Here is a 144,179-nt window from a genome sequence, read left to right as displayed (position 1 = left end):
AAGGATAAAGAAGAAAGGAAATTATCTCCCTGGTTTTTTTTTTTTAATTTGCATGGGAAATAGCAATAGCATTTAGATTTATATACCAGTTTACAGCCCTCTCTAAGCTGTTTACAAGTCAGCCTTTTGGCCGCAACAGTCTGGGTCCCCATTTTACCCACCTTGGAAGGATGGAAGGCTGAGTCAACCTTGAGCCTGGTGAGATTTGAACTGCCAGATTGCAGGTAGCCGGCAAGTTGCATATGTTTGCTACCTTGAGTTATTTGTAAAAATAATAAAATACAGGATACAAATAAATAAATACAGAGCAGAGCAAAGGAGTAAGACACATGATACATAAGATACATGATTCAAAGAAATTAAAGGACTGAAATAAAGAAAAGAAATATAGCTAAACCTAATTTATATCAGCACCACTTTATCCTGTCCTTAAAAACCATTCTTGTCTCCAACATGTCCATATGTTTCTTTTATGCGTTAAACTTCTCGTTTTTTCATCTCCATGAGGATCTCATTACCTTGATCCCCTTTTCATGCTTCCCCTACTCTTGACACATTTCTTCTTCCTTCCTTTATTCACTTTCAGGTTTGATGCTCATTTATGCATCCTCTATAACCAATCATCTCAATGTACTTCTTTTGTACTGATCTCACACTTATGTATTCAGTCTACATTTATGCAGTTTTTAAGTAACCCATAACGATTAAATCCAGCCAACCTTCCATACAGCAAGGTGGGCAGGAAATAGCAATAGCAGTAGACTTATATACCGCTTCATAGGGCTTTCAGCCCTCTCTAAGCGGTTTACAGAGAGTCAGCATATTGCCCCCAACAATCTGGGTCCTCATTTTACCCACCTCGGAAGGATGGAAGGCTGAGTCAACCCTGAAAAGGAAAGCTATTTTTACTTTCTTCAATACACATCAATCTTCATAGCACAATTTTAAGTTGAGCCTTCAATGTATTGCCAACATTCTGATATATGTAAATCCCTGAAACCGTTCTTCCAGCATTTTCTTATTTCAGTTTCATCCCAAATCATTTTACCACTTTTCTTTTTAATTCTATTTACTGAAGCTGGAAATTCATCGTTTAGTCTTTTTCACCTACTTTTTAAATACAATTTTATTTCATTTTTTACGTGTTTTGCATTACTACTTCTTTCTGTGGCTACTCTTTTTACAACTTTGGGTGTTTTTCTATACACATAATTATAGAGTAACTTTATCTCATTTTGTGCAGCATTCATTTTCTAATGTACATTTTTTCACCATCTATGCCTCTTTCAGCTCAGCACTAGACCTTCTTTTTTCATTCTTCCTATCTTTGCCATTCTGTACATTTCTATCATCCATAACATGTTTCTATAATCCATAACATAATGTTTTTCACTTAGTTCCATGCAGTTTCTAAATACACTTTTCAAAGATCCACTTTCCACTCAGTCTTTGGAAAGATTAATTTTCTACTTATTCATGTAGAACTATTTTCTTCCTGCAGTCATTCAGCTTTCACATTCATTTGTTTCACTTATTTCTTTTTCTTCTACGTTTAATTGACCCTGGAGGGTGTGTGCAGTAGTTTGAGGCACATGGCACATTCCCTGACCTGGTCGAGGCAGGCAGCAAGCGGGCGGTGGCTCCATGGCAAGGCTGGAGCTGAAGAATGGTGCATTCCCCAACCTGGCTGAGGGTAAGGCTGGAGCCAAGGATTGCCGTGTCCCTGGGCCCTTAACCGAGGCAAAGAGCAAGCAGGTGGTATTGCTTACCTTTGGTGAGCAGAGCGGGCGAGGCACAGAGATTAGCTGGACGGTCTGGACTGTGTGGAGGAGGGAAGATAATATATAGGGTGGGGTGGGGTGGGGCATGGCTAGCCTGTGGTTGATTTTACTGGTTCTCTGAACTGTGCAAAATGGAACAACCGGTTCTTCCAAACTGGTACGAACTGGCTGAATCCCACCCTTGTCTCTGAATGCCCCCATTCACTCTCTTGCCTCATTCCTACCCATATTGAATGTCACTAAAGAAGAGTATTTTGCCCCAGATCACATTCATTCAGAATAGTATGCAATTTTTCTTATACGTCACCTCTGGTTCTTCCATGACTACCATTAATTCAGAGGTGGGTTCCTACCAGTTCGCACCTATTTGATAGAACTGGTTCGTCAAATCTACCTAACCGGTTAGAAGAGGTTCCACCAGTGGACCCGGAAAGCAGGCCACACCTACAGAAGAGGTTCCCAAATTTTTTGAAACCCACCACTGGTCCTTGAATATGATTATTCTACACTATCATGCTCATATTTATAAAACTCAGTGCCTCTGTGAAAGGTAAGGATGACTACTGCGTTTGTGGTGCAATCAGAACATTGCGTGTGTTGAAGATGTTTTAACGCAAACCAAAGATGCCTTTTAAAAAACAAGTTTACATCATATTCTTATGCATGCCAGTGCTGTGTGTGAGGTAATTTAAGGTGGTTCTGACAAGTGTCGTCGGCATCTTCATATCCGGTCACATGGGTGGCAAGCCACTCCCATCCGGTCACATGGGTGGCAAGCCGCTTCCACAAAGGAGGCCACACCCACAGAGTAGGTTCGAACAATTTTTGAAACCCACCATTGCATTAATTGGAATATGCAACTACTCTTATTGAGATTTCACATGCAGATATTTTTAGATTATGAAATAAGCCACCTTTGCATGAATGCAATGGACCTTGCAATCCTAACTTCTGTAAGAGTGTTTCTACAGCTCCACTAAGGCGAAGGGATTTGGTTTGTCTGGATCCCTAAACTCCCACTACAGTGGCTGTTCCACTGTACCTCATCTGATGTTTCATACACTTAGAAAGGCATAGACAAGGATTTCATCATATGCTCGCAATGAACTTCACCTAACATCACTCCAACAAAGGTAGTCATTTTTTAAATATTAAGCTTCTGGTTTCTCCAGCACTTTGGATGTTTTATCTTTCTTTCTTTTTTAATGGCGATCCAACCATTTGAGGGGGACAGGGAACCTCTAGTTTGTTACTGAATCAGTGGGGTGCATTGCTGAGCAACAATAGGGTCACTTTCATGTGGATGCTGCAGCAGGCAAAGTCTTCCAAGGGCAGGGAGAGTCTGAATGCGAATTTAGCTAGTTTTGGATAAAGACGCCTTTCAGCGTCAATAAACACCATGAATGCAGCCACAGTAGAGTTACAACTTAATGAGATGAGGGGAAGTGCAGGGGGTCAGGCCTCCTCTTTGGGCCTCTGTCATGGTAATGAACTGGGCAGCCTGCAGCTGAAAAACTGCTGGAATTTTTATTTGCATTTCATTTAGTTGGAAGGAAATTGACCCAGATGGTCTACAAAGGCAAGGGAAGGCTGGCAAATAGTCCGGGCCTGCACACTTTGCGAAGGGCTCCCTCTTGTTTGCCCATCCTTTTCAGAGTCCAGGGCATAAAAGATTAAAATAGCGTAAAGGAATTGATTTCATGATTTTTCTTAAAGGTAATTTCTCCAAGATTTTTTTAAAAAAGGACATTGGGGTTTTCTTTTTTTTAAAAAAAAAGCCACCCTAATTTAATCTGCCAGAACCTCAATAGTAATTAAAGGGAAGAAAAGCCAGGCTAATGAAGGAGGTGGTCATGACTTTTTTGGGGGGGGTGTTACTGGTGGGAACTTTTCTTAATTAGGAAAAGCCCCAAAACATAATGATGTTAATAGAGACAACCATGAACAGCACAGATTCTCCCAAAGCATGGTCAGCTTGGATGATTAATTGTGCAAACAGTTGACTGTACATGAAAGCTTGAAATGAATTGCCAAGTCAAACGGTTGTCTGAAGAATATCAATGGTATTGTTACCCAATGCTGATATTCTTACATAACTGCCATGGGGTCCCTTACATCTATAATCTTATGCATGTGGTGGTCATGCTTCTTGAAACAGATGCCTAGAGAGATGCAGAAGAAATTAATAATCTTTTCAATGTAATGTTATAGAAGCAACAACCCCTTTGAAAATTCTGCTTAGATTAAGTGTACAATGAGATTTCAACAACTTCTCTGGCCATCAATTAGAGTCAGTTTTCTATGTCCAGTCTAATGATAAATATTTAGCTATATATTCCATTTTTATACTGCTATAATCCCAGGGTTGTGAATGATATAAATATAAGCCAAGGTATCAGGGCACAACATCCATCATATAGTAAGGTAAAGGTAAAGGTAAAGGTTCTTCTCGCACATATATGCTAGTCATTCCTGACTCTAGGGGTGGGGCTCATCTCCATTTCAAAGCCAAAGAGTCAGTGCTGTCCGAAGACGTCTCTGTGGTCATGTGGCCAGGATGACTAAATGCTGAAGATGCACGGAACACTGTTACCTTCCCACCAAAAGTGGTTCCTATTTTTCTACTTGTATTTTTACATGCTTTCGAATTGTTAGGTTAGCAGAAGCTGGGACAAGTAACGGGAGCTCCCTCCATTATACAGCGCTAGGGATTCAAACCTCCAAACTACCGACCTTTCTGATCGACAAGCTCAGCGTCTTAGCTACTGAGCCACTGAGTAATAAATAGTAATAGGCAAGAAAAATACAGACTCCTGTTGAAACAACCTGTAATGAGCGTAATGGCTTAATGAGCATAATGGCGTAATGAGCTATGAGTCTAGTGCCAGTCAATCAGCAGGCCTCTACATTTTGTATCAACTGTTGGGTTAGAGTAGTTCCCTCTAATGTAGACTGCAGTACAGCAATCTAAATCTCCTAATAATGAGAGCATGAGTTACTGTTATAAGAGCCAATCATACTCAACATGGTTGCAAGATGCATCAGCTGGGCAAACATTCCCCAGGCTGTCACTTGCTCCTTCAAGCAGAAGGCAAGAGAGATTGAACTTGAGAACTTCTGCAGGTAGAGTCTGAATGTTAAGGTTCACCAACAAAAGGGCGAAGGACAAAACCGCGCCCGACTAAACCGTGTCGCTGACGTCATCAACAGGGCGACAACAGCGCGGAGACAGAAGCACGCTGTAAACCCTAAACCTAAACTTAACCCCTAAACCTAAACCTAACCCCCCCTAAACCTAATCCTAAACCTAACCCTAAACCTAACCCTTAACCTAACCCTAAACCTAACCCTAAACCTAACCCTAACCCTAACCCTAACCCTAACCCTAACCCTAACCCTAACCCTAACCCTAACCCTAACCCTAACCCTAACCCTAACCCTAACCCTAACCCTAACCCTAACCCTAACCCTAACCCTTAACCTAACCCTAAACCTAACCCTAACCCTAACCCTTAACCTAACCCTAAAGCTAACCCTAAACCTAACTCTTACCTTAAGTTGAATCGGCTTTCTTTCAACGCACTATTTAAAGTGCCCTTCTTTCTCCGCGCTGGCTGTTGTCGCCGCGTTGATGATGTCAGCGACGCGGTTTAGTCAGGCGCGGTTTTGTCGTTCGCCCTTTTGACGGGTCACGGAATGTTAAAATGAAAGCATACTACAAATCCCTCAACAAATCTGCTCCAGAAAAGCCATTTTTCAAAAGCCAGCTTTCCCCCAGGCCATTGGGACCAGTCCCTCCTGGTTGTTTGCATTATGAATCTTAATCACTTTTTATATTCCGTATTTCACATTCACATTTACCCATTTTGTATGTTTTAATGTTATATTTCTGACTCATTTTTGTTGTTGGATAAACAAACGGGGGAAAAAAAACAAGTTATTTTGTTTAAATAAGTGATCGTTTGAAAAACGTACCAACTGAAAAAGTACTGGCTGAAAAATTAACATAACCCAACAACAAAGAGACCATTTTTTCTCTCATGTGGCCTCTTCTTTTAGTACTATTTGCAATTTTCCTTAATCTGTACAAGCAACAGTAGAGAAATATCGAGCAGAAATATTTACATTTTCCCAGAATATAAAACCAACATCCCCACTGTAACTGATTCAACTTACAGTACAGATAGAACATTTCTTATTTTATCAATGCTCCTCAAATGTTATCAGTGCTGATAGCAAGTTTATTCGCCTTGCTAGAACTAACAACTTGCAGCCTTCTAAAATTATGAGCACATGAAAGGGTTGCCAGACCCTGGAAAGGCCAGTTCCAGCCTTCCCCTGAAAAGCAAAAAGAAGAAAGGAGAGCAAAGCATCAGCTGCAGCTGAAGCTTTTAAACACCTCCCTACCCCACCCCTCCTCCTCCATCTCCATATAGCATCATTTCACCTTTTTAACTCCAACCATTAAATTATTGTCATTGAACATGAGCCTATGCGGGTGATGGATGCTTCTCTTTTTATTGTAATGTCATTCTGAAGCTCCATGCTTTCAGCACCATTCTCCCTGGATGTAGATGGAGGCAGTAGATCACCACTCTATGTTTTGTCCTGCTTGGTCTACAGGTTAGTAAAGAGGTCTGGCAAGGGCTTTACATCACCACAGACCCACAGGACAAGACCAGAAAACTCCTGGCTGTATTTTGTTTGTGTGAGTAACGGCACATCAAGACCAAACTCTACACATGCCAATGCATTTCTTGAAATTTCCACTCTGCCCTGCATCTCTTGGTATGGCCTTCATTCACACGTGACATCATCTTAGAAGTGACTGGCCTGATCTGTTGGGTATATAGTAATACTAGTCAGCTGTCAGCCTTTGTTTGCTAAGCTGTAGCAATCATTCCGTAGGCTGATGCACTGCTGCCAACATATTAGATCTCGGGAGAATGGGTTCTGACAGGTGAAGCTGAGGACATGAGCCTCCTGAATACATTGCATTGAACTCTGAACTCTGAATGGTGGCAGATATTGTGACTAAGATGAGAGAAGGTAATTTTTGGGTCTCTTCAGCAGCAATTGATAGCTGTGAGAGCTCAGTGCTGCAGTGAAGCATTCATGCCTAGCAAGTGCATTTTGGGAGAACCACTGTTTTAGGTAACCTTGGGACCCTGCTGAATGCACAAACTGACAAAGCTTGCCGCAGAGCAAAGAGGTTTATTTTATGTGGATAAGCAAGCTATATACCATGTTTTCCCCAAAATAAGATAGGGTCTTATTTTCTTTTGACCCCCAAAATAAGTGCTTGGCCTTATTTTTGGGGAGGTCTTATTATTTTTGAGGTGCAGGAGACCCTTTAACCTTGGCCTGCAGATCAGCTGATCCAGAAAGGGCTGGAAATTCTGTTTCTGGCACACTCTTGCTAGCCCTAGTGGCCGCCACTAAGAGAAGGGGCACTGTAGCTAGAGTTTGCGGCAGCGGCCTCCATGAGGCCATTCCGCATGGATGGCAGGTGCATATAAGGTATGTGGAGCATGTTTCCCCCCCTTCCCCCCACAGGAAAAGGCGGGGACCGGCTGCGCATGCATTTAAATATTTTCGGGGGAGGGCTTATTTTCGCACATGTGCTCAGAAGCCCAATTGGGCTTATTATCTGGGGAGGTCTTATTTTGGGGGGAACAGGGTAAATGTTTTGAAATAATTGTTTATTTAAATATGGATTTAAATATTTAAAGAAAGAATCTACATAAATGTCATCTTAAGCAATATAAAGCTTAGTCACCTATATAAAGCTATGTATGGATGACTAAGAATCTCCATAGATGTCAAGCTATATAAATAAATAAATTTAAATAAATATATTGTAAGAACCCACCATAGTCTTTCAATCCTATCTGCCAAATAAAGTGTTGTCAAAACTAGGGCGCAAACAGGGTGAAATGACATTTTCTTATGTATTCCAAACACTTGAATGCTTTATAGGGTTCGAATTTGTGTGTCTGTGTTCGTATGTGTGCCCTTTTCAAAGTATATTTTTCCCACTGTCTTCTGGTTAAGGATAGATTACACAGACATGGCCTAAAGAATAGTTCTGGCTTTACACACACGTACTGCTATCTTATTCTTTTTTAAAATATAACTCAAGGTAGTGACATAACAAATATGCCTAATACTCCTTCCTACTCCTTCCTATTACTATTTGCCCCATAATAATAATTCTGGGAATTGTAAGAGAAAGTTTGGCCCAAAGTCACTCAGCCAGCTTTCATGCCTAAAGTGGACAGAACTCTGGGTCTCCTGATGTCTCTCTACCTTAACTATATGGGTAGACTGCTGCGGGTTCGCCCGGGTTCGGGAGAAGCCATAGCTAACATTATGGCCAGTTTGGGACATAAGAATGAAAAGGTAGGTCAGTTCTTCTTTTCACTGATTCTAGTTGCATTTTAAAAAGTATTTTTGAGTTCTTTGTTGCTGTCATCTATCAAACTGGATTATCATTAGCAATAGCATTTAGGCTTATATACCGCTTCATAGGGCTTTACAGCCCCTCTAAGCAGTTTACAAAGTCAGCATTTTGCCCCCAACAATCTCGATCCTCATTTTACTGACCTCGGAAGGCTGGAAGGATGGAAGGATGGATCAACCTTGAGCCTGGAGATTTGAACTGCCAAATTGCAGGCAGCCAGCAGGCAGCTGAAATAGCCTGCAGTTCTGCATTCTAACCACTGCACCACCGTAGCTCTGGTTTCGTGAACATAGATCAGTAATTAGAAACTGTTTCATTAAAGCAAATCACTTATAAGACAAGAGACAACAGAAGTACTACAATACACTGACAGTAGTGAATATGTTTTGAATGCAGTGTTTGAATGTGTGTTCATATATGTCATGTTCAGAGGAGCTGATCTAACACAAGCACTCCAAGAAGAAGTATATGTAAGGAATATAACTGTAAATATCTAAAATATATATTTCACTGGGCTAGAGATCCAGCTTCCTTAATCCTCTCTGTTTTATTAAACTTTTTCAAACTATGTCACACAAGCCCTTGAAAGCATTTTCAGAGCAAAATAATACTGGGCAAGAATTCAAATGTTGTTGGAGAAGATGACGCAGCAACATATTGACTTAAAACCGGAATTGTTCTTGTTGGGTATCTTACCAGGGAAATATAATAATTAAAATATACGTTTGATTATTCATGTAATAACTGCGGCTAGAATTGTATTTGCAAAAATTGGAAAGTGGAAGAAATCCCTAAAGATGAAAATGTGATTAAGAAAATATTAGATTGTGCAGAAATGAGTAGATTAACACTAGCAATTAAAGGAAAGGAAGAATATGATTATTATAATATATGAGGGTTATTTTATCATTGCTTAGAAAATGAATATGGATAAAAAGTATAAAATTAAATAATTTAGGAAGAGTAATATTATAACAGGAGACATGTTAAGTTGTAATGTGTATGTGTGTGTGTGTGTGTGTGTGTGTGTGTGTTGTATTTGTGCTGATAAATAAATAAAGGGATATTTATTTATTTATTTATTTATCAGCACAAATATAACACAAATGTAACAAAGGCAACAGTAAAAATATTGGGTTTCTGTCGTGATGGTCTCTTGTGATGAGCCGATAGACAGAGAATGGAAGCAGTTAGCTTTCTCCCATATTTGGGCATACCAGGGGTTGTGACACTAAATACATATATGTATGTGTGTGTATGTATGTATGTATGTATATATGTGTGTGTGTGTGTGTGTGTAACACACACGCACACACACACACACACAAACATATATATATATATATATGGGCATACTTGGGCATACCAGGGGTTGTGACTTTAAGTATATACCTCCCACCCTGGCTGGCTGATAAAGGAGTCGTTCTCTGTAGCTCAAATGGTTAACTCCCTGCCTGGGAGGCAATAGAGCACAGGTTCGATTCCCAAACTTGGGTATGGCTAGCTGATGAGAGCTAAATAGCTTGAAATAGATCTATACTAGTCTCCCTTTATTTATTTATCAGCATAAATATAACAAATGTAACAAAAAAGGCAACAGTAAAAAATATTGGGTTTCTGTCTGGATGGTCTCTTGTGACGAGCCTAATGACAGAGAGTGGAAGTGTGACCTTCCTCCCATACTTGGGCATACCAGGGGTTGTGACTTTAAGTATATACCTCCCACCCTGGCTGGCTGATAAAGGAGTCGTTCTCTGTAGCTCAAATGGTTAACTCCCTGCCTGGGAGGCAATAGAGCACAGGTTCGATTCCCAAACTTGGGTATGGCTAGCTGATGAGAGCTAAATAGCTTGAAATAGATCTATACTAGTGTCCCTTTATTTATTTATCAGCACAAATGCAATATATATAAAGAATTTGGTGATAAGTTATAACTATTATGCAGTGGTGGGTTGCAGGCGGTATGCCCCGGTACGGGCGTTCCGGATCTTGCCCAGAGCATCGGATACTGTTCCGGTATGGTGCTCCGGAGGGCCCACCCGCCCGCCCATGCTCCTTACCAGTGCTTTATGCTGTTGGCGGTTCCTTGCATGCACATGACACGTACGGTGCCTTCGTGATGCTCCGTGGAGCAGCTGGAGCATTGCGGAAGCTTGCAGAAGTGTTATTTGACGCTAGATCACATCCGCGCACCGCAACCCACCACTGCTATTATGACACACAAAAAATTGGACTCAGACAACACACTGATTAATGAATGATGAATTGTTTGTTTTAAAAGGAAAAAAATAAAAAAACTTTTACCAAAAGTATTTTCAGTAAGTTTTGTACCAGCAGGTACAGTGAACTTGCTAGTAATTTTATAGATGTTTTCAGACCAAGTGCTCAGCAATGCTTTTCTATTTGAAAAGCTAGAAGTTTTGTGGCTAATGATGAAGAAGAAACCAGAATATTAGAGGCATCATTCAAAAATGTGGTCCTCATTAACAAAAGTGCGTAAAAGCCACTCCACTGCTGAAAAGGCTTATAAAGTAGCTGCCAGGTTGATGGTAAATAGCAATGCTCAGAGAGGAAGGAATCTTGGCCTAGTGACAAAATTATCTTGTCAAATGATATTGTTCACATTTATATAAAATCCATGGCAAACAATATGGAGGAGTCATTGCCATCATATGCGTGTGTACTAGCAAATACTTCGGATTTACAATTGAACAATGGATGATGTGCAGAGCATGAATTGGCTTATGATGACACATAAGTGAGAGGAAAGTGCTGTTCTATTTATCACTGAAAGCCCATATTCCAGTGGGAGAGATTTTTAGCTTGGTTGGCTATTATTTTGTGGACAATGGTAAGTCTGCTTGGATAAGCACCAGGGGTGAAATTCAACAGGTTCTGACAGGCTCTGGAGAACCGGTAGCGGAAATTTTGAGTAGTTCGGACAACTGGCAAATACCACCTCTGGCTGGCTCCAGAGTGGGGAGAGAATGGGGATTTTGCAGTATCCTTCCCCCTGGAGTGGGGAGGGAAAGGGATTTTGTCAGTATCCTTCCCCTGCCAAGCTCACCAAGCCACGCCCACAGAACTGATAGTAAAAAAAATTGAATTTCACCACTGATAAGCACTGATGGAGCATCAATTACGTACAGAGTAAGGATGTGTTGTACATGCGAAAGAAGTTACTCCTGAATGGTTGAATGTATCCTGCTTTATTCAAAGAAAACTCAGCCTCTTTCTTTCAATCCAGATGTGAAACAAGTCGTTAGGTTTAGGTTTAGGTTTAGGTTTAGGTTTAGGTTTATTGGATTTATATGCCGCCCTTCTCCCAAGGACTCAGGGTGGCGTACAACATAAAAAAAAACACATATTACAAAAATTAAAAGGGACATTAAATAAAGTATCAAAAAAAAAACCCCAATTGATATTTACAATAAAAATTTAAAAATTAAATTAAAATTAACAACCAAATTAATCCTATATTTTATTCTATTCAGGCCAGGCCGGCTTGCTGGAAAAGCCAACTTTTTAGGGTGCGTCAGAAGGACCGGAGATTGGGGATTATGTGAAGCTCCACGGGCAGCTCATTCCAGAGGGAAGGCACTCCCACAGAGAAGGCTCTCTCCCTGGGGGTCACTATCTGACATTGTCTGGCCGACTGCACCCTGAAGAGGCTAACTCTGTGGGATCGCACTGGACGGTGGGAGGCTACTGGTGGCAGTAGGTGGTCTTGCAGGTACCCTGAGCCTAAGCCATGGAGTGCTTTAAAGGTCATAATTAGTATCTTGAATCGCACCCAGAAGTCATCCGGCAACCAGTGCAGGCCACCTAAAAGGGGTGTAACATGGGAGCACCTAGGTACCCCCATGATAACCCACGCGGCTGCATTCTGGACCAGTTGAAGCCTCTGGGTGCTCTTCAAGGGCAAGTGCTCTTCAAGTCGTTTCAACAACTGTTGTCATGTGCACATGACTTTTCATTGAGCTGTGGGAAGAAATGGGCAGTGAATAAAGGCTATGCTTATCCACACAGAAGTATGGTCACCGTTAAAGAGAAAGGCTCTCACAAAGGGCTTTGAGCTGTGACAAGAAATAAAAAGCATTTATTGACGACAGTAAAGAGGCCCACAAAAATGTTCTTCATTGTTTCAAGCAGAGTGTACTTTAGCGATACATTCAGTGCTCTGAATAGCCTCTGCCTTTTGTGTCAGGACCAATATGCCCAGGTAACATCTCTACTTGAAGAACTGTACTGAACTGTATTTGGATTTGGGGTACAATTTAAAGCTCCGGTTCTGGAGAACTGCTAGTGGAAATTTTGAGTAGTTCAGAGAACCGGTAAATACCACCTCTGACTGGCCCCACCCCCATCTATTCTCTGCCTCCCGAGTCCCAGCTGATAAGAAGGAAATGGGGATTTTGCAGTATCCTTCCCCTGGAGTGGGGTGGAAATGGAGATTTTACAGTACATGCCCACCAAGCCATGCCACACCTACAGAACTGTTAGTAAAAAAAAATTGAATCCCACCACTGCTATGGGTGTCTCCTTTAAACCAGCTAAGTCAGCACATGGCTTAAAAGTGATATGTGAATGCAGCTATTTAACATATACCGTATTTTGGGGATTATAAAACGCACCGGACTATAAGGCGCACTATGATTTTGAAGAGGTAAATTTTACAAAAAGGTTTCGCACTCTGCAGACCTCCCAAACCCTCTGCACGCCTCAAAAGTGGGGGGGGGGCAGCATGCAGAGCTTTGGGAGACTTGTAGAGTGCTCCTGGGGGATGGGAGGGGCAAAAATGAGCAAAAACAGCTTCCAGGAGCACTCTGGAAGCCTCCCAAACCTACTGCACGGCCATTTTTGCAAAGGGAACAGGGTTTCAGTATGCCAAAAATGCTGTATTCAGTGTATAAGACGCACCCAGATTTTCACCCTCTTTTGGGGAGAAAAAGGTGCGTCTTATATTCTAAAAAATATGGTAAGATGCTATTTTTGCATTGGTCTTTAAGTTGTCTCTTCTATTACACTGCTGAAGGGAGCCCAAGGACAAAGGGAATACAATCTAGAAAGGGTGTCAATTATTGGTACAGTTAGTCCTCGACTTATGTCCACAATTGAGCCCAAAAGTTATGTTGCTAATAAAGACTGTTAAGTTAATTTTGCCCCATTTTACAACCTTTCTTGCCACGGTTATTAAGTGAATCACTGTAGTTATTAAGTTAGTTAGTAACACAGTTGTTAAATGAATCTGGCTTCCCCATTGAATTTGCCTGCCAGACGGTGACAAAATGTGATTCTATGACTCCAGGATACTGCAACTGTTATAAATATGAGCCAGTTGCCAAGTGCTTGAATTTTGATCACATGGCCATGGGGATGCTGCAACAGTGTGAAAAATGGTTATAAGTCACTTTTACAACATGTTTTAACTTCGGACAGTCCCTAGTGTCTAGTTGTCTTGGTGTGCAGGGCTCTATAGCGTCGTTTTGAGGGTAGGAGTTGAAACAGTTTATGTCCAGGAGACCCCTCACCTCCTGGACATAAATTGCTTCAACTCCTACCCTCAAAACGACGCTATAGAGCACTGCACACCAAGACAACTAGACACAAGAACAATTTTTCCCCGAACACCATCACTCTGCTAAACAAATAATTCCCTCAACACTGTCAAACTATTTACTACATCTACATTATTATTAATCTTCTCATTGTTCCTATCACCCATCTCCTCCCACTTATGACTGTATGACTGTAACTTTGTTGCTTGTATCCTTAGGATTTATATGGATTGTTTCCTAATATGATTTGATTGCTTATTTGTACCCTATGACTATCATTAAGTGTTGTACCTTATGATTCTTGATGAATGTATCTTGTCTTTTTATGTAAACCGAGAGCATATGCACCAAAGACAAATTCCTTGTGTCCAATCACACTTGGCCAATAAAGAATTCTATTCTATTCTATTCTAAATGAACTGTTGTAAGTCAAGGACTACCTGTTAATATTTATAATGACATACTATATGTTTGTATGGTATAAACAGGAAAATCCCATCGTCTGACTTGAAAATGGTGCTTAGCTAGTTGTGCTTTGTAGGTGGATGCAAAAACAGCACAACTCTTTTGTTAAAGAACACTGAAGAAAAAACTTTCATTCTGTGTTAAGATCATAGGAAACCATAGAAAAATTACATAGCCTTCTATATAACTCACAGTTCCAATGGCTATCAAACATCTTTTTCTATACAACACATAGTTCAAAAAGGCAAAAAAATATCCCCAAAAGGGTTTTGTATGGGAACCTTAACTTCCCATCCCATTTGACTTTAGGTCTTTTAAAAACAGGTCAAATCAATGAATTTAATGAAGGCCACTGAACACAATAGCTTTGCCTTGCATTTTGACCCAGATAAAGAAGAGTCAGTCTAGGTCAAAAAGCTTTAGCAAAACTTTAAGTGGTTAGTACACAAATGTGACAGAATGTTTAGAATCTCAGAGTCTTGCTATTCCCATTGACAAGCAGTTAAAAGTATTTGAAACGGCTGCATGAATGAACTTCGATAAGGTAAGCCCATTGTCTTCCATTCATTGTTCCTTTCTCTTCATACCAGAACATCTCCCCCAAGAAAAGAACAAGAGTCAATGAATGTATAATGCAGTCCCACTTTTACTGGATTTCTTTGGACTTTTTGTGGGCTGTTCACTCCATTTAAATGCCTTGCTACACATTAAAATCTTTCCCAAATGACTGTGACTGTTGAGTCATCCATGTCAGACAGAAAATCCTTTAATGATGCCAAGAAAACTATGGTTGGTTGGGACACAGATTAATAGAAATGAAGATTTAAATTAGGACTCCTCTGCCTTTCTCACAAAATGAATTTAAAAAAAAATTCCACTGATACCAGGTTGCTTAGATACCATAGAGTTAAATGTTGGGGAAAAAAATAAAATTTAACCCAGGAAAGCTGGGTGTAGATTCATATCCAGTGTTTTCTTTGAAAAACAAATTTCACAACAATAACAACAAAACCATCTCTCTCTCTCCCCCTCTCCCTCTCTCTCCCTCCCTCCCCCCCAACTCTCGTTGCTCCAATTATCTTGTGGGACTTTTGTACATAACAGGTTTAAATAAAATAAACCTGTACGAATCAGGGGTGGGTGGGAGAGGAAAGAATTAAAGATTACCACAATTGTGTTAAACTTTCTACAAGATGAAAAAGTTGCCTTTCCCATGCCCAGCAAGCCACTAGGTCTTACACAATCTCAGCAAAAAACCGCATGTTCTTGTTATTTAAAACAATTTTGCAAGGTCAAAGACTAATAGATCTTTTATGTATATTTTGGATGGACTGCTCCAAAGAACCATATGTTGATTTCACATGTGTTCTGTAGTCTTGAGCACCATGGTTTTGGAAGGTTTTCTCTTCAGTAATTTTCAATAGCTAGGTTTTTATTGTATTTTACTCTTTTGTCTAGTTTTTTGTGCTTGGAAAAAAAATTCCCCCTTCATTCATAGAATGGCAACTTTCTGTCACCCATCTCTGACTTTTCTCCTTATGTCGGCATTAAAGCTGTCATTTACTTTTATTCCCTCCCTCCCTTCTCAATATTTGACAGCCAAAAGCCCTTGTCTGCTTTTATGGCTTTTTTTTTTTTGTTCACATTAATGACATAACCTGTGCAAAATGGCCACAGTTCTCCCCAATCTCTGCATGTAAAATTTGCAACATTTTTTTGAGACGGGTCAATGCCCATTTTGGGGGGCCTTTTCTTTATGTGAGGACCGTGTTAAAAGTTTTTGCAGATGTGAGCCATTCAGAGCGGTTTGTGACTGCATGCAGAGATGGGGGGAAAAGAAAAGACTTTGCTATTTTCTGATTGCCATAGTAACTCAAGCATTGCCTCTGTGTGTGTGTGTGTGTGTGTGTTTGTGTGGGGGGGGGGAGAAGGATTTTTTTGTTTTGGTTTTTGTGTGCTTTTTGGAAATGTTTTCTTTGGATTTCCCTCTTTTGGTTTACTAGATCAAAACAATTAGATTTGATTTCCTATGCCATCAAGCATTCTGCTGAAGAATATGGCACGGATATCGCCAAGTTACTAAGAGGACAATATGGCTTCTTTGTATAAAATAAAAACATCTAAATTTAAAGTAATAACTGGCATGAGTCTATTTTGTTCAGGATAATAATGACATTTCCCAAAAGTCCCTCTGCTACTATTTCTCTGGAGGACTAACAGAAAGTTCACTTTATTTGAAATATAGCAGAAGAAACTAAGACATTTAAAAAACAAAGTGGTGAATGATGTTTCAACAGGGTTAGGGTTAAGACTACAATTAGCACAATCATATTATGGAGTAAACCCATTCAGATACTATTAAACTAGAGAAATTATTTCTAGAACATGCATAACATGGGATTTGAGGATAGGAATTGATAAAATATAAAGGAATATACCTCCATACTATCCCAATCAGCATAGTCCAAATCTCATTTATTGAGTTTAGTATAAAGCTCTAATGTGCGGATGCCAAACTCACGGCTTCATGTTGCCATCACATGAGGTTTTGTGACATTTTTTCCATTGGCAAAGCTGGGGTGAGTGTGGCCTGCTCTTGACACATCTGGTCTGCGGGCTGCCAGTTTGACACCCCTTTGTAATGTGATGTGTTTCAGCTTGGGTTGGCATGTTACATGAATGTACCCAGTCACTATCATTTGCAGACCACCATTTATGACATAAAGCAGTGATGGCTAACCTTTTTGTCTTTGCGTGTCAAAAGTGCGTGCTGGGCATGATAGCGTGTGTGCCCACACCCATAATACAATGTGCAATGCAGTGGTGGATTGCAGGCAGTATGCCCCAGTATGGGTGTATTGGAGCCTGCCCAAAGCACTGGATACCATTCCAGTACGGTGCTCCGGAGGGCACACCCGCCCGCCCGCCCTCTATCTTTTAAGGCTTCTGCGCTTCCGTGCATCCGCATGCTGCGTACAGCACCTGCGCGACGCTCTGCTGAGCATCTGGAGCGTCACAAAGGCTCGTGGAGGAGTAATACGCATGCTGCACTTGTCCCTGTGGATGCCACCAGGCCCTTTCTAACCGTACCAGTTGGAATGGGATCCGGAACACACCATTGGTGCACGGCCACCCGTGACCCCCCCATATCCCATTTAGCGCCTAGCAGGCCTTCCTGAATCCTCCTGGGACCAAAAATGGGTGTAGGGGGAGCATCACACACCCCGCACTTCCCCCCTGTGCTTGACTGTGCTATTATAGGAGTTATGTCAGCCTTGTATGCAACTTTATTCCTCTCTAGCATTCATCTCTTGTTCAGTGATGTATTTCTACCTCTCTAGGATTTACCACTACCTGCTCCTGTAAGACACTTCCTGTTCCTGTTAGATATATATCGATGGCTTGTGTAGTGTTTTGCAGAGACCCGAAAATCAGCTGGCTGGCAATGCATGCTTGGTGGAGCTCATCTGGGGCTTGGGTGCCAGCAGAGAGGCCTCTGCGTGCCACCTGTGACACATGTGCCATAGGCTCGCCATCACGGACATAAGAGTATTCTATGTATCATTTGGGTTTATTTATCTGCAGTACATCAAGCCACTCACACTAAGCTCAATGGATTTGGCCTAAGTCTACGTTCCCTTTTCTGAAAGCCTATGCTGCTGAAATCCATTGAGGCCACACGTGTGTGGTGGCTAGCTATAAAGCTGGAAAACTCAACTTATGAAGTCCTGAGCAACAGTTCCTGAGTTGATTAACAGAGGGATAGACTTGAAATAGCTTTGCTTCTTTTGCATCTCTGGGGAATAGGGATTCATAGCTTTCAAGAGATACTAAAGAGTTAAACTGCTTTGTGGGCAAATGGAATAATCCTCATTTTTTTTTCCCTTCCAAACTCAGCTCTGTGTTTAAGCTTGATTGTATTGACACCTGCACTGGGAGGAGGGTGATGAGATGCTCTTCTTTTGTCACTTATAATAGCTCATCATTATTGTTCTAACGTGCTTTTAAAAAGAGAAGAAAGGGCGAAAACCCACGAAACCCTAATCTTCCCCCTTGGTGCTGGTGACAGTCGACAATGGTGAGATAGTTTGTTTTTCCCCAGTTCTTCTCTTACCCTGTCCCTTAACCTCCCATTGTCCCCACAGCCACAATATAGTGGCCTTGCCCGGCTGGTTAGGGTGCAGTTTCTTGTACTGTACTGCCCCGTGCTTGATTGTTTAAATCTTCCTTATTCAACTTTTTTTTTCAACTGTTCTGAAGATTTACATTTTTAATGGCTCATTTATGTAATCCCATAAATAGAGGAGCAGCAAAAGCAGCCCCCACATCACAAATGAGCGAATCGGGGGGCCTAGGAGGAAAAAAAAAGCCGCTAGTGGGGGTCACCAGGGGTCTCAGCTGCGGAGGCCTTGATTGGTATCAACCCTCATAGCCACTGTGGCAATGGACTTAAGACCACCCAGTCAGCCCCCCAAACGGTGCTTTGCCAAGGAACAGGACGAAACTTCTATAGTTCCCTATTTATAGAGTTCTGCCGCAAAGACTCATTTACCTTATTGCTTTGACAGCTGCATGTCTCCCACAAAAAAAAATGTTGCCATGATTAACTTGCTTTTCTGCTAGCAAGCAGCTGAGGTTGTCAGGGTTTCCTCACATTTCTCTCTCCCCCCCCCCCCCACCCCCCGTTTCCTTAAACACTATATCACTAGGCCTGCTGTATTCCTTTCTGTAGAGTCAGTGAATTTAACCACCTGTCCAACGATGCAGTTTGACTTCCTGGATAGAAAATTAAAAAGGAACTAATATTTGATGACTCTCCGTTCTTCTGCTCTTTGCTGCAGTACAAATCTTGTGGAGACCGTGAAATACGTTCAATCGGTTTACAGGGGTGGAGAGAACGGATAAAATGGCAAGTTGATGAAGCTAGTTTATCTTTAATAGCTTGTTCCATTCTCAGTGCAATTCTACCTAAATTGTAATGTTGTTTTGATTCCATCATTGATTTACTGTGAGAGGCAGGGAAGTATTAAAGCAGTTCCTTATATCAGTTGATCTAAAATGGCTGTTTTGAAAATTTTCAGAGGCCGCACTATGAATATGATGTATTTACAATATTTCACCTGACAATATATACAATTGAAACATGTAGTGATTAAACAGTATGGCATGTATATTTTGGCAACCTTCAAAGTATCTGTAATATTAGGATATGTAAGAAATGCAGCTTTTGATTTGAAATCAATAATCCAATTGTATAAGGAATTAAAAAGCTGAATAAAAATTAGTATTATGTGAAATGGAATATACAAAATTGGAAAATAATTGGGCCCAGTCTTTAAGAAGCTAAAACATATTTTCCTTAATTTAACAATAAAATTCTTTAACAGAAATTCTTATTTTTATCTATTGAATGCTTCAATTGATTTTTTTTAAAGGCTGGATATCAGATATTTTTTGTGCTGGCATAAGTAACTTTAAGATGTTTTAACTGATATTTGGTTTTGTCTAATTTTAGCTTTTATTTCAAATGACTTGTTAATAATATCATAAACTTATAAACATGATGGTGAAATATATTCCTAAAACATAGAATCTGCCATTTCATGAAAACCTTGGGCTTCTCCTCCTCCAAGTCATGGACATGGCAAGGAAGGTAACTGTATGTAAACTGAAAGAAACCTATCCCGATATTAAGAAATGGTTTCAGAATATGATTTTTAGCTATTTTTTGAAAAGGGTTTATGCTAGCAGGTGCTAAAGCAGCAAATAAAATAGGGTAGCAAGATAAGGAATAGGCTACTTTTACACACCGCACATACAAAATACTTGTTATCTCTTATTTTATAACCTCAAGTGTTGGGCTCTGACCAGAATATTTTAATGAAGCTTATTGTGGAATATTGTGTCAGTTGAGAAGACAATTGAGGAAGGGATCTTTCAATTCTTGGACACTTACGGTAGCTGATTCGTAGAATGGTTACTTGGCACATCTACCAATAGGCAGTACTAAGCGTACAGCACATTTGATACTAGCAAGCTTTGTGGTTTAACATTTGTAGTGGTTTTAGCATCTTGACTGATGCTTACCCTTCTCTCTGTAATCTGCCAGCATCTGAACTATCAATTACTGTATTACATAATGATTAGTTTCTCCTACATACTTTTCTTATTCTTATTTTATCAATTTCCACCAGAAACAGAATCTGTCCTCTTGTTTTTAGCTGTTCTGAACTGCAGTTTAAAAGGCCTGGCAAATGTTAGCAGTTTGTAATTATCATTTCACTTCATCAACCTTGTATTTTATATCTCAATCAGAGTTTTTTTCCAACTGTCCATTCTTCTCTAATAAAGAATGTTTGATTTTTGAGTTTATCAGTTATTTACTATTCATGCTGTGTTATCAGTAAAACTGAAGGTGGATTTATACTATTATGCTGAATGGATGTGAATTTTAAATGGAACAGACACAAATATATGCTGAAACCAGTATGGTACCTGCAGATAGCTGAGGATATTTTCACTTTTATTTCAAGAATGATTGTCACTGACCAATTACTATCTAATTTCATTATTTGCAGGAAAAATACTTGAAATATAATAAAGTATCCATTATATAATAAGAAAATCACAGAGTTTGACTCAACTGTAGAAATTGCAATTGCCAATGTTGAACATCCTTCTGCAATTTACATATTCAGAATTTTAAAAATAGTACTCCTGAGATACAATTTTAATTCTCAATACAGAAAAAAATGCTTCATTGCATTTATTAGCATTGAAATGCACATCATTTTTAAGTAGATGATTTCAAAAAACTTTACGATCAGGAAAAAAATTATGAATTCAGACATTTGAGTCAAAAGAGAACTTATTCACGTTGGTGTTGGGAAAAGTAAATCCATACATAATTTTTTAATGAAATGAATAGACAGATATTTTTCACCCAGAGTTCCATGTCCCCACAGGGAAGCTCTTTTATTTAATTAACTCAAGCTAAACAATTTATAATGTTTAGATACCGTGTAAATCTTTTTTTAAATGAAAACTACGTTAAATATATTCAAGTTGAATAAAGTGATGGCCTAGAGAATTATCAAGATCCATATCTAAGAACAAAAAATAAATTAAAATTGTATTAGGAACTTTTCTGAACAGCGTTACAAAGTGTATTTACATATTGTACTATATAGCAGGAAAAGATCATTTCTTACTGCACTGGAGTCAGTGGGAGAGGTTCCTTCTCTATGATTCTGATCAACATCAAACAGAAATCCATTCTCTAGGCAGTGAAGAAATATAGACAGCTGCCCCACACGTGGTCTAAGATAATTTCCAAAATATCTGAGCACAAAAGTCTTCACAATCATCAAAATTTAATTTGGGGTGGTATAGTAACAGAAAGGAAGCACAGAATCATTTTTTAGGTACATAAGGACTCAACTTTAAACTGTTACAACAGATATTTGTACTGAGCAATACTTTCAAATCAAAATTAAATGAACATTTCCCCAGAGTTAATACCTTAATTATATTCTTCGACATAATGTTTTTTTTCATTATTTGCTGGATCGCTTTTCATCCTTGTCCTTTGTGTTCTGGTTCCTGTGCTTGTGCCTGTGCCTGGGAGGAGAGTAGCTGACTCGTCTCCTAGACCGAAAACTAGGTTTGTAAGGATGGAGTCTGTGTCTCTTTGGTTTGGTTTCTTCCCTACTCTGACTTGGCTCAGATTCCTTATTTTCTTCTTGAAGTTCCTGTTCTTGGTCTTGCTCTTTAGGTGAGTGCAATGTGTTCTTAAGAGTATTAATGAGAAATCTTTTATTTGTACTGGCAAGGGGGCACTTCATCCTGCGAAAGTATCAAAAAGCAGTAATATAATATCCAAAATGCACAAAAATTAAACATTATAAACATACAAAATGGGTACTACAGCTAATTTTTTTTGGCTTTCCTTGTATGCCACCTAGTGTAGACTTGAAGTACAGAAAGAAACAGTCAAGACACATGCATTTTATTACAGGGTTGCCCCCCCTTCCCAAAATCAAAGACTCAATTTCTTCATTAAAAATTATAGAATATCTAGTGACATCTGTGCATCTGTTACAAATGCAATTATAGTTATTCATGTGACAAAATAAATTCTAATAGAAGCATTTGCAACAATAAATTTGTTATGACATAAACCTTTGTGCTTTACTGTAAAAGATGTAACAGTTTTTCCTCGGCTATACTCAAACAAGGAATTTAAATCTGACATGCTTCAGCTATTCAGCTATACCCAAAACATTCTTATAAACCATTTATTTTTCTAATATTTGGTACGTAATTACTTTCATTCTTAGACATTATGAAATTAATTACCAAAATTGAAATTAAAATAATTGCAAAACAATATTATTTCAGAAGTGACAAATATGTCACAACTACCATGTTTCCCCGAAAATACGACAGGGTCTTATTTTCTTTTTACTTACAAAATATGGCCTTGGGCTTATTATAGGGGAGGGCTTATTGTTTTGGGGTTGCTGGACGGCTGCTCCCTTGCGAACTGGCTCCCGAAGAACAAGGCACAGCCTCAGGGGAGAAGCAGCCATGAGGTGACCAAGCCTGGCAACTCTAGAGCAACCCAACAACCATAGAGTGTACTCCTAGAGCAGCCGCTGCTGGAAGACTCGGCAGCCAGGTTTTGGAGTTTGGAACTGGAGATGATGTTATGCTTGGAGCATGGCGGCGGCAGCTGTTGCAAGGAGAGCTGGGCCCAGACATGTTGAGGATAGGAGGCATACCTGCTGGAGGCAGAACAGGCGCTCGCACAACCCCCTTCTCCAGCCGGGCAGAGCTCCATGCACTAACCTAGCGAGTATCCCTAATGTGCCAAGCCGCGGGAGCTGGGGAGCAGGCAGAGCGCCATGTGGCTTGGCGCCTTAGTGATACCCCATAGGTCAGTGAATGGTGCGAATGCCAGTTCGCAAGGAAGCAGCCGCCTGGCAATTCCCCCTTCCGGCCAGGAAGAACGCCACTCCCCAACCTAGTGGTATCCCGAAGGCGCCAAGCAATGTGAGCACCTTTCTCCTCCCCGGCTCCTGCGGCTTGACGCCTTCAGGATACTGCTATGTCGGTGAGCGGTACTCTGCCTGGCCGGAGGAGGGTTGTCCAGGGGGTTTATTTTCAGGGGTGGGCTTATATTTTTGCCCACACGAAAAATGTGGCAAGGCTTTAGTTTCAGGACAGGTCGTATTTTCTGGGAAACACGGTATTAAAAATCTCAAACAGGCTATTATCAGACAAAATTACTATTTTCAGAGAGGGAATATCTTCTATTTCCCCATGGTGCCAAAAATATTAACTAGCGCTAGATGGAAAAATAGACTTATTGGCTCCTTTTAAATTCTTATTTCTTGATAAAAGACATCACAAGTATTCCAACTATCTGAGTTCAGAAAGAGGACCCCTTCTTTTTGTGAGCTATTTGCTTATTTGTTGACTATGCAACCATAGCGAGTTGACAGAATGTGACAATTTCGTGTGATTTATTTTCAAGTACTAAAATGGCAATCATATCATGTCCTGCTGATTATTATGGTGCAACTAAGGATTCCAAGAATGTAGGATTAATTACCTGAGTATTTTGATGTGATAAAATTAGGGCATCCAGTAAAACCTGTTTTTACAGCTCATCAATCCCACAGTAGCTACAAGGAGTTTTCACTGGATACGAGTCTATTACTTAACTGAAGAAACAAAGAGCTAGCAGCATCCTGAGAAAGTCTTAATAAAATTGTTTCTACCCTTGCAATCACATGCCATAAACTCATCCAAGAATAACAGCGTTACTGGAATCTCCAGGATACCAGTATCATCTACTTCCATTGTAAACATAAGAGCTTCTGATAGGTGGCCAAGTGAGACCACTTGAAACAGGAAGAATGGAATTATTTAGATACATTCCCTTCTTTTTCTTCCTATATAGCAGTAATGGCGAACCTTTTGTGACTTGCGTGCCAAAAGTGGGGGGGGGGCAGTGTACGGGCGTGCCACACCCATAATGCTATGCGCAAGACCCGTGCGTGCATGCGTGCACTACCAGCGCTCCCTCCCATTTTGGGTGTGCCTTTTTTGCCCACCACAGGCTTCAGAGGCTTTATAGGAGCCTGGGGAGGGCGAAAACAGCCTCCCGCACCGAGGCCCTCCGGAGGATTCAGGAGCTTCCCTGAAGCCTCTGGAGCACGAAAAACCGGCCCTATGGGCAAACTGGAAGTTCGGGAACAGACTTCCGGTTTGTTCATAGGGCTGGTTTTAGCTTTCCGGAGCCTTCCAGAGGCTTCCCTGAAGGCTCCGGAGGGCAAAAAACAACTCTACGAGCAACCTGGAAGTGACTTCTGGTTTGCTCATAGGTTTGTTTTTTGCCCTCCGGAGCATTCAGGGAAGCCTCTGGAAGGCCCCTGAAGGCTCCGGAGGGCTAAAACCGGCCCTACGAGCAACCCGGAAGTATGTTCCCGAACTTCTGGTTTGCCCGTAGGGCCGGAAGCTCCTGAAGCCTCCGGAGGGCGAAAAATGGCTCAAAAGAAGGCCGAGGTCAGCTGGCCAGCGTGCGCATGTGTGCTGGCCAGCTGACAGGGCAACGCCTCGCATGCCCGGACAAATGGTTCTGCATGCCATAGGTTCGCCATCATGGCTATATAGCATTCAAGTGGACATTCATATATCTCTGCTTTCATGTTAGAAATATAGAAATATTCTAGAGAAATATTTTACCAGAAAATGTGTTCAAATGTTTAAGACAAATACAGCTAGATTATATGCAGCTGAATACAATAAACAATGAGCAACGTCATTTTCAAACAAGAAAGACTTCACATAAAAGAAACTAATTCTTATTCTTAGTTATGTGTCTACTTACCAACAAAAAATACTATATTTTAATCCACTGGTGAAGAATTTACATGACAATGCTCACTATGCATTCTTACTTTAGTCCCTAGTGAGACTTATTTATTAAGGCACATTTGAAATTGCAGTGTACATTACTATATTTAGTTTGAAGAACTTACCAGCCCATGGGCCCCATTGTTTCTGCTCTGGTTTTCCCACGCTTAGCTTCTGTCAATAGCTCTTCCACTGCCTTCCTAAATATTAAGAATAAATATTAATTTAATATATCTTCCAAAACCTTTGGTATGTGAATATGTTTCTTTCATCCAACAGTAATGCAGATCATTACAATTCACTCAAACTGCAGTCCCTAAATCAAAATCAAACTATAATAATTAAATTCAGATTGCAAATAATTATCTTTCATGTTCTAAATCCCTTGAATCACTGGACAGACACTTATGGTATTTATCTAGAGAGTCTAGAGAGCCAGTTAGGTATATGATCAGGTGCCAATCTACAAGCAGCCTAGAACTTTAATCCTCCCTTAGGCACAGAAACCAAATGGGTAACTTTCTCATTCTTTCTCAGGTCAAACTCCCCTCGCAGAGCTTTTGTGGTGGAAATATAAGGATGTAAAGATATGTTCAGATTTCTTTTATCTCATTTGAGGTGCCCCTACTTGATTTTTCCTCCACTTGATACATAGAGCTATTCAGGAGAAGGGGATACAATTATAAATTGGGGGAAAACGTTTTAATTTTAATGAAATTGGTTAAAATCTCATATGGACACAAGGAAACCAACAGACAGATTGGAAATGGTAATATATTGTGATCATGAATAATTTGCCCAATATTGGGTTTTTGCGTGGATTAATTAGAATGATAGCATAAACTTTTATTCCACTTACACTACTTATCCTTAATGTAACTTTATAGGCTGGGGATAAGGTACCCACAAGATAAGATAACCCAAGTACATCTCCTTAAAGTATCTAATTTTTTATAGTCTATTTTTAAGTGGGAAGTTGCAATGCTGATCACTAAGTTTTATTTGCAAGAATATATCTATCTTTCTCACAGCTCTCTAGGCACTGATACAACATTCACCTGTAATATGGAAGGTGGAGTCACCATACACACCTTACTTTACTTGCTACCTAATTTATCAGCCATCTGAATCCTTTGCTCTCTTTTTCTAATCCCGATCTTAATACTAATTAATTGTGGAAAATTGATTTTAATCTAGATTGTTCTAGATGTTGGTGGAAGCTTTAATCGTTTAATTGTTATCTTAACATTAGGGCTGAGGCATTTCTGTCAATTACAATAAAAAGTTTTAAATTGATTTTGGTATAAACAAGAGGCTAAACAAAAAGGTGTGTCTTGACCCCTGCCCTTTATCTACTACACCTAGTTTTTCAGCCTTCCAAAAATGTCACAGGAATAAAAAGGCCTTCAAAAAAAGACTTGTATCTTCTGATCTCAAGAGGAAAAATACCTCCTTGCATGCTTTAATATACAGATATATTTTATAAGAGAACTATGATCGTTAATGTGTATGCCACCATTTATAAACCCATTTATCTCTTTTAAGAGTTAAAGTAGTCTGCAAAATAGAATGAGGGTTTTGAGAACAAAAAAGCATTTCAGACTATGTTAACATTTAGCTCCTTTATTCTTTCCTTCCTAGTCAATTGTTCTCTAGCTCTAAATGGATCACACTGGAGTTATACTACTTGCCAATACTGTATCTTGAGTATATCAGTCCAACACATGCAACTAATTGTTGATGGGATACAGGAAACAGCATCTTGGCTTACAAGGTGGCTCTTTAGATACCAGATACCAGGATGCATAGAGTATGGTTTAAATAAAACTGGGCTTTAGCTACACTTGGGGCATACCAGTAAATATGTGGCAACTTTGACTCATATTGCACCTTACATTAGCAAAGGACGCTACATGTGACATAAGCACAACCAAAGGAATTGCACTATTCTCCACCTTTTCTCTTACTAAAACACCTGCAAGTTACAATTGATCAAGGTCATACTTGGCAGTCTTTATGAATCCATCTATTGACAACCATGGCATATAGAATCTCAAGAAAAAAGGACCATCAGATTAAAGGAAGTGGAAGATCCTTGTTTAAAATGTTATTTCTGTAGCAATAGGTAAATACTACTCTACATAAAATCTGTGCTGGATTTGTTTTCTAAGACATTATGTCTCCCCCCCCCTCTTTTCTATGCCAGTTAAAGAATTGGGATTGTTATCTTTGAAGTACACCACAAAATATTTTATATGAATGACAAATACAAATTTTCTTTACAATTGCTGGATATTGGCAACACTCATTTGGAACTCTTGTCTGTATATGGCAAATGCTCTATTATAGTCTTGTATGTTATTTTGGAATTTTTTTGTTTAATTTTTCTTGTTTGATCCCAATCTGAAGTTCTCTGTCAGCTATTTCCTACAACATTGTTTGCATGTTCCTATTTAAAGCTGTAAACATTTTACACAATAGATTTGCTTTCTCCTTTTGGCAAAATCTGATTGTCTTATATCTTGTGAGTCCAAAACCTCTTTGGCACTAGATGTATTAATTGTTTATAATTCTGCAAGTTGTACAGTGTTGGATTTGTAGCATCAATAATATGAAAAATAATCCCCAGGACTTTATCTTCTCAATCTATCAATCACATTTATAATCAACTGCAAACACATTAAATAGCTGTCCCAATTCCTGATTCTCCATATATTTCCTATAAATAGCTCTACATTTGCAGCATAGTTAGAGGGATAGAATTGGAATAATTCAGTTTAGACTTTGTAACTGTTTTATCAATTAGTCACTGCAAACTAACAGGAATCTTTCAATTTATATTGTTTTATTTGTTTCCTAGAACGATTTGATAGCTTATTAGTAACCCTGACTATCACCAAATGTTGTATCTTTTTATTCTTGATGCATGTATTATCCTTACGTACACTGAAAGCATATGCACTAAAGACAAATTCCTTGTGTGTCCAATCACACTTGGCCAATAAAGAATTGAATTCTATTCTATTCTTTTATAAAAAGTGGCACCATACCCCCTCTCTTATTTTAGGAACAGTATTTTTTTTAAAAAGCACCACTTTAATCTTTCACTCCCACTTAGGACTCAATATTTCTATATGGACAGGAAAGGACACCAGGAATTTGATCCCAGAGTTAAGGCTAGGCAATTGCTCAAGGCCTCAAGCAAAAATCCCGGGTCAAAAACTGTTCTAGGCTGCAATTCCCTGATGACCTGCAGCCTTAATTCTGGGAAGCCTTTGACCAGCCCACAACTAGACGGTTAGTCAAGTGAGGCAGGATCACTTATTGAGTAATAGAACAATTAATCAGTGGAAGAACTTGCCTCCAGAAGTTGTGAATGCTCCAACACGGGACGTTTTTAAGATGCTAAATAACCATTTGTCTGAAGTGTAGGTGTAGGGTTTCCTGCCTAAGCAGGGGGTTGGGCTAGAAGACCTCCAAGGTCCCCTCCAACTCTGTTGTTCTATTGTATTCTAATAAAACAGACCTGCCACCGCTCCAGGATAATCGGGTGCCCGTGAAGCCGGGGTACAATAACTATAATCCCTTGGCCTGGTTGGAGGATGGTGGAATTTGTCCTCCCAGTCATCAGGCCGGCACCAGGTTAGAGAAGGGTGCCGGCTCGCGCTCTGGTTGGCACTTAGCCGGCGGGCATGGCAAGGGGGCATTAGCGCTTTCCGTCTTCCCGCCGCTTTCCAATCTTACCTCTCCAACTCAGCATCGTCCGCCATGGCGGGCAGCAGTCGAGGAGAGCCGCGCTCAAGCTTCCACCGCCTCCATCTTGCTCCTCTTGCCGGAAGCGCAGCGGCAGCTTCGCGAGCGCGCGGGCGACGAGCACCAACAGCCGCTCGCGAGACACCGAAGGGGGCGGGGCTCAGGCAGCCCTCAGCCCCGCCCTCCCCGGCATAGCTGACCCTCCGGCTGATTCGAAGCGGCTCCTCTGAGGAAGTGGGGAGGGGGCGGGGCAGCTGCTGCCGGGGCGGGGCTTAACGCTGACTGGAATCCTGCGGAAGGGGATTGCAGATGCCGCTGGAACGTGCAGTAGTCCTGTCTGCGGATGGAAGTTTTGATCTGAAATAGGCTCTCCTTATCTTAACGCAACTTGTTTCTCTGCCGTACTTGCATAGAATTGTAGTAGAATTGTGTGTGTGCGTATACACGTACCGTATATGGGATGGATGGAGATTTAAACACACACAGCAAATAGCTAAATCGTATACAAACATATCCTAGATATTTATACACACAGAGAGAGAGATAAATAGACATAAGTATGTCTAGGGAGATTCTCAGTCATCCAGCTCATGGTTGTCCCAAGGGTGCTTTTTTTAAAAAGGTAACTTGGAAAGAAAAATCAGAAAGACCAGTTGTCTCTTGGGGAAAAAAAACACCTTTGGGATAGACATAACATATACATGGACATGGACATACACATACAAATCAGATCGATAGTACATATACATATCAATATATTTCCTTCTGTTGGAAGAATTGTCCTTCTGGGTTTGGCTCCAAGTGGGGAAAAAGACACTGGAGACATGGAGGCTGCTTGGAAAGATGGTTTTAATGGTGGACAGGACCACAGGGCTCGAGTCCTGAACAGAAAATGTGATCACATGCTTCAATGTTGGTGGAGAAGAGAAGGGAAGCTGAGATGCTGAGTCCCTGGCTTTATGCCCTCTCTGGCCTTTGATCTTGAGCTTGTATTCTGATTGGTTGTCAGACTCCCATGGGGCCATGCAGGGGCAACTCTCTAGGCTGCGTTTTGAATCCAGGTTTGGTTGAGTTCTCAGATGCCATGTGGTCAGTTGAGTAAAGGGGCCAATATTATCATGCCTTAATCCCATCCCCTGGAGCTGAAATGGAGAAGTCTTCATTATGTAAAGGGACTAGCTTGGCCTTCTTAGTGGCCCATTGACAAAGTGGGGATGGGCAGGAAGCTATTCTGTCTTTTAAAACATGTTTCTTTCTTTTCACATCCAGAGAAATATTCTGCCTTTTCAATATTTCCTAGGATATTTCATTTTTCTGGGAGAGGGCTGGGTGATAACTTCCTACACTTCCTTCCTTATTGATCCGTTGGTTGTGACAGCAAATGTATTTACTGCATCTAGTTTTAACTTTCCACAAGGGCAGAACACTCCTAATTAGGTAGGGATAGGGGCGTGCACCAGTGTACCTAACATCCCTGTCCAACTGTCCCCATTTATTTGTACCCATTTCCTGTGTTCTTCAGGTTTATTCTTATTCCTGTCATCTTGTACGAGAGTGACAAACTAACTAAAATAAATAAACAAACAAATAAATAATCTACATCTATTAAAGTTGTTTAACCTTTGGCCAGTCATTATCAAAAGTGCTTAATTATATGTCACCAAGTCATTTTCAACTTCTATGGAGCACAATGCAATGCTGTTTGGGGGGAGGGGGATCTGTGACTGTGCATTCCCTCAAAAACTGCATGCTGATGTGGAGTAAGACAGCCAAATATTCCCTTTTTCCTGCCTAGAAGGGTGCCAAGTCTGAATTGATTGTTAGCAGAGATGTTGAATAGTAGATGTCGAATAGAATGCCTAAAGTTGCTGTAGCTGCAGCCACCTCAAAATTCACTTAGATCCAATGATTCCAGGGACCCTACTGAAGCTCACACGATGGGAAATCACAACCAATGCATCAGAACTTGGGTGTTCTCTCAAAATCCTGTCTATTTACGGAACACAAAATATAAAAATCAAAGTAAAACACATTAAGGTTTGCTATGTTTTGTGAGTTCAATCAGCAGTTATATGCAGGGTTAACTGAGCATATCAGAAAGATAAATGTCTTAATGATTGTGGTTACCCATGGTTAATTGAACTATTGTAGTTTATTGTATTAGCTCAATTGTATGGATTCCTACTGTGTACAGTTTTAAAGCATAAACTAACTCTGTTGCATGTGGTTGCAGATTGCACATGAATGACAAGCTTGGCATTTTATTCTGGCTGTTGGATCATTCATGTTCTTCCTGCAGTGTATCAACCTTGGGAATTTCAAGATGCATGGATCTCAACTCCCAGAATTCCTCAACCACCATGCATTTTGGGGGATTCTGGGAGTTGAAGTCCACGCATTTTAAGTTCCCAAGGTAGAGAAACATTACTGTAGGCAAATTATTGACTACATGCAAAACCAAATACTGGATCAGGGTGGCAGATGTGTAGCCCTGCAATGGCGAATTAAGGTTCACTGGTGCCCTAAGCACTGACAAATTTTGGTGCCCCCCCCCTCCTCTGTACATACTGTACAAATCTTCATTGTTTTTTTCTTTCTCAACTTTGTGGTGCACTCTTGGGCCTGGTACCCTAAGCATGTGCTTAGTCTGCTTAAGGGTTAATAACGTGGTTGTCGGAAAGCATGATCCTTCACTTTGGCCAGGCCACTAAGGCTGTTAAGAGAGTTTAGCCTAGAGTTGGGTACACACAACCCATCTTCCTTGCACACATCTGTTATTGCAACTTTAATGCAGCTCTCATTGTTATATCGGGTAAAGGAAGGCACACAAAGACTCCAGTAACAATAGCTCTTTATTGCAACTTAGGTAAACATCCGGCTGAGGAAGGGTCTGGCAGCATCCCCGTTTAAAGGGATCTGTCCAGAGATGGGTTCCTACCAGTTTGCACCTATTCGGTAGAAACGGTTCATCAAATCTACCAAACTGGTTAGAAGAGGTTCCACCAGTGGACCCGGAAAGCAGGCCACACCTACAGAAGAGGTTCCAAAAGTTTTTGAAACCCACCACTGGTCCTTGGATATGATTCTTCTACACTATCAAGCTCATATTTATAAAACTCAGTGCTTCTGTGAAAGGTAAGGATGACTACTGCGTTTGTGGTGCAATCAGAACATTGCATGTGTTGAAGTTGTTTTAACGCAAACCAAAGATGCCTTTTAAAAAGCAAGTTTATATCATATTCTTATGCATGCCTGTGCTATGTGTGAAGTAATTTAAGGTGGTTCTGACAAGTGTCGTCGGCATCTCCATATCCGGTCACATGGGCAGCAAGCCATTCCCATCCGGTCACATGGGCGGCAAGCCACTCCCACAAAGGAGGCACACCCACAGAGTAGGTTCAAACAATTTTTGAAACCCACCACTGGATCTGTCAGACCTTTTGACCAATGGGATTAAACCTCTGTTCCCGCCAGAACAGAAGACCTTGGTGGACATCTCTGTCAGTGGGGGGGGGGGGATATCTAACACCCCTCCCCTCTAGGATAGAGCAATCCAACTGGTGACGTAGTCACGCAGGTAGGCGGGCTTTTGCGTGGCTCTGCCTGACCTGCGCAGTTCAGTGTTGGTGGTTCCTTCGGACAAATCGAATGGACTTGTTTGCTCCGCAGCTCTGCCTGATGGAAACTCCTGGAACTTTTCACAGGCCGTGGCTGGAGCTTCTGGAGTTAACTCACGCGGAGCTCGCTGCGGACCTGCATCAAAGTCAGATAAGTCTTCTGATATTCTCGGGCTTGAGTTGGACCTGGAAGGACTGCTATTTTGTTTTGCGTGGTTTTGACTAGTTTGTGCAGGAGTTACTGTTGTTTGCCTAAGTGTGGAGTGGGGCATGTGGCTGCGGAGTTGGTCAATATGCCTTCTCCAATTTCTACCGTCCTCGAGCTCTACTGTATATGATCGAGGACCAGTAATTCCAATTACTGTGGCAGGAATCCACAGCGTTCCCCCAGTGTAGTTGTGGGCGTATACCGAATCTCCTATGGCAAAAGCTCGAACGTTGCTTGTGGAGTCAGGGGGTGTTGAGGTGGAATAATTTGGATGTAGCCAGTCTAAGTGAAACCTTAGATGGCAGCCCATGAAAAGCTCAGAGGGGCTTCTCCCAGTGGTAGCACTAGGTGTGATGTGTTGAATTAGTAAATAGTGGTCGATTCATGTTTGCCAATCACCTGGGCCCATCCTAGTGAGGGCCTCTTTTGCGGATCTTACCATTCTCTCTGCCTGACATTTGGAGGCCGGATGGAGTGGCGCGACCAGGGCATGCCTGATTCCCTGAGATGCTAGGAAGGTCTCGAATGGCATGGCAGTAAATTGGGGCCCGTTATCAGAGACCAAGACTTCGGGCAGGCCATGTGTGAAGAGTCTTTGTAGTACCTTGATGACCGATTCTGCTGTAGTGGAAGTCATCAGGACTACTTCTAACCATTTTGAGTAAGTGTCCACAACTATGAAGAATGTTTGGCCATGAACTGGTCCAGCAAAGTCAATGTGCACCCTGGATTATGGTGCTTGTGGTCGCTCCCACTCCTTAGCGGGTGCCTCTGGGGGAGCCGGTCTGGACTCCTGACAGGGTGTGCATGTGGCCACCCATTCTTCGATCTCCCTGTCCATGTTAGGCCACCAAACATAACTCCTTGCCAGCGACTTCATCCTGACGATCCCAGGATGCCCTACATGTAATGCTTCTATTACTGCAATGCTCAGTTGGTTGGGAATAATTACCCGGTCCCCCCACAGCAAACACCCGTTAATGACTGACAGTTCATCACGTTTGGCAAAATACATTTTTAAATCAGCCCCAAGAGGCCCCTTGGGCCACCCCCTCCACATCTAGTTCAAAATTTGCTTTATTTTGGGGTCCTTTGCAGAATGGCGTGCAACATCACTAGATGAGACGGGTCCGGTTTCCGGGCAGTCAGTGAGGAGGACCAACGTCTCGGGGGTGGGATCGGCGACGACTTCGGGCAATGAGAAGCGGCTCAAGGCATCCGCATGCCCTAAAGTGGAGCCGGGTCGGTGAATGAGGCGGTAGGAGTAGGCAGCCAGGAAAATAGTCCACCTGGTCATGCGGGGGGATAATGATACCGGGGTGGGGTGATCCCCAGCCAGTAAGCCCAACAATGGCTTGTAGTCCATAACCAGTTCAAAGTCCCGGCTGTAGAGATATTCGTGGAACCTTTTTACTCCGACCACTGCAGCCAAAGCTTTGCGTCCAATTGGCTGTAGTTCCGCTCCGTGGAGGACAATGTCCTGGAGTAAAATGCAATGGGGGCTTCAGTTCCGTTGGGCATGCGGCGGCTGAGGACAGCGCCGACACCAAAAGGGGAGGTGTCACAGGTCAACACCAATGGCAGGGTCTGGCTGTATTGTACTAGGAAAGAATCCACTGATAAAAGTCATTTTACTGCGGCAAATGCGGCAGTCTCGGCATTGCTCCAGGACCATTTCGCGTTCTTGGCTAGGAGGCGATGTAATGGTGGCTTTCTGTTTGAGAAAGACCTGTAGAAATTAAGGAGCCCGAGGAACGCCTGCAGTTTGGTCTGATTGCAAGGTGTGGGGGCGTCCTTAATAGCTTTAATTTTTTGTGAGGTCGGGTAGATTCCAGACCCATCGATCAGGTACTCTAGGAATTCGACCTTTGCTACATTAATCTGACATTTTTCTTTTTTGAGGCGGAGACCCTTGTCTCTAATTCTGGCCAAAACTGTTCGTACGTGTTTCATTTTACAGCCGATATCAAGATGTCGTCGAAATAGGGGACAACTCCTGGAATCCCCTGCAAAAGTCGTTCCATGACGCTTGGGAACAGTCATGGGGCGATACTAACACCAAATTGCAGGTTTGAATTTGCATTTGAATTCACCCCTGCGGTAGCGCCATCTACTGGCAATTGTTGGTATGCCTGTGCAATATCTAATTTTGCAAAGATTTTTCCTGGGCCAAGCAAATGTAGTAGGTGCTGTACAATGGATACAGGGTAGGCGCTTTGTTGTAATGCTTTATTAATTGTGCACTTATAGTCCGTGCAGATGCAGACAGACCCGTCAGGCTTGACAGGTGTCACAATTGGCGTCTCCCAGTGTGCATGATCGACTGGCTCTAAGATGCCCTGGCTCATAAGTTTATCAATTTCTTTGTCAATTTTAGGATGGAGATTGAAAGATACTCTCCAAGTTTTTAGCCTAATCGGGGCTATTTTGGGGTCCAAGCTAAAGGAAATTGGGGTTCATTTGTACTTACCCAGACTGGTGCCGAAAATATCCTCGAACTCCTTAAAGATGGCTTCAGCACCATCGTCCCTCATGGAGTTGATTCCGGTTACTTCCATCCCCAAAGCTTGAAACCAATCAAGCCCCAGGAGGCTCTGAAGGTTTCCGCTGACCACCGTCACAGGGAGGGTTTTGCAGAATTGTTTGTAGTTCACCCAAAAGGTGCCTCGGCCCACGATGGGGACCCGGTTCCCCTGGTAATCACGCAGGCGGACGTCAGGGTTTCGGAGGTGTTGCTTCTGTAGCTTTGGGATCGCATGCTTGAGGACTGATCATGGGATTATGGTCAGTGACAACCCGGTATCAATCTCCATCTCGCATGGAGAGTCCTCGATGAGGACAGTGATTTTCAGCTTTTTGGGGTGCCTGGAGCGGATTTGTCTAACTGGGACAGTGACATTCAGCTTTTTGGGGCGCCTGGTGCAGATTTGTGTAACCGACGTATGGTTGGCGATCCTATCGTTGCCTTCTGACTGCTGTGGGTACTTCTGCCAAGCCCCTGGTTTGGGCTGCTGTTGGCGATTTTGTAAACTTTTGGGCTGCCTGATAGCGGTAGGGAAGTCGCTGCGGCACACCTTAGCGATGTGTCCCTTCCGCTCGCATCGCTGGCAAGTTGCTTCACGAAAACGGCAAGATGATCCGGCATGGTCTCCTCCACAGCTGGCGCAGGGCGGAACTACTGCGCATGCAGTAGCTGTCGTCCCCCTCGCTTTCAGAGCTCTCGGACTCGGTAGTTTCGCGATGTACGCAGGTACTTTTCCACGCATCTTGAGGTGCGCTCTGGCGCTGCAGGGTTTCTGTCGATTTGGCGGCTGATTCGGCTGCCCTAGCTTCGTCTAGTGCGATCTGCAGAGAGAGATTGGCTTTAGAGAGTAGCCTCCTCTGCAGAGTAATGTCTCGCATGCCGCAAATTATGTGGTCCAGAATCAGCCCGTCCAGGTCTCAGAATCACAGTAGACTGCAGCTTTCCGGAGTACCGCCACATACTCATTGATAGATTCACCCTCCATCTGATTTCGGATGTTAAATTCGTGCCGGCAAACATATTTGGACAGCTTGAGCGCGTAGTGGGTCTTCAGCATTTGTTGTAGTGCAGACCAGGACACTGCTTGGAGTGGGGTTGGTTCCGAGAGGTTTTTCGCCATTTTGAACACTTCCTGGCCACAGTAACCGAGGAACATGTTCTTCTTACGGGCTTCTGGAATGCCCGTGAGATCGTTCACTTCGAGGAAACACTCGAATCGTAGCATGTACGATTCCCAGTGCTCAGTGGCTGGATCATATGGAGTTGGTGGGGCGTGCATAGCCATCCTGATTCACTTTCGTCATTCAGCGATGGCTTGCTTGATGCCGCATAGTATACTCTGGGCTGGATATACTTGCAGGATCACATTTGCTCTTTTTGTTCGCCTAGTTGCCTTCCGATCCCACCTTCGTCGCCAGTGTTAGATCGGGTAAAGGAAGGCACACAAAGGCTCTAGTAAACAACAGCTCTTTATTGCAAGTCAGGTAAACATCCTGCTGAGGAAGGGTCTGGCAGCACCCCCTTTTAAAGGGATCTGTCAGACCTTTTGACCAATGGGATTAAACCTCTGTTCCCACTGGAACAGAGGACCTTGGTGGACACCTCTGTGCGTGTGGGGGGATATCTGACACTCATCATCCCCATTCTTAATAATGGGTGGATGCCTGGCAGGATTTGTTGTTTAACAAGGCCATTTAGGGGAAAACTGCATCACTTTCCTGCCCCCTTTACTCAGGTATTTGCTTCTGCCTCTCTAAACAGAAACAACCACCTATAAACGCTTCGTAATTACTACAAGATCTATTAAGACTACTTCATCAAGGGACATTTTACCATGATATAGCATAGCCTTTATTGTCATTGTACATCATGTATACAACGAAATTGGTTATATTTTTAAGCTTCCCTATCCCTTGGCCCCCACGATCTTGCTCCGCCAAAGTAAACAGCTACAGCCCCCCAAGAATCAGGCGCGTAACAGAGACAACCCCCGGCAAGACTCCCACGGCCTGCGCGCCGCATCCCGCCCGGAATAGCCTCGGATAGGTTGCAAGCTCTATTTTATTTTATTTTATTGGCCTTAAGGCTTGAGTCGTTCTGATTGGGTGGAACCTGCCGTCGATCGGGCCGACGGAGAAAAGGAGTCTCCTGGCCGCGCTCGCGGGTGCGCGCAACCGAGAGAGAGAGAGAGAGATTGGCGCTCGTTCAGCGCTTGCTTGGAGCTTCGCCTCCTTCCCCGAGATCGGCGCCGGCGGAGGAGGTAGGAACCTGAGCGTGGTGGAGGAGGAGGAGGAGGAGCCAGAGCTCCAGCCCACGCCACTCTATCTGCGGCGCTGGGAAGAGCTGCTCGGCGTCAGTCTCCTACGGTACTGCCCCTCGCTCGGAGCACGATGCCTGGGATCGTGCAGTGAAACCTGGAGCTTTGCGCTCCTAACCCGGCAAGGGTAAGTTCGGGGATCCGACCTCCGAGTTCTTTCCCCCCTCCCTCTCCCGGCTTCCTTCCCTCGATTGTTTCGCCTTGCAAGCTAGTTTCAAGAACAGATCTGCCCCCCCCCCCCCCTTTCTGGGGATCCCTAACGCTCTGCGCTTTCCAGAGCGTTCGCTCAGCCGCTTTTCCTCTGGCAGCCCCTTTGCCTTCTGCAGTGGGTTACTGCCTGTGCCTGGCTCCGCTGCCCAAGAAGCCTCTGGGTCTCTGAGCCTTCCCACGGTCTTCGTCTTCGAAAATTTGCCTTTACCGAACCGGCAGAGTTTTGGCAACCTCTACCTGTGATTTCTTTCAGGCATTTGCCTCCCACTTGGGTTTGTTATTTAACAATGGGTTAAGCAGTGAAGCCTCCAGGTTCTCCTTTCCCAGGGCAGCCGGGTTGAGGATGACTGCCTACATGCAGGGGTGGTGGAGGATTGGGGGAGAGGCCCACCCTTTCCAGTGTACTTAAGGATGGATGAATGAATGGGAAATCAATTTCTCTGATTGCCAAAAATTGCTGCTGAGGTGATGGGATGCAGGGTTTCTTCCCTCCTCCCCTATCCAAAGTTCTGTTTTCAGATGGTTGGAAGTAAGCAATGTATAAGCATTCCCCCCCCCCATAACAAAGTATTTTGCACGATATACATCATATGCTCTGCCTCCCACCCCTTTTCATTGTAGATTTCCAAACTGCTGTTATTTCAAAACCATCACCTCATGGGACAAGCTCATCTACCTCACACATTTGAAGTAGGGGCTCTCCAAAGTTTGTTAGATGGGTTCTCCAAGGAACTGCCAGAATTGCTAGCTCTTCTTCCTATCTCTGGTGAGCTATAATGCATATATTGATTGATAGAAGCTGCTATGGATCCTTCTGCTTGTAATATTGGCCTTCTAGGCTACAGGATATATCTTCCAATTAATCCACTGCCTCTTGCTTTTGGAAGAAGTTAAGATGAATCTTGTTACTTGGCTGGGGCTTGTGCAGCAGTTGTGGTCTCACCTTTCTATTCTAGTCTATCATTTCCTTAGATGTGAATTAGAAGTGAGAGCCTCTTGTTGAACTGCCTCCCTTGATTTTGTCTCAGTTAATTGAGTGTTTGTAAATGCTCTCGCTTGACCTAAAGAAGCTCAGAGAACAAAGCTGGAGGAACTTTGAGTCTGCAAACTCAAAGTGAAACAATTGGAGTTCTGTCTATTGGCAGATTGTGGAGGGGCTATATGTGCAAGTGAAACCCTAACTTTCTTGCTGGGCCCTCCCCCATCCCCTACCCCTGCCTTTTTGCTGGAAAATGTTAAGAAACTGTTTATAATCTGAAGGTAGTTTACTTAAAAGATTTAATCAAGAAACATCTTGATGTGCATACTGAAGGCAAAGGTTAGTTTTGCCTTCAAACCTATAGATTGTGGGATTGATTTAAACTAATAGGTGATTCCAAGGATAGGCTGCCCCATGGAGGCCTACAGCACAGAGCTGGTGAGAAGAATATGACTGACAAAAATGTCCCAAATTAACTGTTATAGGGATAGCATAGTAGGTCAGAATCTCCAAATTAGAAGACTTAGACATTAATGCTTTAAGGCAAGTCCCTCACATAGAACTAACTGGCAGTGAACATGAACTTTAACAAACATATCTGAAATCAATCTATTTTTTTCTATGAATTAATGCTCACTTCTCAAGAATGATTTGAAGATAACCTAGGAACTTTGCTGAAACTATGGGTCTTGATCTGACCAGGACTGGCTGGGTGGCTTGTAGCTTAGAACAATGTATGAAGTAACCATTGGGATTTATTCAGTAAACCATAGCTAAGCAAACCAAATTAATATTTGTGAATCTAATAATTGTAGGGGAAAGGGGTAGAATTTGATAGCATATTTTTTCAATGTTTAATGTTCTTATCTCTAGATTGTATTAAGGCATATGGATCTAATAATTGACAGTACATTACAGTTACCAGTATTGTCTAAAATACTTGAAGATCCATAGTTAAGGAACTACATTAATAATATAATGGATCTGAGTATCTAAAAGTACTTCCATATTTGTTCTAAGAGATCAAATTGCCCAATACAGATCAGTATGTATTCTCCAACTTGCCCTCCAGACATTTTGGGTTATAATTCCAAAAAAATATAGCTAACATAGCCAAAGGGAATTACTGAAATTGTAGTGTAATATATCTGAAGATGCTACATTGAAGAATGTTTTTGTAACTATACTGAAACTTAATAATATGTAGATGGCTTTCTCTTTCTTACTTTTATGAGTCAGAAAATGCCCACAATTGAATAGTGACTCCTTTCATAAAGATATTGTTCTGTATTTGCATTCTTAATTTTTGTTTGGGATAAATAATTGTAGAATTTAGGTTATCAGAATTGGCCATGACAGTCTAGAGGAAGAGGAGTAGTAGCATATCAGTTTTTATTGAAGAACTTATCATCATCTCCAGGTAGAATTGGATAATCCTTTCTGGACAGAGGTCAACAAAGTTTGGGTCCTTTTATAAGATGACCTGAGTATTATTGTTTGCCTATGATTATTGTGGGCAAACAATCTCACATTCCACATGGTTTTATCAACTTTACAATGCTGAAGGACTTTTTGGCTTTCTTGTAATTGCCATTTGTAGTCTCCTGATCTGGAATGATTAGTTGTGTAGTAGGACTGATATTCCTGAATTAGAATGGATGGATGTAAAGTAACCTATTTCATTTTAGCAGTAACGTTTATAGTAATACTAATTTCCTAGTTTCTGCTAGAGATGTGATGTCTGATATATCCTGGCATTTTAGTTTGCCTGTTTTGTACTTACTGACTTTTTGTGGTTGCCACTTTTCATTCCCTTTCTACATAGATAAATATAAGGAATGAAGAACTGTTTGATTTTTCTATGTTTACAAATATTTTATGGAGTTTTGGATTTTTACTGCATATAATCTAAAGTATTTTATTTCCTCCTGCATAATTGCACCCTTTACTTTTCACCTGTACTTTTCAGCATGGTATCATCCATTTTTTTTTCACTAGCATTTTATTCTTTAGTTCCTGCAAGGAAAATATTAGATAAAACATAATTCATGTCAAACTCCACTAGATAGTTTTCCCTCTCCACTTATCCACTAGCTTTAAAGTTTATTTTTGATAAGGATTAGCATACCTATCAAACAAATGATTCATTTACAGAATTCATCTGCATTCTGTCTATCAATACCAGACTTTGTAAAGCCTTGGGAAAGGCACAACTGGGATATATAATAACATTTCAATTTTAGTATTCCCCGCCATTTACTGCAGCATTTCTGAATATGCTACAGTTCTTTTTAAGTAATTCATTGACATGTTATGAATAATGAATTCCATAGACAACAGTTCGTGAAAATTGATGACACAATATTCTACCATTATATAGAAATTGTATCACGAAATCTTAGTGTTTCTCCATATGATGGAGAAACACTAAGATTTCGTGATACAATTTCTATAAACTAAATTTAACTCAGTTTATACCAAACACAAATATAAGCAAAATCAAACTCTATAAGACAGTGATGGCAAGCTTATGGCACATGTGCTGGAAGTGGCATGCAGAGCCATTTCTCCAGGCATACCAGCCATCGCCTGTTGCTCTTCCGGGTTCCGGTGTGCACATGCATGCCAGCCAGTCTTTGCGGGAGCAGCGGAAACCGGAAGAGCAAGAGCAGCTCCCTGGCATGATTGCACACGCCAGGCAGCTGGTTTCTTCGTGCATGCGCAACCGGAAACCAGAAGGTTAGCTTCCTGGCACTCGCATGCACGCCAGGGAGCTGCTCTTTCAGTTTCCGGCGCTCCCCTGCGCATGCACACAAGGTTCGCCAACATTGCTATAAGACAATAGCCAATTAGGATATGGTTGCTAGGATCTACATCATCCCCTCCAAGTTAACTGTCTCCTCAATTATCAAAAGGTTGCCCTCCTTGATCTAAATTATATATAACCATTTTATCTGGCTGATTAGGGGGGAGGTGTTAATGATTTTTTGTACTGTCTGAAGCAGGTAATGTTTCCTCGGTCACGTTTTCCTTTTCTATCCTTTTAACCCATTTCCTAACCCGCCTGTTTTCTGATTACAGTATTTGAGAAGGCAGAGAAGAGGTTTATCTGCAGAGGAAAATCAACAGATGGGAGAAGCTGGAGCTTTCCTCCCACACTCCTTTGCCTTTCTCTTCCTACTCAGAAGAGTTTGTTCCTGGTATTGCTATCCAGCTGAAGCTTCTCTTCCAGGGAGAGTTGATGGCTGGATCATGATTAACCCCTCCTCCAATTAGATCATTCTCCCTTTCTCATATCACTCACTTACCTCTTGTTTGGCATTAGCACAGGTTTGATGTAATGCTGAGAAGTTTTACCTAAAGCCATAAGGTGTTCGGTTTGGGCTATGCAATTTGCTTGAGGTTTTTAAGCCAGTGCTTACAGTTTTGTGAATTGTATGGGGTCAGTCAGATGTGCTTTCTTCAGTAAATCATGTTTTTAAAAAAAATGCTCAGTAAGGTACAGGAACCCACGTTATGAGAGTGATTGCACCATTGACTTTAATGATGGGGAACTTGACTTAGAAAGAGGATATTGTTCCTTGTTTAAATGCACCTGTTGCCTTAGATTCTAGAGAGAGCTGTTAAGCTTTAAATTGTCTGTTGTTGGACAGCAGTGTGCTTGTGAGTGTCAGTTGTTTGTGTACAGTCAGTTGCAGATGTGTTTTCCTTTTTGGGGGAGTAACATATCACCTTTTGCCTGGATAATGTTGGATAAAACAGTTCTTAGATGTGAAAAAAAAAAGGAATTACTCCGTGTGTGGGTGGATGAGTGAACAGCTGCAAGCCAGCCACTGTTACAAGAAAAGAATTCAGGTTATGATTTTAGCATTGGGTAACTTTCTCTCGAACATATTGAACTCATAGTTCTTTGAAAATTTTAGTATGAATATATCCGCATTATGATTTTACACGCTCTTTTTCTCTGGCATTTTTTTCCTCCCTTAAAATTATAGTCTTACAGTGTCCTGGTTTTTTTCTTTTTAAATACATTTTTCTATGTTGTTAGAAAAATAATGTTTTTATTTAGTTAATTGATTGAATATTAGTTATATCAAATTGACATAATTGTTGCTACTGTTAGTTGCGAAGTCGTGTCCGACCCATCGCAACCCCATGAACAATGTTCCTCCAGGCCTTCCTGTCCTCTACCATCCTCTAGAGTCCATTTAAGTTCATGTCTACTGCTTCAGTGACTCCATCCAGCTACCTCATTCTCTGCCATCCCCTTCTTCTTTTGCCCTCAGTCTTTCCCAGCATGAGGCTCTTTTCCAGTGAGTCCTTCCTTCTCATTAGGTGGCCAAATTATTTGAGTTTCATCTTCAGGATCTGGCCTTCTAAAGAGCAATCAGGGCTGATCTCCTCCAGGACTGATCGGTTTGATCGTCTTGCAGTCCAAGGGACTCACAGGAGTCTTCTCCAGCACCATAGTTCAAAGGCCTCAATTCTTTGGTGCTCAGCCTTTCTTATGGTTTCCAGAGTGCTCCTGGGGGCTGGGGAGGGCAGAAATGAGCAAAAAGTGGGCCGTTTTTTGCTCAGTTTTGCCCCCACAGCCCCCAGGAGCACTCTATAAGCCTCCTAAAGGTTCTGCATGCCCCTTTTTTGACAAAAAGGGCCTGTTTTTCCAAAAAAACAGGGTGTTTTTTGCTTTTGGGGGGGGCACCGCCCAGGAGCACTCTACAAGCCTCCTAAAAGCTATTCGTCCCCTTTTTTTGAAAAAAATGGGCCCCTTTTTGTGAAAAACGGGCTGTTTTTGGGAGGTCTGCTGAGTGCAAAAACTTTTTTTTTTAATTTGCCTCTTCAAAATCTTGGTACGTCTTATACTCCGGTGCGTTTTATACTCTGAAAAATACAGTATGTAGCCATTGTGAATTCTTCTGTCCAATTCTTTCTCACTTGCCAATATTTTATAGTTCTTAAGTATATACGTAATAATCAGGCAGAAGATCAACAAGGTTAAAGAATCATTTGCATTGAGCTGCTGTTCCAGTAAAAAGAAGATTGAGTCATGAATGGTTCTTTGGAAATAAATTTCTGTGTGAAGAAATAAACCTATTCAATATTAACAAAATGGAAAGTTGTTATAAAACATTTGCAGTATGAGGAGACATACTGCAGGCAGGCCTAAAGAACCATTGCCGAGCGAAAACCAGTAGTTTGGCTAACTTTCACTAAATTTCACTAACCATGATACTTTTTCTGAAGGAAATATAAGCCTAGGTATAAAAATGTGAATATGGAAAACAGAAATGAAATCCTCTGAAGTTTCAGTCAGCTGGACTGAAAAAAGAATCTGGAATTAATCGAGTTAATGACATTTTGTGTAGGAGGGTTTTTTGTCGAATTGACGTGAATAAAATACAATATATTGTCTATTTTTAATTGGGAGTATTTTGAGAGTAGGAATGATTGAAGTTCTGAATAATCTTTAAGGCAGTAAGATTGTGTGATTTTTGATATTAATAAAATATAAAAATAAAGTGAATAATCTATTCATAGGTCTTACAATATTAGCATGTTACATTTATAATGTTAGAAGTACTAATTTACATTATGGAACTAACTGAATTGGACGTTTTTCTAATTCAGGATGGTTCCTTTAAAGCAGTGTTTTTCAAAGTTGGCAACTTTAAAATGTGTGAACTTCAATTCCCAGAATTCCCCAGCCAGCTGAATAAATGTGGGAGTTGAAGTTTGCACATATTAAAGTTGCCAAGTTTGAAATTACTGCTTTAAACTAAAGAGGGTTGAGGATCTTTCTCCCAAAGACTTTGGCAATATGGTTCTTGGTCATTGTGCTCTTCAGGGTTAAGAAACTAGAGCTAGAACTGGTAATGAAGATTCATGACTTTAACAGAATAATGGAAGGAGCAATGGAGATCTTCCATCTAGTCTAATCCCCTGCTCAAGCAGGAGATCCTATAACCATGATAGCAAACCTGTGGCACGTGTGGCACGCGAGCCGTCATCTCCAGCGTGCATGCACATGATGGCCAACTGATACTCGGCCTTCCCGAAGTCTGGAGGAGGCCATTTTTGCCCTCCCCAGGCTTCAGGAAAGTCTCCAGAGCCTGGGGATGACAAAAATGGCTTCCCCCCGCCCCCGCAGAGGCCCTCCGGAAACGGATCATTTCCGAACTTCCATTGGGCCCATTTTTTGCTCTTCCTAGGCTCTGGAGGCTTTCCTGGAGCCTGGGGAGGGCGAAAACAGCCTTCCCCTGCCCCCAGAGGAAATATCAAGCTCAGCTTGGAGGCAAGCAGTACGGCAGGAGTGGAGGGGAGTGGGGGATTGTGTGTGCATGTGCATGTAGGGGCACTCTTTGCATTATGGGTGCCGGCACGCATTTTTGGCACCCAACAACAAAAAGGTTAGCCATCACTGCCCTATAACGTTGCAAATGTTTATCTTTAAGAAGAGAGTGTCAAATCTCTTAATGCCTATGGAAATTCTCAGTCATCCAGGTCATGGTTGTCCCAAAGGTGCTTTTTTCAAGAGGCAACTGGACTTTCAGGTTGCAATGGTACAGGTGACATAATTGATGCTGCTGGCAATTGATCTTAGTGGAGTTCCTTCTTTGTGGATTTTGGGGAGTCCATATATGCATAGGGTGGCTTCCCCAGGATAAAGACGGTAATATTGTGAAACAGCAATATTGTGACCTGAAATTCTGGTGGTCTCTTGAAAAAAGCACTTTGGGATGTCCAATTTCTTCTTAAAAACCTCCAGTGTTGGAGCACCCACAACTTCTGGAGGCAAGTTGTTCCACTGATTAATTGTTCTGTCAGGAAATTTCTCCTTATTTCTAGGTTGATTCTCTCCTTGATTAGTTTGCATCCATTGCTTCTTGTTCTACCCGCAGGTGCTTTGGAGAATAGGTTGACCCCCTTTGTGGCAACCCATTAGATATGAGAACACTGCTAGCATGTCACCCCTCATCCTTCTTTTCATTAAACTAGACATATCTAATTCCTGTAACCATCCTTCATATGCTGTAGCCTCTCATCCCTATTCATCTTTGTTGCTCTTTTCTGCAACCTGTCTAAAGTCTCAACATCTTTTTTATATTGTGGCAACCAAAACTGGATGCAATATTCTAATGCCTTACCAAGGCATTATAAAGTGATATTAATACTTCTTGTGATCTTGATTCTATCCCTCTGTTAATGCAGTCCAGGACTGTGTTGGCTTTTTTGGCAGCTGTAGCACATTGCTGGCTCATATTTAAGTGACTGTCCACTACGATTCCCAGATCCCTCTCTCAGTTGCTAAAGATCCCTCTCTCAGTTGTTGCCATTGGGCCAGATATCACCTATTATGTACCTGTTCATTTGGTTTTTCCTTGCCTAAATGTAGAATCTTACTTTTCTCAACATCAATTTTCATTTTTACGGACTTTACAAATCAGATTTTTAATTCAGTTTGGAATCTCACAGTTGTAACTGAATTTGATACAATTTACTTCTTCAGCTAATTTATGTAAAATGAAGTTATTTGATTCTCTTAAGATCTGCAACTCTCCATCAAAAACACGTAAGTGTATTCATACTAAATACTTGATTGTATACAATGGGAATAAATTTTGTGCTCACCTGCTTCCTCCTTGCTTTTCTTTCCATTGTGAATTGTTGTTGTTTTTTCCAATTTGTTCAGATCCTCTGAAACAGGAAATGCTTTCAAAACAAAGCTTTGGAAAGGACACAAGTGATTTAGAACCCCCACAGGCTCAAGGAACTAGTTTTAAGGATCTTTGAGTAATGCTTCTGCTGAAATCTGCCTGGCGTTTTCTCAAAGAGATAAAAATAAGGACTATTTCTTTTAAAACTTACTCTTGGCCAGTTGACCAGCAGCCAAATAGCTGTGCATTACAGAAACTATTGTCAGACATATCTTTATTCCACATTGGAGAAGGCTATCTAATAAGGAAATTGTTGAGTTGAAGGGAGCAGCCAATGGGAAAACCCCCCAAACCTCAATTATTACAAGATAACAATTTTCAAGGAGAGTCAGAACTCTGTTCTACATGAGCAAGCAGTTGTTTCGCATTTCACCTAATATTTCAGGCAAGTTAGACTTCAAGTATAATTGTTTTAATAAGAGGCAAAATAATCCTTTTTTAAAGTACTATTAAATTTGTATTCATAGATGAAATTCCTCTATGTGGTATACGAACACTTATAAGCTGAAGGTAGCAAAATATTTGTGTCTGCTTCTACTGTGGTCAATACTGCTTGATTATTAACAAGTTTGAATTATTAATGAAGCAATGATTTTATACAGTAATTTAAAATCAAAATCATTATTGACCAGTCATTCTCTGGAATTCAAATTCTTTTTGTTCTTTTCTAATTTACTTGTGGCACAATTGGTTTTTAGGCCCAGTAAGTCCAGAAATAACTTTGCCAGATAATAATAAGATGCACAAGTGTTGTTTTTTTAAAACAATTTGGCTTGTTTTGAGTTCAGCAAAAGTGGAAAAGCAAATGTGGGATCGATAGACTGAAAAACAATTCCGTAAACCTCTATCGCAATCCATTTGACGAATATATATATTTTTATGACATTTGCGCTTCTCTTAAGCACCTGTTGAACAATATGTGATACATGCGGGTGTTGAGGTGAATGATGCTAAGCAATAATATGATTTCTTAGTGATTTTGTATGTTATGTGCACCCAACTGTTGCCATTTATTTAACAAAAACAGTTAAAACCATGGCTTAATGTAATATGTAAACTCAGACACTGTATTATACTAGAATCAAAAGGAATTTTGGAGTCCAGCCAACTGCTGATCTCAGGATTCTTGATAGATGGCTGTCTGGCCAATAAAAGAAAATCATTCTCTTCCTGATGTGGAATTAGGCATTTCCATACTTGCTTCTGAAGCCCTGGATGGTCTCAGTATTTTCCTCATATGTGACTCAACATGTCCTCTCCCCTAAATTAGTAGAGGAGAATTGAGAGTAGTACAGGTAGTTTTTGACCTACAACCAGAATTGAGCCCAAAATTTCTGTTGCTAAGTGAGACATTTGTTAAATGAATTTTGTTCCCATTTTACAACCTTCCTTGCCACAGTTGTTAAATGAATCACTGCAGCTGTTAAATCAATCTAGCTCCCCCATTGACTTGGCTTGTCAGAAGGTCGCAAAAGGGAAACACCCCAGGACACTGCAACCGTCAAAAATATGAGTGACTTGCCAAGCATTTGAATTTTGATCACATGACCGTAAGGATGCTCAATGGTTGTGAAAAACAGTCACTTTTTTCTGAGCTGTTGTAACTTTGAACAGTCGCTAAATGAACTGTGATAAGTGGAGGACTAAGAACCTGTATAGCAGCAGTATTCTGTTCTTCCAGTTTAGGCCATAAAATTTTGGAATGATATTCTGGAGGGATAGCATGTTTTATGTATTTCTTTAACAATGCATATATCAGTATCATTATTTTTATATTTTTCCCTTCTGTTTTTTTTAATTCATTAAAAAATAAAGTTTCAGATTGTTCATCAACCCTCAAACTTTCATTATAGGAAAATAATTTAATAAACACTATATCAACTCGCAAAGCATCCCTGGCCTGCTCTTGAGTTGCCATAGGAAAGGGGGGGGGAAGCGATGAAACGGCATGGCAGCAAAAGATAGATGCACATTCCATTATCTCTCTCAAAGCTGTATCCCAAGTTACCCACAGCAGCTGGAGGGGGGAGTGATCTCTACAGCTGGCAAAAGTGCTTCTTTGGAGAATGTGATTTATGTCACACCCTGCCGGGGAGGGGGAGAAACAGGGTCATAATTGGGCCATAAATTACTTGGGGTCAAAGCTGGCTTCACTTGGGTAGGTGCCAACATGTTGCTCCTAATAAATAGTTGGATTTCTTTTGAAGCTTGGCTCAAGGCTCATGATTTAATTAGGGCATCCGTTGAAACACTGACACACTACTTTAACTAATAGTACTGGTATCAATAATAATATAGTAACAACAACAACACTGACTGTTTGGGTATCCCATCAGTCCTTGGGGGTTAATATTGACAACTTTGTGGAATTCTGATTTAACCCCTTTGTGAAAAGGTTTTACAAATTAAATCGGTGTTATTATTTTTACTCCTGTATCCAGCCATAAGTGTTCTGACCGCCCCCCTCCATGCGGTGAGTCACGCCAACACAAGATTACTGTTAGCCAATTTATTGACAGTAATTACTCACAGACAAGTCCCTGGCAGCAACCCAGACTCCCACAGATAAGACATACACACGAGTTTCTCCAGCTATAGTAAAACGGTTGTGTCCTGCAAAAGGTCTCCTCCCAAAGTCTCTTCTGATATACTCTCTTGGGAGGAGCCTAATCACAACCACCTGGGCCCGATTATCTTCTATGTCTCCATAATTGCTGCTGGCGCTTATCTGCCCGTCTTTGCCTGGCGTCCGGGACCAACTCTCTTTGCTCCTCCCCACTGCTCCAGGGCCTGACGTCTTCACCACTGCTCCAGGGCCTGACGTCAGGCACAAACTCCCTTTGGCTTTCACTGCTGCTCCATGCCTCAGGCGCCTCCTGGTGGTCAACCAGCCTCTCTGGTCCCTGCTCGGAGTCTGAACCCTGCTCAGGGTCCTCCACATCATCCAGAGCCGACTCATAGGGTCCCTCGCTATAGGAGTCTGTTGGCAGTTCCAACGGCTCCTGCTAGGCCACAACACATAAGTATAATTTATTTATTATGGAAGTGGGGCAGCAGAAACATACCACTTTTAAAGAGTTATATGCGTTCAGCATATATTTAAAAAATCCTTCATGGATTTGACTTCCTGTTGCTGTTGAATAAAATGGCAGGAAATAGAACAAGTCTTTTCTGGCACTGCAAATCAGCTGCAGATTTCCCAACCCCAGCTGTTTCTGTCTGTCAGTGAATTTTTGGAAATGGAATTAGAAATAAGGATGAGAGAGCCATAGCTACCAGATATTACAGTAGCACTGAAGTACAGGTAGTCCCTGACTTATAACAGTTTGTTTAGTGACCATTCCAGGTTATATTGGCGCTGGAGAAAGTGACTTATGACTGCTTTTCACACTTATGATCATTTCAGCATCTCCATGGTCATGTGATTTACATTCGGATGCTTGACAACTAGTTCATAGTTATGATGGTTGTAGTGTCCCAGCGTCACATGATCATCTTTTGCGACCGTCTTACAAGCAAAGTCAATGGGGAAGCCAGACTCATTTAACAGCAGTGTTATTAATTTAACAATTGCAGTGATTCACTTAACAAAAGTGGCAAGAAAATTTGTAAAATGCGGCAAAACTCACGTAACAAATTTCTCAGTTTGATATAGTACAAACCTCCCACTGACTCTTTTACAGCCTGAGAATAGAATAGAATAGAATAGAATAACAGAGTTGAATGGAAGGTCTTCTAGTCCAACCCCCTGCTTAGGCAGGAAACCCTACACCACTTAAGACAAATGGTTATGCAACATCATCTTAAAAACTTCCAGTGTTGGAGCATTCACAACTTCTGGAGGCAAGTTCTTCCACTGATTAATTGTTCCACTAATTAATTAAGAGGGTTCTAAGCCTCTTTCTCTGCCCATTATGCAGCTAAAGACTATGCCCTCTCTTATCTGTTCATTTCCTAGGCCAGCGGTCACCAACTGGTGGTCCGTGCACCATTGGTAGTCCATGAGAAAATGTTGGTGGTCCGCAGAAAAACGATTGCATTTTTTTAAATATTGCACTAAATCAGGGCTCCTCAAACTATGGCCCCTGGGCCAGATATGTGCAATGAACATTTGTGTTGCTGCAGAGAGTCTCCCCCTTCGGTGTCTTTTTGCGCGGGTTGCAGGGGTGCAGAAATTCGGACTTGGGGTCTGCTCCTGGTGCGAGGCTTTGGGTGAAGGCTGGAGGGAAGTGCTGCTGGTGGCGAAGAGCTGGAGGGCCTTGTTCCAGTGGGATTGCATCATGGCCTGGAAGTGGTTGACCGTTTCAGCTCACTGAGCCTCCAGGCACCTGTACTTGGCCTTGCACTCCCACAGGTCTTCCCTTGCTTGGAAAGCCTATGCTTGTAGTCCTCAGTGAGGCGCTTCTTCTGAGCCTCCCTCTCGGTCAGACCCAATTTGAGCTGAGCCAGTTGTTTTGCCAATTCTCTTGATGGTTGCTTAGCGCCAACAACTGCTTCCTGTTGGGGCCCTAAGGAGCCTGGGTGGGGAGGCGAGGAGTGGCTGGCAGGGGAGGGGCAAGTAGAGGCCGGCAAGGCACCCCTCGACATGAGTGACATCGAGTTGGTCACGCCCACCCAGTCACATGGCCACCTAGCCACGCCCATCTAGTTATTAGGTGGTCCGTGGGATTTAAAATTATGAATTTAGTGGTCCCTGAGGTCCAAAAGGTTGGCGACCCCTGCCCACCAAAGACTATTCACACATACCATTACATTTGACAATTGAACATATGTTGATATTAAGTTTGTTTTGATTCAGGTGCCTCAAAGCTATTCCTGGAAAAGGTGACTGCTTCAGATGCATCTGTTTTAGCACAGATGGATGGAAGTTGTAATATTAAGCATGTTAAAAATCATGGTATATTTGCATTTAGCAAACCATTAATCATTTCAGGTGGACTCTATTATGTGTTGTGTAATACAGAGAGTGTGCTGTAAATGTTATAACATTTGATAGGACATGGAAGTTTTTTTAATTATTCATTTTATCCCACCAGTATTATTTTTATAAATAACTCAAAGCAGAAAACATACCTAATATTCCTTCCTCCTCCTATTTTATCCCCATGAACAATCCTGTGAGGTGGGTTGGGCTGAGAGTGAATGACTGGTCCAAAGTTATCCAGCCAGCTTTCATACCTAAGGTGGGATTAGAATTTACAGTCTCCTGATTTCTAGACCAGCATCGCTAAATCCCACTGTCTGGTTGGTACAAATTCCTACTCAGCTAAGAAAGAGAAGCTGGAAGGATCTACCTTAGCTAGTTCTGCTCTCTCACTTTTCATCATATGGTTTTCTTTGTTTCTGGTTAATTCTTCTCCCTTTGTAAAGAAAAAAGTGGCTGTTTTTGTTTTGGATGAGACAGGTTGGGTGCAAAATGGGAGCAAGTCACAAGTCAAGCCACATCCAAAACAAAAACAGTCACGTTTCGAAACACATCAAAATAGGCACAACTTTTACAAAAGGGCAAATTTCATTATTATCGCCTAGCCTCCCGAACCTTCTGCACGTCCCATTTTCACGAAAAATGGGCCCATTTTTGGTCTCCCGAACTTTCCTCTTATCCCATTTTTGCCCTCCCCAGCCCCCAGGAGCATTCTGCAGGCCTCGCAAAACCCTCCATGCGTCCCATTTTTGCCAAAAATGGCCCCGTTTGTGGCAAAAATGAGACAGGCGGCGGGGTTTCAGAAGGCCAAAAACAGGGCCGTATACGGTCTATAAGTCTCCACAGAAATTTCTACCCACTTGTTTTGGCGAGGGGAGGGCGTCTTATAGTCCGAAAAATATGTTAATAGAAAAAGAACTAATACAAATACAAACTGCCTATTTGAACAGTTTTATTCTTTATTTTTCCTCCTCCTTGTGTAGCACAGTTCAGAGGAGAAAAAGTAGCCATATTTACTGCTATCTGTATATGCTTGCTCTGGAATAAATCTAGTATGTTTTATATCCAACTATTCAGCTATTCCAAGTGTTCCATAAGTGTGGCCCTCACCCTCTGGGAAGTTGGCTGTCATGGAACAAGTAGAGAGTATGAGAAATGTTGATAAAAAGGGATGAATATTCTATATTGTTGGGAGAAAGTATATTTGGGATTGCCATTTTCCGCATTTTACAAGTATATCCTGATCTTAAGTGTGCTTACTCAGAAGTAAGTTCCCATCAATTGCAATGAGACCATTTCCGGATAATGGTCCTTAGCACTGCTACCTAATACATACTCTTTTTTTCTCCCATGACCGTAATTGCTAATGGATTAAAATGTAACATTACCTCTCAAGAGTTGTGCAGATCAATGCCAGGATGGTTGAGGCATTTCAGTGTACCTTGGAAGGGGAAATAATCCTGACCTAAGTAATATTACACTCAATAACATTGCTTAAAGATTCCATTCTTCCAACTTTTGAGTTATTGACATTGACATTTTAATGTGTACTAGCCAACCCGTCATCATTTTAGAGATATTTCCTTACCTAAACAGAGAAACAGAATTCCCATGCGCAAAAAAATTAGTGGCAACGGAAGCAATTTCCAACTTCCTTCTGGTTTCCCCATTGACTTTCCTTCTAAGATGCTGAAAGGCAGCATTGAAAATGACAATCTTCAGTCCAGTAGTCGCTCCATTGAGACTGGTAAATGCAATCACTTTTTGGCCAGAAGTTGGTGAATTTGATCTTTCTTCAACAAGATCCTATCCCTAGCTTTCTAGCTGAACTTTGCATTGACTATCCGTGCCTGTCAGCATCTATGGAAAAAAAGGTAAATATGTGTAGTGGACCAGGAAGAGGGCCCAGGCCTTCTGGCCCACAATAGGTTTCCATGTGCCAGTTGGTAGCGGACTTCCCAGGGCCTCTCACACCATATTTGAATCAGAATTGGAGATTCTCAGAGGAAAAAAATCCTCCTCTATAAAAGAGATGGAAGGGTCAATTTATTTTTCAAAGGACCAGAGGGCAGGACAATGGATGAAAACTATTCAGGAGAAAAGCAACCTGGAATTAAGGAGAAACTTCCTAACAGTGAAGACAATTAACCATCTTGCCTTCAGAAGTTGTGGTTCCTTCATCACTGGTGGTTTTTAAGAAGATACTCCACAAGTCATTTGTCTGAAATGGTATAGAGTCTCCTGCTTGAGCAGGAAGCTGGACTAGAAGACCTCCAAGGTCCCTTCCAGTTCTATTCAGATAGATAGATGATAGATTTTATATATACAATTACAACCCCCGGTATGCCCAAATATGGGAGGAAGATCACTACTTCCATTCTCTGTCCTTTGGCTCGTCACAAGAGACCATCCAGGCAGAAACCCAATATTTTTACTGTTGCCTTTTTGTTACATTTTGTTGTATTTTGTGCTGATAAATAATTAAAGGGAGACTAGTATAGATCTATTTCAAGCTATTTAGCTCTCATCAGCTAGCCATATCCTTACTGGGATTTGAACCAGTATGTTGAACCAGTATATATTTTCTGAGGTTTTCGCGGGTGTTAGTATGTAGGTCTTTGGTTGTTTGGGTTTTCTCCCGCGTAAAATTGGAAGTGTCTTAGCGACGTTTCGACGAAGTCTCATTCGTCATCTTCAGGCTTCGTGCTTCCAGGAGCAATGTGAGATCTCAGCTGTTTCTTCCTTTTAACTGCCAGTGGGGGTTTGAGCTGATTGGGTGGGAGCTTGGCTGTGTTCTGATTGGGTGGAGGTGTGTTCTGATTGGTTGGGGGTTTGTGTTTCATGTAAGGATAGGAGGGGTTTAAAGTGGCTAATGGATCAGCGTGGGTTTTTGTCTGCTTTCACCACCAAACATCCACAAAGTCACCACCAAACATCCACAAAGAAAGCGATGTCACCACCAAACATCCACAAAGAAAGCGATGTCACCACCAAACATCCACAAAGAAAGCGATGTCACCACCAAACATCCACAAAGAAAGCAGACAAAAACCCAAACAACCAAAGACCTACATGTGTGTGTGTGTGTTTGTGTTTGTGTGTGTGTGTGTGTGTGTATCTGTATATGTGTATGTATATAATGGCTGATGCTAGAATGGGTTGGATTTTATATTTAGCAAGCCTTTTGTTGCAAGGATCAATTACTTTCTTAGAAGAACTGTGATATGTAACATGTGGGTAATAGAATGGGAACTGGGGAAATATTTATATTCTGACTATGTCATGCATATTTCACTCACACACACATACACACACGTTATCCATCCCAAAATGGCAAGAAATTCTTCCAACCCTTTGTAGAATGTGTGATTTAGTTAGGTATCAAAGACCTACAAAATGGGACTCACGGACTATATGTCTTCATTTGGCATCTCAGTTTAAAATGATCATACTTTCAGCCTCAGAAATACTTAATCTTCTACAAGAGATTACAGTATTAAGTCCTCTAATAAAAAAAATATTTTAGTGGTGGATCAATTCATTAGGCCAACTTTAGTACCTGGATGGAATAAAGAATTGAACATTCTAGACAATGAGATGAAATATTAGTATCAATACCCAAATCTTTAAAAGATTACATATTACTCATTTATTGGTCTCTGTTGCATGTATGTAGAAAATATTTGAGTAAATACTCAAGTACAATAAATACTGGAAGTACAGTGATATCAGTGCCTTGTCTAAACTTATTTTTCTACAGAGCACTATAATTGCTTTATTTGTGGGGAAAGTTGCATTAAATTAACTCTGAGACAAGATTTAATATTTTCAGATGTGGGTATTATTTTGAATCCTATCTTAGGGAAGTTGATATTTCAACAAAGATTGTGGCTTCTCCCTGCCCTATTTATAGTTTAAAATATATTATTCAGAATTGGAAAGATAAATATTCAGCTATTCAATTCAATGAATCATTTTTGATGCAGCTTAGCTATGAAAGATGATAATGAAATATGCTACTATTCACTGAAATGCTTATGTAGAACTTTATTTATGAATATATATACCCTTGGTATTCTTGCTCCTTTTATATAGTTTTTCTTCTTTTGTTATAATTTGTGTAAAGTTTATTTTGTTATTGTTGTTGTTTTGTCTTGTACTCAATAAAGACCAAAAAAAAGTTTTAAATGTAGGTGTGGATCAGATTTTGCCTTTGCTAGGAAGATGTGTAAAGAATAGAATTTACTAATTACATTTTCATTAACTGGAAGCTTCAGAAATATTTGATGGTTGTTTAAAAGCCATTTTTCCTCTTTTTGCAATGGTGTTAGGTTCAGTTGCGCAATGCATATATTCTAAAATGTTCACACTAACACATTCTTATGATGATTATTACTCTAAAAAATAATGTGCCATATTCATACTGTAAAAATATGCAGTGTAAAATAGCTAAAGCACTTTTTCCCCCTTTAAAACCGATGAGGTATCTTGACCAAATTGTGGGGTTCCATATGAAGAGTTAATTATTAGCTCAATTCACAGCTATACTTTGTGGAATAAGATGAATAAAACATTTGCAGCTTTTAGATGTAAGTTGAAAAGTGGTCCAGATTTTAACAGGCACATCAGGTTTACAAACTCTTCATCCTCTTTGATGGAGGAGAAGATTAAATGAAGAGAATGACAGAGAGAAAAAGAAGAATGTTAGAGAGAAAATATGTGTCTCATCATTTGTTTCAGGTCTGCCTGCATCTCCAACAGATCATCTTCGAAAGAAAGATGTCAATAGAAGATAGTCTGTGTTAAGTATTAATGTTAGATCGAAATGAAAAGTGCTGTTGAAAATCTGGGATAGGATTTCAACTCAGTTCTTTTGATCCAACTGATTATGCCATCAAGTTGTTCTGACTCCTAGCAACTACAGAGGTGGAGTTCCCCAGTGAAACCTAGATCCTTGTTACAACATTATTGGAGCTAACAGTATTAAGAAACCAGGGTATGATGGACACATTTCAGTCAATTTCATCTGTAACTTACATATGTCTGACAAATAATAGTCCTTGCCAACTTTTTTAATCTATTGCCTTCCAGAGAGCTAAGAACTTAGAATTTCATAGCTAGCAATTTCCATAGCTTTTGACTTTGCTGACTGAGGAATTTGGGGGGATTCTACATTTGGAAATTGGCAAGGATATTCTAAGACCTTTTCTATCACTTTCCAATGGGCTATTAAAAGTTTCCCTCTTAGAAAGATTCTTGGACCATGAGTTGTTTTAATTTGTTAGAAGCTGTCTGATTAAATCATTTTCCATGGCTGCATATAGTTTGCATTTTTTAATTCCATTCTTTTTATGTTTTATTGCTATTAGTATGCTTATTTTTATAATAGCTATTGGCTGCCTTCATGAGTGTTTTAAATTAATGAATGTCATTAAATAAACTGCATCATATCATTTTCTTGATGATAGCGTGCATAAGCTTATGGCCTTTTAATTTTATGTGAACTCAGAACTCACAAAAGGGAATCTTTATATGATTACGTGAATACTAGCGAAAGGATATTTTGCTCAAAAGGTAGCACTTTATATATACAGCCTAACCTTAGCACATTTATAGGTGTATCGGGTTGTCACTGCTTCTTTCTTTAGAATTGTACAGATTTTCTCTCTTCAAATTCAGTACTACAGTGTGTACTCAGCAAGAAATTATATTTCATTATTCCACAAAATACCTAGATAACACAACCCATATGGTAAGTAAAGACCAGTGGTGGGATTCAGCCAGTTCACACCTATTCGGGAGAACCGGTTCTTAACTTTCTAAGAGGTTCAGAGAACCGATTGTTGGAAGAAATCTTCTTTAGGATTTTTCCCCGCTTTACAGGGCTAATCCTGTAAGGAAGGCAGGAAGGAAACATTCTGGTGTTGTTTCTAGCTTAATCTTTATTGCCCTGCTTACAGAAACTGTCTCTCCGGTTAACCCATATTACATTGTAACAGCTAAGGCAAAGCGCCCATCGACCTGAGTAATGTTGAATTGTCCACGCCCACACGGTAACATGACCACTAAGCCCCGCCTACCACTTGGTCATTAGGACAGAGAACCAGTTGTTAAATTATTTGAATCCCACCACTGGTAAAGACCCATATATAATAGGTAGGAGGGGAGGAGGAGAAAGAGGAAGAGAGGAGTAGGGGATAGGCAAGGGAAGAAGGAAAGGGAAAGGAGAGGAGGAAGAAAGAAAATAGAAAAGGGAGGGAAGGTGAAAAGAAAAGAAAAACATAGGTTGGTGATACTACAAAATAGGTGTACGGGATGATAAGCAAAGGAACCCAGAATGTATATTTTAACCTTTTATATGGAAAAACAAATATGTAAAAGTGATAAAGATAAATAAGAATAATAACTATGTGAATGTATACCTGTAACTATATATAAAATAATAAAAATAAAACTTTTTTTTAAAAAAAAGACCTATATATAAGGCCCCATCTAACCATAAGACCAAACTGTTTGACTTTGGGCCAGTTTCTTTAACTTGAAAAGTTAGTTCTTGGGTGATTAAGCAAAACCTGATCTACAAAGGGCCCAGATACCGGGACATTGTTATAGTATGTGTGGATGACCTTGGGTGACCGGACAACGGGATGTTCAAATAAAAGGCAACTTCACCCACAGAAGGAAAGTGGATGATGCAAGAGGCTCAGAAAACACTCTCCCTAGTTTCTTGGGCTGTAAAGATGACATGGGTGGGGGAGAGATATACTTTCAGTCTTGTAGGATTCTATTAATGTCATCTTATCACAAAATAGAATTAGCTCCTCTGGCCATGTTTCTTGTGAAGGCTGGCAAGTTGTGTTTGAGGCTTTATTTTAGGTGTGGCATATGAAGATTTAATCAAACAAGCTATTAGATTTAGTCGTGAATTTTGCCTTGTTTATTAACAGTCCTTTATATGATATACAATATTGTTAAGTAGCTATACGCTGTTTCCATGAAAATAAGACCTCCCCAGAAAATAAGCCCAATTCGGTTTTTGAGCGCATGCGCTAAAATAAGCCCTCCCCTGAAAAATAAGCCCTCCCTGAAAATATCGCAACACAGCAGCAGCCATGAGGTGACCACACTCGCCACCTCCTGCATCTCAAAAGTAATAAGACCTCCCCGAAAATAAGGCCAAGTGCTTATTTCAGGGGGCAAAAGAGAATAAGACCCTGTCTTATTTTGAGGAAAACACGGTAGTTCATAATACTCAAAACAAATCCTGTGACACTAGAACTGCCTATTATCCTTCAGGAAACATTGAAATAGTTTGAGGGAACTTATAGTTGATTCCCATCTTTAAGTTCCACTTAGTTCATCGGAACATAAACTATTTTCTACTTAATGTAAGTTTGATGCTTAGAACTCAAGAATGAAATGTCCAGTGTAACGTGATTGACTTCAGCAGTATTTAAGCATCTAAGGAGTTGGCTTAATACATTGGTAGTAAACAAGTCTTTAAATCAAGTCTTTGTGCAATTGTAAAACATTATATTAAAGCAATGTATGAGTAACGGCTCCTTGCTGAACCCCATAGAGTTAATTATAGGCAGTTTTCTGCTTGTATAAAATGCTATTTACATTTGAGCACTAATAAGGAAAGGCTCCACAGGATGCAAAACAAGCAATGATAGCCTTTATTTTCCAGGCGATTGGTATTCTCTCCTCCCCTTATCCTTGGGCATTGCTGTCACTTTGCTTCCTGTCTAATGGCCTGAGTCAGGATGTCATCATATCCAAAATCAAATGTACCAGAAAATGTAGTAAATTAAGGTCAAGCTAGCAGAGTAATTGAGTGATAAACTGAATTTTAAACACCAGTAGCAAATGTTACAGCATAGTTATGGCTTGACTGTGGTGCAACAACATCTACTGAAAGTGATTGAGGCCATGGGATCTTTTGCTGTTGATAGGAAGCCAGTGAAAGAGTGAAGAAATAATGTGGTGAAATAATGGGAACAATTAAGGATAGCAACATCCTTTTGCAGTAGGAAAACAGGAGAAGTACCTTCCCCTCAGATTTCATAAGAGTAGATTTTTTTCATAGTGCTTTTTTATTTAGAGTAGTACTTGAAATCCTAGTAGATCTATTCATCAGAGGTAAAAGATGGATGGCATGATCATGTCATACCTAGAACCCAATTATATCAGTTCTTTTCAATTATATCAGTTCTACCGAGGAATTATTGAGTCTGTCATCTGTACCTCTATAACTGTCTGGTTTGACTCTCCAACCAAACAAGACAGACACAGACTTCAACGGATAATTAGAACTGCAGAAAAAACAGTTGCTACCAACCTGCCTTCCATTGAGGACTTATATACTGCACGAGTCAAAAAGAAGGCTGTGAAAATGTCTATAGACCCCTCACATCCTGGACATAAATGGTTTCAACTTCTATCCCTCAAAACAACACTAGGGCACTGCTCACCAGAACAACTAGACACAAGGTCAGTTTTTCCCCCAATGTCATCATTCTGCTATACAACTAATTCCCACAACACTGTCAAATTATTTACTAAGACTGTATTACTATTTTTCTTTTCATTCTTCCTATTATCTATCTCTTCCCACTTATGATTATAACCATGTTGCTTATATCTTTATAATTTATATTGTTTTGTTTCCTAGTATGATTTGATAGCTTATTAACCTTGACTATCGCTAAGTGTTGTATCTTATGATTCTTGATGAATGTATTCTATTTTATTTTTCTTTATGTACACTGAGAACATATGCACCAAAGACAAATTCCTTGTGTGTCCAATCACACTTGGCCAATAAAGAATTCTATTCTATTCTATTCTATTCTATTCTATTCTATGTGTCTGTAAATGAGTCAGGAAGATAATAATTGTGGTCTAGCTGTGATACTATCATGCCTTTTGGCAAAAAATAAAAATGCTTTTACTCTCTGTATCCCAGGGGTGGGGAACGATAGCCCTTTAATGATTGGGGAATTCAACTCCCAAAATTCAGTTCTGGGAATTGAAGTCCGTTAGGTAAGCTCCCTGTTGGGAGAGCGAGTGCATTCAGAGAAGCGTTGTGGGAGTAATGTTGGAGAACACACAAACCAGCATACAGAGACACTGCAGTTTAAATAGCCTTTTACTTTCACGGAAATAGAGGTATCAGAGTCCATCAAACAGTCCAAGTCATACACTCTTAAGACAGTCAGTCATCAACCTCTTTCAGTTAAGGGATAATCCAAATAACATAGTCCATAATCATACAAAGAGTCCAGTACACAAAGTTTGCTAGCAGTTGCAAAACTTACAATAGCTCACGCTGATCACAATACGGCACTTCTAACAGCCAGCTTCCAAACACTCAGGTCAGATCAGCAACTAACAGCGATTCTGGCTCCATCTTATGCCCGATTGAGGAAACAGCAACCAATTACATTTACAGCATGATTTAAAGAAACAGGTACAACATTGTTACATGATTTATATATTGCCAATCCAACCGTTAGATTATATTCCTAACAGTGCACTAGTCATAAAGGAACCATTGTTCCATCTCTGCCCTACCCTTTTATACTGACTATACTGTTAATGCTAATAGGCTGTAGGTTTTTTAAAAAATTGTTTTTATTTGCAATGGAAGTTCTATGAAAAGTGGGGAATCTAACCTTAAAAATATGTTGGCAGTCTTGGCTTTCATTGTTTATTGCTATAGTTCTCTCAAATAAATGCTAACATAATACATACATTTCGGTGGAAAATCCAAGGTGTTTGAAACTTTTCTGTGAATTAAAGCTATAGCCTCTTTATCTACAGCTAGGGTTCTTAACCCTTTCGTGCTTTGGATCCCCTTAATCTGCCGAAATCTTCAAAAGGCTGCCTCTCAGAAAAATGTAAATGTCATGTTCCGGCGTTCACGTTGCATACAAACAGAGATTTAGTTTGTTTGGTGAAAAGCTTTTATCTCTATCTAAGAAACTACGTGATAACCAGCACTAAATGACAATGATACAAAGGTAATCAAATCCAAGTCAGTTCTAACCAAGTTAACAAAAAATATTGGGTTTCTGTCTGGATGGTCTCTTGTGACGAGCCGAAGGACAGAGAATTCGAGTTTTCTCCCGCATAAAATTGGAGGTGTCTTGGCGACGTTTCGACGAAGTCTCATTCGTCATCTTCAGGCTTCATGCTTCCAGGAGCAATAGAGAAGCACGCTCCTGGAAGCACGAAGCCTGAAGATGACGAATGAGACTTCGTCGAAACGTCGCCAAAACACCTCCAATTTTACGCAGGAGAAAACCAGAATAACCAAAGACAGACAGACAGACAGACAGACAGACAGACAGACAGACAGACAGACATACATACATACATACATACATACATATATATATATAATTACCCCACCCAGCTCCACCGACAACTCCACCCAGATGACACCCACCCACCATTACTAATCACCATGACCCACACCCTCAGCCACACCCCCGCTCAGTGTCATCATAGCCTCTTTTCTTGTTAGCCGCAAAAGAGTTACATCAGAGTGGGCAGTTGCACCCGAGTAGAAGAGCCACAATCGACATCAGAGAGGCAACATCAACGTGGCAGCGTTAGTGGCGTGTAAGCATGGCCGAGCGGGCATGGCGATGGACAGGTTCCCCCTGGATGACAGCCTGAGGGCTGACAGTAAAAATGAATGCATAAAATGAAGTAAAATGTAAATACATTGTTGTATTACAAAGGAAACCAATTCGGTTCAATACAGTTATTAACATATTGAGAAATAATGTTATAAATAATATTAAATAATATATAAATATGTTACATAGTAATGTCCGTGCTTCTCTATTTCAGTTAAATTTAGTTAAAATAAAGTTGCATTTTCCCCCTCACCCAACTTCACTCTCTGTAATCTCTTTTGAGGGTCCCTTGAATCCTGTTAAGAACCCCTGTTCTAGAGATTAAAAGGTAATCCCAGGGGGAAAAGGCCTACTCACTGCAATCAGTGTCAGCTCTGGTCAATGATAGATGTTACCTTTATCTCTATGTTTCCTAAGCTTCTTTCTCAGTTCTCTCCCCACCCGCCCCCCCCCCCCTTCGTTGCCCGGCAGCATCCAACATTTCCTTGATTGTCTTTAGACAGGAAGGACCTATGACACTAAAAACTTGCCATCTGTCTCCTTGTCTTATGCCCTATAGTAAATAAATTAGTTGGAATTAAATTCTCCTGACTTGGATAGAAATTCCTACCCAGTATGCCTGCTTAGGATTTCTTCTTTAATTGAATTTGAGGAAATAGAAGCAATTGATTCCTGGCACTTTGATCCTAAAAATGTTTGGGGAGATGGCTCTCTCTCATTAAAATTAATGGGCCTTCCTTCTTGGGCATAGTTTTTCCTTTAAGTCAGCAACCTAGTATCACATATGAAAGCAAAGCAATCCATCGCTTGCAATAACTCAGGCAGTGCTTAAAAGCAACTACTATTCAATCTTGTGTTCCCTTCTAAGGATCATTTCACATAAGAAGTCTAAAGTGCGATCCTCTTGAAACTATACTGTGTGAATACAGTAAAACTGTTTATAAGCATGGGCATTCTATAGGTGTATTTATCATTGTCCCCTCTGATCTTATGGGGATAATGCCATTTGGGTGAAGACTTAAGGGGATAATATTGTTATCACTTTTTTGCCAGTGGTTACATTCCTCATGGCATCCAATTTATAGTTGGAGAAGTCCTATATATGACAGCCACAATTTATTCTAAAAGTTTGAGATGTGCCCGTAAGTCCAACAAAGTTGCGATCTTCATTTATACATGATGTAGTACCTAGATAGATATGGGTGTCACATGTACAATGAAGCATAATAAGGAGCATCACTTCTACATTCTTGGGAAAGCAGGAAAAGCAACTTGTGACATTCCAGATGTTACTAAGAGACATTTCCCAGAAAGGATTAGAAGAGTATGTATATAATGTGAACTGAAGCATCATGGAAGTTTGCTTGTCTGGCACATGAACTGTTGGGTGTAGCCTACCTATAATCTTATATGTAAGGTTAAGTCCCTATTAAATGTTTTGAATCATTGGAGACTAATGGAGGAAATACAGATTTTCCTCTACCCATTCATTCATGTATTAGTGCTGGAGTGATAGGGAGGCTGTTATGTGACAAAATGTTAACTATTCTTGCTTTGAAGATCCAAAGCATGTTTGAAGCTGAGAAAATATGAAATTGGGGATGAGTAACAGAGGTGGGTTGCTCCCAGTTCGGCCTGGATTGGGATCCCCGGTAGTGGCTGCGGCGGGAGGCTCTGCCTACCTGCCTGAACGCGTCATGCGCACACAAGAGCGTATGAGAGAGCATAAGCGAACCAGTAGTAACAAATTTGGAAACCCACCACTGATGTGTAAATAAATGTAAAAGCTTTGCTGAGCTACATTTACATTAGGTAAGCATTTGGTTTTGTACGTCAATGTATCTTGCAATGTTTTATAGCAATCTAATTTATTTTTCCTCTTAGAAGCTGTTAGTCAGATTTCTTCTTGGTTAAGCATGTAGTTTCCAAAAAGAAGCTTGTATTACTGTGTGGAAAAAAAGACAGAGAGAGATCCTTTTGGTGGAACTGGAGGTTTCTTAATCAACAGAAAAGTGAAGAGTTAAGGAAGAGGAAAAACCAAAGATGCCTTTTATAGGATTAAGATGTAGACAGGAAGCTATGAAAATAAGGCCTTAATTCAGATGGTCAGAATTATGCAAAATGGTAAGAATGTTAGACGGGGCTGCACGAGCGAATAAAAACAAGACCAGACTGGGAAGATTAGCAATAGCAATAGCACTTAGACTTATATACTGCTTTACAGTGCTTAACAAGCGATTTACAGAGTCAGCATATTGCCCCCAACAACTGGCTCCTCATTTTAACCATTTCGGAAGGATGGAAGGCTGAGCTGGTGGGACAAGTGTTGTCCCTTGAAAGAGTCAGGGATATTGTTTTAAAATGTAGTCAGAGATTCAAAACCATAAAGAGTGCTGAGATTGAAAACTGCAATGAACCAAAACTACGAGGTTGTATACAGAATTACCTGGAGGAAAAAGACCATACTGAATTGTATCAGATTTCTTCCGAGAAGAGCATTGGTACCTTTATATAGAGTTCTTTCTTTGTTGAAAATCTTTTCCAACATTGCTGCAGCTGACAGCAGATTGTTTCTAAAGTGCTCTGTATCAGCCAAGATTTGTGACGGAGGAAGACAGGTGTCGGTAAGAGATCTGCAAACTGTTTTGCATGGCAGCAACAGATGTCCTGGCCTAGAATATGATTGCAATGACAAACCACGTGATGTTAGTGCCACGAAAATCTGCTCTAAGCATTTAGTCTTATCTCTGCCAGTAGGAATAACAAAACTCCCAATGTTTTCTTCAGTTCAAATGATATGCCTGTTCCTACATCCTAAACCAGTATTTCTCAACCTGGGTAATTTTAAGACAGGTGGACTTTAACTCTCAGAATTCCCCAGACAGCTCTGGTCTGTTCTGGGGAATTCTGGGAATTGACATTTATCAGTTTTAAAAGTTACCCAGGTTGGGAAACATTGCCCTAGACATTACTGGAAGACACAGGCAGCTTAAAAACAGAGCTTTGTTTATGTTCGTTACAGACTAGAAGGAAGGTTAATTTATAGTTTTAACAGTGCAAATGGAGAGGGAAAAAGCATTTTACATATAGTCTGTTTTTTAAGTTCTGCGCCACAGCTATCATTTAAAAAATGAGGTGACCAAATTGTCCTGCAGACAAGCCGTACAAAAGAAAGTAGAAAAAATAAATGGAAGCAGAATTTATTTTTGATTTTGATATTGATTTCAATTAAATTTAATGTGGCATTCCTGACCATCAAATATAATAATATAATTGGTTCAAATTTAATGTCTAAGAAAAAGACTTTTTTTAAAGTCTTAGTCAAAAGAATTAAGTTCCAGTTGAAGTTTAAGGACTATTCTGGAATAAAGTGTACTTATTTCCACCATAACAACAGCAGAAGGAAGAGGGTCTCTTTTTCTCTTGAAAAAAAGTATATAATTATTTGGGAAATATTTGTTGTCAGACTTTCAACAGCAAAGATCAGAGGAAGGGTCAGAATATCTGGTCCTAAGTAGGATATATTGTATATTTTAGTGAATGAAATAAATTAAATTTGGAAAGGGGATGATAAACTGCAGAGATTATTTTCAAAGTAATGCTATCTTCTCACCCTTGTTTCAGAGAATGCTAATCTCCAATTATTGTAGGGGTGGGGTGGGGGGGGAGCTCTGTAAAGTACTATTCATCTAGTCATTTTCCTGGGTGAAAATTGCCAGTAGTGACTTGTTTGTAAATGGAAGCTTTTGACTTTTTTCCCCTTCAACCCACAATTTTGAAAGGCTCCTGGGCTATTTTCTACATATACCAGACTAGGCTAATAAGGTTGGTTTTAGTAAACTTTGAGACGAGAGTGGGTTAAGGAAGAAATATTTGAGTCTACTCTTGATTATCACCTTTGCATCATCCATGATTGCCTTGTGCATACGAGATATTATGAAAGTAATATTTCTTTTCATCTTGAATGAAGTTCAAACCAATATTTCCATGTGTTATCTAGGCAGCATGTTTCACATATATGTGTAATTTCTCCTTCCATGTGCAATAAGCATAATCTCTGGACACATCTTTATATTCTGAACTATAGAATGCAATTGTTTTATTGCAAGTTGACAATTGTCCATCTACTCTTAGTCCCAGAACCATTTTTTAAAATTGATTTGAATTGAGTTTCTGGATCCTTTTACATGGCGCAAATTGTAATATGGTTATCAAAGCTAAGTTTGCCTTTAGGTGCAATAATGCACAAAAGCCAATATATTGTCTTTAAAGCTAAGGGTACAATAGGTCACTGTGCTTAGTGAGAGTTTCATGCAGTTTTAATTATTCTACTGGTGTATTTTGGTTATACTACACCAGCATGCTGGCAGTTTTTCCTTTCCAAGTTCAGTATTATCATATGATCCCTTCCAATAAGAAGAACAATGCCTATCATTCTATGCCTGAATTGTTTGCAAAGGTATGTTATTATTCTGTTTAAGTCCCATGACAACATGAGAGATCAAGGAAATGAAAAAGAATGGCTCTGAATGCGGTTTTGGGTTTATTGCATTCTTGGTAATGCTTCTATGCTATCATTTTACTTTTCCTCAAACTTGGTTTCCAAAGCTTTTTTCCTGAACTGTTTCTCTCCATGATTTGACCTTTATTCCAAAGGTTACCATGTAGTTAAAGTTGGCATGTTTACCAAAAAGTATTTTAAAACATGGGAGATGGGGAGAAGTAGAGACATGTAGAGGCAAGTATGCATACAATCATTTTCCTACTCCTCCAGATAACTTGTAAAGAGGCAATTTCATCTGATGTCATGGAGTCAATGAAAACCTAAGGCTGGGAACTGGTATATGGTTTTATTGTTGAGTGCATAGAGTAGTTTTATAGTAGAAATGAAGTAGAAGTATTATATTCTTTGGCCATGAGAACTTAATCTGTCAAGCATGCCAGTTATTTGTTTGTAGGACTTTACTGTAACCGGTGCAAAGTAATGGCTATAAATATTTTATTATTAGGCTACTAACAGCAGAAAGTTCTGTGTTTCGCATATATGATACTGATATGTGTTTCATTTAGAAAATGTTGAATCCAAATAATATATTTGAGTCAGATTTTAAAGAGAAAAACTGAATTTTTAAAATAGGATTTAGCTGGTGGATGACTTTCTTGACTCCTCAGGGTTGGGATCTACCTTTGAGACTTTTGCAATATACAGTCATCATTTGAAAATAGTTTGTTCTAAGTTACTTTCAGAGGATTCTATTTTGCTTGTTTCTGTCCTTTAAGTTCTCTCAAAGAGGAGGCAAAATATAACAAAACGTACTAGTTGGACTCTAGAGAATCTGATTCAGTCACATATCTGGTTTCTGAGATTTGCTAAGTGTCTAAAGAAGAAGTCATTAAAAGCAAAGAATCTTGGCATGTAACAAACATACTATTGCATAAACAACATGGAACATCTAGTTGTAATGCAGAAAAATGTATTTATGTGGTCAAAAATAGGGGGTCAAAAGCAACTTGATAGTACATAATCAATATGTATTTACTGTGATGTTTTCCATATGCTTTCAGACCTGTTTTTACAGTAATAAGAACTAAAAACAGTTGAAGTGTTTGATGCTTTAGGGTTCAAATATCTCATTCCATTTTTTAACAAATTCTAATACATATTAGCAAAGATAACACTGGAAAGAGAAGGTTATGTAAATTGATTACTGGCATAGTGGTATGGTTGGCCATTTCTCTTATTTCACACACAAGCTAATTAAGGATGGGAGATTTCCATTTGACTGGCTCAAGACTGACTCAGCCTTCCATCCTTCTGAGGTCGGTAAAATGAGGACCCCGATTATTGGGGGCAATAGGCTGACATTCCTAAACTACTCAAAGGGTGCTGTAAAATTCTGTAGAGTGGTATATAAATCATAGCTGTTGCTATTGCTATTTAGCCATTGGCAGTTTGATGCCATCTGTGAAATCAGCAGCAACATACATTGTCATCAGGAAGAGATGTCTGACTTCCAGTGTGGAATGATTGAACAAGAAGGATGAAGAGGAATAAAAATGATTTAAAGGCTGTTCAGTAGTTTGGCTGTATGTGGATGGTAGCTAAATCTCTTGGGCCAAAATGTTTTTTGTGATGTTTTTCATTGTGATGTTTTGTGATGTTTGATTTAATAGAAAAGATCTGCCAATGAAAGTGACATCTGAATGAAAGTCTTTTGGACAAAGTGTAGGGTCTTGGAACTTACTCTTGTTATAAGGTACCTAAATAGATGTTGTATTCTTGCACGTCTAGTTCCAATATCTAATTGAATATCTAATTGGGCTTCTAGTGTTCCACAGCCTCTCTGGCTTCCAACACTTCAGTTTAGTTCAAAAGGAAAGCTCAGTGAAGGAATTCCTCAGAGTGGTATTCAGCTGGTTTGGACCGGTTCACCCGAACCGGTATGGAAATTGCGGGTGACCCTGACCAACTGCCCTGGCTCTATGCCGTCCTACTTAGGCGTGTTTTCAAGCCAAAGTGCATGTGCGGAAGGCTGAGTGCATGCGTGGACGCACGCGTGCTCACATTTGTGAACCCGTAAGGAAAGTAAGTGAATACCACCCCTGGAATTCCTCCTCTGAGCAGTTCCCTTTTCAGTTTAGGGAGCCAGAGAGGCTGCAGAGAGGCAAAACGATAAAACAGAAAGCAGTAGGAATAACACCTTCTGCCATTTCTAAAAAAAAAAAAAAAGCACTTACATAAATTCTAAATAGGTTGCAAAGAATAAGATGTGAAAACAAAAGTCATTTAATTTGGACGAAATTGAAAGATTTTATAATCTCCTGGTCACTTTCTCCTAACCCGAAGCTTCCCATGGCTGGCTGGAGTTACATATTAAAGTTGCTGCGGTTGGGAAACACTGCCATGCCCATTTCTGTCTGGGAGCCTATTTGTCTTTTACACAATGAGATTAACCTTCCATGATAAGCCAGGTTCAACCATGTTTGAGTTTGAGTTCAGTACTTTGGGGGTGTTTTTGCTTATATTCTGTGTTAATTATTTTTGTTTTATTTTAATTTTAAATAAGTCATTAAATAGCCAAAAATGACCTGGAATTTTGACCTATGTATTAAGAATGGGGGAGGGGGGAGCATAATGAAAAGATCCTGAGGTCATCAGTTTGATCAGACAGATGCTTTTTAGAGAAGTCTAATGGATGGATGGATTCACGAGATTGAAATAAGATGGATTTCTGACTTGTGTAAATGAAATGTTATTTTAAATGCTATATTCTGATTGTCCTACAGCCATGATAGGGAACCTATGGCACGTGTGCCCAAAATGGCACGCATAGCCATGTTGCCTGGCACACGCGGCGTTGCCCGTTCCTCTTCTGGGTTTCTGGCATGCATGCACATGTGAATGATCAGCTGGCCTATTCATGTACAGCAGTGACAGAAACCGGAAGAGCTCGTCTTCCATTTTCCGGAGTGTGCACGTGCATCGGCCAGTTGATCGTTGGTGCACATGCGCAGCAGAAACCAGAACACCAGCTGGCCAATGCGCATGCATGCACCGGAAACCGGAATTTCATTTCCCAGTGCGTGCATGCTCCCTGGGCCGCTCCTTTTCCGGGTTGTATCCCCGATGAGCGAATGCGCTCCCTTTTTGGCACTCGGTGCTGAAAAGGTTTGCCATCACTGTCCTACAGTGATAGGCAATAATTTGTATAACTATTAATGTCACTGTGTTTCTGAAAGTATGTATATTAACATCTTGAATTGACAGTGTAGCTGTCTAAAAGTTTTTAATATTATCAAGCATTGATACCAGTTTGAAAAACGAAATACATATCAAATAGTCCTTTTTATCTATTCCTTTTGAGCCAGTAGGCCCATTTCAGATCTGAACTATCAAAGTAATTATAGGTAATTATAATCCTTGGCTACATGCAACATTAGCACAATCTTTTTTATGTGAGGGGAACAGTAGCAATGTAACAAGAAATTTCTTTGTTTTTTTTAAACTGTTAAGTCTCTCACCTCCATCTGATTTCTTTTTATCTGATCGTTAGGTAAATTGCTTTCTTCTTTTCTTTCTCAGCCATTAGCTATCAAGTGAGAGAAAAAGGAAATTGTAATTTGACACATTTGGAGGGTACAAGTTGGAGAAAGATTAGTGATTTTTGCAGATGAGACATTGTTACTTTTTATTTATTTATGATCAGACAAATGTAATTTTCTGGATGATTTAACAAAATGTAAGACAATATTAAAATTATAAACACAACTCCAACATTGTTTATAAAATAGTATTAAAACAGTTATTAAGAGTTTTTAATGAAAATAAAATAAATTGTAAATAATATAGAGCTAAAACATTTCTTAAGAGGAAAAATGCAACCATAATACAAAGTTGACAGAGCCAAATTTGAAAAGCATATGGGACTGAAAAGATTTTTGCCTGAAATTGAAATAACATTAAAGTAAATATTAGCTGAGTGCCTTATCATTAAAAAAACAAAAACAACCTAAATCAGAATTGAAGAAAAGTCTCTTTGGGTGGTTTTCTTTTAAACTTTATTCATTCAGGACAAACAGCATTCCAACTTCCATGTCTGTCAAGGAATCCCACTGTGTTATAAGAGGCCTTTATTAGAGTAGGACTGAACCAAAATTCAGGCTTGTGGGATCTATTGTTTTTAATTGAAAGTCTTCCTCTGTCAATCCATCTCCCCATGAGCGACTTATAGCATCACTGAATACTATCCTTACAATATTACTGTTTTAATATCTAAATAACTGGGTAATGCGCTGCAATGGGAAAATGATTTCAGATAAAAATAAGAGAGATTTTTAATAGGCTAAATTTGAGAGGAGAAATTGTTAGATCGGCGGTAGGAATTAACGGAGGCGTCTGAGGTAACTGTAACCTTTTATTCAAGCAAGAACGTGTAACAACAACAACAGTAAGTAGACCGGGGAATCTCCGATGTTTGACAGCCTTTTATACCCGGCTGTCAAACGGTTTAACCAATCGCCTCGTGTATGACAGCCCGGCAACTGGCAGGCGCGTCTGATTGGCTAAGATGCGCCTGGCTGCTGCCGAGCTGTCATTCGTAAGTCTGAGGACTTACGAGGCTGCAACACTCCTTCCCCCCCCAGCGATGCGCATGCATGAGGAACTGTGCACGTGTAGTCGTTAAGATACGCAGGCAAGCGGCGGACACGCCCCGACCGCCGCAGTTGGACTGCAGGCGGAGCTGACAAGAGATGTCCCTGTAAGAGCTCCTCCCTTCGGGGAGTGGAGCTCCAGGTGACGTCAGAAGACCCTCCTGCTGGTACTGGAGGACGGAATGGATAAGGTAGGCTGGGCGATGGGAGCGCGGTCGAGGATGGTGGTGGATGGAAATTTGGCCGGTAGGCGGCCTGGGAGATGGGAGGGCTAGGCCCAAGGTGGCCTAATAAGGATGGCTGGTGTATTGCGGGCTCGGCTTGAGAGTGTGCTGAACTGACAGCAGAGGGTGTATACCCGGTGGCTGGGTTAGGCTGGCCTGCATCAGGAAAGGCTGGATGGTTTGTAATATTGGAACGATGTTGCGGAACCGGGGCTGGCTGTAAGGCGTCTATGGCTGGCCCCTGCGGGTCGTAGTGTATTGGTGGATAGAAGACGCAGGAGCCATGGATGCAAAGTCAAGATGTTTATTGAGTACAGAGATGACAGCGATTCAAAACGCCCGGTAACGCGCCAGGGTATTTATACTAGCAACTGTAACTGTCAAAACCAATCAGGTGTTAGAACTGTCAGAACCAATCAGGGGCTGGTAGCTGGCTAGCAACAGGCTATGCTGCGTCCCAGCCAATCAGGGCGCAGCATAGGCTGCTGCCGGCCTTTTAAGAATCCTGAATATTCAACAGAAGTGATAAGCTTGCTTTGGTTGGTGCTTATGATTTTTAAAAAAATGGATATTTTCACTTTAGGACCACATTGTTTGGTGTCAGAGTTGCTGGTCGCAAAAGTGTTTGGTTAGTGAACCTGTATTGAAATAATATTCCCATAACAGTGCCTTTATAATAGTTATGCCCATAAAATGTTGTAGGACCATCATGGCGAACCTATGGCACATGTGCCAGAGGTGGCACACAGAGCCCTCTCCGTAGTCACGGGCGCCGTCGCCATCTGCTCTTCTGGGTTCTGTTGCATGCATGCGTGAAGGACCAGCTGTCTGGCGCAGTGCATGATGGTCAGCTGGTCTTCCAGTTTCCGGTGCGTGAATGCGCGCCAGACAGCTGTTCTTCACATGAAGGACCAGCTGTCCAGTGTGCATGCATACGGTGGCCACCTGCTCTTCCGGGGTTTGGTGCGTGCATTCATGTGAAGGACCAGCTGTCCAGCGCACATGTTCCTGCCGAAACCCAGAAGAGCAGCTGGCTGCCACACACATGTGCACCAGTCAGCTGTTCGTTTCTGGGTTCTGGCGCTTCAGCACACACACTCTAGTTTTGGCACTTGGTGCCGAAAAGATTAGGCATAACTGCTGTAGGATGTTTACATTTAAAGAAGTTCCATACTTTGGTATAAAAAGCATCCAAAATTTACATAAAATTGGCAGAAATAGAAAGCCAGTAAGGCAAATATATAATTTCAAATCAAGAAAGAAAGTATTTTTTCTATTGTAATTTTCAAAAACAAGTGCCCCAATATAGAAAAGTATATTGGGGCACTTATATATTCCAGATGCTGATTTCAGCTTGTAGATGACTGCTTATACAAACCCTCTGTCTAAAGGAATGCTACAAATAATGTTTGAAATGTACTAATACACCTCCGAGTCCCTGTTAGCATAGTTCATTGGGTAACTAGTGAGGTAGATCCAGTTCAGGGAACAGTGTGCTCTGGCAATCCCGGAGTAAAAGTGACGAAAATGGAAAAAGTTGAGTCACAGCCCATAAGGGTGGAAAATCCCAATGCTTTTTAGCATTGGAAAATCCCAATGCTTTTTAGGTGTCCTTTTGTCCCCACATTTTTTTCCCTACTTGTCACAATTTTCCGTCTGTTCTTCCACCTTTGCTGCTCTCCTATTTGCGTATCCTTATTGCTTTTTCACCTAATTTGCTGCAACAAATATGTTTTTGTTCAGAAGTATCCAGGTAGCTATATCAGATATAGCATTGTATCATTGTTTATATAATTGGGTGGGATTATCAATAGAACCCAACAGATTAAAAAGATAAAGACATCTTTTTAAGCAGCGTAGGACTACTGAATAGGAGCAGAACAACTTTCTGGAGGCTCTGAAGTTGCCTACAGAATTCATTTATATTCCTATGGACATGGTAGAATTGAGATCCCCAATCAGTGTACAAAGATTAGGTTGATGGATGGGAGACAGTATATATCAGTGATCGTGAATCTATGGTACGTGTGCCCGAAGTGGCACGTGGAGCCAGGTTCCTCTTCTGGGTTTCTGGTGCGTACGCGATAATCAGCTGGTCTTTGTGCATGTGCAGCGGCCAGCTGATCGGCGCATGCGCATGTATGGCAGTAACCAGAAGACAGTGCAGAAACCGGAAGTTCATTTTCCGGCACAGGCATGCCCCCCTAGGCAGCTCCATAAAGAAAAAGAAGACAGGTGGCACAAAAGACTGAAGGACATCAAAAGGGAATAGGATTGCAGGCTAGATTGGGAAATTGAAAAAACATGGCAGAACATACCAAATACATACAATACACGGCAAACCAGTATTCATAATGCCAGAAAATTTCATTTTATCAGAGCCAAGATTTGGCCTGCAGGCCATAATTTCCTGCCCTCTGATTTAGAATATCAGAATATGTATTAATGGCCAGTTTTGTGTAACTTTTTCACAAGGATTAGAATCAGTGGAAAACAAGAAAAAAAACCTTTTTGCTAAAGCTAATGATATTGGAAAGCATCCAACTTTTTCATAAAAATTAGAATCCGTAATAATAATAATTATTTTTTTGAAAAAAAAAAACATTTTTGCTAAAGTTAACGATGTTGGAAAAAGTCCAGTATCTTTTACCATGACATTTTTACTGTGCTTCAGTTAGAAAATGAAATGACAGAAAATCTGCCAGATAGGATTCTCTGAAACTAAACAATTATATTTTTGCTGCTCATAGACTAGGCAGGGCACAAAAGCACTGGAAAATCTGGAACTTAAACTGAAATATTGAAACATTGTACAAGATTACATATGGACTTGCGGGTGTGCGTGCACACGCACATGTATATATACAAACACACACACATGCACGCGCGCGCACACACACACACACACACACACACACACCAGGTGATGTATAGATGGGGGATCCACTAGCTAGATTCTTTTAAAAATCAAGCTGTCATACTTTGTTACATCTAAGAGTAAAAATTTTACTTTTTTTTCTTTTAAACACTAATGATTTGGGGGGGAGGGGGGAGATTGCTCAAGCTCAATCCCTCCAAGACAGAGTGGCTGTGGTTTCCGTCATCCCGATTTGTGCATCTTGTTCCATCTTTGATGATAGGGGGAGAAATCTTATCCCCCTCAGAGAGGGCCGGCAATCTGGGAGTCCTCCTGGATACGCGGCTTAGTTTAGAAGAGCACCTGATGGCCGTAACCAGGGGGGCCTTTTACCAGGTTCGCCTGGTACGCTAGTTGCGCCCCTACCTGGATCAGGATGCCCTGTGCACAGTCACTCATGCTCACGTCCTTTCTCACCTGGACTACTGTAATGCTCTCTACATGGGGCTGCCCTTGAAGAGCACCCGGAGGCTTCAGCTGGTCCAGAATGCGGCCGTGCGGGTTGTCATGGGGGTACCCTAAGTGCTTCCATGTTACACCCCTTTTAGGTGGCCTGCACTGCTTGCTGGTTGTTTTCCGGGTGCGATTCAAGGTGTTAATTATGATCTTTAAAGCGCTCCATGGCTTAGGCCCAGGATACTTGTGAGACTACCTACTGCCACCAGTAGCCTCCCACCGTCCAGGCAGTGTCGGCTGGCAACCCCCAGGGGGAGAGCCTTCTCTGTGGGAGTGCCTTCCCTTTGGAATGAGCTGCCCCCGGAGCTTCGCATAATTCCCGACCTCCGGTCCTTCCGGCGCGCCCTAAAAAGTTGGCTTTTCCAGCAAGCTGGCCTGGCCTGAATAAAATTAATTGTTAATTTTAATTGTTAATTTTAATCTAATTTCTAAATCTCATTGTAAATGTCTATTGGTTTTTTTGGATATTCTATTTAATCTTTCTTTTAACTTTTGTAATATGTGTTTTTATGTTGTACGCCGCCCTGAGTCCTTTGGGAGAAGGGTGGCATATAAGTCCAATAAACCTCAAACCTCAAACCTTTTTAAGGATAAATACCGCATATACTTGAGTATAGGCCGGCCCGAATATAAGCCGAGGCACCTAATTTTACCACAAAAAACTGGAAAAGTTATTGACTCGAGTATAAGCCTAGGGTGGGAAATGCAGCAGCTACCAGTAAATTTCAAAAATAAAAATAGATACCAACAATGTTTTTGAATATTTATTTCAAAGAAAAACAGTAAACTAGCTCTGGGACATCGTTATGTGGCTGCTTGCCATAACAAGGAGGAGGTGGGACATCGTTGCAGAGTGGCAGGAGGGGGAGGAAGGGGAATCGTAAGACAGCCCTGCATTACATTAGAACGTGAGGAGGGGGGATGGTGCGGTGCGCGCTGCGCGGCAAACTGACACAGAGGGAGGGGAAACTCACAGGGGCGCCAGGCCATTCACAAGCGTCACCCAGCGGCATGGCCCCGCCCCTTTTTCTCCTCCATTTCGGGCAAATTTTTCACTGACTCGAGTATAAGCCGAGGCGGCTTTTTTCAGCCCAAAAAGTGGGCTGAAAAACTCGGCTTATACTTGAGTATATACAGTAGTAAAAATTCCCCTCTATTGCTAACAGTCTTAACAACAGTATTCTGAAGTACTGGGTAACTTTAGTTTCATCAGCGCTTTAATTATAATGTATTCTAATTTGAGATTTACTCTCTTAGAACATGAAGCTTTTTTTCTAGAACAGGATTAAATGATCTCTCAGTATTTTTGCAAGATAAAGGCACAAAATTAAAGGAGGCACTTCACACAGCCGGCATTTAATTTTTCAAGCTAGATGAAGTAAAAGATGGAGTAAGAATTGTGCATTTTTGCCAAAAGGCACGTTAAAAACGTCCTTACGTCCTGGGGAAATTCAGCTCTGTAACCTTTTATCATTTTTTTTGGCTTCTTAACAGTATTGCTAAGTATCTAGAATGATTGATTTTTTTCATTCCAATAATTATTAAAGAACCTTAACTTTTCCATGTTCTGTTTGATCTGAAAGAACATATACGTGCTGGAAAAGAGTCGGCCAGACTAATCACATTAGACTTTGAAACCTGAAAAAAGCATTGAGGTTTTTTTTCTGCTTTTTTTTTTTTACTATAGTTAGACAGATTGTCTTGTAGGAATGAAATTCCTGTACAAGCATATTTTTATTCCTCCTCTTTCCAAAACTCATTGAATCAGTGAGAAAGAATTGGCTTGGTTAATTATTCCCTTTCTCTTAATTACATGACTGCAGGCATAAAATCCTGCCTCTTCAAGCTTTTATAGTTATTTTTTCCTAGCATTGTCGTGTCCTAGAAGAGATCTTGCCTATCTGGATTAGCATTTTTAAATGTAGAGAAGAAAGCATTTTATAGCTAGATATTCTATTCAGATTTATAAAGCGTACAATGGAGTAATCAGCGTGGATGCAATAAGGTATATTTTAAAGTGTTTTTCTCTATTGTGGAGAGATGGTTCAGCATGAGATATGATGAATTAATTGTACTTGACTTCTTGACTTAATAATACATAGTTTCATATATTTTATTCTAATTGATAAAGTTATGGAGTACACTCCAGAAGTTGAATTTTGCACCTTTGCTTAATGATTTTTGTCTATGTGCATGTCTTTATTTTTATTTGATATTTCATGTACTGTGTAAAATTGTTTTTTATTTACTGACTTATATTGATTAAAGATGTACAAATATATAGCCCAGCCACTAGAAAATAATTCAGCCTTTTATAGATTAATACCTCTCTCAAAATCTTCAGGAGTATTAACTTAAATGCTGTATATTTAAGGCGAGGTCAGATAAGGATATCTTATGTCATATTGGAAGTTCTAGTTTAAACTTCAGGAACTATCCAGCTAGAAGCAAATCCCACAGAGGCAGCTCTTCATGTGTCTGTCCTACATCAATCTGTCCTTGTGGCTAGCAACATATGTTGTGATAGTATATTTTTAATTGCCGTGTTCCCCTGAAAATAAGACAACGTCTTATTTTCTTTTAACCCCCCCCCCAAAATAAGCGCTTGGCCTTATTTTTGGAGAGGTCTTATTATTTTTGAGGTGAAGGAGGCAGCGAGCGTGGTCACCTCATGGCTGCGGCTGTGTTGCAATATTTTCAGGGAGGACTTATTTTCGGGGGAGGGCTTATTTTAGCGCATGCACTCAAAAACCTGATTGGACTTATTATCCAGGGAGGTCTTATTTTGGAGGAAATAGGGTAATTGTATATAATATTGTATGAAAAAGTTCTGTTTTTAAAAAGTCTGTCCTGAGTGTTCTGATAGTAGGTTTTATGAACAGGTATTAATCCTAGGCAGGTCTAAACCATCTTTCATGGTCTCTTTTTCCGTTGGCCAAGAAACAGAGGGCCTGATAACAGTACCTGAAGGAATAAAGGCAAGATTTTCAGACTTTTCCTCTGGTACCTTTGAGAAAGGATTTAACAAAACTAGGCCCCTAGTCCCTGAAATGGCAAAATTGACTTACCGTATTTTTTGGAGTATAAGATGCACCTTTGCCACCTAAAAGAGCGTGGAAATGTTGGTGCGTCTTATACACTGAATACAGCCATTTTTGGCCTCCCAAAGCCCTGCCCCCGCATCCCGTTTTTGTGAAAAATGAGCCATTTTTTGCAAAAATTGAGACTTTTTTGCCTTCCCTCAGCCCCCAGCAGCCCTATGCAGGCTTCAGCAGGGCTGTGCAAAGCAAAAATGGGGGCGTTTTTGCCTTTCCCCAGCCCTGCTGAAGCCTTCAGAGGGCTGTTGGGAGCTGAAGGAAGGCAAAGACTTTTTTTCCTTACTTATCTCTTTGAAATCTTGGTGCGTCTTATACACCAGTGCATCTTATAGTCCGAAAAATACGGTATTTTGATTAAAGAAAAGAATATGTACTTTTGTTTCCACATAGAGACCGCTTCTGAACTTCATGCTTGAAGTGGAAAAGAATGAAACTTTGATTTTGGGTTTTACTAAAAAGATTGATAGATCTTTATAGAAATGGCTTGTTCATATTATTATGAAAAAGCAAAAAGTTGAGAGTCGGAAGTCAATGCTTCTTTTTCTTATCCTTCCTCACTTCTCTCCCTCCTCTTCCTCCCCACTGCTTTTCTATTTACTTTAGTATTTTGTGTCTTATAATATTTCGTAACTCAATAAAAAAATATTACAAAAAAAGAGAAAGAAAACTAGGTCCCTTTGGTTTACCAGAAACTTATACATCTATTTTAATACTTATTTGCCAAAACAGAGGGAGAGCTATGATTTTTGCAGCTGAATTTTGAGTGGGCAATGACATGATGAAAACAAAGTACATTGCCCCTTTCTGTTTTAATGGAAATAAATGGTACTAGTGAAAAACTCCCACCAGTCTACCCAGTAGGCAAGGAGAAATGGGGTTTTGAATTCCACAAGAACTGAAGTACATAGCAGATGGAAAATTAAGATGACTGAAATTACACTATCCTGTTCCTTGGTCTATAAGAAATGCTGCCCTGGAGCAGAGGTGGTATTCAGCCGGTTCTGACGGGTTCTGGTTAACCTGTAGCAGAACCGGCAAATATCACCTCTGACTGGCCCCGCCCTCATCTATTTACTGCCTCCCAAGTCCCATCTGATCAGCTGGGACTTCTTTTGTTGCCCTTGCTTAGGAGAATGGAGCTGGAAAGCAGATTAGTGGGGTGGGGAGGGAATGGGGATTTTGCAGAATCCTTTCCCAGGAATGGGGAGGGAATGAGATTTTGCAGTATCCTTTCCCCAGGAGTGGGGAGGGATTGGGGATTTTGCAGTATCCTTCCCCTGCCACACCCACCAAGCCATGCCCACAGAACCGGTAGTAAAAAAAAATTGAATCCCACCATTGCCCTGGAGTGACAATCTTGCCACCAGAGGGGTTATCCTAATGGCTGTTCCTGAATGATCCCTGGCAGAGGTTTGGATATTTACTAAGGAAGAATCACTTATTTTTGCCAATTTTATGAATGTTGCCTGGTGTTTTGGGATGGGTCAGGAAAGCAGTGGAACAACAAAGAACAGCCTTTCGTAGAGAACAAATAGTAAAATAATAATTGGCAGAGTAAAATAATAATTGGCAGAGGGTGGAAAGTTACCATTACAAAGAAAGAAAGCCAGGTTGACTGCTCCCTGCTTTTCCGTTTGCAAGCTTTAATGTATAAACAGTACTCCCTTTAATCTGATCCTTTGGAAATCTATGTTGCTATTATGTACAAATGCCATTTTTCTATTTGAATTATAAAGTAATATAGAGATGTAGCCCTTACAGTAACATGAAATATTGGTTTAAGTTGAATATATTCTCCTAATTTAAATATTTTAGACTTCAGCGGTTCTGTTATTTCTTTCTTATTATTGATTTTAGGACAGGTAGTCCTTGACTTACAACCACAATTGGGCCCAACATTTCTGTTGTTAAGTGAAACATTTGTTAAGTGAATTTTGCCCCATTTTACGACCTTTCTTGCCTCAATTGTCACTGCAATTGATAAGTTTGTAACCTGGTCGTTAAGTGAATATGGCCTCCCCTTGACTTGCCAGAAGGTTGCAAAAGGGCATCACACGATCTTAGGATACAGCAATGGTCATAAATATGAACCAGTTGCCAAGAATCCCAATTTTGATCACATGATCATGGGGATGCTGGAAATATCATAACTCTGAAAACCAGTCATAAGTCACTTTTTTCAATATTGCTGTAACTTTGAATGCTCACTAAGCAAACTGTTGTAAATCAAGGACTACCTGTACTGAGTAGATGAACTGCATACCTTCTCCCTTTAAAAGGAAGCAAAATCTTAACAGTATTTCTCATATACAATATGTTGCAACCTAGTATTAATCCTGGTGTTCACTTTTTTAGTTGCTGTTGTTGTGTCAGGGTTTTATGCTCATATTACTACCAAACTGAAATTTTCAAATTATGGCACAATGTACCCATGACTTGGCTCTATATTTCAGAAAATGTAACACCTTCAGCCGTTAGTTTTAGCAAGTAAATATGTGAGAATCAGCATCAGTTAGAAAAAGCTGTTAGTCAGCAAAGTTGAATGTTTTCCTTCTTTCCAAAACCAATTCTACCTGCTATATTTTTGAGGGAAATATCTATGTTTTTGCCTTGTCTCATTTGCTTCATCTTTGGTTATACATTGCCTTTTTTTAAATACATCAAACAGACCATAAGAATGATTTAAGTGATTTTAGGAAAATGTTCTGCTATTGTGTGTTTCCATAAGAAAATACATTGTTTTCTTTAAACATTATTCATAGACACATATTTATACATACAATTTAAAGAGCTAAAGTTTTATCATTTTTTCAATAGGAAGTTTGTGAGAATCTTTCAAAAATGAAGGTAGTTTTGAGTACAAATCTTTTGTATTTTTAAAGCTCTTACAAGGAATGGAAATCCAAATCTTTGTAATTCTTTTAATTCAAGAGTTTATATTGTCTTGAATTAAAGTTGGTCTATCATTGCTACCAGTGATAGGTCAGTGATGCCACTCTTAAAGAGTTGTATCCTTTGTCCCCCAGGTTGTCAGTTCCCAATCATGTAAATTTTATGTTGACATGTTGTTGTTTGAAGACTGTTCAAGGCTGTTTTTATTTAGTGCTAGCAAGAAAAGATCTCACATTATTCAGCTTGCTCAAAAACTTAGAATTCATTTTCTTCTAAAACAAAGCAAAATTTCAAATTTTTCTTTGCATCCAAATATGTTTAAAGGGGCCTGGAAACTGATGATAGGAACATCCCAGAAAATAAAGATGAATTAGTTCCAGGATGATGGCAGCAGAAACGGGGTGCAGGGTTTATCATTTTTTTAAAATGTGAAGTTTGTGAGAATCTTTCAAAAATGAAGATAGTTTTGAGTACAAATCTTTTGTATCTTACAAGGGATGGAAATATTCTTCCATGTAAGGGCCCTGAACAAAAATAAACATAATAGAGATTGTTTGGAACAAACTTCGATCATTTGTAGCATTTAGCATGAAGGAGAAAAACCTGCTGGGAAAGACTGAGGGCAAAAGAAGAAGACAGAGAATGAAGTGGCTGGATGGAATCACCAAAACAATAGGCATGATCTTAAATGGACTCCAGGGGATAATAGAGCACAGGGAGGCCTGGAGAAACATTGTCGTTCCAGGAATGGGTCGGACACGACTTCGCAACTAACAACAACAACAAAGCATGAAAGAAGAGACAACATTTGATGTATCTCCTCCCCAGCTAAGTCACAGAGGCACTGTGTATAATTTATACTTGAACATAATATTAGCTTTTCATAAGACAACACACAGAAGTGTCCTTGAAAGGGAGAGGAACTAGTCCTGTTTTTAAAAGTCACTGCTTTAATTAAAGCCTGAAGCCTCTCGTAACTATGGAAACACAAGTGAAACACAAATAATGAAATGCAAGTTTTCGAGCTGTACTGTATTTAAGCCTGCTCTAATATTTCCTCCTCCTGAGGAAGAAGCAACAGCACATCTTGTTTTCTACTGGATGAGAATCTTATCTTACCTGTTGCAAAGTGAGGAATTTGTTAACTGAGTTTTGCCCCATTTTACGACTTTTCTTGGCACATTGGTTAAGTGAATTGCTGCAGTTGTTAAATTAGTAACACCGTTGTTAAGTGAATCTGGCTTCCCCAAATCTTTGCTTTGCTTGGCAAAAGGTCGCAAAAGATGATCACATGACCCTGGGACACTACAACTGTCATAAATATGTGCCAGTTTTCAAGCATCTGAATGTAAATCACATGCCCATAGGGGATGCTGCAATGGTTATAAGTGTGGAAAAGGGTCATTAATCATTTTTTTTCCAGTGCCATTGTAACTTCGGACAGTCACTAAACAAACTGTTGTAATTAGACTACCTGTAAAGTTAGGATGTTCTCATTAATGTTCCCACTCGTGGTCTTGCTTCCAGTGCTAATTCATTACATTTGTTTATATAGCTGCCGATCTCACAATTGTGATTCTGAGTGGTGCAGATAAGATTAAGTGTTGCAGGGCTGATCTTGCATCGTTTTTTCTTCAGTGTCACATCTGAGTTGAAAGCTTAGCTGCTTAGCTGCAGAAATGCATAGATACTGGGAACATTTTAGTGCAGATTCCAGAACAGCACAAAAGCTGCACGGAAACAGATCCTGTGCTAACTGTTCAGAAATATGTATTTGAATGGAACATTATCTTTTTTATGCCACCTTTTCTACTAGGAGTTTGAGTCATATATTATCATTCCTTCAATTTATGTTTGCAATAAGGGAAGAGAAAAAACTATTCAGCTTGAATCTTTGTTTACAGGATTGGGGGCTAAGGCAGGAAAAATATTTCCTTCCATGTATTATGTCAGCCATCGAAAAGAATGAGACCTCTGTAACATCACTGAATAAGGTTAAAAACAAGGGCAGCATTGAACAAACAATTTTCTGAATAATTCTTTTTATAGCATTACAAAGTAAAACTCTTCTGTCTATCATCTGATACAGGGAAGACTAAAGCTTTCTTCTATGGAAAATAATTGACATAATGCTGATTCAAGGCAGAGGGCACCCAATACCTTCCTTGGGACATAAATATAGCAGGACGGGGGGGGGAGGGAAGTGAAAGAACCCCACATTAAAAGACAGTTAAGAAACAATCAGCAAAAGGAAGAAATGAGAATTTGGGAAAGAAGCTTTGACTTGAAGTAGGGGCAACCTCTTGCAGTCATATAATATATAGAGTTAGGGCATGTATCCCTTTAACTAAGGAGTGCCTGGAACAAATAATTGTTCCTGACAGATACAAAGAACAAATCTTATGGTTGGCTCATGAAAGCCTATTAGCTGGACATTTTAGGTAATAACAGTGCTCTTTATTGAATTGTAGACCAATTTTACTGGCCAGGAATAGCAAAGAAGACCAGTCAATTTGATTCATTCCGTCCATTAAGCCATTCATCTGGATAATAAAGAGAGGTTAATACTGCTTTTATTCCTAAAGCAGTACACTGATGTTTTAATATGGTAGATTGAAAGTTTGGCCCTCTATCTGTGAGGAAACTCTTTGGGTATCCCTGCTCCATTGAAGACTTTAACTAGCTCTTGAATTATTTTCTTAATATTGGCATTTTTACTGGGATTACTTCTCAATAATATATTGCATACATACATTGGTGACATTAGGAATCTAAGCACCTGCTCCACTCCAGGAGAAATGTCCTATGACAGCTGGTAACATGCTTTCTGTGCAGCCCCTCAAAACACAAACTGATAGGCTTTTCTCAGCAAATCAAAATCACAGGCCAAGAGTCCTGAGCAGATAATACCAAAAATTAGCCAGTAAGAGAAGCCAACTAAGATGGCTAAATAATAGCTAAAGGATTAGTTATAGCTCAAGCTAGCATACTTGCATGAGAAAGGAGAAATATGTATAGGACCAGTGGTGGGTTCCAGATCCCGTTCCAACCGGTATGGTTGGAACAGGCCTGGTGGCATCCACATGGATGCACGCAGCACGCGCAGGCGTCTTAGCACCTCCGCAAGCTTCCGCGATGCTCCAGCTGCTCAGCGGAGCATTGTGCAGGCGCTGTATTTGCCGTGTGCAGAAGCACAGAAGACTTAAAAGATCGATAAGGAGCTCGGGTGGGCGGGTGGGCCCTCCAGAGCACCGTACCGGAACGGTATCTGGTGCTCCGGACTGGCTCCGGTAAGCCCGTACCGGGGCGTACCGCCTGCAACCTACCACTGTATAGGACTGTGATGGCAACCCTATGGCACAGGTGTCAGAAATGACACACAGAGCCATCTCTCCAGGCATATCCATTGCTCTTCCAGTTTCTGGCACACATGCATGCATTGGCCAGCTGGTCTTCGCATGTGCAGGAGTGCCAGAAACCAGAAAGAGCAACTCCCTGGTGTGTATGTACATATCAGGAAGCTGAGCTTCCAGTTTCCAGCACACATATGCGTGCTGGCCAGGTGATCTTGGTCCGCGCATGCATGCCAGAAACCAGAAGACCAGGTGACTAGCACACATGCTCATGCCAGAAACCAGAATCTTACCGTCTTGGCACTCACATGTATGTCGGGGAACTACTCTTTCAGTTTCCGGCACTCCCGCGCATGTATACTTGGAAGCTGCTCTTCCGGTTTCTGGTGCTCCCCCCCACACGTGCGCTCCCATTTTGGCACTCAGTTTGCTTTGGTTTGGTTTGCTTTGTTTTAGTTCAGTTTGGTGTGGTGTGATTCTGTTTGGTTTGGTTGTCCATTAACCTAGGTAACTTTGGGAGACTCACAACAGTTGAGGTGTTACAACAGATCTCTAATAGATATGGGAATTGACGCATAAGTCAGTCTAGGCATAGTATAGTATACGTTTAGTGGTAAGGCTTAACCATTAAGTATGTTAAGTTATTTTGTGTTATAAAAGTCTCTTTGGATACAGGGGAGAAAATGCTATTCTCCATGTTGGGGGTTGATACCATTTCTCCAAAGAACCCCTAATAGTGGTTTTAAGTAAAATTTCTATTGTGAGGCAATAATTTTTATTTTTATACCAAGGGCTTAATGTTCACTGAATTTTTGCAAGGTGGGGGAACAAAATGCATTTGGAAGTACTGGAGAAAAAGTGTCCGTGATTATTTTTCTGATTGTAAATTCAACACTGATCTAATCTTAGCATTCCCTTCTGCCTGCTTAGCAGCCTCTCCAGCTTCATGTTGTCAGCATCCTTTGTGAAGCAATATAATACCTTTGTCATTTAGGCCCAGTGAGAACAAGGATGCTCAGTATCATTTTGTAAGATGAGTCTTAAAAAATTGTTCTTCAGCTTTTTGAGTGTAAAACCTCTTCAAATATTTTTGTGTGGCAAGACTAATAATCTGCAAAGGTTTCCCCCCCGCCCCCCTCTGTGAGGGAAAAAAAGAAAAAGAATGGATGCAGTATCAAGAGCCAGCCAGCATCAGGACTAAGGTTGTGGAAAATGCTGAGAACAAGAATAAAGTCAAGGAAATGATAGGTCCATTAATGGGAGAAAACAGCAAGAAGGTGATGAACAATAGGGAGAAAGTAGAACTGTTTAACTCATTTTTTGCTTCTGTCTTTACACAAAAGGAAAAAACACCGTGCAAAAACAGTACTGTAAAAAACAGATTAGGAATATAAATTAAAATGGGCAAGAAAATGGTAAGGTCCCTTCCAACTCTGTTATTTTGTTCTGTTCTGAACACCTGATTTGCATGGCAGAAGCATTAGGTCTAGAGATATGGAGAACAATATCATTTGTGAGGAATCTCATTTTTTTGGTTTTATCTATTTGCCTACTTAATATTTGCCATCCAGGCATTACCAGCATTCTTGAGTTCAACCAAGGATAGTTCACAACAGATGATATCAATAAAAGCAGATTTTTAAAAGTTGCAACATATAATAAAGTAATGAAAAAAATATCAGTTTATTTTTCAGTGCATTGCTCCTAATTCCTTTGTGGCTGCTACTCAAAGTTCCATGTCAAACCACAATTCAGTGCCTGAATGCAAGGAATGAGCAAGCTGAATAAATTTACATATTAACATTTTTATAGGAGAACGCACACTCTTTTTTGTCTCTCTGTCTCTCCCCTCAGCCTTCTCAGAAGAACAGCTTTACATACCATGCTGTCACTAACCCTAATGCTGCCCCACCAGTCTTTGCTCTCCTAGAATCATTTCTCTAACGGATGTGGGTCAACTGTTTACCACAATCTAGCAACCAGGGGTGGGATTCAGCCAGTTCGCATCGGTTTGCATGATCCAGATGTTAATTTTGCATCCAGTTTGCTAAACCGGTTGTTGCAAGACCCTGCCCACTCCACCTTGCTCTCCCAGGAGTCTCCACGCGGCTCATACATCATGCCAGGTAAGTGCAGGGACCGCACAGAGAGGGGCCTCTGGGAGGACGAAAAACGGGCCTCCTGGAAGTCCAGAAATGCACCCATTTCCAGCCTCCTGGAGGCTCGGGAAAAGCATCCAGAGTCTGGGGAGGGCAAAAAACATATCTATCGGAAGTCCGAAAGCAAGCCTGTTTCCGGCCTCTGGAGAGCCTCCGAAGCCCAGGGGTAGCTATTTTCACCCTCCTAGGGGCTCAAGGAAAGCCTCTGGAGTCCGGAGAAGCCGAAAATGCCCTCCCTCCGGTGGTACAGGAGGCCAAGTAGGCCACGCCCACCATGGCCAGGCTCACCAGCAACTGGGCAGAGAACTGGTTGCTAACATTTTTCAATCCCACCCCTGTGGGCAACCAACCTTTTGATGCAATATCATAATGATTCTCTTCCTCCTCTACTTTTTCTAGCTTTCATAAAAGCCAGAGAGATCATCAGAGGCATTACCTTGACTCATCATTTTTTCTGCTCAGATCAGCTAAAACCCTCTTCAAGCTAAAAGAGCCCATCACATCAGATTTGTAGGTTTTAAAACGCCAATCATCTTGATGCTGTTATTAGTCTCTCAGGCTTCCAATTGTCCTCCAACCTGAATTTGTCTGCCCCATGCTGAAAGGAGTAATAAAACCAATTCCTTTTTGCAGTGTTCCTCAAAGGTTCTACTCCTAATTTCTTCGTTGAAAATAAAGGCTAATTCTCAATAAACTTGTTTAGCAACCTGATCAGGAAGGGGTTTTTTTTGTCAAATTGGTCCAGCAGACATATTGACAGACCATACATTTTCTCAACAAAGGTTTCTGTCTCTATAGTTTTATAAAAGTTCTGGAAATGGATGTGGAGTGGGGAGCAATCAAGCAATCTAAACTGCATCAGTGATTAAGGTACCTTGGAGAAGTGAATGTTCGGTAAGGATGGGATATGTCTGGCATTTTGAACTTGCCTTTGAGAAGAAGGAATGAAAGAAAGAAGGAAGGAAGGAACGAAAGAAAGAAAGAGAATGAGAGGAGGGAGGGAGGGAAGGAGGAGAAAGAGAAAGGAAGAAAGAAAAAGAAAGAAACAGGAGGGAGGGAAGGAAGATGAAGAAAGAGAAAGAAAGAATGAGAGGGATGGAAGGAAGGAAAAGAAAGAAAGAGAAAAGAAAAGAAGAAAGAAAGAAAGAAAGAAAGAGAAAGAAAGAAAGAAAGATAGATTGATTCATTAGGTTCAAGGGTCAGGGTTCATTTTATTTATATGCCGCCCTATTCCCGGGGAGACTCAGGGCGGCGCACAAACCCAAGGAGGGGAAGGGAAACACAAGAACTACAACAAAAAGTACAGGGAATTTAAAACAACCAACAGCCACACGATTCGAGAGGGGAAGGGAACTCATCGATCCCAGGCCTGCCGACACAGCCAGGTTTTCGGAAGGCCTGGAGAGAGGTGAGGGTCCGAATCTCTGCGGGGAGCTCGTTCCAAAGGGCCGGAGCCGCCACAGAGAAAGCCCTCTATCATGAGATGAAAGATCAAATTTCTCTTTTGACTTTGCTGGCAAGAAAACTTGGAATTGGGAGAAAAAAAAGATTTGGATTCTTAAGCTGAGATAAATTTGTGGCTTATATATTGCTATAAAATTTTAAAGGACAGAAGACAGGCCCGTAGAGAAATTAGAACAACACAGTTTACAGTTTTGCATCATTTATTTGCTGTTCTCTCTCGTCCATTGCCAGTTTGTACATTTTTAAATCATAACTCAGATACCCACAGAGGCAGGTCACATTTGACGAAGAATGAAGTCATCGGAAATTGACAGGGATATTATGGCTTTTGCTCACAACACCAGGTGTTTGTCATGAAAAAGACAAGGCCAAAATATGAAGCCGTTTACGTCATCCTTAATTCGCTGCTGTATCCCTGCCTCATTAAGACAGCCAGCTAAGTCCCACATTAGCAGCTATAATTCTGCTGAAGTGGGCTGAGCGTTTTCTTGGGAGCCAAGATATAATTTAAAGTTAAATCTGAATTTTGCTGATGGTTTGATTTTGGTTGTGGTCAGATGATTATTTATTGTTGTCAGAGCTGGCTCCAATGGAGTTGAAGATGAAGCAGTTGGCAGTCAGTGCAGATCCTTGTAAATCTTTCAACCACCCTCACCAGCTTCATGGACTCACGTGGAACTGTTCCCCATTTCCCCTCAATATCTTATTCAACCATCTGTTGCTCTTCTATTTGCTTTTCATTCACTGTCAGAATAGTTTTGGAATCAGTTCATTCATGTTTCTGAGTTCAGTGGGAGATGCAGCCAGACTTAGGGCAAGTAGTCTGCCAGATTTCAGATAAATTGGATAAAACCTTCCAATATCCCTCAGATTGTAGATTCAAGACCTACCATGCTGATCACATTTGGCTTTAGTAAACTTCGCTTACCAAACGGGAAATTAAGCTGGGGAAAAAAAAACCTGAATTGATTCTAGGCCCAAGTCCATCACTACCTATAATATGTTTTCAATTTGTTAATTTATTACTCTTGGACCTTGTGAGGATAAAAAAAGAAGTACCGTATTTTTTGGAGTATAAGATTCACCTCTCCCCCCCCCCACAAAAAGAGGGTGAAAATCTGAGTGTGTCTTATACACTGAATACAGCATTTTTGACCTACCAAAACCCCATCCCCTTTGCAAAAATGGACGTGCAAAGGGTTTGGGAAACTTGCAAAATGCTCCTGGGGGCTGGGGAGGGCAAAATTGAGCAAAAAAGAGGGCCCCAGACCCCAGGAGCATTCTACAAGCCTCCCAAGGCTCTGCATGCCTTTTTTGTGTGCAAAAAACAAGGCGTGCAGAGGGTTTGGGAGGCCTGCAGAGTACAAAAACCTTTTTTAAAAATTTACCTCTTCAAAATCATGGTGCGTCTTATATGAATGAATATTTGAGTTAAAATGCTCGAGTTAACATGAACTATGTTTCTTGACTGTGGAAGAGATGCGCAAAAGTCTATTTGTAACCAACTGATACACTTTCTATAGCATGTAAAGAAGGATGTTGTATTTGTTTTAAATTAAAATTAAAAATTAAAAAACTTTAATAATAAAAAAAAATCATGGTGCATCTTATACTCCGATGCGTCTTATAGTCCGAAAAATATGGTATGCTCATCCAATTATAAAAAAGGTAAGAGATAAACCGACCTATCATTATAACTAAACTTAACTGGTCCTGGGGGGGGGGGGTGGAATTAGCAAATTCTGAGCATATCATAACTCCCGTAATATTAACAAATAGTTCTGGAGCAGTTTGTGATTAAAATAAGTTTCCCTGGGCAGCTGTATTATCTATTATTCCTTCTGGGAAAAAATGTAAGGAAGTTGGGTATAGTATTTTCCAGTTTGATGCCTTGTAGATTGAATAGGCCTCACAATTTCTAGTCATTATTTTAATTGTTATTGGGAACTATAGAAGTTGTAATCCAACATGTCTGGAGAGATGCAGGTTGAGACAAATCACATCCTGTATAAAAACAAAAAATTACAGTTATTTACAAATGTGCAGACTAAATAAGGATCACTGGGGAGCAAGCACATGATTAATCATTTCTACTGCATTAACATTTCAGGATGCCAAAATCCAATTTGCTTTCCTATTACAGATTGTTCTGTAACGATAGATGATGAATGCCAGCCAACTTTTAGAAACTGTGAAAGGCTGAAATGGAAAAATGTGACATTACACAGTAATTAATATTTTCTTAGATTAAGGATTGCCATGTGGAAATCACTGAGCATTCCTTATAAGTTTGCCTTTAAATGATTTTTATATGTAGTCATATATTACACTTTTCAGTTAGTATAGAGTTCAGGCATCCATATATGTATTTTTGCGAGCTTTTCTATAATAACCCTGATCTTTAAATTACATTTTCATTGTTGACTCAATAATGCAACTGAATTCAGTTATTGTAATCAAAATATATTCATTTGCAGATGAATTAAATTAAACTGATAAGATTTGTCAATGGCTTAGAAAATCCACCAAAAGATTTGAAAAGCAGTTAAAAACAGTTATTTGAGTAAACTTTTGTGTATCATTGATGTTTCAAAGCCATTTCACACATGAGCATAGAAAGAGCCTTGCAGGTTCAGACTAAAGATATACCTAATCCAACATCTACTGTGGCCAATCTGATTTCTTTTAAGAAGCTTAAATATTTAGGATTCTCACATTTTTTCCTGAGTTAGACCTCATTCATATAGCTGGATGTTTCATGATATGATAAGAGGAGAAAGGAAATGCAAAATAAATGGGCAGGTTTGTTTGTTTGTTTGTTTAATTTAATATCCCATGTTTATTATTTTTACAAATAACTCAAAAGCAGTGAACATGTCCAACCTTTCAAGTCTTCTCCAGAGAGCTGAGTCTTTTTTTTTTTTTTTAATATATATTTTATTATGTTTTCATTCTATACAATCACATATTCACTGTGCTTAATCAGGGCATATAACATTGAATAATAAACACGGCCCTCACTTATATAGAAAATGCCCTCTACAATACAAACCCAGTATACCACCTTAGCCTGCCATACACCCTCTTTCAACCCCCTCCAACTTTCATTCTTCCTTCTCACACACCCCTCTACGCCTACTTCCCCTCCCCTTCTTTCTAACCTTAACCCTATCACTCCCTCTCCATTCCCTCCCTCCCTTCTCCTCCTCCTCTCTCTCACCCTCTCCACCCTCCTTCTTCTTTCACTCGACTCTTTCCTTCGGTATCTATTACCTTCCAGTATATTCGGTTTGTTCTATTTTCGCACTAACATTGAAAAGCCACAGTATACAAATACAATCATGGAATTTAACACATATTGTATTTCCCCCCTCCCCCCTCCCCCTAAATCCCCACCTCCCTTCCCTCCCCCCGACTTCCCAAAGACCATACGTGGTATAATTTTTGAACAATCACAGTCTAAAATATCTCTACATTGAACTCAGCTTCTTACTGTTACCCAAATTTTAAACAATTTAAATTATTACTGATACTAAGCATAAGCTATCTGGAGTTTCTTAGTCCCATATTTACTTTTTATGTAATCAATCCACTTTTTCCAGTCTCGTTTATATCTCTCGTTTGAATGTTCTTTGAGATATGCTGAGATTTTGGCCATTTCGGCTAAGTTCATAACTTTCAAAGTCCATTCTTGAATTGTAGGTAAATCTTTCTTCTTCCAATACTGCGCCACCAAGAGTCTTGCTGCCGTTATTAAATACAGAATCAAATTAGTCTCTGCTACTGTAAAATCAATACATATACCCAGTAAAAACAACTGGGGGGTAAATTTTATCCTTCTTTTAAAGATGTTTTGCAGGATCCACCATATTTTTATCCAGAATGCCTTAACATTACGACATGTCCACCATATATGAAAATATGTAGCATCACAAGAACCACATCTCCAACATTTAGGTTGAACATTTGGATACATAGAGGCAAGCTTTTTAGGATCTAGGTGCCATCTATAAAACATCTTATAAAAATTTTCTCTCAAGTTTTGTGCTTGTGTAAATTTCACATTTCTTACCCAGATTCTTTCCCATGTTTCAAGCATTATTGGTTCCTCGATATTCTGAGCCCATTTTATCATACAATCCTTAATCAGTTCCGTTTCAGAATCCATCTGTACTAATACATTATATATCCTCTTTATATGCATTGAGCTTTGATCTCTTATTTGTTTAAACAAATTATCCTCAACTTTTACAAAGCCAATTTTTTGATCTGTTTTCCACCTAGCCTGTAGTTGACCATACTGAAACCACGTTTGAACTACCTTCTCTTCTTTAAGTACCTCTAAAGATTTTAGTTCCATCACCCCTCTTTCTGAGATAAGAAGTTGTCTATAGGTGGTTCTATCGTGTTTTTGTTCTACATTCATATTTTCAATTGCATGTCTAGGAATTGCCCACATGGGCACTTTATCATTTAGTTTATATTGATATTTTTTCCAAACCCGCAATAAAGCATTTCTTAAGATGTGATTTTTAAATTTCTTATCCGTTTTTTTGTTAAATAACAGGTAAGCATGCCAACCATATAACAAGTCATATCCCTCGATATTCAAAATTCTGTCATTAGTTAGATGAATCCAATCACTAATTGCAGATAATGCCACTGCATCATAGTATAATTTTAAGTTAGGTAATTTCAATCCTCCTCTTTCACGTGCATCTTGCATTATTTTCATCTTTACCCTCGGCTTCTTTCCTGCCCACACAAATTTATTGATACCCTTCTGCCATTCTAAAAGATTCGCATCTCTTTTAAGTATTGGTAACATTTGAAAAAGAAATAAAAATTTTGGTAAAATGTTCATTTTTACTGCCGCTATTCTACCCAGCAAGGACAAATGCAGTTTTTCCCACCTTTTCAACTCCAACTGTGTACTATGCCAAAGTGATTCATAATTATACTTGTATAATTTCCCATTTGAGATTAAAATATTAACTCCAAGATATTTAACTTTTTTAACTACCTCACATCTTAGCATCGCCCCCAGTTCTTCCTTCTGTTTGGTAGTCATATTTATAGCTATTATTTTGGTTTTTCCTAGATTTATTTTAAATCCTGAGACTTGACCATATTGATTGATCGTATTCAGTAATACCCTACTAGTTTCCTGCGGTTGTTCCAATATTATAACCAGATCATCCGCAAATGCGCGGACTCTATATTCTTGCTGTCTAATTTTAATCCCTTTTAGACCGCCCAGGCCCCGTATCTTATTCAACAATATTTCCAAAGTTATAATAAACAATAATGGGGACAGAGGACAGCCCTGTCTTGTACCTTTTTCAATTTGAAAGGAGTCTGTCAGATTTCCATTGACAATGATCTGGGCTGTTTGCTGCTGATATATTGCACCAATTGACCGTAAAAAGCCATCTCCTATCTGCATTTTTTGCAATGTCTTCAGCAGGAATTGCCAATTAACTCGATCAAAGGCTTTCTCCGCATCCAAAAATATGAATGCGGCCGGGATTTGATTGTTCTTTCCCAGGTATTCTAAAGCGTTGATAATTAATCTAACGTTGTCCTTCATCTGTCTGCCCTGTATAAAACCAGTTTGATCGGTATGTATCAGTTGCTGAATTACCCCCATTAGCCTATTTGCTAATATTTTAGTAAAAATTTTATAATCTACATTGAGTAATGAAATAGGTCTATAATTTTTTGGTTGGGTAAGGTCTTGATCTTCTTTGGGTATCAACGATATAAACGCAGTCTTCCACGAAGGAGGCACTTTCCCTCCCGATTGAATTTTATTGAATAATTCTCTGAGGGGTTCTACCATTTCTAACTGTAGATTTTTATAATAAACAGCTGTTTAACCATCTGTGCCTGGTGCTTTCCCTAACTTTAATTGTTTAATTGCCTGCAAAATTTCCCCAGAGGTTATAGGTTGATTCAGCTTATGCCTATGTTCTTCTCTAACTAGGGGGATTTTCTCTTTATCTAAGAATTTGTCTATATCTCCGTCCTTAATTTTATCCCCTTTATACAACTCTGTAAAAAATTCCCGAAATACCTTTTGAATCTCTTCCTGTTGAAACACTTCCCTCCCTCTGTAACACAATTTGGATACATTTCGAGCTTTCCTTTTTTTTCTAATCTGATAAGCCAACCACCTACCGGGTTTATTTGCATTGCAGAAAGTATTATGTTTAGCATATAATAAACTAGTAGCTACCTGGTCAGAGATCAGCATATCAAACTGAGATTTTAATATAGCAATTGTTTCCCTAATCTTTATATCTCCTGGATTCAATGTTAACTCTGACTCTTTCCCTTTAATTTCCTCTTCCAATTCTTTTCGTTTTTGCCCTTGTTTGTGTCTATGTATTTTGTTTATATTCATTAATACTCCTCTCATATACGCTTTGCTTGCATCCCATACATATTCCAAAGATGTACCCTTGTTCATATTGAGAACGAAATATTCCGATAGCAATTTTTTACAATCATTAACATACTTTTCATATCTAAATAAGTTTTCATTCAACCTCCAGGACCTTCTTGGCTGGGCTACCCTTCCCAATTCCATCCAGACTGTTATTCCAATTCCATCAAACAGTTATTTGAGTAAACTTTTGTGTATCATTGATGTTTCAAAGCCATTTCACACATGAGCATAGAAAGAGCCTTGCAGGTTCAGACTAAAGATATACCTAATCCAACATCTACTGTGGCCAATCTGATTTCTTTTAAGAAGCTTAAATATTTAGGATTCTCACATTTTTTCCTGAGTTAGACCTCATTCATATAGCTGGATGTTTCATGATATGATAAGAGGAGAAAGGAAATGCAAAATAAATGGGCAGGTTTGTTTGTTTGTTTGTTTGTTTAATTTAATATCCCATGTTTATTATTTTTACAAATAACTCAAAAGCAGTGAACATGTCCAACCTTTCAAGTCTTCTCCAGAGAGCTGAGTCTTTACATAATGTGTCCAAAGTAGGATAATTTGAGCCTGTCATTTATGCCTTGAGTGAGAACTCTGGGTGGTTAATTAAGTTGCGCCTGATTTTATAACTTTTTCCCCGCCATGATTATTAAGGGAATCACTGCAGTTGTTATATAAATGGCACAGTTGTTAAACAAATTTGGCTTTCCCCATTGACTTTACTTTTCAGAAGCCAACTGGAAAGATCACAGATGGTAAAAAGTGACTCCGGGATGCTGTAATTGTCATGGATGCATGCTGGTTGCTAAGTGTCCAAATTTGGTCACATTACTGTAGGGATAAGTGCGAGGACCAGTTGTTAGTCATTTTTTTCAGCACCATTGTAACTTTGAAGAGTTGTTAAATGAATGTTTGTAAGTCAAGGATTTACATACTGTATTTGTAATGTCTTCTGAGATTCGTCTGGTTGAGACTAGGGGAAAGATCTTTAGTAGTTGAATTTAGGGTTATGAAATTTAGTGAAGGCTTCCCATTTTAAGGGGTTTTTTTGTGGCTGCTTCTGCAAGATTTCTATTAGTACTGTTGCTGCTATGATATTTTTCTTGTATTCCTGTGTACCTCCATTTCCAATTCACTTTGAAGACAATGTGTTGCTGTTTCTTTTCAGAAAGGGGGAAAGAAACAAGATTTAATATGTAGAATCTCCCTTCTAAGGCTAGGTAATAACGTGTCTCATCCCTGCAGAATTATAGTTAGTAGTAAAATCAGAATCCTGATTACGTCATGAAAAAAGAAACAACAGGCTTAGGAGGAAAATAGCCTACTGATTCATGATTACGTATCTGGCTAGTCAATTTTGGTCTATAATTTTAATGGAAGACAAGAGTATCACCTCTGCTATTTGGTTATCATTCCAAAGGGGTTATTTCCAAGTGAATTATATGGTTTATACTTGGACACTTTTTTCCTCTTCTTATTGACGCTTGTTTTCAATTGCTTACATTTCTTCAAGCGTTCTTAGCAACCTGGCAGTGACAAAGGAAACATGGCCATTGTGCCTACTCACATTGGAAGCCTGATGTCACATAACTAAGAATGGTTGATCTTAAAGACATACTTTCCACAAACGGGATGAAACTTAAACCTATGTTTGTTATTATACATTTTTGTTTTGGAACTGGCAGTTTGGTAGATCCCTTTGAGTACCATACAAATTCCTATGCCTACCTCAGTAGCTTTCCATGTGCAGAGGATATGTATCATCATGCTCCTTCTCACAGTCGGAAATGTTCTATTCCAGATTCAATTTTCCCTTTTATTGTTTGCTTTTTTTCTGTAAAGCTTCCTGGCTTAACTGAGCAAAAGATTTAATACAAAATGGCTAGATGAGAATATTTATTGGCTCAATTCCCCCCCCCCAAATTACACACCTTCCCCATCTAAAGATTCTGGGCAGCTTTCATTGTAAAAATAATTTCCGCTAAAATGACAACAAGCTCAGATCAGTTTAAAATATATTATTAAAAATTAAACTGGAATTTGAAAAATAAAGCCAAAATAACTTCAGTTATGTTAACCAACAGCTCAGTGAAAACATTTCAGGACCTGAATACACAGCAAAAATAAAGACCATCTTTTCTGCCTTCTTTAAAGCACAGAATATATCAACTTAAACTCAGGATGCAAAAAAAGGGGCTACTACCAGTTTATTTATTTGATTTTTATCCCGACTTTATTACTTTATAAATAACTCAAGGCAATGAACATACATAATTCTCCTTCCTCCTCCTATTATCCACACAATAACAATCCTGTGAGGTGAGTTGGGCTAACAGAGATTGAGTGGCCCAAAGACACAAAGTCCTATTTTTAAATGTCCAGTCCCATAGCCTTCTGTAGGTAAGTGGAGGACTCCAAAGCATTCTCTCTGAGATTGAATGCACAGAATAGACAGATTCTGTTCAGAAAAGATAACCCCATAGATTTATTGGTATATTTATTTGATTTCTATAGCCATTACATGCCGTGGTGTGATTCAGCTGGGTTCAAGCCGGCTTGGGCGAACTGGTTGTTAGAACTCTAGCTCACCCGGCCCCTTCCAGGAGTCCCCACGCGCCCCATCTTGCTCCCAGGTAAGTGCAGGGAAGCCCCCTAGGCCCAAAACGGGATGTAGCGCCGCCCCTCCCCAGCTCATTTTTGCTCCCAGGAGGCTGAGTGTTGCCTGTCACACACCCTGGCCATTCTCAACATAGCCACGCCCACCCAGCCAGTCATTAGTGCAGAGAACCGATTGTTAAATTATTTGAATCCCACCACTGATTATATGGTTTTATTATGGTCATGTTGTAGAAAGTTAGCACCCACCCCTCTCCAGGAAGTTCCAAGTGCAAAGCCCAAGAGAAAGTATAAAATCCCCTCACCCTCAACTCCTTGTGGTCAGCTGAACTGGAACCATGAACTTGATGGTTCTGCTTCATCATTAAACCATCTTTCCAATCAACCTCCATGTTTCCTCTGTGTGTTTGTGTGAGTGTGTGTGTGTGTGTGTACGCACGCACGCACACTTTGGATTGTACTCAGAAACAAATTAGCGGTCAAGCCCCATGTACTTGGGCAAGTTAAAAAAAGCAAGAATTCAGTAAGACATGTTTAACACTATTTTGAGGATAAATAACGGAACCTTGGTGACTGCAAGAGTAAATTCTCAACCTCATTTACAGTAAGTCTCCTTGAATGATTTGAAATGTTTTCCCCTCCAGGTCTTTTGGCACTAAGTCAGAATTGTAATTTATGTCGGTAGACTTCATGCAGATGGATTTGCCTTCTCACTTAAGTGTTCATGTTTACTCTCCCTTTCGCTCTTTTCCATACTCGCCACAGTCTCCCTCATTGGTAGCCAGTACTGTATTTGCAACTTAGATGTTGCTGTAATGTCTCCCTTACGCCCCGCAAACAGGCTGCTGTGTTATGCATTGACCCGACTTTCTGAGTAGTCTACAAAGGTAGCTCCATGTCAGTGGTGGATTTCAAAAATTTTTAGAACCTCTTCTGTAGGTGTGGTCTGCTTTGTGGGAGTGGCTTGCCAGCCATGTGACTGGGTGGGAGTGGCTTGGCAGTCAGGTGACTGAGGGGCGTGGCCAACTTGTAAAATGTGGTGAAACTCACTTAACAACACTCTTGCTTAGCAACCAAAATGTTGGCTCAGAAACTCTGGCATTTGAAGCACGCAAGTCTTAAAGCTGTCAAGTTACAAGACCCTTGCACTCCTAACCCTTTAGGGGAAAAAAACCCAGGGGTGTTCAAACTTGACAGCTTTAAGACTTGTGGACTTCAACACCCAGAATTCCTCCTCTCGCTCTTGAACTTGATGATGTGCAGACAAGTGGTGGGAGGGAGCTGTAACTTGTTCTAAATGGCACTGTAGATTTGTGGAATCTCTTCTATAGAAGAGGTTAGAACTGGCAGGAACCCACCTCTGCTCCATGTGCTGCATATTGCAGCAGTCCAATCTTGAGATGATGAGTTTGTGAATGATTGTTGTCAAGGTGATAGTTACTGCAGACTAAAATGAAGCCACGTTGATGTCAGAGTGCAGTTCCCTCTTATAAGTAAAGTTGTACTTGCAAATCATTTTGGTTCCTGGTGACATCTCCTGTAGTTTTTTTGGCAGCATTTTTGGAAGTGACTTGCCAATTCCTTCTTCCTAGGGCTGACTGGCCCAAGGTCACTCAGCTGACTTCTTACCTAAGGCAGGACTAGACCTTCTGCTTTGATTTCTAGTCTTATGCCTTAACTACAACACCAAACTAGCTCTCCACATCCCTTATGCCCACTGCAATTTCAATATCTTCCCTTTCCCACAACCAATAGACATCTTGTTCTGCATTACTTGGAACTGATGTTAGGTGGCAGCTGATTCTCAACATAAATGGAAATTCTGGTCTGGAGAACTCTAGCTCTCAGCATTTGTCACATTTTAAAAAACCTAAAAATTTAATAGCAATAACACTTAGACTTATGTATCATTCTATAGGGCTTTAAAGCCCTCTCTGGTGTACAAATAGCAATAGCACTTAGACTTATGTATAGCTTTACAGTGCTTTACAGCCCTCTCTAGGCTGTTTATAGAGTCAACATATTGCCCCCAACAATCTGGGTCCTCATTTTACCCACCTCAGAAGGATGGAAGGCTGAGCCAGAGAGATTCGAACTGCCGAAGTGCTGTCAGCATATTGGCCCCAACAATCTTGGTCCTTATTTTACCAACTTTGGAAGGATTTAAGGCTGAGTCAACCTTGAGCCAGTCAGGATCAAACTCCTGGCTGTGGGCAGAGTTAGCCTGCAATACTGCATTCTACCCACCGCGCCACCACTTATAAGGTGGTATAAATCTTACACAGTTTAAAATTACTTATTTACCTTGTTCAAGGCATCAGGTTAGAAACCAAGAGGCTAGGACTTCTAGGCTCACCTTAGGCAAAAAGCTCGATGGGTGAGTTTGGGTTAGTCATTTTCTTTCAGCCCTAGGAAGGAAGCAATGGCAAACCACTTCTGAAAAACGTTGCCAATAAGACTGCAGGAACTTGTCCAAGCAATCTCCAACAATCGAACACAATTGAATGGAGGGGGGGAAAGTTACCTTACTCATGAAATTGGCCCAAACTAGAGATGAAAAGACCGCTGATCACACAAATTTCACTCAACACTGAAGGAATCAATTCCACTTATGGCTGAAGTAGTCCTTTTATTGTGGACAAACATCTGGTGATTATTTCTGCTATAGGTCACAATAAGACAACATGACTTTCAAAGGATTTTTAAATGGTTTGTTTTATGTAAATTTATTAAATTCACAGGTCTTGGATTAATGGGCAGATAAGAACTTCATAAAACCTTTGGATTTGGGGATTTGGGATGTACTTTTCAGTTGTCAAAGATAAAGTGAAGTGCAGATGATACTCTATTCTTTATTTTTATGAGTATATGATGCAAACAGACTTTTACAGCAAAAGAAGCATAGTGTTTGGACAATAAAATGGCAGCATATTGTTTAGTGATACATAGATTTTGTTCTAGATGAAATGCCTGTATTTTTCCTCATAGCGTGGTGATGAGAGTCTAAAGTGGAGCATTCCCAGCAGAGAGGAAATAAACAATCCATTCACAAGATTAAAATATAAATGAAAAGGGAAAAAAACACATTAGACCCTCCCGCAACACTGTCTTTTCCACCAATTGTTTGGGGTGTTTGTAGATATCCTCAAAATAACCTCAGTTGTGGAAACATGCAGTTAGCCACATTCCTTCAGTTTCCTGCAGCTCTTTCAGAATATGGAATCATATGATTTCCCATTTAGACAAGCTGCTGTAGGTGAAGAGGAAATGGCCATTCCGGCTTCTGTTGGTTCAGAGGAAAGTAATAAACACCATAGAGTATACTGCTTTTCATCCAAGAGAGCCTTTTCAATCTTATTGAGACATCTGTGCAAAATGCACAGGTACAGTATATGTGGTACCTTGATTGCTCAATAGTAGTAACTGTGAGACGGATCTTGGAGTCCTAGTGGACAACCACTTAAATATTAACCAGCAGTGTGCTGCAGCTGTCAAAAAAGCCAATACAGTTCTAGGCTACATAAACAGGATAGAATCAAGATAACATGAAGTGTTAATACCACTTTATAATGCCTTGGTAAGGCCACACTTGGAATACTGCATCCAGTTTTGGTCGCCACAATGTAAAAACAATGTGGAGACTCTAGAACAGTGATGGGCAACCTTTTTGGCGTGGTGTGTCAAAAATCGGCAAAAAATCGAGCATAACTCGCGTTGTGTGTCACTTCAACAAAAACATAATTTTGCGCAATTTATAGTTTAAACTACAAAAATATATAATTGCAATATAATTGTATTTAATAAACCAAAAACAAATTATTTAACATAGCTGCTTAGTAACTTCTTTGTTCATCAGTCGATTTCGTATGTTGCCCTTGATATTATTATCAGTATCACTTACCAACGGTCCTGCTTAGCAACCAAAATGTTGGCTCAGAAACTCTGGCATTGAAGCGTGCAAGTCTTAAAGCTGTCAAGTTACAAGAACCTTGCACCCCTAACCCTTTAGGAAAAAAACCCCAGGGGTCTTCAAACCTGACAGCTTTAAGCCTTGTGGACTTCAACTCTTCAACTAAAAGAGAGACTGATAAATATTAAAAAAAATAAAACCAAAAAGCAGCTACTGCAGTGGCTTAGAATTTTACTCAATTACTGTTGAGCCCATGGAAAGTTCTGCAGCCCCAGGAGCAAAGGAAGGGGGACGGAGAGAGAGAGATTGGCTGTTTGGGGTGCTTGAAACCACCTGGCCCTCCCCAAAGGAAACCCTCATTTGCAGGATGAGCCTCGACTGGCTCTGCTCAGCGGGGTTACCCCAAGCGCCATTGGGCAGCGACGGATGCTTATCCTTTTTCCTTCGGCTGCTTCAGCTGGGACTTCAGACACCCCAAGGGAGGGACTTTATCGGGCCTCCCCCTCCCTACCCTTTGAATGAAGGTGTGATATGGCTCCTCCATCCCTGCTCTTTAACCCAGCCAGAATTACAGGAGGGCTGCCCCCGTTCTGCTTTCCGGGGTGGATCTTAGCCGAGGGACACCAAGACCCCAGAATGGGTGGGGGGTGGGGGAAGAGCTTCTTGACGGAGGCCACGATCGACTTTTGGAAGTTGTGTTTTCGTAAAATAAGATTAACCTTTGGATGTGTTTGTTCCGCTCGGCCAGCGGCGTTTTCTCCCACTTAATCCCGGCGGATCCTGATATCTGAGCTGGAAAACTGCAACCCCCCGGAAATGATGACGCCCCGCTGAGTAGCTGGGACTTGCAGAAAAAGGCTGCAGAGAGAGAAGCATTCGATCCGTAATCCGTCTGTGGGGGGCGCTGGGGACAGGCCGGGCCCCTTCTTCCCACCTCTATCCCCCCCACTCTTGAGGGACAAGCCCTTTCCCCTGTCCCAACGGTGGAATTTGAGGCTACCTCTGCTTTCCCTCTCCCTCCCTCAGTTGTGCAGCAGCGGCAGCGTCAGCTCTCAGCCTGGGCGGCAGCGTCACACAGGCTGTGGAAGGAGGGGGAGGAGGAGGGAACCAAAGAGAGCTTTTACCGAGTCTGCGCCCCACAGCCAGGACCGTCCTGGCGCCTCAAGCCACGTTTCTTCCTGCAAAGCCCTTCTGGCGTCAAGCGGAACTCTCGGGTTGCCCGAAGGGCTTTGCAGGAAGAAACGCGGTTTGAGGCGCAAGGACGATCCTGGCTGTGGGGCGCAGACCCGGTAAAAGCCTCTCTTTGGTTGGTTCCCTCCTCCTCCTCCTCCTCCTCCTTCCACAGCCTGTGTGACGCTGCCGCCCAGGCTGAGAGCTGCCGCTGAAACAAGTTTGGGGAGCATGTGCGTGTCACCCGAAATGGCTACGCGTGTCAGCACTGACACGCGTGTCATAGGTTCGCCATCACTGCTCTAGAAAGAGTGCAGAGAAGAACAACAAAGATGATTAGGGGACGAGGCTGAAACATATGGTTGCAGGAACTAGGTATGTTTAGTTTAATGAAAAGAAGGGCTAGGGGAGACATGATAGCCGTGTTCCAATATCTCAGGGGTTGCCACAAAGAAGAGGGAGTCAAGCTATTCTCCAAAGCACTTGAGGGTAGGAGAAGAAACAATGGGTGCAAACCAATCAAGGAGAGAAGCAACTTAGAACTAAGGAGAAATTCCCTGACAGTTAGAACAATTAATCAGTGGAACAACTTGCCTCCAGAAGTTGTGAATGCTCCAACACTGGAAAAAGATGTTGGATAACCATTTGTCTGAAGTGGTGTAGGGTTTCCTGCCTGGGCAAGGGGTTGGACTAGATGACCTCCAAAGTCCCCTCCAACTCTGTTATTCTGTCCCCATGTAGGAAAAAGTTTCTAACAGCCATGTTGTCTGTCTAAGATGAATGAGACAGAAAGGTGCAATATATATCAACATCCAAAATATGTGCCAAAGGCATAGTGTTTCTTATATTCTATAGATAATATCCTTGTACTCTGAATTGTAAACTAATTATTGTGCAATAATTGGGCCACTACCTTTTTTGCACTTCCTTTTATTCCATAGTAATATTGCTTGAAGACAATTGAAATGCTTGCCTAAGTAGATGTCTTGTTAAATTAATTTCTGCATCTTATTATGAAAATATACATAGGACGGTGCAATGGCCTAGATGAAAAAACATTCACCTTCCACTTAGCAGGTTGAGAGTTCAATCCTCGGTAGTGACAGATGTTTATCAGGGGCAAAGAGAAAATACCTGCTGGGAACTCTGCATAGGCATCATGAAGGGCATCCGGCCAGCAAATGCTCAACTCCATTCAGTCACACCCTAAATCCATCTAGATGAAAACATATTTGATAGAAGTGAAAATAAAATAAAAATATAAATAATCTAAGCAAATCATGGAAGATTCATTTGGTTCAAATGTCCCTTTTCTGTTCAGTCATTTCAAGCCATGATCCATCACATATATGTGAAATTAGGTTTGCTTTTTATAAAAAAAAACTGTAAAGTGATATGCACTTTTTAACATTCTATTGGCTTTTCTCCTGTTGTGCCCATTCCTTGAATTACAGAATTTCTTATGTAGAATTTTGTTGCCATCCCTTTTATTTTAAGTATGCATGAGGAGCCACTTTACTGCTCCATCCCTACCTCTCTATGTCATTTATGAATAAATAAAAAGCACAGATCTCAGTACTGCACAATTTGCAGACTCCATTACAAAACAGACTTTTTGTGAAGTTATAATTAACCTCTGGAATCATCTAAAAGTGAAAGTAAACAAAACCATTGCCATATTTTCATTGGGAATAACAATTTTAAATATTAATAACAGTTTAACACTGTGGGTAAATCCAAGCTGTCACAATTATAATTGGAGGTGGAGAGTAAAAGCTTACGTTTTTGTTGATGGGTGAAGACAGCCATATGTGTGGGATGCTTTAATTTGGATTTCTGCATTGTATAGGAGTTTGAACGTGATGACCACCTTAAATGACAACTTCCAGCTATGCAATTCTGTGAATACAAAACTAAGCGCTTGGGAAAGTTGATAATCTAATGCACAAAAAACTTGGGGAAGGGGAAATATCATCATATTTCTCCTTCTCTTTCAAAGCATATCAATAATTATTTCTATGTTTCCCAGTCCTCCCATCTCAAACTTCATCCTATGTATTAGTTAGGAAGCCTACATATTTGTCGCTTTCCCTGTTCATTCCCATTTTCTTTTCCATTTCCTCTTCCCTTTATTTCAGTTATGAAAGGTTTGGGAGATAGCTGAGTGTCAACTGTTTGTACAAGGAGGAAATAAAGGCTTAGGATAAACCCTGCCAAATAACTAGGCAGTTAAACATCCCAAGTTTACCATCTAGGTGAGAATCACCTTTGCTATTAGTTTTTGTGAATCAAGTGGATAAGAGGCAGATAAATAAATTTAGAACAGAATTAAAGAGAAGGGTCTAGGACTCCCATTGATTGTTTTGTGGCTAGGTGAAAACATGAGTAGGAGTGAAACAAAAGACTTCAGAAAAAGTGATTGAGCCATTTGGTGGCCCAAGAAAGAATGGAATGGTTTGTTTGTTTTAAAAACACTTTTTAAGCACCATTTTATAATACATATGCACGAAAAAGAATGACTACCAATTAGTGGTAGGTTTCAAAAAAATTTCGAACCTACTCTGTGGGTGTGGCCTCCTTTGTGGGAGTGGCTTGCCAGCCATGTGACCTGGTGGGAGTGGCTTGCCGGCCATGTGTTCTCTCTCTCTCTCTCTCTCTCTCTCTCTCTCTCTCTCTCTCTCTCTCCTTCCTTCCTTCCTTTTGTCTCTCTGTCCCTTTTTCCTTTTTTTCTTTCATCTCTCTCTCACTTTTTCTTTCTTTCTTTCTTCCTTCCTTTTTGTCTCTTTCTCTCTCTGTATGAGTCTGTCTGTCAGTCTGTGTGTGTGTGTGTGTGTGTATGTGTGTCAGTGGTGGGTTTCAAACATTTTTGGAACCTCTTCTGTAGGTGTGGCCTGCTTTCTGGGTCCACTGGTGGAACCTCTTCTAACCAGTTCGGTAGATTTGACGAACTGGTTCTACCGAACTGGTAGGAACCCACCTCTGCTACAAATGTAAACAAAGTGTGGTGGATTAACTTGGTTTATGAAAACAAAAGTTTGACAATATGAATGAAGAATAGTGAGAGATTCTGAATTTGGAACAGACAATTTCTTTGTGATGTCAGGAATTTATCTTGGGGGGAAATAAACAAAAAAGGAAAAAAAGAAATTGGGAATAGAATGATTGCAAGAAAAGAAAATATGAATCTTGTATGGAAAAAATATGAAAATGAACATAATAAATGGAAACTGGATATACTACAAAGGATGTGAGAGTTACTTTGAAAAGAGTAAAAATAATTATGTTACAATCTGCTTCTGAAATGGGTAGGCTGCATTAAAAAAAACAGTCTGATCAAATGAAGAAGTAAAGGAGCGCGTGAATGAGAAACATGAATGTAAGAGAATGATACAAAATTTCCAGCATGTAAATTGTTGAGAATAGAATTGATTGTAATTCTGAGAGCATAATAAAGGTACAATAGACTGTTCTATAATATTCTGGATACACACTATGTGCCCCAAAGGAAAAATAGCTGCAAACAATGTACTTGAACAGGGGATGGGGAGGAGGGAGAAATAGAGAGGGAGGGAGGGAGGGAGGGAGAGAGAGAGAGAATATAGAATGATTTTGGTGGAAATAAAACTTGTTTTGGAATTGGGTAAATAACACTAAACAAGAAGATAACATTTAGCAAACTGAATGGAAGTATAAATATCCACGTAGAAAGATGATGGAAAGGAATTATAAAGGTTGTAAGAATGTTGGAAAATTGTAAGGCTGCAGATATAAAATATGTAAGTAGAGAAATGTAACAGTTGTTTATGAAGGAGCTGTGAAACTTGTTTAATGTTAAGGTTTAAGGTTACATCCGTATCTGAGAATTGGAAGAATACTGGTATTGTTCCCCTACCAAAAGAAAAATATGGTTAAAGTAAATGCCAAAACTTGACCAAAAGGCTGTGAGAAGTGACAATAAGCACAATTTGGCACATGCAGTGCACTTTTTCTGGGATTTTTCAGCACTTTTTTTTCATTAAGAATTCTTAGAAATACAGACTATTTTGTAATGTATTAACAATAATGAAGGTGCAGCCTGATATCGTTTCTGCCTTTTTTTTGGCAATATAACTGCTTTTGGTTTTCATGTAATCTAAGAGAAACAATGAACAAGAATACATTGTAGATCAGTTAGTTAAAGATTAAAATATGTGCAGAACGATTCATATAACAAGATCATTTTTTGTGGTGTTTACAAAGGTGCAAACACCTTCGGACTATTAATGTTCCACTCCTGAGATCAGCAGCAGACAATGTAAACTTTTCTTGCCTGCATTTGACTTTTGATATGCAGCCTGTTTATTTGGACATCAACCCTAAAAGTGGAAAGGAAAGCTGTGTGTCATTTTCCTACAGCTTTAAAGGGAAGGATTGATTAATGGGGTGTCTTCAACATTACTAAACAATTGTGCTTTTCCCCCAGAAAATTATTATTGTGATGTACTAAGAGCTCCAAATGTTTTTTCCCCACTTCTAGTCAAAAAATCCATAATAAAAAGTATGCCGCCTTAGAAAATGTTCGGTTGTGGGAAAAGAGCAGATAGCGCTATGCGTTTATTTCCATATACAGCATTGGCAGGAAGAATTCCACGGATACACAATGAGTCAGAAAACGAAGAAAAAGAATGCACAATAAGATCCTGGATAACGAATTAATTTTCCCAAGAATGTCAGGATTAGTACTTAGGATATCTTACTGGTTATGGTTGACCATCAATGTTTGAGTGCTAAATGTAAGACATATGAACTATGTTTTAGAACTTATACATGTTTGTATATAATAAAATCTTGGCTGCCTCTTTTAAGGAAGGAACTTGTTGGGGATGAGCAAGTTAGCAAGTGAATTAAATCCCACAGAACGTCAAAGGGAAATCAATATGTTTCCTCTTCCTGCCACCTCCCCTCCCCTTTTCCTGCATATGGCCAATTTTTTGTCATATGATATGTGCATCCCAAAAGTATGAAGTTGCTTCCCGTGTTATGTTTTCAGTATTCTTGTTCCTCTTCGCTTTAGCTGCTGATCTTTGCGTCAGTAATTGTACTTTTGTGTCTATTTCAGAGAAATGACTCTTTACTAAAGGACTTTTACAAGCAAGATCTCTACTGAAAAAAAGAACTGATCCAGTTGACCGTATAATGGGCACCTCGAACGAAGAGATGGTCTCAGCGGAGCAGAACCTGAATCCACTCTGCTTTGAATGCGGCCAGCAGCACTGGACAAGAGAGAACCACTTGTACAATTATCAGAACGAGGTGGACGATGATTTGGTTTGCCATATTTGCCTTCAACCCTTGCTACAGCCATTAGACACACCTTGTGGTCACACATTCTGCTATAAGTGCCTACGAAACTTTTTGCAAGAGAAGGATTTCTGTCCCTTAGACCGCAAAAGGCTCCATTTTAAATTGTGCAAAAAATCTAGCATCCTTGTTCACAAACTGCTCGACAAGCTCTTGGTGCTGTGTCCCTTTTCTTCAGTATGCGCAGAGGTCATGCAGAGATGTGATCTGGAAGCACACCTGAAAAACAGGTAAATAGTGAGACGATGGGCCTAATCAACTTTATTATGACGACTATCCTCTATGTTGCTTGCCTACCTGCCTGCCTTCCTATATTTTGTTTCCTTCCCATTCTTGTCTCCTCTTTGAATGTTATTTAAAGGTGTTGATAAACGGATAGAAATAGATCAGCCTTGTGCTTCTTAATAATTAAAGTGAAAGGAGGGAGAAACTTATCTCTGGGACTATTAGTATTTTAAAACTTTCTAACCCTATATACTCATTCTGTTTGAGTGAAAAATCATGTGACAAGGAAGAATCTTTCTCTCTCCCTTCTGATTGACTGAAATGTAGACACAATTGCACAGCTAGAAAATATTCTCTAGTGTAGAATTGTCCCTCCAAAATGTGGATAACGGGGAGAATAATTGAGCTAGACTATCTGAATTTGTTCTCCTGTTAAGCAACCAATGGGGCACATCAATTAATTAAATTACGCTAAATTTTCTTTCTCGTTTGACCCTTTCCTGTCCAAAATAAGTAGAATCTTATTTTTCTAGAGTAAAAATCATGCTCTGGACTGGAGAGTAACAAATAGAAGGTGGTATCAAAGCTATGAACCTGAGGATTCCCACACAAAGAGAGATCTCTGCTCTACAAGCTGTTTGTAGGTCATGGAAAAAATTCCCATGGGGCCCAAGGGATTATTAAAGACAACATGAAATACAGAATAGGCTTTTGGTAGGTTCAGGAAAAATTGAATAATTGCTACTAGCTGTTTGGAGCTACTACTAGAGTGTAGCATTTACCTGATCAAACTGCTATCCAGTACTAATTGTCTTTTTCCTTTTTAAAAAAGCGTCTTATTTCTTTACTTTTGGCTCTTCATTTGCTCCTGGTTCAACTTAGTACATAATTGTGGCAGAAAAAAACAGAAGGCCAGATGCTGTGCTGGAAAGTTTGATTACTCCAAACAAAGGCAGAGTTATAAATATAACAGACAAAGCAGGTAGACGTTTTGCTTGGCAAGTTAGTCAAGTATGGACTGTGACTTTAACACCTTTACTTCTGGATGGGGTGCAGTAGCCCAGACAGACCTGATTCACAACTTGGGGATTCTCTTGGGCTCATGACACCCTGCACAAAAAGCAGCTGGCAGTCACGGCTAGGAGAGCCTTTGCACAACTTCAAGTTAGCCTTTCCTGGATCAGGAGCTCCTGATCCTCTCAGGTCACTCAAGCCCTAATCATCTCACATCTGGACTATTGAAAATGCTCTTGACATGGGGCTACTTTTGAAGAACATTTGGAAGCTGTAGGTGCCACAGAATGGAGCAGCACAAGCAGTTCTTAGAGCTCCTAGACTGGCCAATGTTATACCACTGCTTTGCAAGCTGTAGTGCTTTCTGGTCTGCTTCCAGGTGCAATGTATTCAAGGTTTTGGCATCACCTTTAAAGTCCTGCATGGCATGGATCCAGTCTACTTGAGGAACCATCTCGTCCCAGTGGGACTGACCCACTCCATTCACGCTAGTAGTGGGGGGCATATTGTGGATCCTATCAGCCAAGTAATTTTGGCTGGCGAGATCCAGGAGAAGAGCCTTTTCTGTCACAGCTCTTGGCCTCTGGAATGTCCTGAACCCCCTGAAGTGTGATTGGCTCCCTTCCTCCTGATTTTTCATAAGAGCCTTAAGAACTGGCTCCGCCAGATGGCTTGGGCAGCCAATGAGGGAGCTTCACACTGGAGGTGTTGGAGAAGGGAGGTGGGATTAGATTTTAATTAGTTAATTACTCCCTCCTTTGCTATTCTGTCTCCGTGATTTTAACCGTTAATGTTTTTATCTGCTGCGTTTTTAACAGTGGATGGTTTTAATGCTTTTCAGTGTTTTTATCTTGTAAGCCGCCCAGGGTTGTTGGATACAAGAAATGGCAGCAAATAAATTTCATAAATAAATGGACTGGCTATGCAGAATTCTAATAAATGATAAATTAATTATACAATTTCAGCTTTGAAGAAACAATCTCAGGAGTGGGCTTTCAAAAATGGAGACTTGTGGGATGGGAGGGGGAGGGGCTAGCCAGGAGTGGGATTTGGAGGTTCTCCGAACCAGCCATAATCCAGGAGAACCCGTAACAACCCACCCCTGAACAATTTCCAACTACCCATTTGAGGTCCCCACTGAACACCGATAGAGTTTAATGGTCTGTGATATATTAATGTAGTGAAACCTTTGGGTGTCAAGGCAGCCAATCGTATCCACAGCAAAGTCCATGTGGTTCACCCCCTCCCCAATCTCACCAATTCAACTTTGGGAAGCTAAAGGAATTTAAATACAATATAAGTATAATGTATATTAAATACACAAAGATTCCCAAGCACACCGTTCACTAATAGCGTAGACTTGATTGCTCTCCTGGTGCCTGGGAAAACACTCAGGTCTGAAAGGTAAGCAGTCAGGATCAGCTGAACCTCGGGTGGTCTGGTGTTTCAGAGGGCAGGTGCAGATAGAGCAGCGGTCTCAACCTTCCTAATGCTATGACCCTTTAATACAGTTCCTCATGTGGTGCTGACCCCCAACCATAAAATTATTTTATATTTTCTGTATTTTTTCAAAAGTATGTTTTCTGATGGTCTTAGGCGACCCCTGTGAAAGAGTCATTCGACCCCTCCAAAGGGGTCCCGAAGCACAGGTTGAGAACCACTGAGCTAGAGGAAAGGCATGGTTCTTGATCCCTTTAATTCCTTAATGTTGTGATGGCGAACATATGGCACACGTGCCACAGGTGGCACACAGAGCCCTCTCTGTGGGCACGTGAGCCATCGCCCCGGCTCATCTCCACTCTGCAGCTGATTTCGGGTCTCTGCTGCACATGCGCGGGGGGCAGGGTGCATATAGGTGAAGTGCATGTGGGGGTGCACTGGGGATTGCATGTGTGGGGGTTGCATATGGATTCGTGGGGCAGGAAGGGTGCGGGAGGTCACGTGCATGCATGGGGGAGTGAGGGGGCCATGCGCGCATGCGGAGTGGCAGGGCACACATAGGGGATTTGCATGTGCAGGGGCAGGACACCCGGGGGGGCGCATGCACATTGCATTATGGGCGCGTGTGCACGCTGTTGCGCCTGCGCTTTCAGCAAGTAGCGACAAAAAAGTTAGCCATTGCTGCCTTAATGCATACTATCTGGAGTATGTCCCCTCCTAAGCAACCTAATGAGATGGGGAGAAAGTATGCTAAAATACTGTTGTGTGCATAATGATGTCATTGAACGAATGCCACCATTATGTACTTTTGTTCCGCCATCTGATTTGTGTAACGATGTCACAAATGTCATTTTGCTCTGGTTGCGGACAGCTATGAAATCAGCTAAATATGTTTTTATTGCTGTCAAGACTTCATTTCTTGGGAGTGAGGCAGAAGATTTTGTAATGTGTTCGTTCCTTGACTTACAGAACATGAAAACAAAACAAAATCTACAGCTGCCTGGAGTAGTCAAAAAACATGTAGATATGATCCTATCCTACCCTTCCTACCCTACCCTACCCTACTCTTCCCCTGCTACACCAGAATTCCTATGAGGATTACTTCAATGGTGGGATTCAAAAAAAATCTACTACCAGTTCTGTCGCCGTGGCTTGGTGGGTGTGGCATGGCATGGCTTTTGGGTGTGGCTTGTTGGGCGTGGCAGGGCAAGGATAGTGTAAAATCTCCATTCCCTCGCCACACCAGGGGAAGGTTACTGCAAAATCCCCATTTCCTCCCGATCAGCTGAGACTCCGGAGGCAGGGAATAGATGGGGAAGGGGCCAGTCAAAGGTGGTATTTAGCGGTTCTCTGAACTACTCAAAATTTCCGCTACCGGTTCTCCAGAACTGGTCAGAACCTGCTGAACCTCTGGGTTACTTCCTCTTCTGAACCTAAGACCAAGATCTTTTTTTCTGAAGTAAGACTTTTTTCCTTTCCCTTTTTCTTGTCTTCTTTTTTTAAAACAAGTCATGGCAATAGGAAAGAGTACTGGAAGTACTAATCATTTTAATAATAAATATTGGTGGTCCACCAGCAATCATTTCATATAGGAATCACCAAAGAAGAAGATATTTGTAGCTCAGGGATGAACTGTGGAGTCCTTTGTGCTCTCTGAGCTTTGTTGTTTACAGAGGTTTTATTACCCAACTAGGTAAAAACATCTGTGTGACTGAATGTGAAATCTATAGTAGCTTGTCCTGCCAGTTTTGGGTGTGGCCTTCTCCTTGATAGTTGTTTTCTACTTTTAACAGTAACAGAGAGCAACCCTTACACACTCACCCACACTGATGATACTACCTAGTTGGGCAATGAAACCTCTGTAAACAAACAACAAAGCTCAAGGAGCACCAAGCACTCAACAGAAGTTCCCGAGTCTGAAGAAAATGTACATGTCTGAAGAAATTTGGAAGATCTGAATCCAAAAGACATCGATGGCATTGGCTATTTCTCTGGACAATATCAATATTGCAGCAACGGGCTTTCCTGTTATATCCAGATTATCTTCTTTTAATTATAGTCCCCATCATTTCCACCCAGCATAATCAATAGTCAGAAGAGTGATCAAGCGACACCATATGGGGACGCTTATGTTACATTACTTTATGCAACTAAAAATAGTTATTTTTTTTTCCCCACCCGAGCATCTGTTCCTTGTGTTTTTGATAATATAGCATTTTCTTCTCTAGGTGTGCTGGGGCTTCCAATCGAAGGGCTGCCTTGGAGAGAAGGATGAACAGCAAGTTGCAGGCAGCCACTGAAAGTGAAAATGAGAACGCCATGATCGATCGCCTGGACTCCCACTCACCTGAAGCAGAGCACGCTGGCACTGGGATGACATCAGTGGAGCAGAACATGACGTCCGCGACAGTTTCGGTGTGGACAGATGAGTCTGGAGTTGATAACCCTGCTTTTGAGGAGAACATAGGAATGGAGAGTGAGTTTTATTCTTCTTTTAGTCTTCGGTTTGATGGGTGCACTTTAAAGCAGGGGTCTCAAACCTTGGCAACTTTAAGACTCGTGGACTTCAACTCCCAGAGTTCCTCAGCCAGCCAAGGTTGGAAACCCCTGCTTGAAACGGTAAACATATATTTTATCCTGGCCTGCAAACAAATATCCCATTTTTCCTACATTTTATACGAATGTATTAATGCATGAATGCAGTGGTGGGATTCAACTAATTTAACAGCCCTAATGACCACCTGTGTAGGTGTGGCTTGGTGGTCATGTGACTGGGTAGGCGTGGCCAGCACAACACAACTTGGTAAGGCCACACTTGGAATCCTGCATTCAGTTTTCGTCGCTACAATGTAGAAAAAATGTGGAGATTCTAGAAAGAGTGCAGAGAAGAGCAACAAGGATGATTAGGGGTCTGAAGACTAAAACATATGAAGAACGGTTGCAGGAACTGGATATATCTAGTTTAATAAAAAGAAGGACTAGGGGAGAGATGATAGCAGTGTTCCAATATCTCAGGGGTTGCCACAAAGAAGAGGGAGTCAAACTATTCTCCAAGGCACCTGAGGGCAGAACAAGAAGCAATGGGTGGAAACTAATCAAGGAGAGAAGCAACTTAGAATTGAGAAGAAATTTCCTGACAGTTAGAACAATTAATCAGTGGAACAACTTGCCTCCAGAAGTTGTGAATGCCCCAACACTGGAAGTCTTTAAGAAGATGTTGGATAGCCATTTGTCTGAAACAGTATAGGGTTTCCTGCCTAGGTAGGGGGTTGGACTAGAAGACCTCCAAGGTCCCTTCCAACTCTGCTATTATATTGTTTTGTATCTCTCACGTTGATGGGCGCTTCGCCTTAGCTGTTACAATGTAATAAGGGTTAACCGAAGAGGCAGTTTCTGTAAGCAGGGCAATAAAGATTAGGCTAGAAGCAACACCAGAATGTTTCCTTCCTGCCTTCCTTACAGGATTAGCCCCGTAAAGTGGAAAAAAACAAAATGAGATTTCTTCCAACAACCAGTTCTCCAAACTGCTTAGAAAGTTAACAGCCGGTTCTCCTGAATGGGTGTGAACTGGCTGAATCCCACCACTGTATGTATATATGTAACTTATATGCTGCCCATCTCGCATAGAGGCGACTCTAGGCAACTTCCAATAATATAAACAAGATAGGACATTTTTAAAGTCCTATTTAGCTTCAGCTTTCTTGTTACAGTTGGTTGAATGATTGTGACAACTGCCAAGCATTAACTTTTGATCTGCAAAACTGGGAGGTACAATTTGCTCAGAATCAGGCTCTGGAGAGCTCCATGCCTATGTTGGCATTTATACCTATATTTTATAAAACGAAAAGCATTTACACCAGTGACGTGCTGTATATGTACAAGATCAGTTTTATCTATTGTGTTGTTTATAGATTTGTATGATCGGTTCTGATATCACTGATATCACTCTGATATCACTTAGTGGGCAGCCATTTCAAATTTAAATTTGTCTGAAGCCCAATAATATGAATTTTGCTTTGGCTTTCTCATACATCTTTTTGTGAAGCAGTTTTCTAAAATCCCCATCATGATTATCCCACAAAACATTATGAAACATTCTCCCCTCCCCTGAGAAGTGAGTTTAATTCCATCCTTTTATTTCCAAAAGTCCCTCAAGATTTGGCTACATTATCGGGCCTGGGATTCCCAGGGGACTCTTCGAAGTGGCTCCATTATTGCTGTTAACATTTAATCTTTCTGTGTCCTAATGTCTTTTTAAAATGTTGTAATCATGACTCTCTTTTTTTGATACGTTTGTTGTTTTTATAGCTTTGTTAAATGCTTCCCAGAGTCCCTTTTTGTGAGATGGGCAGCCTTATAAATTTGATATACATACAAACAAATAATTGGAGATGCATGGTCTTCAGCACAAGCCGCTGTAGGGCACTCTGATAATCCCTGGCTGACCACGAAGCTCTTGCTGGTCTGATTTGGGCTTTAGCAGCCTTATTAAAAGTCATATTTTAGGTGTAGAGATGGGAAAACGTGGGGAGAAATGAAAAAATGGGGGATGGGACAGTTTTTTCCACATTTTTCCCTCCAGTTTTTTCCAGGCCTTCCCATCTCTATTCTGGCATCCCCACATTAGCCACCTACTATCAACTTGAGGGAAGCAGTGGCTCAGTGGCTTAAACACTGAGCTTGTTGATCAGAAAGGTCAGCAGTTCGGTGGTTCAAATCCCTAGTGCCATATAAGGGAGTGAGCTCCAACTTACTTGCCCCAACTTCTGCCAACCTAGCAGTTCGAAAGCACGTAAAAATGCAAGTAGAAAAATAGGGACCACCTTGGTAACAGCGTTCCATGCTCCTTCGGTGTTTAGTCATGCCGGCCACATGACCACGGAGACGTCTTCGGACAGTGCCAGAAATGAGCACTGCCCCCTAGAGTTGGGAACGACTAGCACATACGTATGAGGGGAACCTTTACCCTTTTATCAGCTTGAGTTTGGTCAAACAGTCATGCAGGGCTTGGTTTTCATTTGTTTGACTTACGACATATCAGGTGTCTTTTTATTTTGTGTTATTTATTTTATTTTTGTTTAACAACATATTGCGTTGGGAAAAATGTATTTATATCTACACATTGACTTCTTTCCCAACTGGGCAGCAATCCATCAGCCATCAAGTTTACCGGAAGGTGAGATCACCACCATTGAAATTCATCGGTCCAATCCTTATATTGAATTGGGAATTAGCATAGTGGGTGGCAATGAAACACCTTTGATCAACATTGTTATTCAAGAGGTTTATCGTGATGGGATCATTGCCAGAGATGGAAGGCTCCTTGCTGGAGATCAAATACTGCAGGTACATATCCGATTATATATTCTTCTCAACTCTGGTGTGTCTCGATTGTGCTGCTATATATTAGATGATGAGTAAGCAAGAAAGATTAATTATTTCCTGGCACATTTTTTGAATTCTCTGTTTGGGATAAAAGCTAATGTAGCAGCTAATGGCCAGAACATGCCATAATTCAAGCAAAGTAAAATAAGCTTTTTCATTAGCTACTACACTGTATATTCTTGACTTAACAGAATTTCATGTTTTTTTATATCTATTTCATATTTTTCAACCAAAAAATAGGTAAATCCAGATGATTGTTTATTCCTTCTTTTGTGAGTGATATAAAATGCTTCCATTGCCTATAGACTTCTGTATAATCCATTGGAAAATATAGCGATGTCATTTTTAGTAGACCAGTAGAAATTACAGTTGTTGATTTCTAAAGCTCTCTGCTTCCAAACCCCAGTTTACAAACCATTTTCATGTCTTCCATTTTCATAAAAATGCTAAGCGATTAGGATAAAATTTTAAGATTTGAGTTTTGATTTGTTTTTGTGGGTGTTTGTGCATTCTCAAATTAGAACTAGGTCTTGCATTGTATATGTGGAAGAGGGGCTAATGAAGAATGGAAAAACGTATTGGAGCTTTAGGAAATCAATTATGGAAGTTTAACAATTATCAGTTCCTCAGGTCGATAACCTATTGGAAGGATCAATTCAAGCCCAGTATTTCTGTACTGTTCCTTCTTTTTCCTTCCCCAGAGAATTTATCTTAAGCACAGTAAGGCAGAGGAAATTTTATAGGCTGCAAAGAAGGCCACAGAAATTGGCATCCTGAATGTTACCATTGCACAGAACATTTTCTCCCACCAAACTGAGAGAGAACAGAACAGAACAGAATAACAGAATTGGAAGGGACCTTGGAGGTCTTCTAGTCCAATCCACTGCTCAGGCAGGAAACGCTATACCCGTGATAGTGTACCTATGACACGTGTGCCACAGGTGACACCCTGAGCCCTCTCTGTAGGAATCCAAGCCGTCGTCCAGCTCAGCTCCACTGCACATTCGTGAGCACTTCCTGCTGGCCAGTTAATTTTTGGGTGTCTGCCGCGCATGCGCGGCGTTGAGATGCATGCAGGGGGGTCACGTGTGCGGGTGGGCACATGTGGGGGTCACATGAAAATGCACAGGGGGGCAAGCGGGGAGGTCACACTTGAATTTCATTATAGGTTCACAGTAACAAATAATCAGTCCGGTACACAAGGTTTGCTAACAGTTGCAAAATGTACAATAGCTCACGGCACTTCCAGATCAGCCCAGCTTCTAACAAACAGAGAGAGAGCTAACAGACGTTCTGGCTCCCTCTTATGGCCGATTGAGGAACACAGCAACCAATCACATTTTACAGTAAGAGTTAAAGAAACAGTTACAACATTGTTATATATTGCCAACCCAACTGTTAGAATTATATTCCTAACACTAGACATACCCAATTCCAGCAACCATTCTTTATATGTTTCAGCCTCCAGTCCCCTAATCTTCTTTGTTGCTCTTCTCCGCACTCCTTCTAGAGATGTTGTGTCAGAGGTGGTTGCATCTCTACTGCTTCTCTTGTCCTCTTGCTTCCTTTGAATTTAGAGAACGATCCTCAGACTGAGTTGTTTTTTAAAAGAGGAGTAGACAGGAAGATAGCAGCAGTGAAAAGGGCCATCACTTGCCAGTCTAATCTCGTGAGCTTCCCAAATATATATAGTTGGTACCAATAGTTGGCCAGTTGGCCATTGCATGACACAGAATATTTATCTCGGTATGATTACAGCCTGATCCATCCAGATTTCCTTGTGTTCTTATGCTTAATGAAGGTTTCAACAAATTTGTTCAAATATGGCAGTCCTTTTAACAACTCAAATACTCAAAAAGGATTAATAGCTTGAGGGATGAATAATAGGACGTTTATGTTTTCCTATTTAGGTCTATTGAATGTTATCTAAGATGCCTGCTTAGAATAGGAAAAGAGTTAGGGTGTTACCAAAGTATCATTCCACTTAAGGTGTGTATCCAAGGTATTTACCATATTTTTCAGAGTATAAGACTCACTGTTTCCCCCCAAAAAAGAGGAGGTGCATCTTATACACTGAATACAGCATTTTTAGCCTCCCAATACCCCACCCCCTTCACAAAAATGGACATGCAGAGGGTTTGGGAGGCCTGCAAAGTGCTCCTCGGGGCTGGGGAGGGCAAAAATGAGCGAAAAATGGGTTGTGGTTTGCTCATTTCCCCCCTCCCCCAGCCCCCAGGAGCACTCTACAAGCCTCCCAAAGCTATGCATGCCCTGTTTTTTGCAAAAAAAAAACGAGCCCATTCTTGCAAAAAACTGGCTGTTTTTTGCTCATTATTGCCTTCCCCAGCTCCCAGGAGCACTTTGCAGGCCTCTCAAACTCTCTGCGTGCCCCTTTTTTCACAAAAAAAATGAGGTGTGCAGGGGGTTTGGAGGCCTGCAGAGTGCAAACACTTAAAAAAAAAAACTTCTTCAAAATCTTTGTGTGTCTTATACTCCGGTGCTTCTTATTCTCACAAAATACAGTGTTCTGGATTGATAAGAACACTTGTGTGAGAGAAGTAGTATACAAATAAAACATTGAAAACGATACTGGATTCACCTTTCTGCTTGCTGAGCTTACACTAGCCTGCATAAAACCATTCCAATACCAACCCTGAATTCAATATTTGTGCATAGGTTTAGTCTAATATAGCTAATTAGAGCCTGAAGACAAGAGCTGCAGTGACAAAATAAGGCAAGAAAGAATTCCAAAGTTGCTTTCTTAAAATCACTTGGATTTCCCTGAATAGAGCTTCTTTCTATGTTTATTGTGTCTCTTAAATTCCCTTCTCCTTTCTCCATTAGGCAAATATTACCAATATCAATGTCCTGTCATTATTTTGCTTTGGTAAACTCTCTTCCATCATTTCCCTTTGCAGTTTAAATAAAAGCTCATCAATATGCAATTGAGAAGAATTCTGCAGAATTTCCCCAAAATTTCAGTTCTCTGAGAATATATGCTCTCTACTGGCAGGAAATGTGAGAAATGGAGACTTTGCCACAAAGTTTAATTAACAAGCCTTGGGAATACTGAAGCATATTGTGAGTTAAAAGAGAGGAAAAGAGATTAAAAGAGAAAGAAGTAGAATATATATATTTACACCTTTACTAATACTCAAGGATGTGGCAAATAGCTATTTCACACACGAAAAGGAAACAGTTGTTTGAGTCTCAGTGATTATTCTAATCATAAGGTGTCAACACATTTAGCAGTTTTACATTTTGGATTGGTCTTTTTCATCCTATTAAGTGATACTACAGCTTCTTTCTTTCTGCTGTTTCAGGCTTTTTCCTTCAGGGTTCTTCTTTATTTTCCTTCCTCATCAGGTGGCACAAGGTCCCCTCCAATCCGATGTAACTGGGGAAATGTAGTGCACTACCTCTGGAAGGCACCAAGTTGAGGAAGGCTGATAAGGATAGAATAAATTCATTATACAGAGTGTACCAGTATACCATTAGCATTCCTGGCTATCAGTAACGGTGAAAGCAGACTAATATAGGTAAATATATAGATGTTTTCAAAAAGATCTACCTAGGTGCCAAAGGAAAAAAAAAAAAATGTTCCCCAAAGGTTATTCTTGAAATTGCCAAGAATATTTGTGAAAAAATGTTCAGTACATTTGGCTCCGATCTTACAAAGTGCGAATTCTGTATATTAATAGCTCACTCATTCCCTGAATGCTTAACCTTATGCACCCACAACAGCATCTTTCATGCAGAAAAGATGGTGGGGAAAACTTCCAGAAATGCAAAATCCTTGACCTAAATATAGTCATGCTGATTTTTGCAGGAACAGAGAGAGAAATGGGAGCCAAAAAGGGTATAGAAATAAATAGCAGCTCCTGGAAACAGATGCCCAGTCTGGAACATGGAATAGGGACAAATTGTCACAGGTCTGACATATCTTTTCTGCTTCTTTCTTTTCAGGTGAATAACTTTGACATCAGTAACGTGTCTCACAACCATGCCAGGGCCATCCTTTCCCAGCCCTGTACATCGCTGCATCTCACTGTCCTCCGAGAGAGACGATTTGTAAGCCGAACACACAATCATAGCGATAGCCCTTCCCAGCGAGAGGATAGCTTCCATCTGACCTTACACAAGCGAGACTCCAGCGAGCAGCTTGGCATTAAGCTGGTGCGCAGAACAGATGAGCCAGGAGTATTTATTCTGGACCTGCTGGAAGGGGGGTTGGCTGCTCAGGATGGCCGACTCTGTAGCAACGACAAAGTGTTGGCTATCAATGGACATGACCTGAAGCATGGCACACCTGAACTGGCTGCTCATATTATCCAGGTAAAGTCCTCTGGCTGCGGGATTCACTCTCTTTTGCATACTATGATTTTCCCAAGCTGGACCGGGGTGATTGGGAATGATGGGGTTTCTTGCCTTAATACCCACCTGCCAGTTGTCAGATTAAGGAAGGCCAGCCATCTAAAAGTCAAGGATGGTGATGCCCCAAATTGCATTCCAACGAAACCTTACTAACAAACACATAAATTGATAAACACTCTATACTGGATGATTATTAGAGAGACCTAAAGGTAGGTAAAAGTAAAGGTTCCCTTCACACGTATGTACTAGTTGTTCCCGACTCTAGGGGGTGGTGCTCATCTCTGTTTCAAAGCCAAAGAGCCAGCGTTGTCCGAAGACGTCTCCGTGGTCATGTGGCCAGTATGACTAAATGCCGAAGGTGCATGGAACCCGGTTACCTTCCCACCAAAGATGGTCCCTATCTTTCTACTTGCATTTTTAAATGCTTTTGAACTGCTAGGTTGGCAGAAGCTGGGACGAGTAATGGGAGCTCACTCCGTTATGCAGTGCTGGGATACGAACCGCCGAACTGCTGACCTTCCTGATTGACAAGCTCAGCGTCTTAGCCACTAAGCTACCCGCGTCCCTACAATAATAGGGTTGTGTAGCATTGCAGATTCAGAGGAGGAAAGCTGTGTCCAAAGGCACATGGCATATAGCACCTGCCAGCAACTTCTTAAAAGTTTTGTTCTGCAGGATTGTGCCCAAGAAAAGAGCCGCTTTTATTTTTCTTTTGAAACCAAAGCAATGTGCGGCCCTATTAATTATATAGCATTGTTTTTTCAAACCTTTCTCCCTCCCCCCCCCCCCAAACTGGTTTCTATGGTAAAGTTGGGAAGCTTCCTGTAGTTCCCTGGAGACTAGTCATGAAACATTATCCTGGTACACGCTGGGCTTCTTCTGCACAGCCATTGTTTAGTTTATTTTACTTTATTGTCATTGCACCTTGTACAACGGAATTAAATGCGATCTTCAGTGTACAATGACAGTGTGGTTGTTAAGGAATCATGTGCAGTCATTAAGCACTACTTCAGGTGGTGGCTCGTTTCCTAATTGACTTGACTTATTGGAAGTCAAAGTGGGATTTAGATTCAGTGGACTAGCAAATTTGACTTGTTTTTTTCCTTTTCTTTCTCATTCAACTTTTGAGAGCAACAGCTGAGCTGATGCTCATGAGATCAGGTGTGGGCAAATTGGCTGAACTAGTCCTCTGTCATGCCACAATACGGATTGTTTTATTATGCAGAGAAAATAGAGTCTGACCTATATTAGATCCTCAGGAAAAGTGTTGATTTCCTTCATACGTACAGTATAGTCTTCATGGCTGGTTCTTGAATAGAAAATCAGGTAGTCGACTATATATGATCATAGTTGACACCAGAATTTCTGTTGTCAATCATGATGTTGTAAATTGGGGCACCCACATCCACTGGATGCAATTGTACAACTTTTTCTGGAGTTGTTAAGTGAATGCTACGGTCGTTTAGTGAATCAGTGTATTTTTATGGGGTTTTTTTTTTGCCAGAAATCAAATAAAAACGCCAGAAACCAGCCACAAAAAAATAAATTGTGAATCGTGGTCACATGACTGAGGAATGATGAACTGGCCATAAAGTTGAGCTGGTTGCCAAGCGCTGAAGCACAGTCATATGACCATGGTGTGTGTGTATGCATGTGTGTATGTGTGTGTGTGTGTATCTGCAGGCGGGCAGCCAATGGAATTCCAGAACTGCTTTTCTGCTTTTGGTGGGTTTGCTGTAACTTCAAACAGTCACTAAGCAACCTATCGGCATCTACTTTGACTATTCTTTGCTCTGAGAGCAGTGGTGAAATTCAATTTTTTTTTACTACCGGTTCGGTGAGTGTGGCTTGGTGGGCGTGGCAAGGGAAGGATACTGCAAAATCTCCATTCCTGCCCCCCCCCTCCTTGTGGATGGATAATCCAAAATCTCCATTCCCTCCCCCTCTGGACCCAGCCAGATGGGGTATTTGCTGGTTCTCCGGACCACTCAAAGTTTCCTCTACCGGTTCTCCAGAACCTGTCAGAACCTGCTGAATTTCACCCCTGTCTGAGAGGTAGCCAGTGTTTATGCTTCAATCCTCCATTCATGTTTCATGTGAATCTGCAGGCCAGTGGCGAGAGGGTGAACTTAACCATTTCCAGGCCCACCAAGTCCCAAATTGTAAGCATTCTCAGAGATGGAGGAACCCATCTCACCAGTCATCATCAATCCTATCAGCTATATCACAGCAACAGGCCAAGCCCACATAAGGTAAGTTTGAGAATGGACAAGATATTATTTAAATTTATGTCCTAATGTCAATTTAACTCTGTGTTTCCTATACAAATAAAAGACTTGAAACGCATTCAGTGCATTTCAGTGTTCATATGTTTACAGAATGTTTAATACAGTTTTCCAGTTAATTAGGTACTGAAATCCATATGGGAAGGAATATCCAAACAACATTTAATGTATTAATGAAAATAATATATAAAAAGTAATATATTAGGGAACTGGGTGTTTTTTTTAATGCAGTTATTAAGCAAACCAATATATAAACTAGGTGTACTAAAGGAAAATGCATATTCAGACATGAAAACCTATATATGTGTATTCTGTTTTAAGAAATTGCAAACTAAAATGGAATGAAGCCAGAATTGGGAAATTAGGAAACAAATGGGAAAAAAAACCAGGATTTATTCCTGACCTCTAAAGTGTTGATCCAAACTATACCTTATAACCTTTTAAATGGAATAACAATAATATAAGAATGGCAAAGAAAAAGAATAATTATGTGAATGTATACCTATAATTATATGTAAGAGAATAAATGACAGTAAAAATATAAAGCACAATATAGGTAAATAATATTTGGTTATAAATAGCTAAATATAAATAAATATAGAATTGTACATAAAAATGGATAATGAATAAGGAGATTATGAATGCAAGATAGAAATGTATAGAAGGGAAAACACTAACTGCAAAGAAACCGATACGGAACTGCTGTATGATATATGATGGAACTTATTGTTCCTATGTTGTTTTAAGTTATGTGTCTGTTTCTGTTGATGTATTTATGTGTATAAAATAAAAATGTATATGAAAAAAATAGTGTTGATTGCTGAAAGAATGACTTTGTCCATACATTTTTGTTAAGATTAAACATATTGTATGATTAGATGCCTAAGAAGTTGGAAAAAGGCACCCTCTACTGGATAGCATAGCTATTCCCACAGGCATCTGTTAATCTTTGTGATTACAAATATTGTCCTCTAAATATGGGCAGGCACTTAAAATATCCCAGCAGAATAGAGAGGAATGTGCCACCTCCCATTACACAATTTCTCAACTTGAAAATGTACATTCAGATCTGAAAGGATGTGAGCCTAGGTACCACCTCCAAATACACCCACATCTCCCCCACCTCCAAATTGTATATGTTATGAAATCCAAACAGGAGTAGTAGTAGTATTTTAGATCATAGATTAGGGAGAGTATTAATATTTTGTATTTGTAAGAAGATTTGTGGAGGAGCACTTAATTTCCTGAATCTTTGGAGGGGGGGAAATGACAGTGTCTTTTAAATGACTATATGAGCCTTTTTTAAATGAAACATCTGTCAATATCACTGTGACAGTAACTCTCTTATAAAATGTTTTTTAAGGAAATCCACTTGCACTGATATACTTAATTTTCTCTAATAACTCTAATTTAGGCAGTTTTAAAAACTATTAATGCATTCCTTTAGGTATGAAATCTTCTGTGAAATATATTTTAAAATGGAGTCACACATGTTTTTTGTAAGCATATTTCAATATTTAAACATTGTTGAACTACAGTTAATGGATGCTGGCAAAGTCTACATGACTATTTGTTCCCCATCGGGATCTGTATGTGCAGATAATTTGGCTTCCTTCCTCCTTCAGACTTAACCTAAGTTAAATGTGTGCCTAAACTCTTGTTCTTTTTTTTTTTTTTTGTAGGATCTCTCACAATGTGTGACTTGCCAAGAGAAGCATATCACAGTGAAGAAGGAGCCCCATGAGTCCCTTGGCATGACAGTAGCAGGAGGTCGAGGCAGCAAAAGTGGGGAATTGCCAATATTTGTTACAAGTGTACAACCTCACGGCTGTTTGGCAAGAGATGGCAGGATCAAAAGAGGTAAAAGCAGAAGGCAGTATTGAAAGAGTCGGATGGATGGATGGATGGATGGATGGATGGATGGATGGATGGATGGATGGATGGTGGGAGGGAGGAAGGACGGACGGACTACTCCAGGCTGATTCGAATATGCTGACATTGAAGCACAGAAATAACAAGACATATTTCTGACAAGCGTGATGCAAGCTGCCACATGTCCTCTGCATCTGTACATATATGGCATCCTGTTGTTAGATAAAGCACAGAAAATAGCAACTTAGTAATATTCATTTGCAATTGAATATCCCCTCTTGTTGGTTTTTGCCCAGGTGACGTGTTGATGAATATTAATGGCATTGATCTGACCAATCTGAGTCACAGCGAAGCTGTGGCTATGCTCAAAGCCAGTGCTGCTTCCTCGGTCGTTGCTCTGAAGGCTCTAGAGGTCCAGATTGCAGAAGAGCAGCCCCAGGCCAATGATGAGCAGCCGAGCACCATCAGTGAGAATGAATATGATGCTAGCTGGTCCCCTTCTTGGGTTATGTGGTTAGGACTTCCAAGGTATGAGTAGTTGTTTCTTCTTCTTCTTCTTCTTCTTCTTCTTCTTCTTCTTCTTCTTTTTCTTTTTCTCCTCCTCCTCCTCCTCCTCCTCCTCCTCCTCCTGTAGAGTCTGCATTTATGAGCAGGGTGGAAGAATTGTGCTCTTTTCTATATTCAACCTCAGAGGTCCTGTGCATGCCATTCTCTTACAGTATAATGTGTTAAAAATAGAAGACATTATTGTAATTTTTAATAAGCTTTCTATAAATATAAGTGATTGGTAGAGCAAGAGCACTTAGACTTATACACCGCTTTACAGTGCTTTACAGTCCTCCCTTTGCGGTTTACAGAATCAGCATATTGCCCCCAACAATTTTGGTCCTCATTTTAACCATTTCGGAAGGATGGAAGGCTGAGTCAACCTTGAGCCGAGTGAGATTTGAACTGCCAAATTGAAGGCAGCCAGCAGTCAGCAGAAGTAGCCTGCAGTACTACACTCTAACCACTGCGCCACTGTGGCTCATAAGAGCAGTACCTTTTGGTAGAATTATCAGGATTAACCTTCCGTTTCTTGTGAAAACCCAAACCCTAAAAAACCCCGAAGAAGCAGGCCCTGTTTGGTAAAAAGGAATCCATTTTTAAAAAGGGAGCTATAAAAGTGATTTGTCATATATTTATTATCTGCTATTTTATGTTTAAAATGTATCTGCTCCCTTCAAGACCTCAGGTTACTTTCCCCAAGGTTTCCCCAAAATTAAGCATCAGAATTCTTGATCTCATAGAATATGGATCCAGGTTTGAATATGAGGTCAGTTGACTTAATATTTTGCCTGGATATTTAAAAGGTGGGCCACGCTTCAGGAAAAGAAGAGGTTTTCTTTAGAAATGCATCTAACCGAATATTTACTGTTTTAATTGTTAAAAATCATTAATTCGTTGTGTGCAGGCAACCCTGAAAGAGTTATTATTATTTGCTGGAGAGGTCTAACAGATTTGCTTAATAGATTTTACAACTCCTTGCCCTTGTTTTCCACAGCTGCCTGCATAGTTACCATGACGTTGTGCTAAGAAGGAGTAATCTAGCCAGCTGGGGATTTAGCATTGTTGGTGGCTATGAGGAAAATCACACAAACCAGCCTTTCTTCATTAAAACAATTGTTATAGGGACACCAGCATATTTTGATGGAAGACTCAAGTAAGGCTCCTTTTTGTTTTTTAATCTGTAATTTTAACAAGAGCTCACCAGAGCTCACAGTTGATACTTCATGTTCGTTCTCAAGTCCGGTGTTTCTTAATCTTGGTAACGTTGGAATCAGGGCTAAAATTCACCAGGTTCTGACAAGTTCTGGAGAACTGGTAGCAGAAATTTTGAGTAGTTAGGAGAACAGGCAAATACCACCTCTGGCTGATCCCAGAGTGGGGTGGGAATGGAGATTTTGCAGTATCCTTCCCCTGGAGTGGGGAGGGAATAGGGATTTTGCAGTATCCTTCCCCTGGAGTGAGGAGGGAATGGAGATTTTGTAGTATCCTTCCCCTGGAGCGGGGAGGGAATGGAGATTTTGCAGTATCCTTCCCCTGGAGTGGGGATGCAATAGGGATTTTGCAGTATCCTTCCCCTGGAGTGAGGAGGGAATGGAGATTTTTCAGTATCCTTCCCCTGGGGTGGGGAGGGAATAGGGATTTTGCAGTATTCTTCCCCTGGAGTGGGGAGGGAATGGAGATTTTGTAGTATCCTTCCCCTGGAGCGGGGAGGGAATGGAGATTTTGCAGTATCCTTCCCCTGGAGTGGGAAGGGAATGGAGATTTTGCAGTATCCTTCCCCTGGAGTGGGGATGCAAAAGGGATTTTGCAGTATCCTTCCCCTGGAGTGAGGAGGGAATGGAGATTTTGCAGTATCCTTCCCCTGGGGTGGGGAGGGAATAGGGATTTTGCAGTATTCTTCCCCTGGAGTGAGGAGGGAATGGAGATTTTGCAGTATCCTTCCCCTGGAGTGGGGAGAGAATGGAGATTTTGCAGTATCCTTCCCCTGCCACGCCCACAGAACTGGTAGTAAAAATGTTGAATTTTACCACTGGTTAAGATATATGGACTTCAACTTCCCAAATCCCGGGCGTTGAGGTCCATACATCTTAAAGTTGCCAGGGTTGAGAAACACTGCTCAAGACAATATGAAATGTGGGTACTTTGTGTGTAAGAAGTAACTCTTTGTAAAGTACAGATCCTGATGCACTGAGCAAGGAATTTGATTGACAGGTAGTCTTCTACTTACAACTGGCATTATTGGCCATTCAGAGTGATGATGGACTTTTAAAAAGCGACATATGACCCATCCTCAGAGTTATGACTGCTGCCCCCTCTTGCAGTCACATGATCACAGTTGGGTGGGTGGCAACCCGGTTGTATTTACAACCAATTGCGGTGTTCCGTGGTCAGGTGACCATGATTTGGAACTTTTTTTTTGCTGTTTTTCAGTAGAAAGGGAAGGACAGAAGTTGTCTATCTGGTTGAGTTCCCCAATAGGTATTTTTAGAAGGGAATGAACCAGTTCCTCCTTCAAAACTGCAGGACCATGCCTTCCCTCCCATCCCCAGATCCTAATCGCATGTCATCTTCTGGGGAGGTTTAGGTAACCAGGAGGGACAGGGATCCAAACTTATAATATGAGAATCCTATACACTTTGAGAATTAACAGGATCAGGATCCTCATAGTAGCCTTGCCTGGTGAAATTCTGACTCCAGCTTCCTCAGGAGAATCTAGGTCATTTTTCCAATTTGATGTCCTTTGGATGTCTGCCACAAACCAAGAATCCATTACCCACCAAATCACCCCATATTCCTCTTCTCCCCACCCCACAATTTTAAATGCTAAGCTGAATGTTTTCATTTTTCTGCCTTTCCAGATATTTTCCACGGCTACGCTATTTAGTGAATCAACTATAAATTGTTCCATTAACTGAAAGTGTTCTCAATTAATCAGGCAATACATTTAACATTCAAAATCATTTGAAAATCAATTGTTACTTTTTAAAAAATCTTCATTACCAGTGTCATCTTCAAAGAGGAATACCCTTTTGCGGTAGAGACAGTGAGAGGTTGTACTTGCTGTATTTAATGCAAACAAAATGCTTCTTTGGAACAATTGTTTTTTGCAAGTACCGTATTTTTCAGAGTGTAAAATGCACCATTTTCCCCAAAAAAAGAGAGGGGAAAATCTGAGTGCATCTTATACACTGAACACAGTATTTTTGGCCTCCTGAAACCCCACCCTCTTCACAAAAAATGGATGTGCAGAGAGTTTGGGAGGACTGCAAAGTGTTCCTGGGGGCTGGGAAGGGCGAAAACAAGCGAAAAATGGACCATTTTTTTGCTTGTTTTTGCCTCCCCAGTCCCCAGGAGCACTCTACAAGCCTTCCAAAGCCTATGCATGCCCTATTATTTTGCAACAAAAAAAAAAGGCCCATTTTCAAAAAAAACAGGCTGTTTTTTGCTCATTTTTGCCCCCCAGTCCACAGGAGCACTTTACAGGCCTCTCAAACTCTTTGCATGCCATGTTTTTCACAAAAAACGAGGTGTCCGGAGGATTTGGGAGGCCTGCAGAGTGCAAAAACGTTTTTAAAAAAATTTACCTCTTCAAAATCTTGGTGCGCCTTATACTCATTGCGTCTTATAGTCCAAAAATACGGTGTATATCAGGTCAGTTAACACATCTTTTGCAACTAGGATGGCGTCAAGTTTAGTCTTCCATCATACCTAAACAGAGGCACCTAAGAATTGGTCGTGCAAAGTCAGGTCATTTCCTGCTGTATGTGGGCTTGTGCAACTTACTAATCCTCATTGTTTCTCTCCTTAGATGTGGTGATATGATTGTTGCTGTCAATGGACTTTCAACCATGGGTATGAGCCATTCAGCGCTGGTTCCTATGTTAAAGGAACAGAGAAATAAAGTAACATTGACTGTTATCTGCTGGCCAGGAAGTCTTGTATAACGTGCAAAGAACATATACATTGGTTGAAGCAGCTTTTTTTTTTTTTTAAATAGCTGGCTCGACTTTTTCAGGCAAAGCTGTGTCTCCCCACTCCCCCTTTTCTACTACTGCAGCTGGTATTAAGCTGGGCCAAACAATTGCTACCTTCATATTTGACAAATGTGTGTAAACAGGGGGTGCGTGGGAAAGGAAGATTTTTTTAAAACTATACTATGATGTTCTTCCCATCCTAAAGTAGACATTTCTATCGAGTTTTGTTTATTATTATTTTGTTCATTCCTCATTGTTATGTCATTGCAGTATCCATGTGCATATACTTCAGTTTCTTGGTTGGCTTAAGGAGGTCAGCCTAGTCCAACAATTGTTATGGGGGCAGGACTGAACTGAGCCCTGGTGCCAACGTACTGGCATGTTAGCTACCTGCTAGGCCGATCTCTGCATTGTTAAACCCAGGTGCAAATGTATAACCTGGAGACCGCAGGTTAATGACAAATGACACGAAAGGCCTTCTGCATAAGAGATGGTTATCCTGTAAGCTGCTTCCTATTTAGGCTTTCAGCTTTGCCCACGGAAGGCACACCTGGAACCCTTAGTTTCAATTGTTAAAATGTGTTGCTGCGTTAAGATTTCATAGATTAACGGTCTACCTATTTTTCCTTACATTTCGGTATTCTTCCGTTTATATGAGAGCCTGAGCAATTCTTTGTGCTATGACTGCCACAGAGAAGCTGCAGGAAGTAATTCTAGGTAGCACATGCTCCATATAATAGTCTTAACCCATAAGAAGGCCCATTGCCCCAAGGTTACAGTTGGTTTTCCTATTATCAAATGCATCGGGCAGCAGGGAGTGGTGGAAAGAAAGAAAATGGTTGTCGGCCATTGCCCAACAGAAGTATTTATGGCATCGTAATTATAATGTACCAATTTGTCCCTGGCTACATGTAATCAGCAAGCCCATGTTTCACGTGAAGCATGAGAGTAGCTTGTAAGAACCCCTGGTAGCATAAATAGTTGCCCCCAAGGCTGAAACTGCAATCAGTATTATTATCTAAGGCATGCACTGATGCATGACCAACCTATGAAAGCGGCATCAAATGCAGAGCAGTGCTTTGCTTATAGGCAGGTATCTTTTGTGATAATTCCAAACCCTGTAATCTGAATAAATTATGAGAACTTGCCATTATGTCTGCATTTTCTGTTTTGCATAATTTATTCCTCCATTAAGTCTTCATTGTGTATTTGCATTATCATTGGACAAGGCATAGGGTACAATGGAGCTTCTGCCACAGGAAGCTTGGCTCACCCATTCCCCGGCTTTCAAGATTCATGAAACAATAGGGCAGGAAGGGACTTTGGAAGCTAGTCTTCTAGGCCTAACTAGAATGAATAACCAACTGTTGTTGAGAACCTCTAGAGTTGGAGCACTCACAACTCCAGGAATCAGGATATTCTTCCTAATTTTAAATTTGGATCTCTCTTTGTGAAGCTTCCAGCTTTTAGCTCTTGTCCCATCCTCTGGCACTGCAAGGTATAAATGTATATCCTCTTCCCTATGTTAGCCCTTCTGGCATTGTACATTTTTGTGTCTCTCCTTAACTTTATCTTCTTTAGGAGAAACATCCCTTATCCTTTTAATTGTTCTTGATAGGATTTAATTGCCAAACCCCTCATCATCTCTTGTTCTTTGCTGCCTTCTTTTCAATTCTTGTAGAGTGGCAGCCAATCCAGATACATTATTCTAGTTGTAATCTGATCAGGGCCAGCCCATGATAGAACTGTCTTTTCCCACAATCTCAAGACTAAACCTCTGTTGATGCAGCCTAAGGTGGCATTGACTCTTTGGGCAGTTGCCGCAGTACATTGTTGGCTCTTACTTAATCTGTGGTCTACTAGGATACCCAGATCCTTCTCACCAATACTACTTTCAAAGCAAATACCACCAGTATTGTATTTGTGCATTTGGTTCTTCTTCTCCTTAATTGCAGAACCTTACATTTCTGAACATTGAACTGAATTTCATTAAAAGGGCTCAATATACAAATCAATACCCTTTGACCCTTGAGCTGGTCTTCTAATGTATTACCAATCTCTCCTCTCGGCTTTGTGTCATCTGCAAATCTGCTTAGCATCCGTTCTATGGCTTGCCCAAGTCATTTGTAACAATGCTGAAGAACGCTAGGTCCAGAATAGAATTCTGAAGCACCTTGGTCTACTAGGGACCATGAATTGGGTACTGTTGTTCAACCAACAGTGAATCCATCTGATAATAGTGCCATCGCACTCCAGAACAGTTCTAGTTTATGTAAAAGAAAGCCAGGGTCAACTATATCAGACAGGGGAGCATTGCACCAAATATATTTCTTTTACCATAAGCTCCAGATTTTTTTAAAGTAAAAGATTGTAGTGATGAATGAAAGTGAAGGTACAGAATGTATAATGGCTCTTCATGAAGTGTATACAAGTAGATATAATATAAAGTCTTTCAAAAGAGTGATGCTTTAAGAAAATCTATATATAATTTTATTTGCCTATTACAGTTCTTGGGAAATGGTCGTTTAGATCCTGCCACTTCTCTCTTTCATTAAGGAGATTTAGTAGTAGAAACCTAGCTACTTAAGGTGTATGATTTGTAGACTCCATAGTCCCGTTTAAAAGAGCATATATTTATGTGCGTCTCAATATTCCTAATCCCTACAAAATGTATTTGAACTTCTTTCCATCCCGACTGTGTTCACTGAGTAGGACCAAAGCCTACTTTTTAAAAAAAAGAAAATGGAACTGCAATAATTGGATTATTTTTTGAATATTTCGTGTATAAAGGGGGTTGTACCCTTCAATAAAATGTAATGTGGGTATGATAACAGTGCTGGCAACAGTAACAAAAATTAATTGGGGGCGACATTAGTTTGATCTGCAATATTAACATGCATTGATAATTGCTGTCCAAAGTGAATGTTTTGCTATGTAAAAAAAATGTTTTTCTAAAAACCATTTTTACACTTTATACTGCAGCTAATTGTAGCTTTCTTGTGTGTCTTATATGCAAAAGCTGAGAAATAATTTAGACAAGGGAAAAACTATCACTAGGAGTGCTGTGTTGCAATTTCAAGAAGTCTAATGGGGTGAAGGAACCCGACACCCATAACTGGGAGAAAGAATGGTATTTTCCCTCATTATTTTTGTCTCCTGATAAAAGCCCAGATGCCTTTACCTAAAATGCCGAAACAACCTATGTTGTTTATGTAGTTGTTTCCTTAATTATTTACCTTCTCTGAGCTGAGGACAGCTAGTTTGTTTTATACACAGATTCACACTTACATTCTAAGATAAACTTCTACCATAGGTAGTTGGACAATATGGACATGCTTTTGTGAAGCACTGAATGTTGGCTTTCAAATGAATTCAGATTTCCTCTGCGAAAGTCATTTGGCCTACTTGAAAGTAGTCTAATTCATAATGGTTAAGTATGTTTAGAATGATCTGTGTATTATAATGCTAGTATTACTTATCTGAGAATGTATTTTATCCTCATATCTATTTAATATGGGCATGCATTTTTCCTGCTTCTCTTCACTCCCATATTTGAGACATTCTAATATAAAATAATATGGCATGTCTTTTTGAGTTCTTTGCTCTAAAGAAAGCAGTCAGACTTTGATATATTTTTAAAAAAACCAACACAACAAATATGATTTTACTTCTGTCCTGTGCAATGCTAAATCTTATGCTTTCACACTGTAGAGCCATACGGTATTGCTGTGTTTAATAATATCCATCAAGGATGGGAATTTATTCAGCGCAGTCAGAACTGCAGTGAAAATTCCCATTTGTGCACAGACCAAAGTCCAAAGAACTTCCTGGGGTTGCATAAGGAATGTTGTATCTTCATGGATTTTTTTCTGTCTCTGATGCTATATTGCATGTTGCGTTTGGAATTCTCTGTTTCCAAAGCAATTGATGTGATACATAGGAGGAGATCCCACCATTGCAAAACTTTTTACATTCTAGAAGGTTATTGCTACTGTGTATGTAGCCTTCCATATTTGGTGTAATAAAATGCCCCCCCCCTTCGTAAAGAATCCCATTGTGAAATCCCTTGAAGATGGGATACACTTCAGGAGCCAGCAGCCACAGCAGTCAGGATTATGAAGAGAGAAATATGGCTGTGGTAAGAAGATATCACTGTAAAATAGAGAGCTAATGATGATGTACCATCATTATGGGCACATTCAAAATAGAAAGATTGAAGGGTAAGCCTTAATGTTTGTCCAATAATAAGCAACTATTTTCCCTTCCTTGAGTGAATGATGGGATATATTTTTTCTGTTTTAACTGTGTAAACAAAGCTTTGCATTTTACTGCAAGTTACCCTAAAGGCTAATGAGGAACATAGTTGTTCTGTATTCAGCACATGCCATTTGGAATTAGGCCATTGCACTGAATGCTCAGGCGAAACCATTATCTCATGCAGTGGCAAAGAGTACCATAGACTTTGTGCTAGGATTTTGTACTATCGATTACCATCTCTATTAATAGAAGCTGGTACCAGGTGGGTTCTCTTATCCTTGCCCTATTTTTTTTTTTGCTGACATGTTATTTCAATTTCTTTATTATTCTCATGTATATCATTGGGTTGATTCTTTAGTGCCTTCTGTCTTAAACTATACCATACAGTGAATTCCAGTGCTGTGGTATTAACTGAAGGATAAGAGAAAAATAAAAATGAGTTTTTCTTTTGCAGTGGTGTATGGTCTTGACTGTTGTCTTTTATAATGTCCTTCTCTCAGTGGTGAGCCAGGTCTATTTGAACCTTCAAATGCATCTCAGTTTTTGAACACACTCATGACTTTAATTGAGATTCCTGCTACTATGATATGTATGTTTTAGCCATAACACTTTATTATATACATTGCCTTATATTCTCACAAACCAGTGAATTGAAGGTATTCCATTGTTGCTCTCCTATCTCTTCTTGCATGGATGAAATCCACCATATGGAGTACCAATGTGGCATAATACACTTAACAGAACTCCATAGGTCAGCTTCAATGAATAAGGTATGCTTCCTGTTGAAACACTCTGTTCATGGAGGTTGATATATTAAATTCCATAAGTCTACTTTGGTCTTACGTACATGCTGAGATGGATAAAGCACCCTCAGAATTCAGCAGTTTTATGGTCTACTTAAATGTGTCAGGTTTCCGAAATATGACCTAATTAATTCATGAGCCTTGAGCCAAGTTTCAAAAGAAAACCAGTCATTTATTAGGAACACCATTTCAGCAAGACCTCATTGCAGTCAGATCTGATCTCATTTTAATTATGGCTGAACTTTACCCCTGTTTTCTTCCTCCCCTCAGTCTGTGTCATAAATCACATTCACCAACGAGGTATAAACCTCACAAACTTGCTGTAGTAATCTAAGATCCGACTCTAGCCGAAGGTATGCGTGGAATGCACTCCCCCCGCTTTCCTCACCATGGCAACGTTATGAGTTGACATACAGGGCGTGGACATCACCTTTTCACAGGTTAATTATTCTAGTTCTCATCCCCATTTAAAAATAACCCATGTATTGTATGAGAGGACCTTTTTTATTTTGAGATTAATATATGACCTAAACCAGTGTTTTTTAACCTTTTTTGTGCAAAGGCACACTTTTTTCATGAAAAAAATCACGAGGCACACCACCATTAGAAAATGTTAAAAAAATTTAACTCTGTGCCTATATTGACTATATATAAAGTCTTTTTCCCACGGCACACCTTACACTATGTCACGGCACACTAGTGTGCCGTGGCACAGTGGTTGAAAAACACTGACCTAAACAGCCCCAACTTGACTCTTGTTCACATGATGATTTCCTTGGTCTATAATTTCAGGAATCTTATTTCACTGTGTGTTCCAAGGAATCTAATCTTTCCAAATTTGCTACAAACCAATGGCATGGTTTGCTTTTTATCAAATTCCGCTTTCATAGGGCAGCCTGGCTTTGATCATCATTGGTAAATTTGTGGCTCAGATGATGCGCATGAAGAGGGGGGTGCATTTTAGGAAGATGGTAGAAAAAATATCAGTGCTTCAAAATTTTGAGCAGGTACTGCATCAATAGCACATAGCACATCCAGTTAGTCAAACTTAGCACTAATGATCAATGGTCAGCAACAGCAATGGAGCCAGTTTGGTCTGGTGGTTAAGGCATCTAGCTAGAAAGCCAGAGATCAAGAGTTCTAGTTCCCGTTTTGCACCTTCCCAGAGCCTCCGCGCAGGTCCTGCACTTACCTGGCATCCAAAACTGGCCAAGTGGAGACTCCGGGGAGGGGAGGGGTGGGCGGGGCCAGCCAGTCCTTGCAACTACAGGTTCGGCGAACCAGGTGTAAAATTAGCATCCAATTCACCCGAACTAGTCTGAACTGGCTGAATCCCACCCCTGGTTGTGAGTTAATTCCTTAAGTAATGATTTAGACAAGGGAAAATGTTTCATGTGTATTGAAAATACTTGAAATGATTCACTATTTAATCCTTTAAAAACTCAGTAACATGAGTAGACAATGATCTGAATAAAGCCTTGCAGGAGAAAAGATGGAGGCAAGAATTCAAGATTCATGGAAAAGCATTATGAAATTGATCATATTATGTTCACAAAAATCTCATTTTAGCCCGATCTCAGAAGCCCAATATATTTTAGGCATAGTTATTTTTAAATAACTCTGTTTAAGATTGCAGCCTTAGTTGGTCCTCTGGTATGCTCAATTATCACATCCAATCTTCTCAGAAGCACTGGCTTTGTAAACCTTTTGTATCAAATCCCACCATACATTTGGTCAAAGAAATTGAGTTCCCACACAATGACCACAAAAAAATCTTCCTTTCCAAAACAAGACGTCTTTACATCATTTATAGCAGTTTCAGGACATACTTATATTTCAGTGACTTACCACCTGGACTATTTCTAAGTCCCTCTTGGTATATACTGTATATATTACAGCCACATCCCTACTTACAAGAGAGAGTGTGTGTACTTATCAGTGTCAAAAATATTTTTTACTATCACTTCTGTGGGCGTGGCTTGGTAGACGTGGCATGGCTTGGTGGGAGTGGCAGGGGAAGGATACTGTAAAATCTCCATTCTCTTCCCACTCCAGGGGAAAGTTACTGCAAAATCCCCATTTCCTCCTGATCAGTTGAGACTCAGGAGGCAGAGAATAGATGGGGAGGGGGCCAGTCAGAGGTGGCACTTACTGGTTCTCCGAACTACTCAAAATTTCTGCTACCGGTTCTCCAGAACTGGGTGAGAACCTGCAAAATACCACCTCTGATATTTATGCAACCATGATATGGTAAGGTGTTTTTTTTTACTTTCCCATCTGAAAGATTTCAGTTTGTTTTTCAATTGAATTGTACAATGAATATGTTGTATGAACTCAACACACCTCAAAGAGTAGGGAAACCATGATTAAACCCTGACAGTTTAGATATTGGGTTAAGATTATGTTGCTAACCTATTTTTCCTGACAATCCATCATCATTAGGTTGGTTATTTGGGGCCAATCCAGTCTCCCCATCCATTCAGATTACATGGGATCAAAAGAATGAGCCAGTTATATAGTTGTAACAAAAAATAAATAAAAATTCATGCAAAACTCTGGATGACTACTAGATGGTAGCAAAGAGATATATAAAGCTAATTTTTGCTGCCATCTAGTGGTCTTCTGGCTTGTCACCTTAGGAAGGCTATTTAATCTGCTCAACATGTTAAGAATGATTTTGCCTAACTAAGGTAAAATGTGTCTCCTTCCAATTTGTCTCCATCAGCCTAAATAGCATCCTTAAAACTGTGACAATCTACAAGATGCTTTTTCCTCCCCTTTGGCCTCTTAACAAGACTATCAGCCAGATTATTTTAAAAGTTCACTGAGACAAACAGGAACCTAAGTGTGTAGCTTTGATAGTGGATAAATAAAAAAAATTGTTAAGAAAATGGTGCAATATAGCACACTAGAGTAGATATTAAACACTGAGAAGTCAGGTTTTATAATCATGGCAGAGCTCCACAGAACTGCAAAGAAGGAAGCAGACAAATGTTGGGTTCCTGAAGTTGGCCAACTTTACTTTCTTTGGTAGGAACAATGGCAAGGTAATGAGTAAGAAAACCAGCGTGGATACATTACCCATTTATCTTGTTCTGTCTTCTTTTGGTCGACATTTTCCATTTGTTTCCCCCATTTGGAGGAGAATGGTGAGACTGATTTTTCTCAACTGTGCAATTAACAGAAACCCAATCTTGTTCTGTAGCAACATCCTATGTATTTATAACCATGTTGAACTGATTGATGCTGTGTTCCATAGGAATACATTATACCTTGGGGTATAGATCTTCATCAATGTTGACTCCTGCAATTGTCTGGACAAGTTCTTGCAGTTTTCTTGGCAACATTTTTGGAAGAGCCTTTGGAAGGAGGCCTTTGCCTCTTCTCACCTAGGGCTGAGAAAGAGTGACTGGCAACGATCACCCAGCTGGCTTTGTGCCTGACAGATTAGAGCTCATGGTCTCTCTGTTTGTAGCTTGGTGTTGTGGCCTGCCAGTGGTCAGCACAGCTGGCAGCAGATTCAGACACTGAGGAGCTTGGGGAAGAACATGGGCAGGTCCTGGAGTCTGGGGAAGGCTCTGATGAGGGCTCTGGGTCAGAGGCAGAGAGGGGGCCAAAGCTATATGCCAGTTATCAGCTTCCTTCAGAGTCAGACATCAGTGAGGCAGACAAACGGCTGGAACCTGTTCCCAGTGTGCACATGCGCAGAGTTGCCAGACGAAGGGAACAGCTAAAGAACAGGGGTCAACTTGGAGTAAGGCCACAGGTGGATGATAAATGGTCCCTCCCAGAGGAAATAAAAGAGGGCGAAAAGGGAGTGGAGTTTGCAGGAGACAAGAAGTTTTGTTAATTGGTTCGTGACTCTCGGAGACTCCTTGCCAAGTTTTGCAGATATCACCTATCAGCACTCCAAGCCAGATAAGGTCTGTGACTGTAAATCCTCCCTTGAAAGACTTTGTTGGATGTGAATGAGCAAAATTCACAGTAAATTAATAAAAGAGTTTTTTGTCGGGATAAGGAGTTCGCTTCATGCCCTTGGGAAGCCTAGGTCAGAACAGTTGGTGCCTTAGCCACACCAAACTGGCATTCTCATAATAATAAATAATCTTTTTTAAAAAAAATGTAAGTAGACATTGTACAATTGTGAACTGAAACTGAATGTTGCTGTATGGAGCATTTCACATTAATGACGTCTTTTTCCAAAATGCTCAGTCAATTTCAAGTCCAGCTTTCCGCTTTCCTAGTAGCATACGTGTTTTAAATGTACTGAGTTATATGCATCTGGGCAGGGGGAAGGGGAAATAGTTAGGCTTCTTAAGTTTTAATCATCCTCTTTACACACACATACACACATGGACACGGACACACTTCGTTGCAAATCTCAGGATTACTTCCAGTTTGCTAAATCCCTCTTTTGTGCATCAGTGGTGCCGATTTAGCTATAGAAGGATCCAGATAGCATTACATTAATACACATTATGTTAAGAGCTAAATGAAATACAACATGTCTTTACTGGGGGGGAAAAACCAGAAGTGATTTAAAAGTAAGCTCCTTGATCTACCGACTTAGATATTCAGTTCTGAAGGTTGTACAGATTTGATCATTTCCGTCATTTGCAAAGCATGTGCCTGTTAAGACGTTGTGTGGTTTGGATCAGAGATTGTTGGGCACAATTTAAGGGACGTGAAGCTTGTGGATGCTTTGTGCATTGCTTTGGGCACTTGATTTCAGTAGAAAATGAGTGAATTTGTTTAGCCTACATCACATGTATTCAGCATATCATACTTTTCATCCTTAGTTATCAAGTAAATTTATTTTGCACACCTAGTAAATTGAAAAAGCATATGAAAACTATTCCCCCATAGATTGGAAAGATAATGGTTAGAATCAAATCAAATTTAAGATTTATTCCTCTTTTCCCCACTGCTAGATTGAAACACTGCCTACCTATCAACAGAAAATGAAAAAGGTGTGAACATTCCTACCCCCAACTATTGGTTCCAGCTGCCTCTGTTGTCTCAATTTCAGCTCACTGCAGTCCCCCAACTTCCACCCAAGATCCTGGGTGACAGGGTCTAACAGAGTTTACATACTGTGGGTGCCCTTGGAGAATAGCAGTATAAAGAGGATAAAATCACTTCTCAGTACCGTTAACAATGACTTAAGTCTATCTTACTGAAAGGCTGATGGAGAAGATGAAGCCAACATTATGTACACGTGGCACGTGGCAGAAAAAAGTTTCAAGGATATGTTTGTAGCATGATTACTGCAGGTAGGAGGGGAATATCAGTTTAAGGTTTAGCAGATTTGGGGGTCAATTAACAAGGCTTGCAGACCAAAGAGGAGGCCCCTGTCATTGATTTTACTTGGCACTGCTATCTGTTCAACTATCTTTTGCTGAATTTATGAATAGATCAGGGGTGGGTTTCTCGCCCCGTTCCAACCAGTTCCGTTGGAACGGGGCCGGCGGCATCCTCGTGCACACACACAGTGCACGCATGCGTACTAGCGTCTGTGCGATGCTCCAGCTGCTCCTGAAGGATCGCGCAGGCACTGTATGCGTCCTGCGCATGCGTGGAAGCGCAGAACTCGTCAAAACCGGGTAAGGAGGGCGGGCGGGCGGGCCCTTCGCCGTTCCCGGAAGTTACTTACTTCCAGGTTCGCCGACCAACCGGTTCGTGGGGACCGCCGCGAACTGGTTGAAACCCACCCCTGGAATAGATGCAAGAGGAAAAAGAACAGAAACTGTTGCTTTTCTCCCTCCTACTAGGCAACAATAAAGATTACTGACAAAAGGAGACAACGGTAAGTAAGAAGTTCATTAAACAAGGCAGGGAGCATAAAGGTGTTGGGTGGATATAGATGGTCCACTACGTAAAGTATTTGAAAGCACAGAGTGGGATAATTGCATGCTGGGGTCTCAGCAGAGTGTGGTAAAATAATGAAGATAGTATCTACAGTAATGAGATCAAAGCTCTGCTGTTTTTTTTTAATGTGTGGTGCACGTTAAAAAAAACAAGCAGCATTTCAAACACGCCATCATGGCTGCTATATTGATGTTTTAAAATTATCCCCTTCTCAAGATGCTTCCTGAGCCGATGAATTCTGACTAAGATGCCCAAAGAAACAACAAAATATGCAAATATAGTTGTCATTAATCTTTACTCCAAATGAATCATGGTTAAGATGTTTGCAGAGCTAATCACTGTTTTTAACAGTGTGTGGGTGAACGTTAAGACATTGGTTTGAAATCCTGGAGACTTAGATCATAGTAAGTGAAGTTCTTTTCATTTGAGTTTTACAGAGGCTTTCATAATTATGTCCCTTCTGATTATTCTAGATGGAATTCTGATCATGCCCTTCTAAAAATGCCTCAGATTAAAAGCTTTTACGAACTCTTTAAGCCATGGGCCTGCAATTATAGAAAATGAACTGCATTTTAGCTTTCCATTGAAATTAATAACAGCACTTCTCCAATTGACTCAGTCAGTAGTTAATGGAATAAACTCCATATTTCACTACAATATGGTTTTAAAGCCATTTGAGGTAGGTTCTGTGTTTCAAATGGGATAATAATTCACACAGTACAACCCCTTCTCTGGGGCAGATGTTACAAAATCCAAAACGTGTCCTGATTTTAAGATGTAATGGCTCAACAATAATTAACTGTATGAATCTGATCTTCCTTGCTCAATATTTCAAAAAGAGTTTTTCATAAAGATAGTAATGTCTAAATAGAAATGATTCAATAGAATAAATAAAAGTATAAATGATGAGGTGGTGGATAATTTCTATTTCATCATATTTTTCCACATCAAAGAAAACAGATATTTCCTAGCTGATACTTTCCATATGTGTTGTAATACAATTCTTCGTCTCAGCTCACTTCCAGTTTTGTTTAATTACAACAAAATAATAATCTTATCTGGATCAGGATTACTACCTGCAGGGTAAAAAAAAAAAGCCTAAACCTTTCCCAATCCCATTTCAAAGCAACTGTTTATCGCCAGCATCACAAATCAGGAGTACATGTAAAGCATTCTTTTGAAAAAATTAAAGTCGTGCATCTTTTTCTTGGTTTGTATAGCTGCCTGCTAGAAGACATTACAAAGCAACCATGAAAACATGGAGAAAAATGCAGCGGCATTCATTATTTGAAAAAAAAAATGTGCTTCATACATACTTCCATGCATCATAAAACTTACAAAGAATCTCCACAGATCTAATATTTAATGCTAGCATATATATTTTGTTTACTCCTGAAGTTAGTACACAAGTTATCTATCACAGTATTTCTTCATCCCCAAAGAGAAGCCATTTTCCAAGATGGCCTTTGGAGGCAATTCTCAGGGACCAGAAGAGGTCAATAAGGGCTGTGAAGACATCATTGTCAGCCACTGTGTCAGTAAATCATGCCATATTGCAGGGGTGTAAAACTCACATCATCATGGCAGGGTCACATGATGTATCTGACTCCCCCCCCCTTCGCTAAATCGGGCATAGGCATGGCCAGCACATGACGCACCCAGCCTGTCGGCCAGGAGTTTGACAACCCTGCCCTGTTTCTGAGCAGACTCTGATAGCTCTGTGATGGGTAGTTGATGGAGCTTTTAAATAAGAGCTGTTCTTGATGGAGGGCTGGAGATCTCGGCAGTTGAACCATTATGAAATTTGCCATGTACAATTTTTAATGATGATTCTTAGCAGACAGCTGAAGATCGGTCCATTTCATGATATGAAATCTGACGCCATTGACAATGGGCTATGATATAAATATGTTACTGATATTTTCCAAAGCCAGATGATGAGAGGGAGGGAAGGAGGGAGGATAGATGATTGTTAGATAGAATAGAATAGAATAGATAGATAGATACCCTGTTTCCCTGAAAATAAGACCTACCTGGATAATAAGCCCAAGCAGGTTTTCGACCGCATGTGCTAAAATAAGCCCTCCCTGAAAATATTGCAACACAGCAAAAGCCATGAGGTGACCACGCTCACCGCCTCCTGCATCCCAAAAATAATAAGACCTCCCCGAAAATAAGGCCAAGTGCTTATTTCAGGGGTCAAAAGAAAATAAGACCCTGTCTTCTTTTCAGGGAAACATGGTATATAGATAATCTTTATTTGAAGGCTGGCTGGACAACCTATAAGTAATCAAGGAATGCAGTAAATGGTTTTTGAGAAAACGGCATCATGCAGATGGAGTGCAGCTTTGGTTTTAGGGAAAAATATGGGAGTTATCTTTTGCTTTTTTAAACTGTGATATGCCGGTTTTAAGATTTCAGTTATCATTTTCATTTCTTTCTATATCTTCAGTCATTGTTTAAAAAAAACACTCTCATGTTATGTGGGCCTACCTATGAGCTGGGGAGGAGAAAGAAACTGGATCACGCAGGTGTATCTTTAAAGAAGGTTGACATTTTGAGCCAAAGTTAGGAACATGTGTGTTTCTGCAAAATCCTAATAATGTTTTACTTAGATGGAAGTCCCACTGAATTCAGTAAGGCTATGCATCTCAGTAGGAGTCTTTAGAATTGTACTGATGTGGCTGATGATTTTCTCCTTCTATATTTTTATTAGGTATATTTTTAAATCATTATATTTATTAGTATGTGCAATTAAGGAAAGGATATGAAAATATATATTTTTTAAAGTATGGGTACCAAATGTTGAAATAAATATAGGAAAACTAGTTTTTCCTGGAAATTCCTGTTTATTGAATGCCACCCCCAAGCAAACTTTTACAGATGTACGCGGAAGCTGAGTGACTGATTTTTCTAATGGAAATGCTGACAGACCTTTACTTATAGCGCTATAGAGAGTGGCCCTGTAATTATTCAATTGCCTAATTCCATTTATCTTCCATGAACCATTATGGGCAGCCAAAATGCAGTGGTTCCCATAGCACAATACATAACTGAGTCTAATGGACTCTAGGCAAAGTCAGTTAAATGGAATAAGGTTTGTGCCTTCTTCTCAAAAGCTATTATTTTATAAATGAAGCAGGTGGATGCATTTACATTATTAGGATAAATATTTATGAACTCTGTCTCTGATACCCGGCATTACAAAAGCATTATCTTCCATATTCTTTTTTTAAAAAAACACATACAAAGAACAATCTACCACTGAGTACATTTTCATTATTGTATTGATTGCAGTGCTCCTTACTATACAGCTGCTATATAGCAGGATCCTAGTGATGAATGTTCGGTAATCTTTGTGTTTAATTTTCTGCCTTATTCAGAAGCAAAGGAAGATTTAGCATTAAACAACAGCTGAAAACTGGCATTTTCTGATATAATTTTAGATGGAAAAGGTAATCTTAAAGTAATGATCTCCTATTTCAATTTTCAAGCATATATGACAATAGTAAATCAGTTAACCAAATATGATCAGCATATTATACCATTAGGTGAAATCTAAGCAAGGAGGGACAGGAGAATAGGGAGAAATAACTAAAAAGACCCATAGATTCAAAGAGGACTTCAGCAAGTTTACAATTCCATTACTCTAAAGAGGAAAATGAGAGTAAATTATAATCCTGGCTATCATAAATAAGCATTATGATATTTATGGTAATAAGCCCCTTTTCCAGAACCTTAGGGGTTTTCTAAAGCCATATGGAAGTAACAGAACAGTACAAGAACATTTTGAACAGGAGGTTATTACTCTGAAGCAGGGGAAGGCCAGGCCATGTTTGCCATGGTACAGTATCTGGACTCACAAAATGGCTGACCTGAAATCTTGTCCTTTCACAAAATGGCCACACTAGCAAAAAGCAAATTAATTATCTAGTAATCTACCAACACACCTTCCAAAATCCCAATGGAATTTTTCCAAAGTCCATTAAGAGGGATGTCTGGGGATATATTGGTACCTATTCATGTGTGCTGGCCAACTAGTTCAATAGAGTAAGAGATTTGCACTTACAATGGTGAATCTATGGATGGCCTAGGGAGTAACCACCGTCTCTATGACTATCCATGGGGACATGAAGGTCAATAAGTCCATTGTCAGCTCTTGGATAGGTAAATATTCCAGGACCCACCAATTTACCTTTCTTCTTTTAAAAAAAACCAAGATGAAATGTTTAAAGGAATAATATTGATGTGTTGTTGAAGATCATGGTAATGATGAAGAAGACACCTTTATGGTATATTATTCTTTTATAGCTTTTCTCTAATCATTTCATCTCACAACAGTAGAAGAAAACTTCCTTTGATTCCTACAGTAATAATAATTGACAACCTTAAATGCTAAAGTGTATATAATTAGGGCTGCTACACTCCCACTACTTTATAAATATATGTAGAAGCTGTCATAAAGCATGCTGTGTATCCTTCACATATGCACTAATACACATCGCGCTCCAAATATGTGTAGGTGATTGATCAGACTTTATAATGTAGTTTACAATTTGAGATGATCTCTCAAAAATGATCAGTTCCAGAGTTCTTCACACAAGGGCATCGATCCTTGGAAGAATCCAATCTAGTTCTCTGGGAAATTATACATGAGTAAATTATAAATTATACATATGAGTAAATAGCTGTATGTCACACATATCCAAGAGAGCAGAATTCAGTCTTAGTAAATATGAACTATCCCACTTTTCAAATAAGATTTTTTTCTTTTAAATCTTGTAATTAAGCTTCAATAAAATTGAAAGTTTTTGTAAACTGCCAGTTGACAGGGTACAAAAACT

General features: G+C 40.4%; 2 protein-coding genes across 2 annotated transcripts; one reads left to right on the top strand and one right to left on the bottom strand.

Annotated features, from left to right (window-relative positions):
* Positions 1-21,211: 21,211 nt before the first annotated feature.
* On the bottom strand, positions 21,212-29,058 carry POLR1D (RNA polymerase I and III subunit D). Its single transcript, XM_032220471.1, has 3 exons — positions 28,935-29,058; positions 25,316-25,390; positions 21,212-22,112 (listed from the first exon to the last, which is right to left on the bottom strand). Exons 1-3 carry the CDS (start codon positions 28,958-28,960, stop codon positions 21,824-21,826), a joined length of 390 nt encoding a protein of 129 aa, XP_032076362.1. The 5' UTR covers positions 28,961-29,058; the 3' UTR covers positions 21,212-21,823.
* Positions 29,059-37,634: 8,576 nt separating this feature from the next.
* On the top strand, positions 37,635-133,117 carry LNX2 (ligand of numb-protein X 2). The gene is made up of 10 exons (XM_032220328.1): positions 37,635-37,736; positions 107,048-107,519; positions 112,197-112,444; positions 115,115-115,314; positions 119,320-119,688; positions 121,836-121,979; positions 123,695-123,872; positions 124,181-124,412; positions 125,428-125,586; positions 128,242-133,117. The coding sequence occupies exons 2-10, from the start codon at positions 107,125-107,127 to the stop codon at positions 128,375-128,377; spliced, it is 2,061 nt and encodes a 686-aa protein (XP_032076219.1). The 5' UTR covers positions 37,635-37,736; positions 107,048-107,124; the 3' UTR covers positions 128,378-133,117.
* The last annotated feature ends 11,062 nt before the right edge of the window (positions 133,118-144,179 follow it).

Source organism: Thamnophis elegans, chromosome 6 (assembly GCF_009769535.1).
Source record: "Thamnophis elegans isolate rThaEle1 chromosome 6, rThaEle1.pri, whole genome shotgun sequence".
NCBI classification, from domain to species: domain Eukaryota; kingdom Metazoa; phylum Chordata; class Lepidosauria; order Squamata; family Colubridae; genus Thamnophis; species Thamnophis elegans.
Note: the sequence above shows the minus strand (reverse complement) of the source record. Positions and strands in the feature narration are given on the sequence as shown.

Coding starts and splice junctions, on each gene's coding strand:
- POLR1D (XM_032220471.1), bottom strand. CDS start 28,960: ATGGCGGACGATGCTGAGTTGGAGAG. Junction 25,391..28,934: donor GACGATGCTGAGTTGGAGAG/GTAAGATTGGAA, acceptor CTTAATATTTAG/GAAGGCAGTGGAAGAGCTAT. Junction 22,113..25,315: donor ACAATGGGGCCCATGGGCTG/GTAAGTTCTTCA, acceptor ATACTTTCGCAG/GATGAAGTGCCCCCTTGCCA.
- LNX2 (XM_032220328.1), top strand. CDS start 107,125: ATGGGCACCTCGAACGAAGAGATGGTCTCAGCGGAGCAGAACCTGAAT. Junction 112,445..115,114: donor GGAGAACATAGGAATGGAGA/GTGAGTTTTATT, acceptor CCAACTGGGCAG/CAATCCATCAGCCATCAAGT. Junction 119,689..121,835: donor TGGCTGCTCATATTATCCAG/GTAAAGTCCTCT, acceptor GTGAATCTGCAG/GCCAGTGGCGAGAGGGTGAA.